At 37.8% G+C, this 121,824-nt stretch overlaps 1 protein-coding gene across 2 annotated transcripts; it reads left to right on the top strand.

Annotated features, from left to right (window-relative positions):
- The first annotated feature begins 18,885 nt into the window (after positions 1-18,885).
- On the top strand, positions 18,886-120,772 carry LOC127428855 (rab proteins geranylgeranyltransferase component A 2-like). Of its 2 annotated transcripts, none has more exons than XM_051677494.1 (15): positions 18,886-18,964; positions 38,560-38,626; positions 38,784-38,872; positions 39,018-39,148; positions 47,266-47,611; positions 47,851-47,967; positions 48,932-49,052; positions 49,993-50,215; positions 73,286-73,363; positions 81,808-81,912; positions 82,407-82,470; positions 87,113-87,203; positions 98,043-98,153; positions 116,141-116,298; positions 119,638-120,772. In XM_051677494.1, exons 1-15 carry the CDS (start codon positions 18,944-18,946, stop codon positions 119,914-119,916), a joined length of 2,001 nt encoding a protein of 666 aa, XP_051533454.1. In that variant the 5' UTR covers positions 18,886-18,943; the 3' UTR covers positions 119,917-120,772. The 2 variants fall into 2 exon arrangements, with proteins under 2 accessions (XP_051533454.1, XP_051533453.1); XM_051677493.1 differs by having other exon boundaries at positions 18,892-18,964; positions 38,800-38,872.
- Positions 120,773-121,824: the final 1,052 nt, after the last annotated feature.

Here is a 121,824-nt window from a genome sequence, read left to right as displayed (position 1 = left end):
TCGTATTGAAAAGAGCACGACCTACTGATATGTTAAGCATTATGTAGTCTAATGTTTGTTATGACTTTTTATTACTGTGAAATAATATTACATTTGATGTGATTTTATCATTGTGAATGACTTTTGTTTGTTTTTAAGCTAACTTAGACTTTTGAAAATATTAAGTTCACCGAAATGAACTGTAGCTCGTTAATAAGTCACTATTAATCAACTTAATTATCTTATTGCTTAACATCATTAATGCAATCTTTGATTTAAATGTTCATATACACTTTATTCTTCTTTAAAATACCTAAACTATTACTGATAGTTTAAATGAAGTTACAGTATAATGAAGTGTTAAAATAATTTTCCATTATTTTAATAACTGTGTCACTACACCAATATTATCATAATACTATTTGATTTCTTATCGTGTAATGACAGACCAGTATCAGTGTCCTGAGCTCACTGCATAATCAATAATGCTGCATGGCCTTTAAATTGTGGCCCACAGTCTTCATTTCAACTTTAAAATGACATTAACAATGCTTAATTTATGATCAGGTTGACTGTATGAACTATGAATGAAAGTTATGATGATGACTTAAAACATTATATAATTGTGGTTGATTGCAATATATGGCCTTGAAATCAAGGCCCAAAATTTCACTGATGTTTGCTGTATAACTTGCACAAACTAAGTTGAACTAACTTTACTCTCTAAGCTTTGAATAAGCACTCTAAATGTAATATAAAATTGTCTTTAGGTAACTTAGACGTTTGAAAAGGTGTTATGCAGTGTCGTGCATTTTATAAACATTTGGCTTAGTTTGAAGAGTCAATATTGCCTAAAATGTCCAGTAGGTTTCTTTGGTTATGTGTCATTGTTTAGGTTCTTGAAACTTAGTCAGAATCCTGACAGCTTTAAAGACTGCTATTACTTGAACTGAATCTGCTTGTTCCTCAATATCATTTTGCTTAAAGATGCAATGATGTTTGTATACTTGAATTTTTTCCTCCTAATATATATTTGCAATCAAATTCACTGAAATGGCCCCTCTGAAATTATAGCTATCTGATTTATATATATATATATACACACACACACACACACACACAACAGAAAGTTGAGTGGTTCATAACATTTTAAAATTAGTTTGAAAGCAAAATAATGTAATGTAATGTAATTTACTAATTTCAGTAGAGATCTGTCCTGTATACAAATATTGTAGATTAAAAAAAAAAAGAATCTGTACAGTATGTTTAAACTGTCTCTTTATTATCTCATTATATCTCACAACTGTGCTCTGCAGTAAGAGACACAGAAAAACTCTGTAACCGCTTGAAAAAAAATTAAACAAATCTTATTTTTATTGCAAATTTTTAATAGTAACATATTTGATCCGTTTTTCCATTTATAATATATTATCTTTGTGATCTGAGCGTGAACCACTTAGTGAAGCAAATGAGGACCTTTGTAAATGAGATTCTTTGTACAGGTCAAAAAAAGTCATTGTAAAATTAATATAGGAATCATGCTTAACCTTTGAGCCCTTGCAACTTTTCTAGGAAGATTAATATTTTAATGAGTGCCTAAATGCCATGCAAATTTCTGGCAAGTACCAGCTGAAATTAAGAAGCTAGGTGACAATCTGGAAAATTAGATACATATTTTACTACTTTTCAATTGCACCTCAACCCTCGTGTTATTTATAATCTTAATGAATATCTGATTAACATACCTGGCCCTGCAGGCACACACAAGTACCGCCCCTTCCACCCACCCCTTCAGTACCGCCTTAGTGCTCCCAGTGCATATTTACAATGTCTACATACATATGTAATGGGCTTATTAACATATACTATCATATGTTACAATTTTTCATAATTGCTAAGACACATTTCTTGAAACCTTCACCCATTTTCTCACAACTTTAAACACAAAACCAAATCTTCAAACTACATTCACAAAACCCCTGACTCTTCTGGCAAAAATCAAACAATCACCTCAAAACCATTTCATCTGTGCTCAAAATCAAACAATGCTTTCAGATCATACACACAGCCAGTCAATATATAAACACTATAGAGCATAAATCAGACACTACATCAGAAAATGAAGAACACAGCGTCCAAGGCATGAAGTTACAGAAAAATATGTTTATTATATATAGTAAACGCATTTTGCAATTACTTTTAAAAAAAAGGTATAGTAATCTCAATTTAGTACAGTGTTGTATACTGTTAAGAACTGCAAGTAATACAGTATTGAATGTCTGTATTGTCACACATTCCCTGTTGTTTGTATTGACTTATGTTGAAATTCTGGTTTAGTTTCCTGTTCCTGTTTCCTGTTAGTTTTGTAGTCCTTTGTAGTTTCTTTTCATGATTGGTTTTCCCCTGATTGTTTCCCCAGGTGTTCCTCGTTCCCTTGTTTTCCCTTGTGTATTTAAGCCCTTGTTTTCCCCTGGTTTCTTTGTCAATCTTCATCTGTATTATGCTGTGCTTTGTTCCCTATGTATTGTTTCATTATGTTCTGAGTTAGCTGGTTTACCTTTGTTTTATTACAGTTTTTTTCGACTGCTTACACACTTTTTCAAAACTTTACACACAAATCCAAGAATTGCACACACAAAATGCAAAATGCCTCACATCTCTTGCAAAATGGAGCACTGCATTCAAAATATCACAAACACATCTCAAAAGCAAACATTTGCTTACGTTGCAAACACCTTTGCCATAATATTATATTTTTATATCATATACACACAGTTATTCAAAACCTAAAGCTCTTCTTTCATGAGCTCCTATGTACATTTCTGTACAAGATTGAAATAATTGGCAGAGAGATGTTGAAAAATTCACGGTAAACACGAAAGCAAGATTGAAACCAAACTATTTCTTTTTTTACTGTAAGCATTTGTGGTTGTGAATACAGTATTACACAGTACGAAAGAAAAGAAATACATCAACCATGTGTAGTTGAACAGAAACCAAACATAATTTTGAAAAAGGTGATTATTCCAAAGGAATGGTGTGTGTGTGTGTGTGTGTGTGTATGTGTGTGTGTGTGTGTGTTTGTTGGTGGGCGAGATGGTCGGGTGTATCTAGGCTCCATCTCTCCTCCGGGCTGGGTCCGGCCACAATACTTCATCCACGTCACATGCTATGTTCTCTCTTGCCAGACACCGTGGAAAGAACCTCCTTGTATGGCGTATCCAACCTTGGATGGAGGCAGCGTCAGTGTCTCCACATGCCTCCTCCATTGCCTGGAGAAATGTCATGTTGACATAGGGACGACGATCATACACTTTCCAGTGCCATGTGGAGAAAAATTCCTCAATAGGGTTTACAAATGGTGAATATGGAGGCAGGTAGACAACAGAAAAATGGGGATGAGTAACAAACCAGTTTTGGACCTGATGGGCATGATGAAAGCTGACATTATCCCAGATGATGACAAATCAAGCATATCATGAACAGCATCCAGAAAACGTATGATGTGATCAGTGTTACAGGGGCCAAGTGTGGCATGATGGTGCAGGACACCATTCTGTGTAATTGCAGCACACATTGTAATGTTTCCGCCATGTTGTCCAGGGACATTGACAATGGCCCTTTGTCCAATTACATTTCTCTCCCTTCTTCTGGTTTTGCTGAGATTGAAGCCCACCTCATCCACATAAATTTATTCATGGACGATGGCATGGGCATCCATCTCCAAAATTCTCTGTAAAAGACAAAAGAATATGTAGATCAGTATATGCACAACCCAATAGCCTGACTTGGTACGTGCAAGTCTGATATATTGGAGAAAGTGTTGTATGCATACATCCACAAAGTCATGTCGAAGGTTCTTGACTCTGTCACAGTTCCTTTCAAATGGGACCCTGTACAGCTGTTTCATTCTCAGTTGATTTTTCTGGAGGACACGATGTATTGTTGAGGGGCTCACAGTATTTATGTTAGCCAAAATTGTGGCATCATTAAGGATATGATTGCGTATTTGGCGAATTGTTAGAGCATTGTTGGCCAAAACCAAATTCACGATAGCTGTCTCTTGCTCTTCAGTGAACGTGACCTCGCCCTCCATGAAACCTTCGCCTTTCCACTCTGTAGAAGATTCAAGAACAGTGTGTGTGTGTGTGCCATAAACTGTAACATAATATATACTATTTTGTACAATATAGTCAGAATGTCTTCTTACAGTCAGCTGTTCTGTTGTACAGTATGATAACCCACCAGACTGTGACCAATCATGCAGTGCACTGCAGTAAATGGATGCATGGGTGCTAAAATATATGTATTATAGTATACCATGTGTTATGCTGAAATAGCTATTATGTGTACATTAGAACATGTGTACATTACAATAGATTGTAACATACCTGTCCTCATTTCTAAAGGTTCGAATTATACCCGCCACTGTAAATCGACTCAAATTAGGCTGGACTCTCTGTCCAGCCTCTCTTATTGTTAAACCGTGGTTGATCACATGATCAATGACAGTAGCCCTAATCTCATCAGAGACCACTCTTTTTGTTCCTGGTCTTTGTCCTCCTCCTCTTCCCTGTCCGACTCGTCCTCTTCCTCCCCTTGCTCCCCTTCCAACTCCTCCTCCTTTAATTTGAACTCTGCCTCGTCCTCTGGCTCTCCTTCCAACTCCCCTTACTCTGTCTGCATTGTTTGCATCCATTGTTCAAAACCTATAACTTGACCTTTGGCCTATTTATAGGCCTATTCTAAAGCCATGATTGGTTGGTGTTAAGTAAAGCAATGAGTGTTTGCACATGTGAGGAGATAGTGTGAAGCACTGATGAATTAGTGTGGCATTTTGATTGGTTGTGTTTGAAAAAGGAAATCAAGATACTTCCTGTTAGATTTTTGTGTTACATAGAGAATTGTGTGTTGTGTTTTGCAAAAAGTGTTTTATGAAGTTGAAAACTGAGTCGAAGGCCGAGAATTAGTGTATGGTTTTGCAGATTTGGTGTGTGGTTCTGGTGTTTGAGTGTCAGGTTTCAGAAACTGTGTGACAAGTAAGGATTTTGTGTGTAAGCAGTTGAAAAAACTGTAAAAAGGCGGCATTTAGATCTTCATTCCTCTCCTGTCTTGTCACAGAAAGACTGACCAAGAAATGGATCTAGCGGCCGTCAGGAATCTGCTCCTTCAGCAAGGGGACCGTCCAGTTGAGGATCACGCCCGTGAGTTTTTAGAGCTGGCAAATGTAGTGCACGCTCCAGACTGCTCTCTGGCAGTTTTCTTCCGGGCCGGTCTGAATAGTGCAATGAGGGAACTCATGCCTCCGGCTGATCCTCACTGGACGCTCGGCGATTATGTGGAGAAGGCTCTGGAACTTAGCGGTTCCCCTTATACAGTGGATTATGGCGGGAACCCCGGGCCAAAACCTGCATCCACAGCCCCTGTCTCGAAGCCTTCCATGGCCCCTGTCTCGAAGCCTTCCACGGCCCCTGTCTCCCAGTTGTATGATCTGCCACTGATGTCGGTGCTTAGGTCCATGAAGGCCCTACCTCAAAAATGGTCTGCACCCATGCCTGCCACGGTCAACGAGCCAGTTCCCACACATGCCACGGCCATCCCAGAGCCAGCGTTGCCAGCCTCGTCCGTCCCAGAGCCAGTGTTGCCAGCCTCGTCCGTCCCAGAGCCAGTGTTGCCAGCCTCGCCCGTCCCAGAGCCAGCGTTGCCAACTTCGGCCATCCAAAGGAGGAGGAAGAGAAGAAAAGTTTCCGTTCCCAAGTCTCTTCCCATGTACACAACCACGGAGGTCGTTTCCGAGTCTCCTCCAATGCCCACAACCACAGTGGTCATTCCCGTGTCTCATCCCATGTTCATGACCACGGAGGTCGTTTCCGAGTCTCTGCCCATGCCCACGACCACAGAGGTCGTTCCCGAGTCTCATCTCATGTTCACAACCACAGAGGTCGTTCCCGAGTCTCTGCCCATGCCCACGACCACGGAGGTCGTTCCCGAGTCTCTGCCCATGCCCACGACTACAGAGGTCGTTCCCGAGTCTCTGCTCATGCCCACAACTATAGAGGTCGTTCCCGAGTCTCTGCCCATGCCCACGACTACAGAGGTCATTCCCGAGTCTCTTCCCATGTGCACGACCACGGAGGTCATTTCTGAGTCTCTGTCCATACCCACGACTACGGAGGTTGGTTCCGAGTCTCATCCCACGTTCACGACCACGGAGGTCGTTTCCGAGTCTCTGCCCATGCTCATGACCACAGAGGTCGTTCCCGAGTCTCTTCCCATGTTCGCGACCATGGAGGTCATTTCCCATTCATCCAGGACTCTTTGTCTCGAGCCTCCCACGGCTCCGCCTTCCACGGCTTGGCCCCTCGAGCCTCCCACGGCTCCATCTTCCACGACTCCACCCCCAGAATCTTCCACGACTCCGCCCCCAGAGACTATTTCCCCAGTGGCTCCGCCCCCAGAGACTATTTCTCCAGTGGCTCCGCCCGCTCTCCCAGAGGCTAATCCTCCTGCGCCTCCGCCCGCTCCCCCAGAGACTGTTCCTCCTGAGGCTCCGCCCACTCCCCCAGAGACTATTCCTTCTGCAGCTCCGCCCTCTCCCCCAGAGACTATTCCTCCTGCGGCTCCACCCTTTCCCCCAGAGACTATTCCTCCTGTGGCTCCGCCCGCTCCCCCAGAGACTACTCCTCCTGCGGCTCCGCACGCTCCCCCAGAGACTATTCCTCCTGCAGCTCCGCCCGCTCCCCCCACTCCCCCAGAGACTCCTCCTACAGTGTCTCCGCTGCCTGACCCTGTCCCTATCCTGTGGCCGCTTCCCAGGCCTCCTGACCCTGTCTCAGCCCTGCGGCCGCCTCCCAGGATTCCTGACCCTGTCTCGGCCCTGCGGCTGCCTCCCAGGACTCCTGACCCAGTCCCCACCTTGAGGTCATCTCCTTGGTCTCCTGGCCATCCGCCTGATCTGCTCTGGTCTCCCTGGTCTCCTGGCCGTCCGCCTGATCTGCTCTGGTCTCCTGGCTGTCCGCCTGATCTGCTGTGGTCTCCTGGCCATCTGCCTGATCTGCTCTGGTCTCCCTGGTCTCCTGGCCATCCACCAGATCTGCTCTGGTCTCCTTGGTCTCCTGGCCATCTGCCTGATCTGCTCTGGTCTCCCTGTTCTCCTGGCCGTCCGCCTGATCTGCTCTGGTCTCCCTGGTCTCCTGGCCGTCCGCCTGATCTGCTCTGGTCTCCCTGTTCTCCTGGCCATCCGCCTGATCTGCTCTGGTCTCCCTGTTCTCCTGGCCGCCCGCCTGATCTGCTGTGGTCTACTTGGTCCTCCCAGCCTGCAGCGTCGCCCTGGCTCTTCATCCTTCCGGCTCCATCTTGCTTTCAAGCCTCCATGACTTTGCCTTGTTCCTCTGCTCCCCTTGTCCCTTGTGCCCCCTTGAACTATCTGTTTTCCCCCACACCCCATAGACAATTTGTTTTTGTTTTGTTTTTTGGAGCGTCTGGAATCTGCTCCTTAAAAAGGGGCTCTGTCACACATTCCCTGTAGTTTGTATTGACTTATGTTGAAATTCTGGTTTAGTTTCCTGTTCCTGTTTCCTGTTAGTTTTGTAGTCCTTTGTAGTTTCTTTTCATGATTGGTTTTCTCCTGATTGTTTCCCCAGGTGTTCCTCGTTCCCTTGTTTTCCCTTGTGTATTTAAGTCCTTGTTTTCCCCTGGTTTCTTTGTCAGTCTTCATCTGTATTATGCTGTGCTTTGTTCCCTGTGTTTTGTTTCATTATGTTCTGAGTTACCTGGTTTACCTTTGTTTTATTACAGTAAAAAGGCTGCATTTAGATCCTCATTCCTCTCCTGTCTCGTCACATGTATATTCTGCACTTATGTTCTGTAAAATAAAGCAGTCCAACTGCAAAAGGCCAGAGATTAAAGAACAATCTAAATGAAAAGCACATTACAGTACACTTAAAAATGTTGAGCAACTGCAAAATCAAAGTCAATGAGAGATTCATTCTGCCTCAGCGTCACATCTTCGTGCTTCGTGTGTTTTGTACAATTGGTTTGATCACATCATTAGAAACAAGTGTGAACAATTTTGAATCATTGTACGTAAATGATGACAACTGTGTTGTAGTTGTGTTTAACTTTTGCCGCCCGTGTTTACCATTTTGCAACACAAGTGCATCACAGTGCGAAATGTGTTTTAGTGAGTGAGAATGTTTAGAGTTTTGCAAAAAGAGTGGATGAGATTTGCAAATGGTGTGTAACTATCTGAAATTGTTTAAGGTTTTGCCAAAAGAGTGATTGATTTAGCAAATGGGTTTAGGCCACTGAGCATATGGTTCAGAGAATAGGGTTCAGTGATTTAGCAATTCAGAAAAACTGTAATGCAAGTGTAATCAGCATTGTATTTACACACTGAGATGAGTGTTACAATACTATACAATATATGAAGAGAAGAAAAAAGTGAATAGAACAGAATAGAAGAGAACAGAAGAAAACAAGACAAGAGACAATCATGCATCAGTTGCAGCAAAATTCATTTTTGAAGTGCACACCCTCAGAAACCAGTTACTCTACTTCAGTCACAGTATTTTTTTTTTATTTAATTATTATTCTTTTTCTTATGTTCAAAATGTCTTGTTAAATGCATATTTTATTTGATAGTGTATATTGTTATATTTTTTATTTTATTCAGTACCTGGCATCTTATTTTAATATTAAATATTTAATTCTATTTTTATTGTTATTTGTTACTGTTTTATTATTATTATTTATCTTGTCATTATCCTGTTTTGTGTATTAATGCTTTGGCAATATTGTATGTAAACACAATCATGCCAATAAAATACTTTAAATTGAAAATTGAAAATAAATTGACAAGACAAAATGGGATGAGAAGAGAAGACAAGAGAAGAAAAGAGAGAAGATGAAATGAGAAGAGAAGAGAAGAGACAAGAAGAAAAATGAGGACACAAGATGAGATAAGATGAGAAGAAAAAAAGAAAAGAAGATCTGAGTAGAGAAGATCTGAGAAGAGAAGAGAAGAGAAGAGAAGTAAAGTGAAGGGAGGAGACAAGACGAAATAAGATGAGAAGAAATAAGAAGTGACGAGAAGAGAGTAAGGGAGAAGAGAGTAAGGGAGAAGAGAAGAGAAGAGAAGAGAAGAGAAGTGAGATAGTGAGGAATAAAATATCTAATGAGTCTGAGAAGCTGACTGGCTGTGTTTTATCAATCTTTAATTTTTGTGTAGAATATTACACAGAGGCCAAAAGCAGATCACCAGCTCCTCTTGTTGTAATGAAATGTTTCTGCATAAATTTGCACCTTGCGCAAATCAATAACAACAATACGTTACAACTGATTTTAACTGAATGCTGTTTCTAATTTTATTGTCACTCCTAATAAATATTTATGTCTATTACATCATTTTAAATTCATTACACTCCCATGTTGTTTTCACTCGACGAATTGCTACATACATCAGTAGACCAGTAATCCATTTGGTCTGTGACACATGCCAAAAAGTAGCCTGACTCTTAATTTAGGGTAGAATATCACTCTTTAATACTACTTAAGAACAGACAAGCTGTCACTTGAGCATGCTCGATGTACTTAATTTCTCAGAGAAAGCCAACACACATGATTTAAGGACACTCTTCTCACACTTGCTGCCAAATCACGGGTGACTGGATCTTTTTGTGAGAGCCTCGCACTGTCAAAGACACACTTACTGTGTGTACGGCACTGTCCATCAACAACAATTACTCTGGGTGAAAAGTGGCCGAAAGAGGTTAACTGTTTCGGTCACCTCCAAGTGAAACGTGTTATTTCATTTTTCAACTCCTGGTTTGTGCTGCCTTCAGCACTTTGAATGAATCATGTGGACTTATGATAATGGTGAGTGTTACATTCAAGGGTCTTGTTATAGCGTAAAGTGCTTAGGAGAATCTCAAGGTGACCTGATTCATTTAATAGAATGCTTCTTGGGTAAATCTCACAAAAACATGCCCAGGATTATTTCACCCCAAAATCCAAAGACAATATATATATATATTTGCATGCAGTATATATAGAAAATATCCTCATTACCATAATGCATCCTTATAAGTCCTAAAGGCTTTGTTTTCTTTAAGCAAAACATAATTTATTACTTTTTTCTTTCGATTTTGGGGTGAAATATGCCCCAGACATGTTATTGACAGGTTTTGTGAGATTCACCCTTTCAGGTCTGCTGACCTTGTCTTAATGACATTGAATAAAATTATACCTGCTGTTTCTTAACTCTTGTGGCATGACATTATATGTGTATAATTATGTCTATTTATTGGTGCAGATATAAATTCATCAGCTCAGTTCTGCAGATCATCTATGCGTTCACAAACTGAAACACTCCGATAACTAATCTCTAATTTAATTTATATTTACGGTGAGATTTATAAAGCAACAATGTTCTCGTGGATGTTTCATTTGGAGAGTTTATGAGGGGCCTGACAGATGGTGTCATTCTGCGCTGCTTTGCCACCGCTCACCTCTCTCTACTCAAGATGGCCACTCTCAGAGAGTGTGGAGTGAATAAATGAAATGAACTGTGAAGTCTCCTTGAATTCCACTTCAAAGTTGCAAAGTTAAGTATGAGAAAACTTTGCAACAGTATTTGAAATTCACTGATTAAACAGATGCCAAATCTTTAAACAAACACCGGCTGGAATGGCTACAACTTTTTGCAACTATATTATTTATTGCAGCAGTCGCTCTGAGTATGTCATTTTTGCTCATGTCTCTCTACATATATGTACATGTATGCTGTACACTGTATATAAATATACACTCACTGACCAATTTATTAGGTACACCTGTACATCTACTTATTCAGGTGATTATCTAATCAGCCAACCATGTGGCAGCAGTGCAATGCATAAAATCATGCAGATGCGGGTCAAGAGCTTCAGTTAATGTTCACATCAACCATCAGAATGGGGAAAAATGTGATCTCAGTGATTTTGACCGTGTCATGATTGTTGGTGCCAGATGGACTGGTTTAAGTATTTCTGTAACTGCTGATCTTCTGGGATTTTCACACACAACAGTCTCTAGAGTTTACTCTGAATGGTGCCGAAGACAAAAAACATCCAGTGAGCGGCAGTTCTGCGGATGGAAAATCCTTGTTGATGAGAGAGGTCAACGGAGAATGGCCAGACTGGTTCGAGCTGACAGAAAGTCTACGGTAACTCAGATAACCGCTCTGTACAATTGTAGTGAACAGAATAGCATCGCAGAATGCACAACACGTCGAACCTTGAGGCGGATGGCTACAACAGCTGAAGACTATAGTGTTCCTAATAAAGTTCTCAGTGAGTGTATATTTCAATTTATTTTGTTCTTATTATAAATTTTCTTTTCATTTTGTCTGTTTTTGGTTTTTCATTTATGTTGACACCAGCATCATGTGAAATTCTTTTTACTTTTGTACCTTGTGCATAAAGTCTAAAGATGAAGTCTGAAGTATCTGTTGACATGAGGTCACAAATTCACACAATTCTATACACTTTCCTTGTCCGAATCCTTTTTTACTCAACATTAACCCTCTAAAGTGCTTGTATTGGAGGTAGTGAAGGATAACAATATTTTTGAAAAATGTCAGTCAGGTTTTAGAGAAAATTACAGTTCAGAAACTACCCTTCTTAGGGTTACCAGTGACTCATTGATGGTTAAAGACGTTGGAGAGTGTTCCATTTTAGTATTTCTTGATTTAACTGCAGCGTTTGATACAGTTGATCATTCAGTTTTAATTGATACATTAGAGAGATGGGTGGGAATATTTGGGGTGGTTTAGACTGGTTTGTTTCCTATTTGTCAAATAGGAAATTTGTAGTGTCTGTTGGAGATGAGATGTCCTTCTCTTCAACAACTAATTGTGGTGTTCCGCAAGGATCACTGTTAGGGCCAATTTTGTTTTCTCTATATATGTTACCTTTTGGTTCTGTGATTCGAAAACACAACATTCATTTTTATTGCTATGCAGATGACCTACAGTTATTATTTATCGTTGATTTTTCAACGAATTTGTCGTTGACTCCCAATGATCTGACTAATTTAAATGTTCTTCAAGAGTGTAAAGCAGATATAAACAATTGGATGACATGTAATTTTCTGCAGTTAAACAGAGATTTTCATAATCGGTCATTGTTTAAAAAAGAATCAGATTGAGACAGCACTTAATCAAGTGGTTCCGAATATTCAGCAGGTGGTGAGAAATTTGGGCGTCTTTTTTGACACAAATTTACATTTTGAATATCATGTCAGGAAGTTAGTTCAGTCTTGTTTTTCTTCAGTTAAGGAACATTTCCAAGGTGTGACAGGTTTCTGAGTTTTAGGGGTATAGAGAAGCTTATTCATGCTTTTATTTTGTCTTGCACTAGATTATTGTAATGCACTGCTTTCAACTTTAAATCAATGCACTTTAGTACGGCTAAAATCAGTGCAAAATGCTGCAGCTAGACTTTTGAAAAGAAATAGGTCTTCAAATCATATTACTCCAGTTTTAGCTTCTTTGCATTGGTTTTCAATTCATTTTAGGGTTGATTATAAGATTTTATTCATTACATATAAGGCATTACATGGGTTACCTTATAAAACAGTTAGACCTCTTAGATATTCTTGTCGTGAACTGTTGGCTGTTCCAAGATCCAGATGCAAAACAAAAGGTGATAGAGCATCTGTAGTGAAAGCCCCACAATTATGGAACAGTCTGCCCTGGGATATTAGATCTGCTGAATCTGTATCTGTTTTTAAGTCTCGTTTAAAAACTAATTTGTACAAACTTGCTTTTACTTCTTTGTAAACAAAAAAAAAAACTGTGTTTTACTGAGTGTGTTTTGATTTTAGATTTTGTGAAGCACTTTGTGCTATATTGCTAAAAGGGGCTATATAAATAAAGTTATTATTATTACAGTGAAACAGTTAAGTCTAATGTGGGAGGAACTGTCCTTGGGGACAGCCTGAAAGCTATTAGCAGGCAACAAAACAGCAAATATTCTCTCCAAACACAGACTGCCGTGAATGAGGACTCCATCTCCATCGGTTCTCAGAAGCGAGGATCAAAGCCAGAGGAACTCACAGAAGACTACGGCTAAAGGTGTGGGCTTCTGCAAGATAAAGAGTGCTTGATTCTTGCAGAAAGCATTGTAGTGCTTGTCGCCTTGATTTTGCTTTCAAAACCAGCCAGGAAAAAATGCCTATGAACATACGGGGTGATGGCACATGATGAAACCCCACACAAAATGATTTCAATCCACACAGGTTTTGCTTTTCATTTTTCCCTCAGATTAAAAAAAAGAGCTGTATCCCTCGGAGAACAAGCCGTTGACATGAAGACACCCCTCCATCACAAACGCTCAGACAAACTCTCTTGTTCAAAGCATCCCTGGTGCGTCAGATATGAGAGAGAGAGAGTGCAACAGAAGAAAAAGGGGCTCTTCTCTTGTAAGCCATCTGTCTTATTTGCTGCTGTTGTTTTAAGCATGGACAAGACGTGCTTTTAAAAAAAGCCAACTAAAGAAGATCAAGTGACACCAGTCTGTTTTATTTGAATCTATAAACACCTGTCCTCATTCTGGTCGAAGAAAGAAGTATCAGTGACAAAGAATTTGATTTTGAACTCAAGAAAGCTGCGGAAAAGAGAGGTCTAAAGGGTTATCCTGCTGCCTCTTTCTGTTTCGGGAGATATGGTCAGCACTCTTTGTTTACCGATGAACTATGCTGAGGAAAAAACATTTAGATCTACGGTGTGCAGAAAATATAAAACAAGCTCTCCATAGCATGCTTACACAAGATGATTTTTCAAAACCCTTGAACGGCGATGAAGAAAGCCGCAGAAACATCTGGAGCATGCAGATAGCAATACTGAGAGAATGAAGAAAGCAGCTCTGAAATATATTTTCTGGTGCATTCTGGCATATCGCAAGATAAGGAGAATGTTCTTGAAATATATGAATTATAAGTACTCTTTAAGATTCTAAATAAAGTCATTTGTTCTGTTTCAAGAGCAAATGGTTCAGAAGCTTACCTTGGTGTAATCTTGGGGGGAAGTGGGGGGGGGAGGCAAAATTTCTGTGAAATTATAACATCATCAAGCAAGTCTTATTAAAAAACAATATAGTGAAGAACAGTGTGTTTAGACATTTACTTCTAGCCACACTGTAAAAAATTTGATTTTAACGGTAAAAGACTGAAAAAATGCTACAGTAAAAAAATGTCAATTGTAGTTACCGTAATATATACGTAAAACATTTTTCCTATATTGTGTGTGTGGATGCCGCGGAGAATAGCGTGAAGCCTCCACACGCGCTATGTCTCCGAGGTAACGCGCTCAACGAGCCACCTGATAAGATGCGCAGATTGACGGTCTCAGACGCGGAGGCAACTAAGATTCGTCCTCCACCACCCGGATTGAGACGAGTCACTACGCCACCACGAGGACTTAGAGCGCATTGGGAACTGGGCATTCCAAATTGGGGAGAAAAGGGGAGAAAAAAACTATTGGTAAAAAACAATAATCGGGCGTTCCCAGAATTCCCTGTGTGACCCATTATATTTCATTATATTTTATGGGAATAGTTATGTTTCTTCTTATTTTTAATATCAGTTATGTACTTTGGGGTGTTCTGTGTTATATTTGATGTAGTTTAGTTCATGTTTATTGCACCCTGATGGTGTTAAGTGTTTGTGTGAGTGACACTGAGCACTGTCTCAACATGTTTATTGGTAATTGCTCCTGGAAGAGCCACTACTGATGAACTTCATGTCATCATGTGCCTTTCTGTATATACTTTGGTGAGTAATAGTACATTATAAAGTGAAAAGCAGATTTTTACAGTTTCAGAAGGTTAATATATTAAGTTTATCATTTAATAATATAAACAACGATACTGCACTGTAAAATATACCATAAAAACAACAGTTTTAAACTGTAAAATTGACAGGTTGTTCTGTAAAGTTGTTTACATTTTTACTGCAACCACAACTGCCAGTTTTCTTTTTTTTTTTTTTTTTAAGTGCACATTAGAGAAACATGTCAGGTTTACATAGTACAAGTTGAGTACTCTGACCAAAATAAAATTATTTCATCCCTTAATTTGTAAAAAACAAGCAAATGCATATACAGTAATGGATTTACAATAGAAGTCTATGGGGCAAGGCAATGCACTTTGGGACTTTAACTATTTATGTGTTAACATGAGACTAAAGTTCAATAAAAGCATGTAAAGCTTGCTCAAGGATACCAGAAATGGAAGTGACGGAACTTGGAAAAGTAAGAATAATGGCTCTAAATAGTGCCAAATAAGGGTGCTTTGGCTTGTAACAATAGCAGGACCCATTTTGGTGCTAAGTAGAACCCTTTTTTGAAGGTTCCATACAGAACCATCCTTTGAAAGTGCTATATAGAACCTCAGTAGTGCTACTAAGGACATATTTGATGCAAGGACATTTTTTTATTAATAAAAAGTTTATTATATTTAATATTTTATTAACATTTTTTACCCCCTATAAAATCATATAGTCTTAATTACTGTTTTAGATTTAATATAAACAAACAAACAAATAAATAAAAACAAGGCATTTGTGTCACTTTTATTTTCTATTTAACTGAAAAATATAGAAAAATAACATTGGTTTTACAGCAATCATTAGCTGAATACATTAATAAATGATTGTGATTAAATAATTCCAAATGCATAAATCACTCACATTAATAAATACATCAACAAATACATCAATAAATGCATATACAAATGAATTAGTAGACCCCTACATTGCTTCACACATTAAGACTGGAACAGAAACTTGTACATTCTTTTATCTTTTAAAGATAGAGTATTTTTCTTCAGTACTGACAACCGATCCTTCAAGAAAGAGCAAAGTTCCATGCGTGCAAACACAAAACAGGCTAAGTTTAACTAAAATACCAGTGCTGCAAGTCAACCAATGACGCGGTGGCTTTGGAAGAATTTATTAACAATTAAATATATATATATATATATATATATATATATATATATATATATATATATATATATATATAATGGTGGAAATTAAAGGTGCACTCAGCAATTCCTGAGAAACATTGTTGATATTCAAACTCAACTGCCAAAACAAACACACCTCTCCCTTCAGTGCTCCTTTGGAACTCCGCCCCTCAAAATTCATGCACGCGAGACGGTTTTATGCACACCAGCTCCAGACATTCACACCCACCTATCGAGAAGAAAAAGAGCAACTTCTGAATCCGTCTTCAAGCCTATTACCTTCCAGAGGTCTCTCCACTGCTGAAAAGCCTTGCCGATGTTGACGTGGCTCCTAGCACTCAACTTATCATAATCCTTCTTTTTTAGTTTATATTCGTCTGACCTTTTTCTCTTGATCTGTTTCTCAGCCATTTGTCCTCCTTGGAGTTTAGAAAGTTTGAATCAGCCTGATTTGCTGTCACTTTTCTAATGAATTTCCCTCTCACTCTGCCCCCACCCCCCATCCTGTGCACCCGCAAAAACCACCTCCTGTTGCTGATTGACTGGAGAAGTGTTGTGTGGATCGGTCTGATCCACTTTGTTTTTGACCCATTTACAGAGCCAGGGCTGTGTACAATTACTAGATATTTTTTTCAGACCACTCACAGAACAGACAACTAGCAGACTGTGAGGAGATATTTGCAGAATTTGACAAAAAATATTTTGGATTAGAATAAATGAGTGCACCTTTAAGAACCCTAATGCCCAATGCAAAAAAAAAAACAAACAAAAAAAAACAACAACATATTTTTTCAGACTGTGCCGTTTACATATAAACTCCACCTACAGGAATTATTTAGGTAAAAATGTAACCACATATGGTAGAACAGTGAAATATTCTTCTAAAAATCTTCTTTTGTGTTCAGCAGAAGAAAGAAAATTAAACACATCTGGGATGGCATAATGATGAGAATTTATTTTTGGGTGGTAAACTATCCCTTTAATATGGCGCCCCTATGTATTGCACACATATGTGTTTTGCGCCTCTGGGCTACATATTACTTCCATGTTGTAGGCCTATGCTTGTGCATTTGCATTTTTTCTTTGGGTGAGCTTGTTCCCAGAATCAGAATCATCAAAAGCATCTAAATAATGTAAAAATAAGAACAAAGCATTTTCCAAGGGTCCCAAAATTAGGCTGTGTGTGTGTGTGTGTGTTTGTGTGTGTGTGTGTGTGTGTGTGTGTGTGTGTGTGTGTGTGTGTGTGTGTTTTACCAAAAAAAATTTGGTTACAAACTGGTAATTACAAGGGTATTATGCTATAAATGTGGTTTATTGGTCATAATTCAAATCGCTTAAAAAACATACTAAACTATGTCTTTTTGAAAATTTAAAAATGCAGAAAGTTTTTTGTGAGGGTTAGGTTTAGGGGTAGGGTTAGGGTTAGGGTTAGGGGATAGAAAATATAGTTTGTACAGTATAAAAATTATTATGTCTATGGAGAGTCCTCATAATGATAGCCACACCAACATGTGTGTGTGTGTGTGTGTGTTTGTGTGTGTGTGTGTGTGTGTGTGTGTGTGTGTGAGTGAGTGTGTGTGTGTGTGTTTTAAATCCATCTTGATTGCTGGCTGTCAAGTTGTGAGAGAGCCAGGAGGGTATTTTGACAGCTTGTTATTAACACCTCTTCCCAACACTTCCCAAGCCATAGGCGAATTCAAAAAGTTTTTTTTTCCACCTCTGAGATATTCTTATCCCTGTAACTGTGCCTGTAACTATACCACAAGTGAATTTTCTAATCCTACTACTGCAAATGCATAGTTTGTTGAGAGCAGAAAACTCCTGTAATTACCTAATTAATATTCATAAGTCATGGCTTCACCTTAGTGGGATTTGTAATCGAGATGGGCATGCCGATTTTTTAAAATTTGATTATTCTTATTTTTTACAACATTTAATTATTTGGAGGAAATGTAATATTCACAAGAATAAATGCTCAGGCTTCACACATTTCCTTTTGGACATACAAGAATACAGAGCCAGTGTGTTAGAAAGCAAAAGTAACTTTTGATATTGTTCTTGAATATGGAACATTTGATTTAACCCTTGTGTGTCAATAACAAAAAGTTACTCAGATGTCCTTATAGGACAAAAATATCTGCGTCAAAAACTGCCAAAATAATATTATATATTAATATTATTTTCCACTTTCAATGAGTTAATTTTTTTTAACCAACATCAGTCCTGATCATAACTACCAAATATTTATTCATTTTCAGGATTTTAACCATTTAAATGCCAGTTTGTTTATATAATGCCACTGTTGTTTTTCACACACACACACACACACACACACACACACACACACACACACACACACACACACACACACAATTTTATCTGCATCATTTATTCTATTGGCCTGTAGTGCTCTATAATTCAGCAAACAGAAAATAGGAAAAAAGCTTGTATTTGCTCCATAGGCTGAACATGAGAAAAATTGCGCCATCTGGTGGAAAATATAAAAAATATTAACATTTTGAAGCCAGGGCTCCAGAATGAAAGCATAATATCATAGAATTCATGATTTTATTAATTAATGGCACTGGGATCAAACATTTCAGTGTTAATGGGTTTCAATGGGGACATTTTTGTCGTTAAGGTACTGAGTGTAACTATTTTGTGTACACAGTGTATTATAGATGTATTAGAGGAACTGAGGTTGAAATATCAAAATTCCCCCCAAAATATACACCTCTAGCAAAATTTATGCCGTTGGCATTAACACAGCCAGAATGATAATTAAAAAAAGACAAAAATGTCCCTAAGGTCGCACAAGGGTTAAGAATGTATATTTTATACACCATGGCGGTTGTTTGTATAATTGTGTATATTTTTGTAATGCATACGTCACTTCACAGCGTGTCACGTGAGAGTGTGTAGTTTCAAGATGGCTACAGAGGAGCTCCCGTCCCAATTCGATGTTGTCATTCTCGGGACAGGTAAGAAAAAACTAAATTAATGTAACAGTTTTTAGTGATTTGTTCTCCAGATGTGTATTGAATGTCCGGTAATGCAGAGGAGCACGAGAATAGGATGACAGCCTCTGTATTTTGCCACAGACTCATGAAAACAGCGAAATGAATGCTAAAGATAGAGCACTGTGTGTAAATGACACATAATAAAATAAACAAGAGCATTTATACATACACTGATGATCAGATATTGTATCACAGATTATCTGGAGACATTAATGATGAGGAATACTGACTTTAATGTCTTTGTTTACGGGGTGAATTCTGGTTGACGCTGTCATTTCTGAACTATTGAGCATGTAGACTACCTGATGTTCGTAATACTGAGAAACATCCTTTCTTATTCAGTTGCTTAAATAAGACGTGTAATGTGTGCTCGTTTTTAAAGCCACACATTTAAAATAGGACAGCCACATAACCAAGTATGAATGTTTTCAGCTTTCCCTATTTATGTATCTATTTATATAAAGAACAAGAAAAGTATGCAAGCCAGATTTAAAACTGGGTCTGCATAACACAACAGGTCTTTATGCCACTAAAATGACACTGACAAGTTTTATGCATCCATTGCCCACAACATTTAAAATAATGTAACTTAAAGGAATATTCCAGGTTTAATACAAGTTAAGCTCAACCGACAGCATTTGTGGCATATTGTTGATTAACACAAAAATTATTTTGATTTGTCCCTCCTTTTCTTTAAAAATAAAAAATAAAATCTGTGTTACAGTGAGGCACTTATAATGGAAGTGAATGGGGGCCAATCTGTAAACATTCAAATACTCACTGTTTCAAAAATATAGCCACAAGACGTAAACAATATGCGTGTCAACATGATTTTAAAGTGATAAAATCACTAACAAACATTTTCTGTGTAAAATTATAGGCGATCCAATGATGTAAGGCCATGAACCCTAAAACGACTGTAAAAATGATGATTTTAACTTTAAAGCTCAAATAATACACAAGTTTTAACTGAGGAATGAATGTAAGTGCTTTTCTAAAATTATAAGCTTCACATTTCTGCATTTAAACCCTCCAATAAAATTGCCCCCATTCACTTTCATTGTAAGTACTTTAAATCTTTTCAAGAAAAGAAGGGGTGAGTTGAAATTATTTTGGAGTTAATCAACATTATGCCACAAATGCTGTAGACTGAGCTTAACACATTAAATTCTCTGAGTTTGATGAAGCTAGCAAATAATACAATAATATTTTAAGATATTTAAGGTAAAATAAGATAATGGTAAAATCTGTTTGGTATAAGTTAGTAAGTATTCATTTAGCAGATAATTATATCCAAAACAACTTATTAATAAGGACAATCTCCCTGGGGCAGTATGGGGTTGGGTTAGTTGTCTTGATTATGCGCACAATAGTGTGATAGCCAATGACTGGAACTTGCAGGGCTTGAACCAGCAACCTTTTGATTTACAACCACTGATATATATATATATATATATATATATATATATATATATATATATATATACAGGTGCATCTCAATAAATTAGAATATCGTGGAAAAGTTCATATATTTCAGTAATTCAACTCAAATTGTGAAACTCGTGTATTAAATAAATTCAATGCACACAGACTGAAGTAGTTTAAGTCTTTGGTTCTTTTAATTGTGATGATTTTGGCTCACATTTAACAAAAACCCACCAATTCACTATCTCAAAAAATTAGAATACATCATAAGACCAATAAAAAAAACATTTTTAGTGAATTGTTGGCCTTCTGGAAAGTATGTTCATTTACTGTATATGTACTCAATACTTGGTAGGGGCTCCTTTTGCTTTAATTACTGCCTCAATTTGGTGTGGCATGGAGGTGATCAGTTTGTGGCACTGCTGAGGTGGTATGGAAGCCCAGGTTTCTTTGACAGTGGCCTTCAGCTCATCTGCATTTTTTGGTCTCTTGTTTCTCATTTTCCTCTTGACAATACCCCATAGATTCTCTATGGGGTTCAGGTCTGGTGAGTTTGCTGGCCAGTCAAGCACACCAACACCATGGTCATTTAACCAACTTTTGGTGCTTTTGGCAGTGTGGGCAGGTGCCAAATCCTGCTGGAAAATGAAATCAGCATCTTTAAAAAGCTGGTCAGCAGAAGGAAGCATGAAGTGCTCCAAAATTTCTTGGTAAACGGGTGCAGTGACTTTGGTTTTCAAAAAACACAATGGACCAACACCAGCAGATGACATTGCACCTCAAATCATCACAGACTGTGGAAACTTAACACTGGACTTCAAGCAACTTGGGCTATGAGCTTCTCCACCCTTCCTCCAGACTCTAGGACCTTGGTTTCCAAATGAAATACAAAACTTGCTCTCATCTGAAAAGAGGACTTTGGACCACTGGGCAACAGTTCAGTTCTTCTTCTCCTTAGCCCAGGTAAGACGCCTCTGACGTTGTCTGTGGTTCAGGAGTGGCTTAACAAGAGGAATACGACAACTGTAGCCAAATTCCTTGACATGTCTGTGTGTGGTGGCTCTTGATGCCTTGACCCCAGCCTCAGTCCATTCCTTGTGAAGTTCACCCAAATTCTTGAATCGATTTTGCTTGACAATCATAAGGCTGCGGTTCTCTTGGTTGGTTGTGCATCTTTTTCTTCCACACTTTTTCCTTCCACTCAACTTTCTGTTAACATGCTTGGATACAGCACTCTGTGAACAGCCAGCTTCTTTGGCAATGAATGTTTGTGGCTTACCCTCCTTGTGAAGGGTGTCAATGATTGTCTTCTGGACAACTGTCAGATCAGCAGTCTTCCCCATGATTGTGTAGCCTAGTGAACCAAACTGAGAGACCATTTTGAAGGCTCAGGAAACCTTTGCAGGTGTTTTGAGTTGATTAGCTGATTGGCATGTCACCATATTCTAATTTTTTGAGATAGTGAATTGGTGGGTTTTTGTTAAATGTGAGCCAAAATCATCACAATTAAAAGAACCAAAGACTTAAACTACTTCAGTCTGTGTGCACTGAATTTATTTAATACACGAGTTTCACAATTTGAGTTGAATTACTGAAATAAATGAACTTTTCCACAACATTCTAATTTATTGAGATGCACCTGTATATATATATACACACACACACAGTACCGTGCAAAAGTCTTCACAAAAGCATTTGTCATAAGATGGTTATTTATATCTTCAGCTATAGTGTGTCAATAGGAAATATAAATATTAAGACTCACAAACATTACTTTTGCAAATAGAAAAGATTAGAATAGAAGAACAGGGAGCCCTGCAACAGATGTCATGGCCCCCACAAAGCCCCCCACTGAACATCGAGTCAGTCTGAGATTACATGAAGAGACAGAAGCAGTTGAGACAGCCGAAATAGATAGAAGAACTGTGGGGAATTCTCCAAGAAGCTCGGAACATCCTATCTGCCAACAACCAAGAAAAACTGTGTCCAGGTGTACCTAGGAGAATTGGGGCTGTTTTAAAGGCAAAGGTGGTCACACCAAATATTGATTTAGATTTTTTATGTTTACTGGACTTTGTATGACATTAAGTGATAAATGAAAACTATTTATGGCATTATTTTTGAAGACATCCTCACTATGCAACATTTTTCACAAGTGCCTAAAACTCTTCGCTGACGCAACGTTAAACTGCCAGAAGGATTACTGACAGGCAAAAACACCCCCATTTCAATGTTTCTGACCTGCGGATATGACAGTTTCATTTTTTTCCCTCTAGTGACAATCATGTTTAATGTTTAATTAGCTTGTTATGGATAATATTTGTTACGATGGAGAAGATATACGCAATCACGATGTTAGAGCATTCACCTGTCCCGGTGTTCAGTCTATCAGTGCAGCACAACGATCACGAAAGGAAGCGGCAAAGCTGTCCACAAGTTGTAATGTAAGTAGGAAAAGCTGTGATATCTGTTTGTTTAGAGTGTCAACACATTCTTACCCCCGAATGGGACTTTAAAATAGTCAGACTGGAATTAGCTTGTTTTCATATTGAAGTGATCTCTGTGGTCATACATGGATACATGTCATAAATACATGTTCGTTTGCCATTTAAATCAAGCGTATCAGTTTAATTTGAACCAACTTTGCTTTGCGTGTCTCCCTCTCTGAGTGTGTGATAGAGGGAGAGAGAGCACGCGCTCTTATTCAAGTGACTGCGAGAACGAGGCACTTTTTGATGAAAACATAAAACAAGTAACTCTGAACAAACACTTTGATGATCACAATAAATAAGTCTGAAAATGTGTGTTTGTATCTTACCTCAGTTTCAGTGAACTTGTTTAAATTCAGCTGATCTGTTCGCTGATGAAGTTTGTTAAAGGTGGATACTGTTTGATATAGATAACTCGCTCGGGATTTCAAGAAACAGGAAAAATTCCTGACTTTAAATAAATAAATAATTACATTTGTGGGACGTTTGCATTGTAGGGATGTACATGCAGATTTCAGATATAAAATAGGTGATTGAATGATTAATGATTACTCACTGAAATGTGATGATTTCCTATTATGTCACTAGGGACATTGGAAGGGCATAGCAATATGGCCGTGCAGTGGCTTCACTGATATGACGTCATGAGCAATCCAGTTCTATATATTTATCAGTGTTTGCAACCCTACCCCTGCTTTAGCCACACTACCCCTATAATATACTGTGCGTTTCACTTACTGTGGTCAGTCCTTCTATAAAGTTTCCTGTCCTGGCGTCGAGTTTAGCCCTACTTTGTGCAGTACATCAGTCTGAAGTAGTGCACAGACCAGTTTGTGAATCCTTAAGCTGAAGCTGACCCTGACTCTGTGACCTGCTTCAAGCCAGCATTGAACATTTCTCTGATCTGTGTGGTGTAGAGCGAGACCCCTGGAACGATGCTGTCCTCGTTCTCTCCACTGTCCTAATTCAAAGAGCACAAGTGTGTTTATATGCAGGCCAGATCCTCAGGACAGTTAAGTTGCTTCTCTGTGCGAGGCATTGTTCTTCACATCAGGGAGGAAAGGTAGATGGAAAAAAGAAAAGAGGGGTTACAGCGATTGCTAAGAGCAACACTTTCGTGCTGTGATTGATGGTGTGCAAATGAATATATATCTGGCCCATTTTTGGTTCTGCTCAAGCAAAACCACCATAGCCGGTTGGTCCCAAGGCAGTCGGTGATGTGGGGACACTCACAGCTTGGACTAATTCTGCTCGGACTCTGTTCCATGTCAAGGTTGCTCAGACAAGCGTGCTTGTCCCAGACTCCCTGGTTTCCCCTGTTTTTGCTGCTGGATACAGGTATAAATGAGAAAATGGACAGGGAGCAGTTGTTAATGAATACTGCAGCCCTCATAATGATGCCTGCTAGACCCTCGGACTGTGTGAAGGACTGCGTTCCTGTTGGTTGCGCCCCATCAGCTGGTGAACTCGCACCTGACCCGCCAGTCCCTGGAGAGTCAGTGCTCGGGTCTGGTGCAGTGGGAGCAGATGCCTGTAGACCTTTTCGTTTTTATATTGTTAAACAGAATCATCAAGAGCGAAATAGCAAACTGAAATTCCCCACGGCTTTGGGTTATTATTTACTGCAGTTGGTGTGTGTATGGAGCTACTCGGATGAAATGGATGGCTTGAAAAATCAAACTTCCATTGAAAACTATAGCATGTCTTTGAAAACATAAATACAAATAACACATCTGGCATTTAATATGAACATTTTCAAGGTGTCATGATACCTCATTGGCTAACAGGAATAATGACCCTTATTATAATATAATAATAATAATTATAGTTTATCACACATTATACATTTGCACATATACAGTGAAATTCTTCTTTTTTCACATATCCCAGCTAAGCTGGGGTCAGTGTGTAGGGTCAGCCATGATATGGCACCCCTGGAGAAGATAGGGTCAAGGGCCTTGCTCAAGGGCCCAACAGTGGCATCTTGGCAGTGCTGGGGCTTGAACCCCCAACCTTTTGATCAGTAACCCAAAGCCTTAACCACTGAGCCACCACTGCCCCCATTTATTAACCCTTTAATTAAAAATTAAAAGCTTATAACTCTTTAAAAAAAAAAAAAAAAAAAAAAGCAGGATTAAGTGTTTGGTATAATTTTAAAGAAAACTTTAAAAGCAAATATTGATATTGATTATGATAAATTCTGAGAATCTCAACCTAAGAAACTGCTAAAAAAATCACAAAAAAAACTTGAGCCAAAATGTAACTTTGTTCTTATTTTTCTGATTTGACATTATATATCTTTAGGTGTAAATAAGGTATCTCCGAAAAACTGCTTTTGTTCTGTTTCCAATCATGTCACCTGTAACTGAGTAAAATGTTGTGTTGATACAACAAAGTAATCAAAGTTATAGCATTACAAAAATTATTTATCCTAGTGTTAAAAATGCCTCCAAGTGTCCAAAAGTCTCTCCAAACAAATAAAACATAAATGTACATAAGAACTAATTACACATGCAAATACAACAATTAAAGGTAAGCACTCTCTCCAAAGCATGCAGGAATGAGTAACGAGATCTCATTCAGTTCCATTCTGTGTCATTTGAGCCATCATTGAGTCTGTGTCATGTACTTAGCGGCATCTCCTGGTGGCCATATGTAATTAGTGAACAATCCTCTCTGCCCATATTTGGATGACTTCCACCTCTGGTTGCAGCAATCTTAATCCTAATACAATTGGTTTAGTGTTCCATGACGCTGGACAACGTACTACATAATTTCCAGTGAAGTCATCTGATCCAGGAAAGCTAACGTGTTTTTAGCCAGATAGCACATTGCGCTTCGTTTGGATTATCTAATGATATATGCATATGATTAAGTATGTTGTGTGTGGGCTTGTTTTAACGATAATTGCCTCCTCTAAGTAATGGTGTGTGCTATTTGATGTTCTGTTTATTTTTCTTGAGGTTATAAGCATAAACGTGGCTCATAAGCAACACCTGTTTACATATAACATGTATGTAAAAGACATATAATTAGCTATTACTCGCTATATTTTTGTCTGTAAGGTATAAATAGATTGGTTGTATTCTACTCTTTGAGAGCTTTCCAATAACATGACACATGGATGTTTGATCAGTTTGATGTTTTTACCAATTACTTTAAAACGTGCAGTGCAAAATTATTATTAAATTATCAAAACGGAACAATTCTGATTTGGCTGAAAATTTCAAAGCACTTGTTCAGTTTTGGTCATAATGCCTACGTGCATTGTAAAGTGCTAATAATATTCCACAATTTAATTTTAGTTTTTTGGCAAAATGTTGAATTTTTTGAAGCTTCTGACATCTCTCTAAAACACATTTTTCAACGTTCACCTTCTTACCTTTATCGCATACAGACATTAGTCTTTATAGCCTATTTATAATTAGAGTTTAGAGGCTAAATAATGCAGTTTGTAAACAAAAGGTCTGCAGCAACCTGTTCATCAAAAGCTTGACATTCTCATCATCTGTGATTATCTCTTTTTTTTTTTCTTGGCGGGCCTGCCGGCAAATTTAAAGGGTTAATAGCAGTCATCAAGGTCCAGATTCCTTATAATTTCTGGGGGAAAAAATAAGAAATCCAAAATCCTCTCTCTAATCTATTTTACATTTTTTTTGTTAATTTAGGCAATGTAAACTCATGTGAAGTCATGTTGCACTCTCTCATAGCCAGTGGGCATTCAATAAGTTGTCAATACATTGTGTAACTGAATTGATTATAATTTCAAGATGACTTAATGGGTTGATTTAAGGGATGTAGTTTTGTTATATATTTTCTCTATTATTTAGTACTACAAAGCTTTGAACTTGTGTGGAATCATTATTAGCTCAATAATTTGACTATTATTTGGTCAATAATGGATACAGCTCTTAAAATGTAATGTAAAATATAAAATGTATTTTAAATTTAATTTTCAAAATGTAAAAATAAAAAAATAGTAATAATGAACTTTTTAACAACACGCTGTATGTTACTTAATGTATGCACAGATTGACCATATATATATATATATATATATATATATATATATATATATATATATATATATATACTATTTTTCAAATTAATAATCCCAAAAATTGCAAATCTGAAATTGATTTTTTTCTATTTATAAAAAACATATTTTTCATAATTCAGCATTTAAATATTTGTCTATAAATATTATTTACTTTTGTTTAATACAGCTGTTGTTTACATGTAACGTGAGAAAAAAAGTATTATAAGTAAATTCTAATTTCTAAATAATTTCCATGCATTATGTAAAAGACTCAAATCATTAGATAACATGAGATTATATGTCCTGAAATTCTTTCTGATATGGCCGAAGTTGTATAATATAATAAATTGTGCATTGAATAATAAGTTAATAGTAAACACTGTGTAGCCATTAAAATCATTACAATGAGAAAATGTGTTATGCAAACTTTAATTCAAACATGGCCCAGTTACTTCAGCTTGGTAAATTCAGTATCATGGGATCTGAATATCCACACAACTTTGAACAACAGCGTTATTAAAGCATTTTTCTGTTTTCATAGCCCTTTGCTATTAGATTTCTCTTAATAGTTATTTTTCAGAGAAATCCACATCGTGGCCAATTTCAAACTGAAAGTGTTTGATGTGTTGGTAATTAGTTAATTGATGTTTGTCTTTTGAATTACTTTTCCACAGTATGTTTTCCACAAAATTTTTAATCTTTTTGAAGCTTCTGACATCTCTCGTAAACACATTTTGCAACGTTCACCTTCTTACCTTTATCGCATACAGACATTAGTCTTTATAGCCTATTTATAATTAGATTTTAGAGGCTAAATAATGCAGTTTGTAAACAAAAGATCTGCAGCAACCTGTTCATCAAAAGCTTGACATTCTCATCATCTGTGATATCTCATAAGCTCATATGCAATTGCAAACACACTGCATAAAAGTAGTCCAGAAAATGCATTATATTATTGAGAAATGCAACTTCTAAAAGGATGTGCTTAAGCTAAACTTCTCATCATGTTACATTTTTCAGTTACAGGAATGTTCCGGGTTCAATACAAGTTGAGCTCAACTGACAGCATTTGTGGCATAATATTGATTACCACAAAAAGTATTTCAGTATTTCAACTTGTTTCTCCTTTTTTTTTTTTTTTAAACAAAAATCTGAGTTACAGTTGGACACTTACAGTGGAAGTGAATGTGGCCAATTTTTGGACATTTAAATACTCACTTTTTCAAAAGTATAGCCACAAGACAAAGTATTGCGTGTAAACATGACTTTAGTGTGATAAAATCACTTACTAACCTTTTCTGTGTAAAGTTATAGTCAATTATACAACTTCATTACCATGACGATGTAATGCCAAAAAACAATAAAGCCCTAAAATGAGTGTAAAAATCACAATTTAAACAACTTTACAGCTCAAATAATACACACGTGTTAACAGAAGAATTAATGCAAGTGCTTTTCAAATGATAAGCTTCACATTTGTGTGTTTAAATCCTCCAAAAATTGTCCCCATTCACTTCCATTGTAAGTGTCTCACTGAAACCCAGATTTGTGCTTTTTTTTTTTTTTAAAGAAAAGGGAGAGTCTAAATCAATTTTTGTGGTAATCAACATTATGCCACAAATGCTGTCAATTTAGCTTAACTTGAATTGAACCCGGAACATTCCTTTCAAATGGTGAATCTCACAAAACCTGTCAAAAAAATTTTTTTTGCATTGTGACAGTTTTATAATAATTAAGCTAATGCTACTGTTACACATACCAGTGCTTTTGGTGGCACTAACACACTGAAATCTGTTTTGTTAGTAGGCATTAAGCTGCAAAGGAAGAAGAGTTGTTGAAACTGTGAACCCCCGTGAACCGTGATTTGCTACTTGGTGGTTGTAGGTGGTATTAGGGGGAGGAACGTTATCACACTAGAGAGCATTTCATTGGGCAAAAATCTGTACAGTGCAGGCTGAGTCATCAGTGTTTTTGGACCAATTTCCTGGAAGAGAAATACTAAATTTACATGCATACTGTATACTTGCTAAAAGTGAATTTTGTCAACGTAAGGAGTATACTAACATATATAGGGATGTCACCATTGTGAAATTTGGCTGAAGATTAATTGTCAAACAAATAACTGCGAGTAAGACGATTAATTGTGTCTTTTAGGGCTTTCACGATTGTTATATAAATTGTGATATTTCTTAAAGGTGCACTCAGTAACTTTTGTCTTTGTGTCATCTTGGACTTGCACTGACACCTAGTGGCTTGGATGCAGCATCATTTAAAATCAATAGTTTTCAGTTTCAGATGCCATTGTAGAAATGTAATATTCACAGTCAGCCATGATTACTTTAATCAGTGAGTGAAAGTGTTCAATAACAGGACGGTTACTGAGATTAAGCGAGTAGTATTCAGCTGGTCATGTGATCCTAACATGGTTATTTTTACATAATTAACTTCAAATATATAAATCAAATAAAATGTGTATATATGATTTCCTTGTAAGGCTTTAAACCTATATGAATGACATGAAAAAGAATGTTTTAAATATCAAAATATTTCGAAATACTCTCTTTTTGAGAGTAAACCTTTGAGATTAAGTTTAATCTTTTTAACACTCCACAAAAATAGAGTAAGCGTGTATCAGCTCCTCTGTGTCACTGCCTGGCATTAACACTGTTGTGTATGAACACACTATGACGAGGATTATTTTCCATTACACGATCGTTAAATTAAAGTGAAACCGTTTCACTATCAAAGTTAATATTTGTTAATTAATAATTTCATGTGAGTTTGGCGTGAGCCTCTGCTAATGGCGCCATATCAGAGCTGTTGAGAAGCACTTCAAGTTCAAACGCGCTCTTCCAGACAGGAGCTGCCCTGGTTGACATCCGCGGTGTGGCTCAGTGATGCGGAAAGTTCAACTGAATGACACACAATTCATTGCATTTATATATTTTCTTAAAATTCTCTTATTTGAGCATTGGAATTTGAAGTGCACAAAAATCGCCGTTAGAGCAAATAACCGCAATCAGACAGTTATTTAATAATCGCGACAGGCGTAAGCATATAGATGGACTCGAAGCAACACACATGCACTCACAACCACAAAACTTTCATTTTGATTTCACAGAGTCTTTAAAACAATCACCATCTAACTAGTTCCATTCGGTTCCCAAAGACATTTTTTGTCCTTTCCTGTGCTTCCAGAGTTCAAAACGGTAGCGGTATTTAGTATTTCATGATTAATGTTCACAGAAGCACATCAAAAAGCATGTGCACTCAGCTGCTGGAGAGGATAAAGGATATAGACAATGTGAAGGTACAAGACTCTTTACAGAGGAGCATCGTTAGTGGCTAAGCAATCATTGGCTGACAGGCCTGACTGAAATGCCCGTTTAGTTCATCTCATATCAGAGCTGTTCTCTCGCCTTCCGCTAATAGAGCAGCAATGAAGAAAACAAGCCAGCCATTTCACCGGGCCGTTCTTTGAGCCTGGGTTAATGTAACTATTCATCTTGGTTGGACCCGTTGTGCCTTTAGCTTGAATAGCCTCTATTAGCAGTCATGTGATTACAGAACACCTTCACAGATACCCAGACCTCTGCTGTGCTCTTTGCAGGTGATTGATTTCTCACGGCCCTGGATCATTAGAGTGGAATTGATTGTTAGTAGAACCTCCAATGGGCGCCATAGTTCAGGAACTGCTTGCAGATTGTCAGTGATTATTTCGTACAATTGAAACAAGGTTTATGACTCAGAAACACTGTTTTTCTGTTAGACATCAGTGCCTAGATTTTCACTTAGGACAAGGCTAAAACTCAGAAATTGTGCTGATTCCACTGAGCAAGATTTTGCAGCGTGGCTTGTACCTTATAACTTAAAGGGTTGATCTTCTAAAAATAAAAATTCTAGCATCATTTACTCCCTTTCAATCCAGTATGACCTGCTTTCTTCTGTGGGACACAAAAGGAGATGCTTTGCAGAATTTCCAAGCTTCTCTTTCCCATGCAATGAACACATAAAGTGAGCAGGGGCTGTCAAGCTCCAAAAACTTTATTCCAAGTAGGGATGCACCTAGGGTTGTCACTATACCAAAATTTCAGACATCTGTACCCATACCAGTAAAATTTCATGATTCTTGATACCAATAAAGGTGAATAAACAAATTAGTTGTGTAATAGTTTAAACGCTAGTTGCACCTCATGAAATTCCAGCAGCGCAAATTTTGCAAATTGCTACTCTGCTGTCATTGTCACCCAATTCAAAGTAATTCCACACAAGAGACATTTTCTTTCACACAGCACGAGTTCTAGGATAATTGTCAGATGTGTTTTTCTGCCCCCTTTTAACAGGAAATAATCAGCTCTGCTAATCGGCTGTTTTTAAACAATCAGCCGATGTCCGATACTGATGTTTGGCTAATACATTGTTGCATCTCTAATTCCATGTCTTTTGAAGCCATTCGATAGTCATGACACGTCACATCAGGTTTGATGTTAAAGGTTCTTTCATATTTATTTTCTTTAAACTGTTAATTAAACAAAGCATGAAAGTAATACAGGTTTGGAATAACATGAGGGTGAGTACATTTTAATTTAAACTATCCTTTTAATTGTGCTGGATTACCTGGATTTATGTATAAATGTGTCTTAAGGTCTGGTTTGATCTTCAAGTTACAATAATGAACAAACACAATCAGTTTTAACTAATAACACACAAATTATTGTATTGTTCTTGTACATTTTGAATACGTTATTGAAATATTCACAGTGTAGGTTGGAAAAAGTATATGAACCCCTAGGCTAATGACATCAACAAAAGCTAATTAGAGTCAAGAGTTGGAAAACCTGGCATTCAAATAATTAAACGAGATTGGAGGTGCGGGTTAGAACTACTTTGACTTATAAAAAGCATTTTGAGTTCGCTATTCACAAGAAGCATCTGCTGATGTGGTCAATGCCTCACAAATAAGATCTCAGAAGACCTTCGATCAAGAATTGTTGCTTTGCATAAAGTTTTAAAGGGTTACAAAGTTATTTCTAAGAGCTTAGATATTTATCTCTTCACAGTTAGACAGTTTTTCTATAAACGGAGATGATTTATTACTGTGGCTACTCTCCCTAGAAGTGGCTGGTCCAGCCAAGATGACTCAAAGGGCACACCTCAGAATGCTCAGTGAGGTAAAAAAGAACCCTAGAGTGACAGCTAAAGACTTTAAGGAATCATTTGAACTGGTTAACATCTCTGTTCATGAGTCTACTATATGGAAAACATTAAACAGGCATGGTGTCCATGGCAGGACACTATAAAGAAGCCACTGCTTTCCAACAAAAACATTGCTGCGTACCTGAAGTTTGCCAAAGACCACCTTGACACATGAAAAATGCTACTAGGAAAATGTTTTGTGGACTGATGAAACTGAGGTTGAATTGTTTGGGAAGAACACACAGCACTACGTATGGTGTAAAAAGGGCACTCCATACCAAAATTAAAACATCATTGCAACGGTGAAGTACGGTGGAGGGAGCATCATGATTTGGGGCTGCTTTGCTGCTTTGGGCCTGGACCGCTTTGCAACATCGAGGGAAAAATAATTCCCAAGTTTATCAAGATATCCTACAGGATTATGTCAGGGTGGCTGTGCGCCAGCTGAAGCTCAGTAGAAGTTGGTTGATGCAGCAGGACAATGGGCCTCATTCATGAAACACGAGCAGAATTAATTTTTGTGTAAATCGTTTCTAATGCCGGTTTGATGTAAATTTTCGTATTCATGAAAGTTTTCGTATTTTCAAAACGTTAGTGCCCGACCATGTGTAAACCATGTGTAAGACATCCAAACGTGTTGTGTTCTTTCAGACAAACTGCCATGACTACATTTTGATAGAAGTAAAATTAAATAATAAAAAAATATATATATATTAAATGAGTGAAATTAACCTTAAAAAATAACTAATAATAAAAAAAGAAAAAAGCTTTTATTTAGAAACGTTTCTTTGCTGCTTGCATTTATTATTTCAAAGTATATATTTTTTCACAACTCTGCTTATTTCCAGCAGAAGTTCTTGATATGGGTTTGCGTTTGATTCTCTCGAGAAAAGAATAATGCCCTCTAATGTGACTGGATGGACTTTTTTTAAATTTCAAATAAGCTCTTTTATTTAGATTTCAAAATTTTGTATAGGCATCGGTAAATCGCGTTCAGTTGACGTATGGTCAGTGGTAAAAGCTTAAATGAACACATCACAGGCAGGTGCACGTAAAAAATTCAACGAAAAAAAAAGCCTGCATCATGTTGCTTTTAAATCTGTAATATCTTAAAGCATTTCAGTCAAAGTCCTTCTTCTGGCATTCTGTCAATTTCTTTGAAGATTGTTATTGTTGCAAGGGAAGTATATCATTGTACAGTCTTGGATTTACTCGAAGTTTCTCCAATGATGCTGGCAATGCGCTTAACTGAACCAGAGAAGGTGGACATCCTCCTGTGACCTGTTGGCATGAACTGAACATTTTTTACACTAAAGCTTCATGTCAAACCATTTTTATTGACCTCTTAGACTAATTCACAAAAGAACCTCTGATGACAGCAAAGATGACTAAGTTCCTCACTTTCTTTTTAGATGCGAGTGTTTGCTAAATCAGTATTTTACGATGTGAATGCACTCCATTAAAAACCATTTTTTTTATTACCGTTCGCACATACATGTTAAAATCTATTCCTATTCTCATTTACTTGTGAGTCTGAAGCCTTCCTTATATGGCGTTTTTGTGGCCGTGGATTATGATAATTGGGAATGAATGTGGACGCGTGCTCTATTTCCAAATGTTTGGAGTTCACTAACATGCACAAGTTATACTAACACATCTGGGGAATACGAAGCGTTCGTGAATCTGGCGGAAAGTTTTCAGGAAGCTCCATTTTCATGAAAATGACTCAATTTTCATGAAAATTACTCAATTTTTTCATATTTTTTCGAGATTTTCCTGAATGAGGCTCAATGACTGTAAACATTGAAGTAAATCCACTACAGAATGACTTCAAAAAAAGAAAATCCACCTTTTGGAGTGGCCGTCAGAGTCCAGACCTTAACCCAATAGAGATACTGTGGAATGACCTCAAGAGAGCCATTCACACCAGACATCCTAAGAATATGGCTGAGCTGAAGCAGTTCTATGAGGAAGAATGGTCCAAAATTCCTTTTGAACGTTGTGCAGGTCTAATTCGCAGCTAACGGAAATGCTTGGTTGAGGTTATTGCTGCCAAAGGAGGATCGACCAGTTATTAAATCCAAGGGTTCACTAACTTTTTCCACAGTACTGTGACTGTTTAAAGGGATGTATTTAATAAAGACATGAAAGATTATAATTGTTTGTGTGTTGTTAGCACATTGTGTTTGTGTATATTTGTGACTTATGAAGTTGAGATCACTTTTTATGACCAATTAATGCAGAAAACCAGCTAATTCCAAAGGGTTCACATATTTTTTCTTGCCACTATAGATAGATAGATAGATAGATAGATAGATAGATAGATGGGATGGGTGACAGAAAAGGGTGGAGTGTAAGAAAAGTGACCACTCCTTTCTCTGCCTCTCTCTGTCTCTCTTACAATCCCTCCCTTGCTCCCTCAGCCCTGACTATAAATAACCGAAAAATGACTTTCAAGGTGCAGAGATAGAATCCATTTGGAATGTTCTCTAAAATGAAGAGTGATTTATGATTTCATACAATTCCTGCTGAAAGCATTCCGGGCTTTGCCCGGTCATCAAAGTCCTGCCAGCTCAAATCCATTATTTATCGCCCAGCATGTCTATGTGGCATCAGAACTTTATGGCAGGTAATGTTTGTCTTTAGCAAACATGATGTGGAAAAATCAATACTGGATAGGATAAATGACATTAAAAGATGGTGGTGAGAGGTTATTTACACTTTTTAAAAACATTTTTAATATTATCTGGACCAGGGGCATCAACCCTCCAATAGTTATACCATGATCAATGGAAACATATAAATGCTTCACGCTGCAACCCCCCAGTGTTCAAGCCAAATCTACGCCCTTGATCTGGACAGATATACGTATATATAAGCAGCTTGGACCTCTGCTTTTCTGCGAGGCAGGTAATTGAGAAGCATGTGTTTAAAAAAGGCCAAGTAAGCTAATCTGATACATTTCCATTAATCTAATTAGGTTTCATCAGCTAAATTTACTTTTTGAATTGGTGTAAATACAGACTCATTATTAGAGGTACTTGCACTTGGATTTTCATAGTGAATGTCTAATGTAAATATTGAAATGCTTTCACTGTCGTATTTCAGAGTGAAACAGGATATTCAATGAGAAAAAATGTGAAAAAAATTATTGGAATGCTCAAATGATAAAAAAATAAATTAATAAATTAAAACAATAAAATAAAATATATCCTATACTGTAACCACAAATCTCCTTGTGATCCATGGAAGAAAGTGTTTGGAACAACATGAGGGTGAATGAATGATGACAAAATGATCATTTTTGGTGAACTATCCCTTTAAGAATACAGTTTGATTTCATGTTGACTGTAAATTTGGACAAGAGTTTTTGGTCACAACGTGGGGCCGGCTAAAGCTTAATGCGAGCATGTGGGTGTCTAGAATCGCAGGATTCTCCATCAGTGAAATAGCCAGTGCAGGGGAAGATATGGCGGGCCTGCCCAGAATAAATCACTTTTCCATTGTGTGTGTGAGATGGGGGCTGTGCAAGGCCAGATGAAGAAGAAGAAAGATGGAGGGATAGGGACGCTTCAGCGGCTTAATGGAGTTGTTTTCAGCCCCGGTGCGGCTCAATCTTGCTCTCAGACCCCACATGCTCTGTCTGCCTTTTTAGTGCAGCTTTGTGTAGTATGTAAACCTGAGTACCAACATAGTATGCTAGTAAATATTACAATTGCATTCACTGGTATTTTGGCCTGTGAATGCTCAGCTTTCTTTTAAAGTCTTGCTTCTTTTTTCTAGTGACTTCACTGCAGGGCTCAACAATAAGGACTGTCACTTGCCCTTGTAGGTCAATGCTGCATTGTCACTACGTCTTATGTTACTAGATCATGTAATTGTGTTTTTATGCCTTGCCAACATAAAAATGTATTCTTATGTAATGTATTGGACATTGTTGTTGAAAATTCTGATGACTTACGGTACACTGGCAGCCAAAAGTCTAAATAATGTACAGATTTTGCTGTTTCGGAATTCACCAAAGTGGCATTCAACTGATCACAAAGTATAGTCAGGACATTACTGATGTAAAAAACAGCACCATCACTATTTGAAAAAAGTAATTTGTGATCAAATCTAGACAGACCCCATTTCCAGCAGCCATCACTCCAACACCTTATCCTTGAGTAATCATGATAAATTGCTAATTTGGTACTAGAAAATCACTTGCCATTATATCAAACACAGCTGAAAGCTATTTGGTTCGTTAAATGAAGCTTAACATTGTCTTTGTATTTGTTTTTGAGTTGCCACAGTATGCAATAGACTGGCATGTCTTAAGGTCAATATTAGGTCAAAAATGGCAAAAAAGAAACAGCTTTCTCTAGAAACTCATCAGTCAATCATTGTTTTGAAGAATGAAGGCTATACAATGCTTGAAATTGCCAAAAAAACTGAAGATTTCATACAAAGTTGTACACTACAGTCTTCAAAGACAAAGGACAACTGGCTCTAACAAGGACAGAAAGAGATGTGGAAGGTCAGATGTACAACTAAACAAGAGGATAAGTACATCAGAGTCTCTAGTTTGAGAAATAGACACCTCACATGTCCTCAGCTGACAGCTTCATTGAATTCTACCTGTTCAACACCAGTTTCATGTACAACAGTAAAGAGAAGACTCAGGGGTGCAGGCCTTATGGGAAGAATTGCAAAGAAATAAAAACTTTTGAAACAGAAAAAGAAAAGGTTAGAGTGGGCAAAGAAACACAGGCATTGGACAACAGATAATTGGAAAAGAGTGTTATGGATCTTAACCCCATTGAGCTTTTGTGGGATCAGCTAGACTGTAAGGTGCGGGAGAAGTGCCCGACAAGACAGCCACATCTATGGCAAGTGCTACAGGAAGTATATGGACAAACTGACAGCTAGAATGCCAAGGATCTGCAAAGCTGTCATTGCTGCACGTGGAGGATTTTTTGATGAGAACTCTTTGAAGTAGTTTAAGAAGTTCTGACTTTTTTTTTTTTCAAATTGTAATAGTAATTTTTCACATTATGAATGTCCTGACTATACACTGTGATCAGTTGAATACCACTTTGGTGAATAAAAGTACCAATTTCTTTCCATAAGAACAAAATCTGTACATTATTCCAAACTTTTGGCCGCCAGTATAAATGTCAGTAAAGTAATCTAGCTGGCTAACATTTTTAGGGAAAAGCGAGAATGATTTGTGATTACGTTGCAAGCATCAATGCTAAAAATTATTTGTTAATCAGTCGTTTTTTGCACTGTATGCTTTTTTTAAAAAAGAAAAGTTTAAAAATTAGCAGCTTATAATTTATAGTAAAAATTCCAAATATTATGGGTCATTGACAAATAAGGTTGTCTGAGATGATAAAATAAGAAATCTTTTAAAAATCTCTCCATCTGACCTGAACAAAATGTGCCTTTTAATATAGATTTTTAAAAAAATCTAAGTTAAAAATAAAGGGGTCCTCTCTGTTTTATGTTTTTTTTTGTTTTTTTTTTTTTTTTGGTCACATGACACCAAAATGGCTACCTGCATGTTGGTTACACCACCTGACATTAAATATATTTAATAATTTTTAAACTTTTAAATATATTTTTAAGCAATATTGTTTCACTGCTTATTTTTTAAGGAAAAATAATAAAAGATTATTCCAACTGCTTATGCCAACATTTGTCAAGAATTTCAGCTTTTAATGAGACTTTTTTTAATATATATATTTATTTATAGTTTTTTTACTGTCTTGTTTTTTACGAATGATTATACAACTATGTTAGATTTTTTTACTTTAACCCCCATAAAATGTATCAAATTGACTGAATTCAAAAATCAAAAACATGTTAATCATTTTAAAGATATATTCAAGTAGCCTAGGCCTAATTGTTTTGTGTTAATTGCATTTGTAATGTATTTTTGAATAACTTAATAGATTAGGACATAAAAAATGAGCCTAATAAAAATTGTGTTTTTAAAAATGAAAAACCTAATAAATTCTTTGATGTATCTTGTTTGTTTTGTAAAGAACACTTTACGTTTAATACAAAATATTGGCCAAACTAATGGCCTGCTTGGGCAAGCAGAAATAAAATATTGTAGAGTCCTGTTTATTGTTTGAGCTGCTATTTCATATAATATTAGAACTTAGAATGGTGTTTACTTGTCGTTCTGCTGTGCTGAAGCAGCAGTTACACTGAATAAGACTCAAGCGAGGCTAATGCGTTTACGTTTGCAACAATGCAATTGTTAAAGCAGACAGACTGCTTTGGTGTTTCAGTTCTGTGTACTTGAAATGGCACACATTTCACAAATTGAATGAAGCGTTTAATTCCGAGAGAGGTCAGACAGGAAATTTGAATGGTGGTCAGTGACAATGCTCTCTGTCTGTGTTCATTCCCAGGCCTCACCGAGTCTGTCATTGCAGCTGCCTGCTCCAGAGTCGGACAGAGCGTTCTGCATTTGGACAGGTAAGATTCAGACTCTAGACCTGAACTTGTATCATAGACTGAAAGTATGTTACGTATGCAGTTTTCTGTCATTTTCACTCAGTCCTGTTTGTAGTGCATGGCTTTAGTTAAGTACATGTCTTAAAATACTGAAAATACTGGAATGATTGCCGATTAGCCAGTTCATTTTATAGGAGGAACTACTATGCTGGAAACTGGGCTAGCTTCACATTCAATGGCCTGCTTTCATGGATTGAGGAATATAAGGTTAGTTATTTGTCATTTATGCACAGATACAATTTATGAGAATTTTTACAATCAGCAGATTTACTTTTTATCAGCTTACAGCCATAGGTCACCTTGTATTTTTGAAGCCAATGGTGAAATTCTTTTTGTAATATTTGTTTTTCAGAATCAGCAGGAGGTACTGACCACGGAGTCAGAGCAAGTATGGAGGAGCTTGATTGATGAGGGAGAAGATGTGGTGCCTCTCAACTCTGTGGACTCCTCCATTTCTAACCTAGAAGTTTTCTGTTATGCCAGGTTAGTGTGGTATTTCCTTAGGCCCTGTTTACACCTGGTATTAAGATGCGTTGCATTTTGGGTGATCAAATCACAAGCAGACAGTGCTAAGTACAGGTGTAAACAGGGTCCAAAATGTTTTTCTTTTTATCCGATCACTCAAACCACATTCAAAGGTGGTCAGAAACGCATGTGACCACATCGGATTTGAGGTGTAAAGGCTATTCTGTCCTGATGCGTTCCGGACAGCAGTGTATCATCCACAATTGCTCGCTTACATGTGGATTGTGGATTGTGTCAATCGCATACATATGTGCTCTTGGTCAGAAGAGTAAACTGTGCAAGGCTGAGCACTCAACTGTGCATGAGATGTACCGGCATGCTGACAATTGAAGGGAACCCTAACCTTTGACCCCTGCCAGTAGATACCAGAACTACACCAATAGGTGTCAAAAATCATGCTTGCCTTTTGACAGACATTTACAAACAGTCATGTACTGTGTGTGTATGTATGTATTATGACTAGTGCTATCAGTCATTTACAATTTTTGATCGCGATCAATCGCATAATGTTTTTTAGTTAATCGCGATAAATTGCAGTTTTTGAAATTGCTGAAATTTGACACTATATTTACTTCTTGTCAAAATGCATTTTTTTCCAAAGAAAACAAAACAATATGGAACAATATTATGCTTTATTAATATTTTCCAAACAAAGCCTTCCGCAGTATAAAGATAGAAATGCACTAAAATAGCACAGATTCAAGTAACATTAAACGTTTCCCAAAGTCTTATTGGGAGGTTGAGTAATTAAAAGAACTAGTCTCCACATAGGTTATATTTTCATTGCAATGGGCATTAAATCTTTTACACTCCACAATATTAATCTGCCGGTAGACTGTGGCTATCTGCTTTGCTACAGCAATCGTGATGCCACTTTCATGATTTGCATCAGGGTGGCAACGGCAGCTTTGAACTCCACATGAATAGTGCTTGCAGACAAAAATGTCTCATTCTGCGTCTTGGTGATAGTTAAGACTTGACATGTTTCTGTGGTAATTAAAATGTGCACTACCTAGGGTGAAAAATACTTGATTTCTAGCACAAGTCCCATCTGGGCTTGTTTTAACATCAAGTATTGTTAAGAGTCCTTTCTCCATCATTTTATCACTGACACGGAAGCGCTGTTGTGTGTGTGTTGTGAAGTGTGCGTCTGTGTAATGATTCTGGGTGGACACATTACAAAGGTTCCGCCCTTCTAACCAGTATTTATGCTGGTTTATGCTTTATTAACAGTAAATGTGTTAATCACGACTAAGAAAAAATAACGCGTTAACTTTTTTGGGATTTTCTCCCCAATTTGGAATGCCCAATTCTTCGCTCTAAGTGCTCGTGGTGGTGTAGTGACTCGCCTCAATCCGGGTGGCGGAGGACGAATCTCAGTTGCCTCTGCGTCTGAGACCGTCAATCTGCATATCTTATCACGTGGCTCGTTAAGTGTGTTACCGTGGAGACGTAGTGCGTTTGGAGGCCCACACTATTCTCCGCGGCATCCACGCACAACTCACCACGTGCCCCACCGAGAGCGAGAACCACACATTATTGTGAACACGAGGAGGTTACCCCGTGTGACTCTACCCTCCCTAGCAACTGAGCCAATTTGGTTGCTTAGGAGACCTGGCTGGAGTCACTCAGCACACCCTGGATTTGAACTCGCGACTCCAGGGGTGGTACTCGCTGAGCTACCCAGCCCCTGCGTTAAACTTTTTTAATTAATCGCATGCATTAATGCGTAAATTCTAATAACTCTAATTATGATTAAATTATTTTTTACCAGTAACAGATTGTTTACCATTGACGAGTGATCATTTATGTGACACCTGGTGCCAGAGCTAAGGGCCATTGACAGCCGTCAGATTGCATCTTTGGGGGGTTAATCAGCCAGTCAAGCACCACAATAGAAGTGAAAGGGGATGCTAATGGATAGCTTTCTCCTGGTATTTTAGAACTCCTTGCAGGACACTGATGGACTCGTTCACTGTATTATGGACTGCATCATTTTGTGTGTGGATAATATAGTTCCCAGGACTGTTTTCCCAACAGCAAGCCACTGTAAATGGACAAAAATCACCCCCAAAACATTCTCTACTTCTCTGGTGCAACTCTTCTCTGAGGACACTTCATATCCCTACCTCTTTATTGCCCCTTTCTCTCCAACTTACACTCTCAACTGTGTAAATGGTGTGCAACTCTAGGGCACTATTGGAAACAATCTTATCTTCCTACTTTTTTGTCCTATAGATGACGGACTTTCAAAGTAATGTCATACAACTAGTCTTCTGACAACTCCTCAGCTGCATTAGCAATGTATGGAGGAACCTTCTTTTCCCTCAAATAATCATCTCCCTGGACCTGGGTTGAGCTGGCCCATGTCAAGACTTTGAGAAGCACAAGTAGCCAGAAGTAGACATGTCTGGTAGCCTAGTGTGTAGTGCAAAAACTTACAGCTGCTATAAATCCACCACCAGGTCATGCCTTCAATGAATCTATAAGGACATACATTAAGATCTCAAGGACCACAGTGGAGCACCATAGATGAGCCTTCATTGACACGACATGCACTTAGCACCAAATAATTGCCTGGGATGTCTTGAGAAGTACTTTGACATTGTACTCTGTCTCCCTGATTTCTCCTTCCCACACCAGGACATTGCATGGCTGACGATTGCTGCCAACCTTGGGTATTGATAAAAGCTGTTAACTTGATTCTATAAGTGCACCCAAAAGTGTCCATGGAATGAAATAACCAAGCCACCTTTGACATGATTACTGATTGGCTCCACCAGTTACTTGGAACATTTCCCTATATTCTGTACAAAGAGGATACCATGAACATTTTTAGAGCCTCTTAAATCCTCCTGAATTTTGACCCTCTCTTTGACCCTGTCATTTGCTGTCTTTGAATGGCAGAATTTAATTATCGTCGAATTTCAATAAGTACATTTTACAAAATTACATATGACATATGTTGTATACATTATTATTACTATTAGTATCATTATTGGAGGAGGACCTGAATGAATTAAAATTTAATACACTACATTTTGTAAGGCAAAAATACACTCACTGTGCACATTTTTAGGAACACTATACTTATACTGGGTAGGGCCTCCCTTTGCTTTCAAAACAGCCTCAATTCTTCGTGGCATGGATTCCACAAGATGTTGGAAACAATCCTTTGAGATTCTGGTCCATGTTGACATGATTGCATCATGCAATTTCTGCAGATTTGTCAACTGCACATTCATGCTGCAAATCTATTCTGCTCACTACAATTGTACAGAGTGGTTAGCTGAGTTACCGTAGCCTTTCTGTCAGCTCGAACCAGTGTTGCCATTCTGTCCCCAGAACTGCTGCTTACTGGATGTTTTTTCGTTTTTGGCACCATTCTGAGTCAACTCTAGAGACTGTTGTGTGTGAAAATCCCAGGAGATCAACAAGTTACAGAAATACAAAAACCAGCCCATCTGGCACCAACAATCATGCCATGGTTGAAATCACTGCCCTAATTCTAGTATTATTGATAACACCCACATTGGTGTATTAGGGGTCGACCTGGCCGATAATCGGGTCCGATATTCATAATGTTTCGTATGATCGGAATCCTTATTTTGTTCTGAAGGTTACTGCTTGTAGTCTGGCTCAATGTACAGCTTACGGAATTATTGGATTGGTTATATGTCATGTGTTAATGGCCAATCAACACTGTAATCCGTATTCAGATGCATCACTGAGAGGACAAGCTGTTTTCAAAGGTAAGAATGCAGATACTGAAGTTGCAATAAACATCACAATAGTTTATGCCAGCAGTCACCAACTGTTCCATCCGGACTGCAAGACAACATGAGAACGGTTGCCCAATCTCACCGTTTCTACAGTTTAGGTTAGCAGGGCGACAAAACAACAGAGCAGTGTACAATGCAAGCATTCTGGGGTGTAGATGGCACTAATCTTTCAGCGCTATGTCCTTGAATATTTTTCTCTAGCACCGAACACACTTCATCAATGCCTTTTCGCGCTCTGCACGCGTTGCCTCTCTCCACAGGCCCACGACTTGAGGCGCTGCATAGTAGAGCTGCAAACGCAGTTATTTTAACGACAGTAGACTGTAGCAGAGAAATACAGTGAGCAGCAATATAGATGGATACCGGCATCTTTTGCTAAAATACACTGCAGAAAACAAAAATGAAGCAGAAACAATCTTCATGTGTCTGATATGACTTTGATGGTTCAGCTAAGCAAGGTTTGTGACAGAATAATTTATCATGGTTCCAGAGCGCCATTAGACTAGAAACAAGTTTTTCCTGTTTAAAATTCACTTTATTAATCAACATGTTTTGAGCCTATTGATAATAAGCAGAGATTTTTGTTTACATTTTGTGAAAATTAATCAGAGATAACATCATCTCTGGCATGGATGGTAAAAATTACAACCAAAACTTTGAAATTACGGGTTCTCTGCTTATGATGAAAAACATTTCCATTATTTGATAGTCAGCCCTTTTATACTTGACTATAGCAAACATAATTTTTAAACTGCACTGTTTAGATGTACATTGTTTGTTTGTTTTTGGCAGATTTGCATTTTAAGGAAAATAATAAAGTGGTTCATTAAGACTTTTACATACATTTTCTCTCAGGGGTTACCCCTGAACCCCCATACAGTATCTTTCCTATGTATATATAAATGGTAGAAGATCCCACATAGTCCACTACTTTAGTTGTCTTTGGGCCACAATGTCCTCATTCTTGCCCATTTCTTAAGAGACTTTTTGACTGTTGATTTAAAATTGTAATTTTTACGGCAAATGTATATCGGCCCCAAATATCGGTTATTGGTCTCCTTGATTACTAATAAGGTTATCGGCATCGGCCCTGAAAAAACATATCAGTCGACACCTATGGTGTATACATACACTTACAATTAGGTTCTATTTATTAACATCAGTTAGTAATGCATTATGTGTGTGTGTGTGTGTGTATATATATATATATATATATATATATATATATATATATATATATATATATATATATATATATAACTCAGCAAAAAAAAGAAACATCCTCTCACTTTCAACTACTTTTATTTTCAGCAAACTTAACATGTGTAAATATTTGTGTGAACATAAAAAGATTCAACAACTAAGACATAAACTGAACAAGTTTCACAGACATGTGACTAACAGAAATGGAATAATGTGTCCCTGAACAAAGGGGGGGTCAAAATCAAAAGTAACAGTCAGTATCTGGTGTGGCCACCAGCTGCATTAAGTACTGCAGTGCATCTCCTCCTCATGGACTGCACCAGATTTGCCAGTTCTTGCTGTGAGATGTTACCCCACTCTTCCACCAAGGCACTTGCAAGTTCCCGGACATTTCTGGGGGGAATGACCCTAGCCCTCACCCTCCGATCCAACAGGTCCCAAACGTGCTCAGTGGGATTGAGATCCGGGCTCTACGCTGGCCATGGCAGAACACTGACATTCCTGTCTTTCAGGAAATCATGCAGAGAATGAGCAGTATGGCTGGTGGCATTGTCATGCTGGAGGGTCATGTCAGGATGAATCTGCAGGAAGGGTACCACATGAGGGAGGAGGATGTCTTCCTTGTAACGCACAATGTTGAGATTGCCTGCAATGACAACAAGCTCAGTCCAATGATGCTGTGACACACCGCCCAGACCATGACGGACCCTCCTCCTCCAAACTGATCCCACTCCAGAGTACAGGCCTCGGTGTAACACTCATTCCTCCGACGATAAACGCGAGTCGGACCATCATCCTTGGTGAGACAAAACCGCGACTCATCGGTGAAGAGCACTTTTTGCCACTTCCTGTCTGGTCCAGCGAAGGTGGATTTGTGCCCATAGGGGACATTGTTGCCAGTGATGTCTGGTAAGGACCTGCCTTACAACAGGCCTACAAGCCCTCAGTCCAGCCTCTCTCAGCCTATTGCGGACAGTCTGAGCACTGATGGAGGGATTGTGCATTCCTGGTGCAACTCGGGCAGTTGTTGCCATCCTGTACCTGTCCCGTAGGTGTGATATTCGGATGTACGGATCCTGTGCAGGTGTTGTTACATGTGGTCTGCCACTGCGAGGATGATCAGCTGTCCTTCCTGTCTCCCTGTAGTGCTGTCTTAGGCATCTCACAGTACGGACATTGCAATTTATTGCCCTGGCCACAACTGCAGTCCTCATGCCTCCATGCAGCATGCCTAAGGCATGTTCACGCAGATGAGCAGGGACCCTGGGCATCTTTCTTTTGGTGTTTTTCAGAGTCAGTAGAAAGTTCTCTTTAGTGTTTTAAGTTTTTATAACTGTGACCTTAATTGCCTACCGTCTGTGAGCTGTTAGCGTCTTAACGACCGTTCCACAGGTGCATGTTCATTAATTGCATATGGTTCATTGAACAAGCATGGAAAACATTGTTTAAACCCTTTATAATAAAGATCTGTAAAGTTATTTGGATTTTTACAAAATTATCTTTAAAATACAGTGTTCTGAAAAAGGGACATTTCTTTTTTTGCTGAGTTCATATATATATATATATATATATATATATATATATATATATATATATATATATATATATATATATATATATATATATAAAATACTTTTTTTTACCAAATTTATTTATCTTGGTTTTATGAACATACTATTGTTTATTGTTAGTTCATGTGTAGCTGTTACATTAACTAGTATAATATAGTGTTACCATATTATTTAGAAATAAGTTTTCATCGTCTTCAAAGTCCTGCTTTTTCTCATCCAAGTAATGAACAGCATTCCAAAAAATAAATAGAACACGACTGCATAATGCAGTGACAGTGGGAGTGGAAGACAGACTGTACACCATATTTCACCCCCCACAGCGGCCAATTTGAGAACGACTGAATCAGCTTGAAATTCTATTCCATCTCTGAGTGTGATTCTTAGATGCATCTTTTTCCTACTCAACATTTATTCTTTTTATTTATTTCTCTGTACAAGTTATAGGCAAATATTTGTTATGCAGTTATTGTGCATATAACATGTGTTGTAGTAGCATATTAGAATAATCAAGATTTAAATATTTTCATTTTGCAACAACCATTCATTGCAATTGGTGTTAATTATATTGATTTTTTGATTAATGAGGATGGTTTAGAAATATCAGTATTTGTCATAAAAATACTATTCTACTATTAATATTTCTTTCTGTGCAAAAGTTTAGCAATTTGCAAATTACTGAGCACACTTTTAACTGAAAGGAATGGTTCATCCAAAAATGAAATTTCTCTTATTTACTCACCCTCATGCCATCCCAGATGTGTGTGACTTTCTTTCTTCTGCAGAACACAAATTAAGATTTTTAGACAAATATTCCAGTTCTGTAGGTCCATACAATGCAAGTGAATGGTGACCAGAGCTTTGAAACTCCAAAAAGCACATAAATGCAGCATAAAAGTAATCCATAAGACTCCAGTGGTTAAATCCATATCTTCCGAAGCAATAATAATATAAAGGTATGGGTGAGAAACAGATAAATATTAAAGTCCTTTTTTTCTCTAAATCTCCACATTTGACTAGCCCCGACCAGTAGGTGGTGATATGCGATAACAATATGAATCGCCAAAAAACAAAAGGAGAATCTGAAAGTGAATGTGGAGATTTATGGGAAAAAGGACTTAAATATTCATCTGTTTCTCACACACACCTATCATATCGCTTCTGAAGACATGGATTTAACCACTGGAGTCGTATGGATTACTTTTATGCTGTCTTTTTATGATTTTTGGAGCTTCAAAGTTCTGGTCACCATTCACTTGCATTGTATGGACCTACAGAGCTAAAGTATTCTTCTAAAAATCTTCATTTGTGTTCAGCAGAAGAAAGAAAGTCATACACATCCGGGATGGCATGAGAGTGGGTAAATGATGAGAGAATTTTCATTTTTGGATGAATTATCACTTGAAGGTTGCTAGGGGGACTGTCAGTACAGTTAGTGTCCTTTACAAAACCTGTGTTTCTGAATGCAACCATTTACATGATATAATTGTTCAATGGTATATCTACATCCTCTCCTTAATAGTGAGGAAGAAGAAAAAGAAGAGGAAACGAAGGTCTCGCTACCAAGCAGTCAGCCAGTGAACACGCAGACTACATCAGAGGAGACCAACAGTGACTCTACAGAGGGGCAAGAGACGGTTACTACCGATGACCCTACAGAAGCTGTTGTTAAGATGCAAAAAGAGGGGGACGAAATCTTTGAGCCAACAGAAGAGAAGGCTATACCTGAGATTTCAGACTCCAGCCAATCGCAGGAAGAAAAAGAGCAGCAGCCAATCAGCAGCCCAGCAGATCCACCTGTGGAGAAGATAACATACCAAAAGCTGTTGAAGGAGGGACGCAGATTTAACATCGACCTGGTCTCCAAGGTTCGTATGCATTTTGTATGATAATATAAGTAGTATAAAGAGCTGGCCAAAATAAATAAGACCTGCCACCTAAAAGTGTAGTAATAGTTAACATTGTTAACTCATTGTCATTATGTTCACATTTACACCTGCATGAGTGACTGGTTGCGATTATAATGGCTCACTAACAAATATTATGTAGTGGACTTGGATGGCAGTGAAACTAAATTTATTGTGTTCTACTCTGACCCCCTTCAAAGTTGATGTATTCGCGTGGCGCACTGGTGGATCTGCTCATCAAGTCTAATGTGAGTCGTTACGCAGAGTTCAAGAACATTAGCCGCATCCTCACCTGCAGAAATGGAAAAGTGGAGCAGGTATGCAACAATTCTTTTGCACAAATTCCTACTAACAGAATAAAAGAATTGCTGAAGAATCACAAAATCAAACTGTCAGGTCACCCGAGCCATATCATGGAAACAGAATATTATAAAGAAATGGGGTTGGGCTCTTTTGAATGATGTCAGTAAGAAACCACTCAGAACACCATAGCAGCTGCATGACAATGAGCAAAAACCACTCACAACACCCTTGCATTGTGGTGATGAGTTTTGCACAAGCAAGCACCACTTTCTTCAGAAAGTGTCATTCTACAACATTTCATGAAAAAAGATGATCATAACAATAAAACTACAGTAACTAAATTATTTTTTTATTTTTTATTCAAGCATGCTGTTTGCCTTTGGTTTAAGATAATATGCTTACCTGATGATCGTGTTGTATTTTTGTCCTTGCATTAAGGATTCTGATTCAAATTACTATAGCGATTCAGCTAAGATAAAATGATTAAATAGATGCTGCTGGATTCATCCATTTGTATTTACTAATGTACCTGATAAGAGCATTGACGCAAAAGGTGTTTCTCATTTCACTAAAAACATTAAAAGCAGCATTGTAATGCTATAACCATCTGTTTGAGTAATGTGGGGCTAAACATAATCCCTTTCTCGCACAATCGTTCCATCCCTCTCTCTTTCTGTGCCTGTGTGTGTTATTTGATGCATATTTGTACATGCACACATACTTTCATTTAAAAGGGATTGTTAACCCTAAAAATAAAAAAATGATGTCATCATTTACTCACCATCATGATGTTCCAAACCCTTATGACTTTATTTCTTCTGTGGAACACTAAAAGATATGTTAGGCAAAATGTTTGTCTCAGTCACCTTTTAGTTTCCTTGCATTTTATTTTCTTCTCTCCATACAATGAAAGTAAGTGGTGACTGTGGCTAACATATCCCTTTTACTCCTTCGTTCCTGACTCTTCCTCCGCTTAAGGTGCCGTGTTCGCGGGCTGATGTGTTTGCCAGTAAGCAGCTGACTGTGGTGGAGAAACGCATGCTGATGAAGTATCTTACCTTCTGTCTGGACTTTGAGCAGCACCCAGAGGAGTACCAGGGTATGACCCTATGTGTTTCTTTCTCTGCTGCTTTCAGGTTCACATAGGACCTCAAAGATCTATCACAGACATCTACTGCATTTGTCATATCTTTAATACAAGGTCATGCTGGAAGACAGTCTCTGTGAATTAGAGAATTTTGAGCTTAAACACAATTTGAAATCAAAACTGACCCATGTTTACTTTATTACTTTAAATGTCCCTGATCTTAATGTGCATGATTCATCATTGCATGTGTTTCTACAGAAACTAACGTTTGTTTTTTTATAATCTTTCATCATAATGTAATAACTTTCACCACTTTTAAAATATCTTTTCTTTCGATGGTACAAAAGACGTGTGGTTGGGAAAAAAATATAATTAACCAATAATATTATAACTTAACATCTACGATCCAATGAAATCCCAATTTTGCCTCTCTTGCCTTAAAACGTAAACTTATTGTTTTTTTATTTATTTTAAATTACACTTAATTTAGTTTCAAACTTCTTTTGAAACGTCTTTCTAGCAAGTCAGTCCACTGTCAGCCATCTTTTGGACGCTCTATTTCTAGTCATGCCAGTGCAGCTCCTGTCTTCTTGAATTGGGAAAGATCAAAATCATGTTTACGATCAAAGAACATATTTCAAATCAGCAATAAAATCTGACAACACTGGTATCATAAATTGTGCTTCTTTACCTCAGATTACATAAAAAAAACCAATTTTGTGTAGTGTATAGCTAATCTGCATGTGCGTTGTCTGTATCTAAAAGGTGATTGACTCTTTTACCTGTAAGGCTGGATTTCCTTTCAACATCTGTTGACCGTTTGGTGCTGTTGGGCATTCCAGTTTCTCCCATTCATTTTAATAGAAGTGGCCCACCTCTGCTAAATAACCTCTGGTATTCCCACATATTCTCCCTTGAAACTATAATAGATTTACAATTTTCCTTCTTTTAGACTCCTCAGAGAAACCATTTAGGGAGTTCCTGAAGACCAAGAAACTGACAGAGAACCTGCAAGACTTCGTCCTGCACTCCATTGCTATGGTGTCACAGGAGACCCCTACGGAGGAGGGACTAAAGGCCACACAGCACTTCCTGCGATGCTTGGGTCGCTACGGCAACACTCCCTTCCTGTTCCCACTGTATGGCCTGGGAGAAATTCCACAGTGCTTTTGCAGGTAAACGATAATGGATGCTCTTAATAGAATATAAAGTTCAATTTCTTACAAATAGAAACAGTTCAGACTTTGGCAAAAAAAAAAACATTTAGATTATGCAAGGAACATTTAACTATCATAATGTCTCAGTGAAGGCAATCAGCTTTTTTTAAAGGTGTGATAATGAGACATGACATTTTCATTTGTTATTTTCTTACTTAAAATAAGAGCTTGTCCTTTACAAAAATACCGTAGCAATCAGCAGTTGATGATAAAATGTTAAACATCATCGCAAAGGTGAAAGATCTCAGCTTTCTAATGACACCTAGATTGAGCTTCTAGTCCACTCAGAAGCCGAGATATACAATGACAGTGGGGGTGGTGCATGAACTGAATGTCCATGGAGTGAGGGCTAAAATGCGTTAGAGCGCCAACATTTCAGATCAGCATTTTGTGACTGAAGGTGTACTTTTTCTAGTACTTGCTGCTATCTAGTGGAATAAAATAAGACTTTTCGGTGGGAGATGGAGTGAACAGAACCAGAATTACATGCTTAAAAATTAAGGACAAAAAATATATATTATATATAAAAGAAAATTCTTATCATTAGATTGTAAACATCTTCAATATTATTTATTAATAATTGGAGTCTTTGTTTATATCTGAAAATGTTTTATAAAGTTTTAGCAATTAGTCCATAGTATGTGTTTTTGGCTAAATATTCTCATATATGAATTGATAATATTCTTACGTGGGTTGGAATGAAGAGTGACATTTTAAAACACATTTATCAGATTTTTTTGTAAAAGAAATTGTTAAACTGCACAGTAATTTTATTGAAAACTGGAGACTATGAACAAAGATTGAGGCAAACAATTATCACAATCACTTGAAAAGATAAAAGCATCATTTATTAGTGATTACACACTAAGACATAAAAGACATTTACTTTACTTCTTTGAAAAAGTACATTACTAATTACTTTACTCTTGAATTATTTTCTGAAAACAAATTCAAAATGCCTATTTTTCTCATAAGTTATACACTCAGCACCTCACATTTCTCCTTCACAATGACTTGTTACGGGGCCATAATTCATGTATTCTACATAAATAATGTATTATAAATAAGCATAACCCTATAATATACTTAAAAGTGATTAAATTAATTGTAAGTAACTGTAATCTGATTACAAGAATTTAAAATGTAATTCATTACTTTTTTTTTACTAAAAAAGTAATTCGATTACAGTAACTAATTAATTTGTAATTGTATTACACCCAACACTTCTCCCGTAGTCTCTCGTTGGAAAAAAGCAAGCGCGAGTTAGAGAAATGCCAGACGGCAACAGTTGCTAAGATAGGATTGGCCAGAAACGCTTTGAAGGCGGGGCTCAGTGAAGGGTCAATAATCAATATTTTTACCCATACCTAATCTTTATTATTTTTCTTTTAAGGCATTCATTTTGTTAGGTTCAACATAGCAAAATACAATTATTTTTGCGTACCTCCTATATAAACAAATTTTTAAGTGAGTAGTTCACACAAAAATTCAAATACTGTCATCATTTACTCACCCTCATGTCTTTCCAAATATGTATGACTTAACAAGAATTATACTGGTTGTTTTTGCCATGCAATTACAACAAATATGGACTGAGGCTTTCAAGCTGTAAAAACAAAAGGATGCAAAGCCATCATAAAAGTATCATAAAATGAATGAATGAATGAATGAATGATTGTGACTGGTTTCATTGAAATCAACTGATTTGTTCAGTTGGTTCATAAATCTGCCATTTTTACTTCTGATATTGTTACAAACTCTCATGAACGTGCCAAGGAAAGCTAGGGCGGATGTCAAGATTTTCAGTGAATAACGTCGTAAATTGTAATAGTTTGTTCCTTACACAATGCTATTGTATGACTTAAGAAGACACATATATACAGTATAGAGTGGCAAGAAAAAGTATGTGAACCTTTTGGAATTAGCTGGTTTTCTGCATTAATTGGTCATAATTAATTTTTCGTGGTGTCCTGCCATGGACACCATGCCTGTTTAATGTTTTCCATTTAGTAGACTTATGACAGAGATGTTAACCAGTTCCAGTGATTCCTTCAAGTATTTAGCTCTCACTCTAGGGTACTTTTTTTTTTTACCTCATCAAGCATTCTGCTGTGTGCCTTTTGAATCATCTTGGCTGGATGGACACTTCTAGGGAGAGTAGTCACAGTACTAAATCGTTTAGTTTGTTGAGAATTTTCTAACTGTGGACAGATGAATATCTAAGCTCTTCAAAATAACTTTGTAACCCTTTCCAGCTTCATGCAAAGCAATAATTCTTGATCGTAGGTCTTCTGAGATCTCTTTTTTTTTTGTGAGGCATAGTCCATATCAGCAGATGCTTCTTGTGACTAGCGAACTAGGGCTGCAACTAACGATTATTTTGATAATCGATTAATCTAACAATTATTAGAACGATTATTCTACTATTCGGCGATTATTGCAATGATTAATCATTAGCTCTTAACCAATTATTCACCTTGTGCCCCGACTTAAATGGTTGTAATAAACGTGCTTACTAACAATAAAGAGGACAAAATCATCTTTTAAAAATACCTCTAAATGACATTCACTGAATTAAAGGGAAGAAAATACTTTTTATTAAGTTTAATTCAGTAAAGAAATTCACTGCAAAAAATCCTATTGTTATCAAGTGTTTTTGTTTTGTTTTCCATTTAAAATTGTATAAAAATCCTTAAAACAAGATACATTTATTTGAGAAGCAACATATAAGATGTTTAGACTTGCTTTAAGATAATTTATCTTAAATATAAGTGTATTTTTTCACTTGGTTATACTTCTGCGAGTGCAGTAAAGACAAAATATACTTTAATTCAAGATCTATTCTCTAAAAGCAAGTCTAAATATCTTATATGCTGCTTCTTAGGTGAATGCATCTTTTTTTTTTTTTTTAAAGGATTTTTAGATATTTTTAAATATTCCCAATGTGCTCTAAGTCCTCGTGGTGGCGTAGTGACTCTCCTCAATCCGGGGTGGCGGAGGACGAATCTCAGTTGCTTCCGCTTCCGAGACTGTCAATCCACGCATCTTATTACGTGGCTTGTTGAGCGCGTTACCGCGGAGACATAGTGTGTGTGGAGGCTTCACGCAATTCTCTGCAGCATCCACGCACAACTCACCACACGCCCCACCGAGAGCGAGAACCACATTATTTGTATTTTTAATATTATATTCAACATTCTCAGATAAAAAAAAATTTCTTCTGCAGTATTTTGTTGCAATGTATAATGGGGCAAAGACTACCCTCTCTCACATTATTGTTCACTTCAATCCATCTTTAACTCACAAAAAACAAACTCTCTCTTATTAATAAAGCTGCGTATTGTCAATTTTCTTCACGATAAGAAATGCACAGTGACACATATTATGATTCAATAAGTCACAAGCCATCACGTTATAATCTAGCTGCATTAAGTGTGCACGCTTGAGGGATGAGCGTCCCCAAGACAGAGTGTCCATCAGCCGGGTGCAGTTTCAATCTCTCCCCCTTAGATCGGGACATTCGCGCAACTCATAGAAGAGGCGCTGACAGCACAGAGAAATGCTAGATTTGGAGTTTGTAGTTATTTACATGATCTGCTTCCATATTATTTGAACTTTAATAAAGATATAACTGCATTAAAGATGTAAAGCCGGGGTGTTTCCTTTAAAGACGCTCAGCACGCAAGTTTTGCTTCAGTGGAGCGGCAGCTACAGCTCCACTTATTTCCACAACAAGAGTGCTTCTGTATTTACTTATTTTGTATTTTTGCATTATAATTCCCTCATACTTTGCGATCTACATCACCCGAAGCTGAGATCATATGACGATTCAACAACGAACATTTTTGTCCAAATTTTTTTATTGTCGACATTGTCGATAACGCAGACTAATCGTTTCAGCTCAAAATATTTGAGTGCGTTTTATAAGTCAAAGTAGCTCTAACCCACACCTCCAGTCTCGTTTCATTAATTGGATGCAAGGTTTGCTAACTCCTGACTCTAATTAGCTTTTGTTGACATAATTAGCCTAGGGTTCACATTCTTTTTCCAATCTACACTGTGAATGTTTGAATGATGTATTCAGTATGTACAAGAACAATACATTAATTTGTGTGTTATTAGTTAAAACAGATTGTTTTTGTTCATTATTGTAACTTAGATGAAGATCAAGCCAGATTTTAAGACAAATTTATACATAAATGCAGGTCATTCCAAAGCGTTCACATACTTTTTTTTGCCACTTTGTGTGTGTATGTGTGTGTGTGTGTGTGTGTAATATATATAATATGCACACTGATGAGCCAAAACATTATGACCACCTGCCTAATATGATGTTGGTCCTCCATGTGCCACCAAAACAGTGCCGACCCACCAAGGCATGGACTGTACAAGACCCCTGAAGGTGTCCTGTGGTATCTGGCACCAAGACATCAGCAGCAGATCCTTCAAGTCCTGTAAGTTGTGAGGTGGGGCTGCCGTGGATCGGACTTGTTGGTCCAGCACATCCCACAGATGCTCAATTGGATTGAGATCTGGGGAATTTGGAGGCCAGGGCAACACCTTGAACTCTTCATCGTGTTCCTCAAACCATTCCTAAACAATGTGTGCAGTGTAGCAGGGCGCATTATCCTGCTGAAAGAGGCCACTGCCATCAGGGAATACCATTGCCATGAAGGGGTGTACCTGGTCTGCAACGATGTTTAGGTAGGTGGCACGTGTCAAATTGACATCCACATGAATGGCCGGACCCAGGGAACTGATTGTTCACTTACCATCTAATCTACCCAGACCTTGAGATGTGGCCTTGTTAGATGATCAACGTTAATCGCTTCACCTGTGAGTGGCCATAATGTTTTGGCTCATTGGTGTGTGTGTGTGTGTGTGTGTGTGTGTGTATATATATATATATATATATATTAGTATATATATATAATCCACAAGACTACCTTTGATGCTTTATGGTTCTTTTGTATTCTTTTTGAAGCCTTAAAGGTCCAGTCTCCATTCTTTGTAATTGCATAGAAAATAAACCGTTAGTGCATTCTTAAAAAAAAAATTATTTTGTGTTCCACAGAATAAAGAAAGTCATACGTGTCTGGAATTATATGAAGGTGAGTACATAATGACAGAATTTAGATTTTAGGGTGAACTATTCTGTTAAGCTCTGCTTTAGCTCAGACACTTTCAGCTCAGAGGGGGAAGGGATGAAACGGACAGTTAGAAAGAGGAGGGTCAAAGCTCTGCAGGACCGTGAATGTCTGCTTTTAGCACTCTTAAGTCTGCTGGGAACAGTGCTGTGAACTGGTGCCACTTAGAGTCTGAGAGGAAACATCACAGAAACCATGAGCTGGCATCAGGCCAGGTTACAGAGAACATCTCCCCAAAGACAGCAGAGCCAGTCAAGTGTTTATCTAAAAACACACATATGACTCTAGTCTCCGATTTGAGTGTTGGGGGAAGCTCTGCTTTGACATATATGTCAGTTAATACACACAATATGTCAAAAAGGTTGTTTTGTTGATAGTGCTGGGCTATAAAGCTTAAAAATATTATATCTCAATGTTTTTCAGCCTTTTGACAAATTGATATCTCGACATTTCTGTATTTGTTCTAAAAATGGTTTAAAAGGGTGTGTTTTTGAGTCAGAGGAACTATAATTTAGTCCGAAGAGCCATTGTTTTAGATTCAAAATGTTTAATGTAAGAACTAAAACATTAAAATCTTGGCTATAGTTAAAATTAATCAAGGTTTTCTACACTGTTTTTCTATAAATGAATAAAATGAAGATTTATCATTAAAGGTGCTGTAAGCGATTTTGTCAAATGTTCCTACTCCCTGAAAGATATTAATGAAATAAGTTTGGGAAATATCTCAACGGTCTCACTGACAGCTCTAGACTCTGTAAACAGTAAACAACAATGACACCTTCTGCCTGTCAATAATTTTGCATGTTTTAATAGTATTGTAGTTGCAGCGAATTATTGAGGCATACTGCATTTTTATGCCATGTTTTTAATAACAGTTGTCAGTTGAGGGCGCTATTTTGCAGCTGTTGTTTTTAACAACCGTTTCTGCAATGTCTCAATAATGCTAATGTTGGTATCTTTGGAGTAGGGGTTTTTGGAAAGAAGAGGGGGCGTGGCTAATCCAATGGCTCAGTCTCGTGCAAGTAAAATGTCTGAAATCGCTTACAGCACCTTCAATAATTTTTAATTAAATGCACCCAGATAACAATGCAATGTTACAAACTCCAGTATTTACCTACATATAATTTTACTTAAACATGCAAAATGCCACTTAGGGTGAACATTTTTGAGGAATGTCGCAATCTAATTTCTTTGACGCAAGCAAACTGAATTAGAGTTTTGAAATGATTAATTGAAACTGACAGTTTGAACTCACAGGAAACTTAATGGGCACATAAAATGCACATTAAAATCATTGTGATTTTCACAATGTTTCCAGCAAATATATTGAGAATATTCTATACATCACCTAGCCCTAAATGTTGATATACTTATGTTGGGCCTCATGTATTCAGATAGAAGACAAAGGCAGGCCTAATACAGTCGTAAAAACCTAACTCAAGCCCCCACCTTCCAAGTCGTAAATCTTACTGATAAAAATCGCGCCGAAATCAAACAAAGGGAGTCCAAAACAGACTACAAATCCATGAAGCCTTGCTCACTAAAGGATCGAACTCTCAACTCCTATTGGATGAGGCACACAACAGAACGTCCCTCAAACCATGACATCATCAGGAGTTGAAATACCTCTGAAATGCTTCCAGAATTCGCTTCCAGCGACTTTGTTTGCAGCGTGTGGACGCAGCTCTTCGCTGCTCTCCGGTGCAACCTCGTGGCACAAGGAAGTAACGTCCGACTTGAAACTGTGGCCATACAATCTCCATCTCGCTGGACGAGTTGAGATTACTCTGTGTTCAACTGAACACTCTAACGGATCCGAAGGAGACCGCCGAGCAATCCGCATCTTCATCCGTTTGCCTGCAGAAGTGAAGAGATTAAAGATTTCTCTTCCATCTTCAATCAAGTCGACATTTCTGAGTTCTCCGCCAGCCCGCCGAGAATCAACAGCCGTACCGCCCGCCGACAGAGCGAGGAAACGGCCTCCCGTCATCACCCGAGCCTCAAGGAACCGGGTTGGAGTTAAAGGACGGAGGAAAACACATTCTACCTGTGTCCTCATGCGATTCAAGTAAGAGGTTTACGTCTGGGCAGAGATAGAATATTATAGTGTGTTATTCTTGTGTTTCAAGGTTTTTGCTTGTACAGTTTACGGACCGCCATGTCCGCTCATTATTAATACTCAGGGTATTAATTATCACAAATTTGTTTTGCTGTATTGTGGTCCAATCAAATTGGATTGTTGTGCAATTTCGCCATCGCGGGTGAGACAGCAACTGAGTTCATCCATTAAAGAGTCAAATAACGCGGGACTTTTTCGAGCCCCGCTCGTAAAACCGCGTCTCTGAGTGATAAACTGAGAGCTGCTTTCTCTCCCACTATCGCGAAATCGGCTTTAGGGCTGTCACTTCTCTCTCTCTCTCTCTCTCGTACTAACAACACTGACACACACACACTGTCACACACACACCTTATGTGTTATAGGATTATTTTATTTCCATATCTAATCATATCACTGTTTAGTTTGTAGTTGTAAGTCGGAAGTTTATTGACTGCATTGTATTAATTATTAATTGATATTACTGCATAAATAAACTTTGTTTATATTACAAAGAGAAGTGTTTTGGTTTGTTTTGCATACGCCTGTGTCATGCTGACGGGATGCCAGTGCTCGGATTCAAGCCTTCATTCATTGTTTTTTCCGGAAAATCGATATTCTTCGGATGTCGATTTTCCTAAGAAAACAATCTAATATTGAGACTGTTTTACTATTTGGTTATTAGTCCCTGATTCCAGGGTGGTGCCCCGTCAATGTTAATCCTTATTAATATTCTATTGATTTTTGATAATTGATAATTATCTTTGATGGTTGTTGAATTTGAATGATCAATAAGCTAGTGTTAATTTTAATTAATGTTTCACCGATGTTAACAATTAACGATTATCTTTGATAATTGTTGATTTAAAGGATTAAAAAAAGCTAACATTGATTCTCATCAATGTTCTATTGATTTAATAATTAATAATTATCTTTGATAATTATTAATTATTGCTAATAACCAAACTTGCTCCTAAACATAGCACACTACATTTACTGGAACCCATATGAGGTTTTAATGAGTTAGATTCAATTAATTAATTTAAATATTAATTAATAACTACAGAAATAATTATTAATTATTTCTGATAGTAACACTGATCTAAACAACCAGTAAAGCCCTACACTTAAATAGATCAGACCAGTAATATAGATTACTGATAGGGTAAACATATCGTGAAATGTGTCATAAAACACGTCAGATAAATATCCTATTTAATCAATTCAGTTTTCATTTGATTGTGTTCTCTTGTCTGAATTTTCTGAACAGTTTTAACTGTTATATAATCATGTTTTCTGATATGATTTATCGTAATGCTATGTAATGACAATTTAACCCTCCACCTCACAATTTAATCTTGATGTCGGAGCCCCCCTTGTCTGTGGAGCATATTAATTTGCATTTTTGATTTCCATAGTTTTCCACTAATCACCCTTGCTGACATTCAGATAAGCACGCTAGCGCACCGAGGCGTGAACCCACCTGCAAGCTGTCCATCATCTGCGCAGGGAAAGCACGAAACAGTTATCATCACTGACGTTTTTTTCCCTCCAAAACTTAATATTAGAATTAAGTCTGTTTTTTTTTTGTTTTTTTATCGTCTGAGGAGATTTTTACAAATGGCTATGCAAAAGAAAGAGAAGTTTGCTCCCCAAATGAATTAAAGTTAAGCTCAATTGACAGCATTTGTGGCATAATGTTGGTTACCACAAAAAAAGTATTTTGACTCTTGCTTTGTTTATAAAAAAAAAAAGAAGCAAAAATCTTGGTTATAGTAAGGGGCATACTGAACAATGGAAGTGAATGGGGCCAGTTCATATCCATTCAAATACACCGTTTCAAAAGTACTGCCACAAGACCTAAACCTACATGTTAACATGATTTTAGTGTGATAAAATCAAGGATTGACCAGTGTTACAGTGATTACCAGATTACATGGTTTATTGGCATTACATCGTCATGACAGTGAAGTTGTAATATTGGGTATAACTTCACACGGTAAAATTTAGTAAGCGATTTTATCACACTAAAAACATGTTTACACAGGTAATGTTTACATCTTGTGGCTATACTTTTGAAACAGTGTATATTTATACATTTATGGACTGGCCCCCATTCACTTCCATTGTAAGTGCCTCACTGTAACTGCAACGTTTTTTTTTTTTTTTTTTTTTTATAAACAAGGGACAAGTCGAAATTACTTTTTGGTATTAATCAACATGCTGTTAAAAGAGCTTTATTTGCATTTTTTAACCCAGAACAGGTCGTTTTCAGGTCTCTCCTGATAGGTTTGCGAACAGCAGTGAAAATGCTAAATACAAATGTCGAAATGGACAGGTTGCGTGATATTTGCACATCCTCAAACCATGAACAAAAAAAAAAGTACTTGGGTAATGATTGCTATGGTAAAGATTCAATCCAGACTACATTAATACAGGTTCACTTGCAACAAGGATGTGTTTTGTGCAGCGAATTATTGGCTGCCGTGAACTGTGTAATTTCTGTGCCTCTTGAATCACCAAATTAAATTGCAAAAATAATTACATGTTTCTTAAACACTCCCCCATCTGTCATTGGTTGGACAAAGAGACAGTCCCGCCCCACACAAGATCCATTGGTTGAGCTAATGTTGCTGTGCCTGGCTAGTTGGGAAGTTCCACAGTGTTTACACTTTTCAGTGAAATCAACCTGCATTTTAAGCTGTGATAGGAGACAAATCACTTTTATCTTTTGTGTGATAACCCGTTTTGGTACTGTGTTTGGGTCACTGCTTGATGTCCACTGTAAAATCTGGGTCATTAAAGGGACAGTTCACCCAAAAATTGTAATTCTGTCATCATTGACTCACCCTTCCAAACCCATACGACTGTCTTCTGTTGAACACAAAATGAGATATTTAGGAGAATGTTAGGGACATTTAGTCTCACTCCACATTCACTTTTATTGTATGGAAGTGAATTGTATTGTCAGATATCTCCTCATGTGTTTCACGAAAGAAAGTCATACAGGTTTGAAATAACATGAGGTTGAATAAGACAAATGAATTTTCATTTTCAGATGAACTAGCCTTTTAACCTCCTGAGACCCGTGCGTGACTTCTGTGTGCATTTTCTGTTTCCCTTTTTGATTTAGCCCCTAAGAAACATGCACAAAAAAAAAAGAAATTTGACTAGATAGTTTTCCTAAAAATTGATGTCCACATATGTGGACAGCGGGACTAAGTTGTGAAATTTTAAACAATACCAAGCTTTCAGACATACGCCACACCGCTGTGGGATGTGTTTACATGAACATTAAAATATGAGGACGCTTAGTAAAACCTTTGAGTAGAAGTCACGATCAGTAAAAGAAGCTGTTTTAACCACTCGATGATGATTTAAAGTAATATATATATGCAGTAGATAATGTTTAATTTGTCTTGTTTACATTGTGAATTAATGACGCTAATGTGCTAACACGCTATATACATGCTATATGCACCGATCACACTCTGTTATTGTAATTTATGATGACACTTATACTACTGCAAAGATAGGTTTATAAAAGAGTGTTCATATTCAGAATAAAGACAAAAGAATGGTGATAGAGGCAGATGTGTGAATGGCTTTCGCAGCAGATGACTCATGAGTGAATGGGTACTTGAGAGAATTTGAGGAGATTTGATTCCTTTTGTGGACTAATTAAATAAACAAAAACAAAAAAATTGCATGACATGTTTTTGGAAAATGTCTCTATGCGAACAAAGGTAAATTTGCACCAGCTCACTAATAACGCTGGTGTGTTCACTTTGAATACAGACTGAACAATGTAAACAAAGTAGTAGGTGGAGCTTCAGGTCTCACCTACCGATGACATGGACCAATGGCAGTAAGAAGGTGTTTAGAAGTTTTCCTAAAATTTTGCCCTGTCGAGCTGTTACGAACGAACACAAAAACACCTTCTTTTTGACCAGATTTTGTTCTAAATTACGTCACACCCTTATGAAGTACATCTGGGCCTAAATTAGTGAATGACTTAACCTACAGTGTGCTGTCTGTCTGCACTGGTCTCAGAACAGTTTGAAATGCACCTTATTTTCATCCTAACCCCAGGAAAATGTTACTGCTTTTGGATGCATCCATTGATTCCGAATGTGAAAATGCCCAGTGAAAATAGGATATTTTAAGGACAATGAGCCTATAGTCCACATACGTGGTAAAATAAAATCAAATCACTTTGTCACACAGCCATATACACAAGTGCAATGGTGTGTGAAATTCTTGGGTGCAGTTCCGATCAACATAGCAGTCGTGACAGTGATGAGACATATACCAATTTACAATTGGTCATTGTGTTTAACAGTGTCGTTTCGCGATAAATCGATACAAATTAAAATATGGCATATCGGATGAAACTAGAGACTCCACTCTTTTGACTCAAACAGGTTTTAAAGTAAAATCTTAATGAGGTGTCTTAACAGATGTAGTTTTGTTGCCGTTTCTCCCAAAGACAAACTCAGCTGAGATCGGCGCCATGTTGTTTTGTCATATGACTTGGAGCGTCGAAAGTTTAACATTTTAATGACAGCCTAGAGTCTCCTGAACTGAGATCAGTCAGTTTAAATGAAATTAAATCATGCATAGCCTATAGCGAAGCAAAAACGTAATGCCCACGCATTTGGACGCAGGGTCTCAGGAGGTTAAACAAAGCTAGTTGAGATCCACTGAATTAAAGTATACACTGTGCCATTGCTCTAGTGCGAGAATGTCAGATCGGACAAGTGAGTCTAATAGAGAAATAAAAGCAAGAAATTAAGTGCTACAGAGGGAGATGACAAGAGGAAAAAGAGATCAAATATTAGGAGGGGATAGGTGAGAGAAAATGGAGCTCAGTGGGGACAAAAGCGAGGGATTAAGAGACAAAAGTCAGCAGGGGAGCAAAAGCGACAGAGGTGGCTTCATTTATCATGCTGATACCTGCTTGCAGGTGATAGATGGATATATGGAGGTGCAAACTCGATAATGCTCACTCGCTCAGGTTATTCACAGATCAGCGAGCAGCTCTGCTAATATAGTGATGAAATGCTTTACTGACCTCACCCGCATTATCCCTCAAGTTTTGACAGCGGAGACTTTTTCATTTCTAAATAACCTTTGGCACTCTGACTGCTGTCTTCCGTCTTCTGCGCCCCATTCTGGTTCCTCCGTTTCAGTCACCAGGATGTTTTGGAGACAATGTGATCCATTCAGCCCGGTAAACACATTTGGCCATGACAGGTTATGATTTGCACCTGCGATCACGATGCTCCAATCAGACAACAGTCAAACAGAAACAGATTGAGAGGATGGGGAAATGCATTAATTAGATGCGATGATTGTCTTTGCGGCATTGCCTCACATATAACATTTCCTCTCTGTCATTTGTTTCCCTCCCCTGTTACTGTGCGTTCTCAAGGAGCAATACACATTTAATATATTCAGATCTAAACAGGATTTAATTTTCAGATAGAAAGGCCTGCCAGCCAGCATGGCGCTTTGTTTTCTTTTAATTATTGGCCAACCATTAGCACCCTGCTCGGGCTTCCAGCACCCTAGATTACACGCGAATTTGCCGGCAATGAACCTGACAGGTAAGTGGTCTTTGCTGCGTGTGGTAATTTTGTTTGTTTAGCATCTCCTGCATCGTAAGGGGATTTATTGTTGACGCACACAGAACGCTGATGAAACGTTCTCTTTTTCGGGGGCCTCCCATGGGCGCTCGAATTTTCCTGAAACCTGGTTTGGCTTTTGAGAAGGGGGAGCGTGTCCAAACGTGGCAGCAGTTTTTTGTGGCGTTGTATAGCCTTAATTAAGTGAGTCAAGCTTTTCTTCCCTTTGTTTAATAGACTGAGATCTAACAGGTCACAAGGGATGCATTCAAGATCTTTTAGATTAATGGCTTCAATTCCGGCCCATTATTGACTATCTGTTTTGCTCCCTTTGTTTACTGAGGGTGAGCTGTAATTTTTGGCTTCTCATCAAAAACAAACAAAAATAATCAAAAGGCACTTCACATATATATATATATATATATATATATATATATATATATATATATATATATATATATATATATATATATATATATATATATAAATAAGATCATGACCAGTAGGAAATGTAATGGGATGGTACATTTCTAGGATTAGATTTGTGCCAAAAGTATTGAACATTGCTTCTCAAGTATCAAACAAAAATGTAATTTGTGCAAGAATTAAGACAATTTATAACAGAAAAATTATTTGAGTCAAAGTATCCTTTTATGAACAGTTTTCTGTGCTTTTTTTCACTGTTCACGATTGACGATTGAACTGCATCATAGTTCTCACTTATGCTTCCAAAGTTTCTTTGCATTTCTGACCTCTTGTGTGCACGGGACCTACAGGAACATTTTCTCATTGGCTAGTGAGTTTTGGAGCAGCAGCTCTTTGCGGAAGAAGGCAGTTGCCCCCTGTAAACTAGACACCATGGAGATTTTTAATACCTGGCAAAAGAAAACCTTTAGCATTCCCATTCATCTAAATAGAGCGCAACAGTCTGGTTCCGGAAGTAAAAATCCCATTCGTTTTTTCCATAGACAAATTAATTTTCAACGATAACTAATAAACGTTTAAAGACAGACCTACCATGAACTCTGAGTTTGATATTTGATGGTATATGCTTCTGTAGAAGCCATCAGTCTGTGTTATTTCAACTTCATTGTTTAAAAATGAACAACTACACTACTCGAGATCCAGCATAGACAGATCCACCAATCAGAGAACCTTGTGCAACCAAGCCCACCAAACAAGTCCAGCAGCAAGCACCCCCCTCCATGACGCACTGTGAATAACACAATCAAGTTGGTCTCCCTACACCTTCATACTACATATATTTGTGAATATTGGTATATTTTGCAGTAAACTTAAAATATATTGTTTTTATACCTATAACAAAGTCTTTCTAGCAAGTCAGTCCACTCGGCGGCCATCTTTGAAAGGCTTTCAGGCATTTATTTTTCTGTGTAAACAAGTGGCGTGAAAGAGCAGCTCCTATCTACTTGAATGGGGAAAGACTTAAATCTCCAAAACGGTTGGTCAAGATCACGATCAAAGAACATATTTCAAATCAGCAGTAAAATCTGACAACACTGGAATCATAAATTGTACTTCTTCAGATTATGCAAAACAAATGAAATTTTCCGTCTTATATAGCTAATGCTAAAAGGTGATTGGCTCTTTTACCTGCAGGGTGGGACATCCTTTCTGAATTTTCTCCCATTCATTTTAATAGAAGAGGCCCGTCTCTGCTCAATAGTGTCTGCTTCTCATCAACAAGCTAAAATCTATAGTTTTATATACAGTATTTCCATCATTTATTCGATTTGCGTCATTCACAATGCTTCATGGGAGTGTAGTGAAGTGAGTGTAGGGAGTGAAGTACTCAGTCTTGTACCTTTGTCTTTTTCTCTGATTTTCAAATACTTTTTTAATTTAAATCAAAATTTGTAATGTTGTGATTCACCTCTGAGCTGGTTGGTTTGTTTTAATGATTTAGAACTCTGTTATGAAGGATTTTATGAAAAGCCTATGAAAAACATTAAGGGGAAAAATACTTCCGGAACCCAGGCAGCTATAAAAAAGTGGATGGGCTCTGTTGCGCTCTATGGAAGTTTCTTGGCTGGCACATGCATTTTTTTTTATTTTATTTTTTTTAGACAACCTTCTGAGCCGTACATGCAATGTGACTAATCACTCTGGAGGTGCAGGTAAACTACACCCTGACAATACTGATTGGCTGATGGCACCATAAAAATGCACCCAGTCCCAAGCTCTTTACTAGTGACTATCCTGAGCTGTGAGGTCAAAGGGTGCTTCTCAATTGGAAGGCTGCAGCCTAGGTAGGCTAAATATCTCGGTTGCCACGGCATCAAGCATCGTCAAAGGCCGCCTCAATTGTGAGGACCCTTGGCCTTCATTCATCATATTTTGGGGGGTGCATCAAGTGCATCCTTCACGGCCTTTAATCACCCACAGTCCCTTGCACATGCGCACTTACTAGAACATCTCGTTCTAGCGCTGCATGCTGAGGAGGAGCCTAGCCCACAGCTTCAGAAGGACTGGTCTAGGAAGGGCACAGCGTAACTAGGCTGCAGCCTTCTCAATTGAGTAGCACCCCAAGACAGCAGGCTAAAAAAAAATCCATTTCACACTTTTATATGTTGCTTGCAAAAAAAAAATTATTTCATCAGAATGCACTGCTACTTTTGATTTGCCATCAGTGATGGAAGGTACCAGCAGGGGATAACTGCTGAAGTTAAATGGCCAAACCCTGAACCTAGACATGGGTAATAAATTAGTAAACAAAATATACCAATTAATTTGTGGAACCATCCCTTTTTGGAGTTTAAAGTTTTGACTTTGAAGTAATATTTTTTGTACTAATATTTATTAATAATAATAAATTATGTAATAATATTTAAGTAGTGTTTTGTTTTTTGTTTTGTTTTTTTGGACTCAATTTGTTTTTGTTCAATACTTTAAAGTTGCATAAAATACAAAAATCTAATCCTATATGAGACACTAGCACAAAGTCAAACATGTAGCTTTTTGAAAGTCCATTCTTTGATGTTTTGTTACATTAAGTTTAATATAGCTTTACAGATCAATATCAGTGCGGGACAAAGTAGAGCATCTTACCTCACAAACTGAAATTTGTTATGGATTGCAGCCTATAGCTATCTCAACCTGTTATCTCTGAAAATATTTAAATATCATCCCATTACATTTCCTGAGGTGTGTGGAAAAAAAAGCCTCCATCCATACAAGGCTCTATTCAATTTATTTGAAGCTCTGCCATGGTGTTGCCATTAGAGTCCGACGCTTGTTTGTGCTTCTTGTTACATTACTTTTTAATTACAGAAATAACTAGTTGGAGGCAGTTGTTTTTTGGGGTAAGGGGGGTGGGGTGTTAGGTGTAAGGTGACGAAAAACGGGGAGTTGTCGAAGATTTATTTTGGATGTGACCTTCTCCACACTCGCTGCAGCTGTAATCAGTGGAATTAATAGCATAATCAAATTATACACAAACTCATAAATCATCGGTGAGCGCGCTGTCACTGCGTCAGGCTATTAATGGCCTCCATTGTTTTGCTACCGTATTAAAAAATCACATCCCCTGATTCTCGTCTTGATAGGAACTGAAATGCCATTTAGAGGCTATAAAGAGCAGGGGCTTGTGGGGGTACTGGATTTTCACAACTGTTAATTTAGCCATGATGGCGAGTGATGTCGCCAGGATGAGCGCAGGGGCTTGGATAGGGAAAGGCGGTGCCCACGCACTCCGCCCGACTGCATCATTGCGGCTGACAGTGGGCAGTTAATTAGAGTAATATCAGCTTAAACGTCTGTCAGTTAGGGTTAATGACATCAAAGGGCTTTCCCGCTGCCTCTATGGGCTTCTGTGGAGGACAGGAGATGGGCCCAGATGATTGCTTGCAGATTAAGCATCTTTTTTTCTACCCTTGCGCTTTATTAAGATGCCATGTCTTTATATTAATCTGGGCAGACAAGGCCAGAAGTTTTTTTTTCTTCTGTGTCTTAAGCTAGGAGTGAATGGGAAAGGGTGTCTATCTTACCATCTGTCTCTTCAGACATTCCTATGTGGCCCTAATATGCAACCTCTGCCCTTCTTGTACTTGACATACAATGTGCCTGCTGTGCACGGCAGGGACATAATTTCAGGTCTTTTGTGGTGTATGTTTATGCCCTTTTAATTAAAGGAATGCTCTTTTAACTACATTCAAAATTTAAAAAAGATTATTTCTGTCATTCAAAGTCTAAACTCACTAAATAGGTATTTTGTCAAAATGTTGTTATAGATGAAACTGGGTCTGTTAGATCACTATGTGTCCCATAACAGATGGGTTTGTGAAAAATTACAGTAACTTCAAAAGCCACACTAAAACCAAGTAATAATTGTTGCTAAATTAATTATTTTTAATCAATTGCTGTATTTTGCCTTTGTAGGGCAGATGTGTCCTCTAAATACATACCTACAGATTTTTAATGTGGTTTCAGACTCTGACATCTGGGATTCGAAATCTAATTTAAACCTTAAAATAAAGTTGTAGTATTTAAAACAAATTTAATCTAAGAAACATCATGATATAAAGTAAATAAGAAATATTTAAGACTCTGCACTATTTCTAGGTCACTAATTAAATAAGCAAAATGTTACCATGTTTAATTTGTACAAATATTTTTCTAAAATAAATATTATAATAGAATTTGGGTAACACTTTACAATAAGGTTCTATTCGTTAACATTAGTTAATGCATTAGGTCATGGACTAACAATGAACAGTATTTTTTATAGCTTTTATTAACCTTTGTTAAAGTTAGTTAATAAAAATACAGTTATTCATTGTTAGTACATGTTAGTTCATAGTGAATTAACTTATGTTAAAATATACTATTTTTGATTTTAAAATGTATTCTATAAAGTATTTTAAAATGAACATTATCTAAGATTAATCAATGCAAAAGTAAGTAAAAGTATTATTAATTGTTAATTCATGTTAACTAATGTTGTTAACTAATGTTAACAAATGGAAACTTATTGGAAAAAAGTGGTCTCATTCTTTTGAAATTCACTGTATAGTATGTGCAGATAAACTGTGTATTTCTCCTGTTCTTATACATTCACTGAGCACTATATTAGGTACACCTGTACACTTATTCATGCGATTATCTAATCAGCCAATCGTGTGGCTGCAGTGCATAAAGTCATGCAGATACGTGATTGGAGATTCAGTTAATGTTAGATAGATAGATAAATACATACATACATATATACATACAGTTGAAGTCCAAAGTTTACATACACTTAGGTTGAAGTCAGTAAAACACATTTTTTAACCACTCCACAGATTTCATATTAGCAAACTATAGTTTTGGCAAGTCGTTTAGGACATCTACTTTGTTTTAGCGTTTTTCAAACAATTGTTTACAGGCATATTGTTTCACTTTTAATTGACTATATCACAATTCCAGTGGGTCAGAAGTTTACATTCACTAAGTTAACTGTGCCTTTAAACAGCTTGGAAAATTCCAGAAAATTATGTCAAGCCTTTAGGCAATTAGCCAATTCATTTCTGACAGGCTAATTGGCTAATTGGAGTCAATTGGATGTGTTCCTGCAGATGTATTTTAAGGCCTACCTTCAAAATCATTGCCTCTTTGCTTGACATCATGGGAAAATCAGAAAAAATCAGCCAAGATCTCAGAAAAATATTTTGTGGAACTCCACGAGTATGGTTCATCCTTGGGAGCGATTTCCAAATGCCAGAACGTACCACGTTCATCTGTACAAATAATAGTACGCAAGTATAAACACCATGGGACCACGCAGCCATCATACCGCTCAGGAAGGAGGCGCATTCTGTTTCCTAGAGATGAGTGTAGTTTGGTGCAAAAAGTGCAAATCAATCCCAGAACAACAGCAAAGGACCTTGTGAAGATGCTGGAGGAAACAGGTAGACAAGTATCTATATCCACAGTAAAATGAGTCCTATATCGACATCACCTGAATGGCTGCTCAGCAAGGAAGAAGCCAATGCTCCAAAACTGCCATAAAAAAGGCAGACTACAGTTTGCAAGTGCACATGGGGGACAAAGATCTTACATTTTGGAGAAATTTCCTCTGGTCTGATGAAACAAAAATTGAACTTTTTGGCCATAATGACCATCGTTATGTTTGGAGGAAAAAGGGTGAGGCTTGCTAGCCGAAGAACATTATCCCAACCGTGAAGCATGGGGTGGCAGCATCATGTTGTGGGGTGCTTTGCTGCAGGAGGGACTGGTGCACTTCACAAAATAGATGGCATCATGAGGAAGGAAAATTATGTGGATATATTGAAACAACATCTCAAGACATCAGCCAGGAAGTTAAAGCTCATCGCAAATGGTTCTTCCAAATGGACAATGACCCCAAGCATACCTCCAAAGTTGTGGCAAAATGGCTTAAGGACAACAAAGTTAAGTATTGGAGTGGCCATCACAAAGCCCTGACCTCAATCTGATAGAAACTTGTGGGCAGAACTGAAAAAGCATGTGCGAGCAAGGAGGCCTACAAACCTGACTCAGTTACACCAGTTCTGTCAGGAGGAATGTGCCAAAATTCCAGCAAGTTATTGTGAGAAGCTTGTGGAAGGCTACGCAAAATGTTTGACCCAAGTTAAACAATTTAAAAGCAATGCTACCAAATACTAACAAATTATATGTAAACTTCTGACCCACTGGAAATGTGATGAAAGAAATAAAAGCTGAAATAAATAATTCTCTCTACTATTATTCTTAGTCTTAAAATAAAGTAGTGATCCTAACTGACCTAATACAGGGAATGTTTTCTACAATTAAAAGTCAAGAATTGTGAAAAACTGAGTTTAAATGTATTTGGCTAAGGTGTATGTAAACTTCTGACTTCAACTGTACATACATACATACATACATACATACATACTTTATTAATCCCCTGTGGGGAAATTAGTGTGCAAAAGCAGCCAAACATTAAAACTATAGAATACACATTAAGTACCACAAATAATAATACAATAAATAAATAAATGACATCAGAAGATAATTACACATTATACAATATAGGTGTGTGTGATGTGGTGATGAAGATGAGTGTTTTTGGGTGTAGGTTGGGGGGTTGCTAATTTACCAGCATGTTCTCCAAAAAGTTAGTGGTGCCTCTGCACATGGGGGATGAATTGTACAATCTTATGGCAGTAGGCACAGATAACCTTCTGTAGCACTCCCTGTTTCACCGAGGTAGGATTAGCCTACTGCTGAAGGTGCTCCTCATTTCAACAAGCATGCCAAATAGTATGTATTTAGTTACACAGTCTACCATGCTGACAATGTCATCCCCTTGTGGTTCGCACAGCGCATCCCAGTCAGTGATGTCCAGGGCGCTACACAGATCTTCAACCCCTTCCTGGGTCCATCTCCTCACTGTCCTGTTAGTCAGAGGTTGACACTTGACAACAAGCTTGTAGAGTGATGAAAGCGATTGGTTGTTGTGTTTGGAGTCTCACTGTGACTGTGTGTATGACGTCACACGCTGCCTCCATGCTTGCTGTAGAGGGAATGTAAACAGTAGCACAGATTATAGATGGAAAGGACACATTACCATGGCAATCAGTTCAATGTCATGGCTACATAAACTTTCCTTAACATAGTGTAACAGGTAAGGATGGGCAAGGAGGAGGCGGGAACAGTAAACATAAAATTTAATGATATAAATTAACTTTAAACAACATAAAACATAAGGACACAGACACACATGAAACACAGCCACGTGCATCTCTCTCTCTCTCGAACTGGCGTCTCCAGCTGCCCCTTATCTCGCTCTCCCGCTGATCAGCTGATTCAGCGCCGGCCATGCTCCATCACGGCCTGACCACGCCCTCCTCCTCATCACACGTAAATATGCCTAGGATTGCACCATCTGCTGTTAACAAACACCACGAGCCACCCTCCTTTCCTCTTACCGCTCATGGCTGTGTCTCTGTCCGCCCGCACTGTTTGAAAGCCGCTCACTGTAGTGTTAGAGTCCGGTATATGTTCGTGCAGCTACGCCTCAGTAAAGCACATAATACTGCATTCCCTATATTCCCCAATGCTGACAGCTTGTCCATCTTCTTCGCTAGGGATCTTACATTCCCCATGATGATGGTCGGCATATATGGCTTAAAAATCCTTCTCTTCGCTCTCCATAGCTCTCTGGCTCTGTGGCCCCAACATTTCCTCCTTATCTCCTCCGGGATTGATGGTCTCTCATTGGTGAGTAGTGTAGGCTTCGGTAACGCGATCAGCTGGTGGTGCGTGTAAATAATACACTTGTGACTGTCGCCATAAATTTCAGGCACAACAAGCAAAGTATTGCGAAAAGTGCAAAAATAATTAAACCGCTTACATTAGCATCATTATGTTTGTAGTATTGTTCTATAATGTCTATGAGTTAAAATAAAGTCAATATAAAAATGACAAAAATGTTAAAAAGACTAACAAACAACAGAAAAGGACACAGAGCTGCTGTAGCTGGCTGCCATTATTACAGTGCCATTCCACCAATATGGTCTATTGACTTGTGAAACATCAACCATCAGAATGGGGAAAAAATGTGATCTCAGTGATTTCGACCGTGGCATGATTGTTGGTGCCAGACATGTTTGAGTATTTCTGTAACTGCTGATCTCCTGGGATTTCACACACATCAGTCTCTAGAGTTTACTCAGAATTGTACAAAAAACATCCAGTGAGCGGCAGTTGTGTGGACTGAAACACCTTGTTGATGAGATAGGTCTACGGAGAATGGTCAGACTGGTTCGACCTGACAGAAAAGCTATGGTAACTCAGATAACCACTCTGTACAATTGTAATGAGTAGAATAGCATCTCAGAATGCACAACATTTCGATCCTTGAGGCGTATGGGCTACAACAGCAGAAGACCACATCGGTTTCCACTTCTGTCAGCCAAGAAGAGAAAGCTGGGACTGCAATGGGCACAGGCTCACCAAAACTGGACAGATAAAGACTGGAAAAATGTGTCCTGGTCTGATGAATCTGGATTTCTGCTGAGGCACACAGACAGTAGGGTCAGAATTTGGTGCCAACAGCATGAATCCATAGACCTGCAAACCTGCCTTGTGTCAACATTCCAGGCTGGTGGTGGTGGAGTAATGGTGTGGGGAATGTTTTCTTTGCACACTTTAGGTCCATTAATACCAATCAATCATCGCTTGAATACCACAGCCAATTTGAGTATTGTTGCTCACCATATGCATCCCTTCATGGCCACAATTTACCCATCTTCTTATGGCTATTTCCAGTATGATAATGCACAATGTCATAAAGCAAAAGTCGTCTCAGACTGGTTTCATGAACATGACAATGAGTTCACTGTTTTTCAGTGGCCTTCCCAGTCACCAGATCTGAATCCAACAGAACACTTTTGGGGTGTGGTAGAATGGGAGATTCGCAGCATGAATGTACAGCTGACAAATCTCAAAGGAATGTTTCCATGCCACAAAGAATTTAAGCTGTTTTGAGAGCAAAGGGAGGCCCTACACAGTATTAGTAAAGTGTTCCTAATAAAGTTCAGTGAGTGTTTATGGATGATATATTGAAGAGACCGGACATTACAGTGATTTTATCATGGTTAAGGGCATTTTCATCTAAAACTCTCTTAACTAAGTGGCTTTTTTAAAAAAGGCAGATACAGCATTATGATAAAAGACACCAATGTTCAATAAATAGTTACATTTAATAAATTAGTTAATAATAGTAATGACCAGAATAAACTTTTTAAACTATTTTACAACTCATTTGAATGCTTCTCATCCAATCTGAATTTAGAGTCAGAACTAATTGTTTTATAAATGTATATACATTGGTATAGATTGCATCTGGATCTGGTTTTTACAAACTTTAATGTACCCCTTACTTTTTAAAAAATCTTCCAATCATTTTGGCCTGTTTCTATGCTTACATTAAGTTGCTTTAATGACAACAAGTTGTGAAGTAACACATTTTAGGATCTTGGAGACATTTTGCCCTGTCAGATTAATTGTATTTTGTCCTTTTCATGTGGACATGGTGTGATCAGGCTATTTAATGTCATGCCATCAGCTGCAATTATGGGTGTTTGGATCATCCATTCAGATTGAATATACTTTGAAAAAAATATATGTGTAAGGTGTGAATTTTTCCCTCCCGCAGAATGTGTGCCGTGTTTGGAGGAATTTATTGTCTGCGACACTCTGTGCAGTGCCTGGTTGTGGACAAGGCATCTAATAAGTAAGTAGTTCACCACTGATTCACTACTTACATTAACTCTACATTAAAAACACATTTTAAACTCTAGTGAATTTGCTTGAACACAGTTTTTATATTGACGTATTTTCTTTTGAATCAGGAAGTAAAGGGCTTGTTCCCTAGCAAAAGCCTTTAGTTTGCATCACACCAATGAACCATGATTTGCTACTTGCTAGTTGGTTGCAGGTGGTATCAGTGGGATGGACAAAGTGTGAATTAACTCACATCTCCCACTGCACACACAAATGAACAGAACAGAAAGTAGATTTACATCCTTCTCAGCTATGTTCACCCTACTTCAGTATCCCAAGGTTGATCGGAGCTCATTTGTGTACATGGTACTTAAAAAACAAGGCCAAGAGATGGCGCACAAGAGTGAATGGGGGCGGGGGGGTATTTGGAATATAGATATGGAATTAATTTTCAGGGAGACGGTAGTACCAGCCCCCCTTAAGCAGCCGAACTCGAAAGACAAATCACAGACTCTGCCACTTGGGCCATCGATGAGTGATGCCACTTTTTCCTCGTGGCCTTACCTCCACTAATTGATTTTCATCTGAAGACAAAAAAGCCCTCTGTTGCTGCCGCTTAAAAAATGAGAGTTCATCTCCTGTCTCCCTTGATTAATCTGTGCTGATAATGTGCGTCAGGCCCCACCAGAAAGGCCTTTAATGAGTTTCAAAGGTGGATTGTTGTCATAAACTAGGTTAGATCAGGGTTTTTTCCCCTCTCGCTTTATTCCTCTCTTATTCTTTGGCCTTCTGTTCGGCATTATATTGGGTTTCTTTCATCTTGCTGGTGAATGATCCAGGGGGCTTGGATTCATCTGGATGTAACGCATGGGTAGGGACTTACACATGTGTTCACGTTTTTGGTATTAAAGGGATAGTTCACCCAAAAATGTAAATTCAGTCATGTAATGTCATTGTTCCAAACCTGTAAGATTGCTTTCTTCTCTGGAAGACAAAAGAAACTAGTAGGCAAAATTTTAGCCTCAGTCACCATTCGCTTTCATTGAATCTTTTTTTCCATACAATAAAAGTAAATGGTGACTGAGGCTTTCGGTCTTACATATCTTTTTGTGTTTCATGGAAGGAAGTCATATAGGTTTGTAACAACATGTTCCAAGTGCCCAATTTTTTGGAAAATAATAAATATATTTTCAGTTTAATTTTGGCTGCTGAAGTGCAAAGAAAGATATTGCATCTAGCTGCATAAAACGATAAAGACATTAAACTTTAATACCACGCATAAGTGGCACTCATAGTATGGCTATTACGCCTAATTACCAATATCTGCAGTTCAGCAAATCATGTAGGACTACTGGACAAACCTCATGTCACATACTTGATATTCATGAGCCAAGCAAATATTTTTTATAATGTGCCCCACCCCAAGATTTACTCCTTTAGTAGGTAATTTAATGGAGGTCAGTTTTGATATTTGACATCTGTCCCTGGAACCCATCAACCGTTTCCTCTGTCAGTTCTACTTGAGCGGCCCAGCAGGAAGTGTTCCTCAAAACTTAACGTAGCATACGACAAACAACCAAGATGACCTTAATTGATAATTTAAGTTCTTCACCTTCTCATCCTCTTCTGATCCCCATCAATGCCAGGAAGAATGAGAACCTCCATATAACTGGAGCACTTAGAAGTTTCAAGGCAAGTTTTTTTTCATCCATAATGGATTGGAGCCAAACCCTGCCTGACCAGGGTTGGTGAGGGTCGGGGGTGAGCGCTGCCAGAGCTCCAAGCCATATTGTCTGTCAGACCTGGAACTCAGTCTGTAAAGCATCGTGTAGAGCAGAGGTGTCAAACACATGGCCTGCCGGCTGAGTACTCCCAGAGTCTAATCCGGCCCGTGTGACGATTTAAAAAAAACAAGCAAAAAAACCCATTATGCTTACAGACATTTGTGTTTATTGATTATATTGGTATACAGGACATTCATTTATTGTTTTGCATGTTTTAGCTTGTATCTAGCAGTACAACCTTTATTTTAAGTGCATGCAACATTCGGCGTCCGCTTATGTGCAAGTGCCGAATTAATGTCATTATTAATGTCTATGAGTGACACAATTGTCCCAGAGCAACACAGTTCATTTCCCCACTGTAATTTTTGTGCAAATTGCTCACGGCAATAATGGAAACATGGACAGGTACTGTACAAGGAGAAATATTAGGGGTAATATATACTCATAGACCACTTTATTAGGTACACCTGTACACTTACTTATTCATGCGATTATATAATAAGCCAAGTCATGTGGCAGCAGTGCAATGCATAAAATCATGCAGATATAGGTCAAGAGCTTCAGTTAATGTTCACATTAACCATCATAATGGGGAAGAAATGTGATCTCAGTGATTTCGACCGTGGGATGATTGTTGGTGCCAGATGGGCTGGTTTGAGCAAATTTTTGGTTAATGTAGGGTTTTAGATGGTTTATTGTAGGTAAAGTTATCCAGTAAAGTAAGTAGTAAGTAATGTACTGTATATGTAATCTAACACCTGGCAAAACATGCACTTCGTATCTGGATATTAGAAAATCATCATACCCCTTTGGAATAGTCACTTTTTTTTTGTCTTTTTTTTTTTTTTTTTTTTGGACTTACAGCCTGAAACCAAAACCTATAAAAAATAATAAAAAAAATCCCAGCTTTATTTACAAATTTTGCTTGACAGCATTCAAGTAACAAAAAACAGAAAATAAGGCAGCTTTTCCAAAAATGTATAAAAGATGAAAAACTAGAATAACAGGGTTTGAAAAGTGATCATACCCCTGGATTTAATACTTCGTAAAGCTACCTTTTGCTTTAATGACAGCCTTCAATCTGTTTGGATTTGTCTTTACTAGCTTCGTGCACCTAAATTGGTAAGTATTTGCCCAGTCTTCCTTGCAGAATTGTTCGAGTTCAGTAAAATTGCGGGTGAGCTGCTCTCTTCAAATCCATCCACAGGTTTTCTGTTGGATTTAGGTCAGGGCTCTGACTTGGCCACTCAAGGACTTTGACCTTCCTAACCTTAAGCCACTGCATTGTTTTTTTTTTTTTTGGCTGTGTGTTTAAGGTCATTGTCGTGCTGAAAGTTGAACCATCTTCCCAGCTTCAGCTGTGGAGCAGAGGACCACAGATTTTCCTCAAGAATTTGGGCATACAAGGCACCATCCATTTTTCCTTCAGTCCTGACTAATTGCCCAGTCCCACTGAACAGAATTACCCACACAACATAATGTTGCCACCACCATGCTTCACAGTAGTTATGGTATGTTCTTGGTGGTTTGCTGTTTTTGGTTTTCTCCAAATATAGCGCTTGGAGTTAATTCCAAAAAGTTCAGATTTTCTCTCATCTGACCATAAAACCTTTTGCCACATGGCATCAGAATCCTCCTTTATCAGATTACCTTTTCAGAGTACCTTTCAACACAACAACCCTATACACACAGCCAAAAAAAACAAAAAAAACAACGCAGTGGCTTAAGGATAGGTTCAAAGTTCTTGAGTGGCCAAGTCAGAGCCCTGACTTAAATCCAGTAGAAAACCTGTGAATGGACTTGAAGAGAACAGTCCATCGCCGCTCACCCGCAAGTTAACTGAACTCGGAACAATTCTGCAAGGAAGAACGGGCAAATATTTCCTAGTAGAGACATATCTAAACAGACTGATGGCTGTTGTTAAAGCAAAAGGGAGCTCTACGAAGTATTAAATCCATTCCTGACAACCTTCGAATGTGGTTTCAGTTTTGATTTGGTCAAGTGCTATCCAATTGCTATCTGATCACCAAAAACACATGTTAATGTCAGATGTAAATGTTATGAAGGTTTAACAAATAAAACAAATTCGGCCTGCATAAGGTGGCGATTAGTACAATCTGGCCTGCAACTTCTGGCCTAGAGTAAGAGGGCATGGATCGCACATGCCCTCCACCAGAGCCGCCCGTCTGGATCCAGCTCTGCACTGGATGTTAGCACCATACATCATTGATGAAAAAAAAAAAAAAGTTCATGAAGGTGAAAAAGAAAAAAAACTGGCAAGGTGTCTGGCAGGCTGAACAATGATTTTAATTTCCCTGGTGTCATAAATTACCGCCCTATGTCTGCTCTTATTACAGACATAAAGCTGAAAAGGGTAGAGCCAGATTAATAATGCAGTGGAGGATTACAGACCCTCAAATCCCACCTACCACTCCATACCAAGGTGTGTTCAGCACTGTCCACTTTTTTACCGCCACGACAGGCACTTCAATCACGTGTCTGAATTCATTTGTCCCACAACTGTTAGCGGTCAACACAGCTAAAATATCTCAATTGCTTGACTGGTCTGTTATGATTTCTCCTGTCACTCCTTAAGCAGCTGTCTTTAACTGGGATCTGTCTAGTGATAAAATCCACTTCTTATTGGTGTCTTGTTATTATGATGTTAATGTTACCAAAATACAGTAACTACATGTTAAAACTGACTTTAATCATAACTGACTCGCTGTATGATTTTCACCAGGCTAAAAATCCCATAGATTTACAGTACATTGAAGGAGAGACATGAGCCATATGTAGGGACCAGAATATCATAGAGACTGGGGGGGTAGGTTCTATTGACTTGGGCCTAGCAACAACCCTGAACACTAGCTACCACTTAGCAATGCATTTACAACCACTCACAACAGCTTAGCAACAGGATAGCAATACCCTGTTAAACACCCTGAACATCCTAGCATTGTGTTGGCATGTGTTACATGTGCAAGCACCATTTACATTTTCTTCAGAATATTTTACGTTTTGTTTAGTTAAAAAGTGTCTTATAATAAGAATTAAGCAAAGGTTTATAGAACATTATTAATTTTATTCACTGTTATTTAATCAAAGTATTTATTTGTTCTTCTGTTAAATCCATACATGACCTCACATGTACACCAATTCTTTGATTGGTATAAAATGATGGCACCCTGCTTTCTGCGATATTTACAAAGACAAATAAGTTTCTTGCTTGTAAAATCCATCACGGTGTCATTTGGCATATGATCTGTTTAGCCTACACCAAACCCCATTTGCAGAGAAGTTTATAAAATGCAAATGAGTTTGAAAGCATGCGTGTGCAAGGTTATCAGGCTGATTGGCTCAGAGACCACTGATGTGGTTTATGAAGGCGATTTATGAACGGTTATGGTGATGTACAAAGCAAACACTGGCCTTGGTTGCAAGTGAAATGGAATCATTAGCACTATTTCAGTGCTTGATGCATGCTGACAGAATAAACGTATGCACCTGTAAATAAAACTCCTTCCACTTCCAAGTACAAAACGGATGACAAAACACATTGAAAAATAAAACATTTCCCAGATTTTTCAGAATTGATTAAAACATGTCTGCTGGCCCCGGTCGGGACAGTAGTTTAGATTCCAAATTTCTTACTGGCCAAACCCCCCCCCCCCCCCCCCCCCCCAAAAAAAAATGCTACATTTTATTTTTAGCAACATCTGAAAAATGTATTTATATTTAAAAATTATTTAAAAAAATAATTAGGTTTTATTTGCAATATTAGATGGAAAGTATGAAGATGTCAACACTTGTTGGAAAACTTTGACATATGGTGAAAATATTAGAATGCAAGGAAACTTGTGTTGTTGTTAGTGCAAGTTCTCGTGTAAAACAATGGACGTCAAAATTTTCACTGAGTAATGACATAATTTCTAGTTAAATCTCACCTATCGTATGGCTTCAGAAGACTTGGAATTTGATTGCACGAATGGCATTGACTACTTCAGAAGTCTAATAAATTATTCCATGAGACTCATGATTGATAGGTTTGGTGAGAAACAATCCTAAATCAGTGTATTATTTAGTGAAACTGTTCACCGACTGTTGATCTCCTGTGCGCGTTCATGATAGGGCACGAAGCAACAGTTCATGCAGCCTCCTCACGGCATGGAGGGTTCAAGTGAAAACTAATTTTGTTTATCTAAAAATAGGTCTGCCACAAAGATAGCGACAACAGAACACAACACAGCTGCACAAAAACAAGAGAACAGAACTTACTAAATATGTCTGAAGAGTTTGTAGTTGAAGAATTGATGCATTTATATGCCCAGCCTTATTTTTTCAACCAGAGTCCTAAATCAAATAGAGAGATGAAGTCGGGAATGTCTGTCACCTCTTTTCCATTCTGAACCTGTGAGTATTTGTGATGGACCTGAAGAGAGTGAGACCTCCGCAAATACATGCGGTAGGTGTTACATTCACGGCCAAAATCAACTAGTTTTTACCAGCTTATGAGATGCTGGTTTAATATACTGTTCTGAGAATGTTTTTGGACCAGTGCCAGTTCACAGCAGACAGAGTTACTCGCGCAATGGCGAAAATAGAAAACAAGCGATTGATAGAATGTGTCATGACTGGTTAGGATAAAACTCTGATAAACATAGGAAAGATAACTTTTATCACATGTCGTTCGTTGTCAGGTTAGGACACGGTTTGACTGTGGCTGCCTGTAGCCGCCTCTATGTTTCTGTTTGATTTTCGAGTACTCCGTTCAACAAAATAAGGCTGGGCATAGAAATGCATCAATTCTTCGACTACAAACTCTTCAGACATGTTTAGTAAGTTCTGTTGTCTGGTTTTTGTTCTGTTGTTGTTATCGCTGTGTCGGACCTGTTTTTAGATAACAAAACTAGTTTTCACTTGAACGCCCCAATGTCATGAGGGAGCTGCGTGAACTGTTGCTCTCGTGCCCTGTAATGAACGTGCAAAGGAGATTAATGGTCAGTGAACATTTTCACTAAGTAATACATTCGATTTCAGTTTGTTTCTCACCAAACCTTATAATATGCTTTCATAACAATCATGAGTCTCATGGAATAATTTATTAGACTTCTGAATTATACTTTTGTGTTCTTTTGAAGCTTGAACAGGTGGTCACCATAAACTAACATTGTATGACATCACTGAGCACAATTTATTTTCACAATTTCTCCCTTTCGTGTTAAGAGAAAGAAAGTCATATAGGGTTATAATAACACAGGGGTGAGTAAACAATGACTGAATTAAAAATTTTTGGTTAACTATCCCATTAATCTTTAAAGTGAGTCACTATCAACTGCCATTGTATTGAAAAGACGGACTGGGAAAGTAATTGCAATTTTACTTTTGTGTTCCACATAAGTCAGTCAGTCATACGGGTTTGGAATGTCATGAGTAAATTCTGACAAAATTTTCATTTTTGGGTCGACTATTCCTATAATTCATCAGAATTTACAACAACAGTTTTAATAAACCACACAATACCAAATGTTTTCAATCGAAAGCCATAAAAACACACGTATATGATCAACGAATGCAAGATGTTGTGAAAATGAATAGGGCAACTGACAGTTCTGTAAACTGCCCAAAAAAATCATACACACTTGCCCCAGGCCATTGTGCAATATTTAGTGTTGAATTGTAAACGTAATTTAGTAGATTGTTCGCTAGATTTGGAAGAGACTTAGCCCTCAGGTGTGTTAGTGTTGTGAAGTGTATCCCATATTGCTTTCTTTCACGCCATTGGCTGACGATTGATTGGAAACCCTCCACTTCCTCTGCAAGTTCCTCCAGAGTAAATAAATCTTCATTTACATAAACAGATCTGTCCTGCAGTCAATCTGGGAGTAGGGGGAGGTTTATTCGGAGGCTTGGCTTTTCATAAGGGGAGGGAGACGCTCTCTTGCCCCTTTATTGTGTTGTGAAAGTCCATTTCAAGGATGTCACCCCTAGCCCATTAGTTTGGATAATGAGCCCTATAAAGCACATTTATAACTCTTGACATAACAAGCCAAAAGATTCACCTCTGTTCCTTTTTTTTCTCTCTCACTCTGTTTTTCCTTCTCCGTTACAGAGATTAAAGGAGGAAAGGTCAAACTTATGCCCTAGGCATCCTGCTCTTACTTTTAAATTATTATTAGGGCAGTGGTTCTCAACTGATGAAAAATACATCTAAATAAACTCAAAAATGTGCAAATTCACATGTCACTTTGTAATATGGTAATATTGGTAATACAATATTTATCAGTGTGTTAGGCTTAGTGATGTAAGCTAAGGATCAATTCCTATGTCATTATATTAATTTTGCATATTGTGGAGACTGTGCAGTTAATGGTAATTTTAATGTACTTTATTTTAATGTTTGATTTTAAGAACATTTTTGTTTACTTTTTTGATACTGTTTTGGGTTGCCACTTGGTGTCCAATGTAAAATTTGAAGCAAAGCCAGTTTATGCCAAAAAAAGAAAAAAAAAAAATATTGTACAACATAGTACAATGACAGGCTGCTTATCTTAAGAGTTTTTAGAAGTAGCCACCAGACCCTTTTGTGATTTTAAAGCAGACCTTTAGGTAAAGACAGTTGATTTTGAGCATCTTGTCTTGATTCATGTTCTTTATTCATATGTTATAGAGTTAAAGCTGTGATTGATACACGCAGTCAGAGGATCAACTGCAGTCATTTTGTGGTTGAAGATTCATACATCAGAGATGAACAAAGACAGAGCACAACATACAGGTGAGCACACAATACTGTATGTCACAAATTAAATTAATATTCATTACTGTAATTAATGAGAAATTGTCATTTCTTCCATGCATTCCATTCAGCATGCACCAGCGATTACATAATCCCTTTGTTGCCAGAATAGGGATGGTCCAGTTTTGAAATGTGTTTAAAGATAGAAAGGAATGGTAGTGTACGCAAATCTCGCAAAAAAGTGAAAAGCTGCATGTGAATCATTTTAGAACGTAAATGCTAAACCTACTTTAGATGCACTTATTACATTAAATAGTGGCATTCTGCAGTCAAATATTTTTGTGTAATGACTTCTAAACTGTATTATTGAACATTGTTCCAGGCGACTGATTTTCTATATAGCTGTGCTAGTTTAATGTCGCGTCAGGTGCGAAATTGATGATGCCAATCATCATTGGTTCTTGGGTATCACACAACTGAAACTTGTGTTCTTTATTTGATGTGTTTGGCACTAATTCTTTCTTCGTTTACAGGCAGATATCTCGAGCAGTGCTCATCACCGACAGATCTGTGTTACCTTCAGAATCTGAGCAGCAGGTAATGCATCTGTTTGTTCGCTTATTTTTTTCCGCTCTTTGGCCGGTTCTCTCTTGTGGCTCTTTTGCTTATTATTTCTTTCGCAAGTTCTTTAGCTCTTTTGCTCATTCTTTTTTCGCTCTTTCTTTCTTGTGGCTCTTTTGCTTATTTTTCCTTCACTCTTGCTCTTTCTTTTATCGCTCTTTTTAAATTTTGGTGACACTTTCTATGAAGCCCATATTTATAATGCGTTGTGAAGGCATTATAATGCATTAGTAATGTCTCATAATACACCTTATATTATGTATAATAACTTCTCATAAATAATTGTTACATTATAATACTTACATATTCATTGTTATACATTAGAATATAAGGCATTATAACACAATCAACATCCAATTTTATCTGCAGAAGTTATAATGTATTATATATATATTTGTTATATATATATATATATATATATATATATATATATATATATATATATATATATATATTATAGGTTGCTTTAAGTAAAGTTGCAAAAGCAATGTCTTCTTATAAACAACCATAAGATATTTTAAGTGGTTATAAGACATTACAAGTCATGCTGGAAGTTATATACAGTACACATGCACAAATTACAAAATAACACACATTCAATGTAAATTTTGAGATATTAATAAAAACACTTTTAAAGCTACAAGGTTAAAGTATATCAGAAACTCTCTCAAGAACTAAATATGTATGTTGATCACACATGCAGCCAATCTTAATATAAAAAATAAAATAATAAAATCAAAGTCATTGTATACTGTACTCTATTCATTAAACTTTAATGTTTGTGCATCTTATTTGAAGACTTATTTTATAAATAATTTCCATTATATAAGTTTGACTTCTATTATATGTTACAAGTTTATTTTATGGCTGTTTATAAGATACAACTTTACTTAAAGCAGGCAAAGACCACTTATAATATGATTACATCATAAAGTCTTTTGACTGTTTACACTATACAGCACTTATACTAGATTTATTAGCTTCTGCTGCATTAAAATTGGATGTTGCTTGTGTTATAATGCATTATACTCTAGTCTGAAGTATAACTATGAATAGAGGAAGACTTGTAATGTATTATAACTGTAGTTATAATTATTTATGATAAGTTATAACTTATTATAATGTGTGTTATTCATTCAGAATAATGCATTTATAATGCCTTTGCAATGTATTATAAATATGGGCTTCATAGAAAGTGTTACTTGCAGTTTTTTTTAGCTCATTTTTTCTTAAATGGACTGTTCACCCAAAAATGAAAATTCTCTCATAATTTACTCACCCTCATGCCATCCCAGATTTGTATGACTTACTTTCTTCTGCTGAATACAAACGAAGATCTTTAGAAGAATGTCTCAGCTCTGTTGGTCCATAAAATGCATGTGAATGGTGGCCAGCACTTTGAAGGTCAAAAAGCACATAAAGGCATCATAAAAGTAATCTACACGACTCCAGTGGTTAAATTTATGTCTTTAGAAGTGATATGATAGGTGTGGGTGTGAAACAGGTCAATATTTAATTCCTTTTTTACTATAAATCTCCACTTTCACTTACAAATTCTTCTCTCTTTGTTTTTGACGACTTGCATTCTTTGTGCACATCACTACTTACTGGGAAGGGAGGATAAATTATAGTAAAAAAAGGACTTAAATATTCATCTGTTTCTCACCCACACCTATCATATTACTTCAGAAGACATGGATTAAACCACTGGAGTCATATGGATTACTTTTATGCTGCCTTTATGTGTTTTTTGGACCTTCAAAGTTCTGGCCACCATTCACTTTGTTTGTGAAATCTTCATTTGTGTTCAGCAAAAGAAAGAAAGTCATACACCTCTGGGATGGCATGAGGGTGTGTAAATGATGAGAGAATTTTCGCTTTTGGGTGAACTATCCCTTTAAGTTCATTTTTCTTTTGCTCATTCTTTTGCCCTTTCACTCATTCTTTTTTGAGAGATAATCTCGTCAATGAAATTACTGACAAAAATGTTAGTTGAAAAAGGGGTTTTTGATTTTGTCAAGGGTAACAAAGATGAGATGATAAATACTCATCATGACAACAATTAAAACATAGTTTTGACAATAGAAAATAACACAGCAAGATAATAACAGTGCACAAACAGAAGAAGAAACATCTAGAGAAAAATCTGTTTTTAGAGGAAGAAAGGATTAATTTATCTAATACAATAATCCAGTATGTTGGGCATTTCCCTACTTGAGCCGCGTGAAGAGAAAGAGCTGAACACTGGCAAAATGAACCGCTTTACCTTACTCAAACACATCCTGTTTATACATGACATTAATCACTGTATCCACAATGTAATGAAATATTACAACACTGCACAGACAATGAAGTGTATAAACATGTGAACTGGAACTAAGTTACGTGCTAGACAGAATGCGTAACGTGTTCTGAATACATAGTTTCTGTAAAAACGTGCTACATGCAGCCTAAACAGGCTAAAACACAGAAAATGTTATAATACTATAACTTGAAACTTATACCTTATTTAGCTAATACCATAATATATTGATTTTATGCTTTTATTTCAGGAGCTCAGGTTTTAACAACAAAAAAAGTAGCTCATTTTATATGTTTGATGCACATTAAAATTCAGTGTTTTTTAGATTTTTCTAAATGTGTGATTATTTAAAGTTTGGTGAGTTACAGTTTGACACACCTTTTTGTCATTTTGCACATTATCATCAACTAAAATAGGTTATTTTTTGAGTAAAACGACTACTGGCTTATTATTTCTTTGGCTCTTGGTTGTTCTTTCGCTCATTCTTTCGGTCCTTTGCTCATTCTTTCTTCGTTCTTTCATTGATTCCTTCTTTCTCTCTTGCTCTTTCTGTTTTGATCTTTTGCTCATATATTTTTTCTCTTTCGCTCATTCTTTCTTTTGCTTATTCACACATTCTTTTTACACTTTTTTGCTCTTTCTTTCTTTCTCTCATTCTGTCTGTTTCTCTTTTTGTCTTTAGCTCATTCTTTCGATCGTTCTTGCATATTCACATGCACATATAAATGGCATTCACCCATCTCTGCTGTGTGTGTGTGTGTGTGTGTGCCATGTTTCTTGCCAGTCTTGCACTTTTGCTCTTCAACTTGTATTGCATTACATCTTTTTTATGCTGCATATAACATTTGGATGGATTCTTGGGACACATCCAAGATTCAGCAAGCGAAGAAACAGCAAAACATCAGAGCCGATTAGTGGGATCATTACAATAGTTTTAACGTCCCGTTCTTGAGCGTAACATTCTAAAGTGAATTATGAGAGGAAAAAATAACCTGTTCAATGAAAGGAGCATAATTCTGTTTACAGTTACTTCTTCGGAATTGGATAAATGAATCTTTCTGCCGAGAATGGAAGGTGACAGACGAGCGTCCTCTTAGGCTAATTTGAGTGATGTCCACCAGAATACAGGAAACAAAGTGGTTAGCGTACCTGCTGAATCTCAGCTCCAATTTGCTCTCCATCAGGAATTCATGCTTGAATATTCAAAGCAGGTCAGGAGAGGAAGGAAAAGTGTATGTAATTTATGCTCATTAGCCTCGGCGAACAGAAATTAATATCAGCGTCTTGACACAGTGTGGAAATGGAATATTACATGACTGCGTGTGACAAAACGTAATTAAATATTCAGGCTGGTTTTAATTAGCCGTTCATCCTTTGGAATGACAGTCGCCAAACGAGCGAGAGATGCTTTCTCTTCCTCTTTCACACTTCTCTTGTTGGCACGGCCATCTTGTTGCTCTGTCCATTTGATTAAAAAGCAGTTTTAACATTGGTTAACCCAAGGACTGTATGAAAACATTGTCTAGATCCATATAACGGGATTATATAGATCCCGTTACACAGGCACAACATTTAGCTAATTGGTTTTAACTGGCACACTATGCCAGTCCTTCAGAATTCTGCTTTTGAAGACCTCATAATAGTTGGGTTCCAAAAGTAAAAATCTCATTTATTTTCTCCATAGGAGAATTCATTTTCAATGATAACTTTATAAACTGACCTACCATGAGCTCTTAGATTGTTAATCGATGGTATACGCTCCTGTTGAGGACATTGGCGGTAACTCACTCTTTTTTTTTCTTGACTCAGTCTGCAAAACTCACAACATGGAGTAAAGTTGAATTAAAAATGTGGTTAAATCGATCAAAAATCTGAAAAATTCCGTAGACTTTCATTGATGTTCCAACTGGCCAATGGAATTACAGTAATTCCAACATGATGTGAACATTTAATCTGCTTTAAGTGGCACTCTCTCTCTCTCTCTCTCTCTCTCTCTCTCTCTGTATCTATCTATCTGACGGTTTATCTGACTATTTATGTGACAGTCTGACTATCTAGCTAGCTGGCTGTTTGTCTAATTGTAGTGTCTTTATATCCATCAAACGTCTTTAACTATAAAATAATAAAACTAGTTTAAACTTTCTCACAAGGCTTTGTCAAGCCAACATCAATCTAGTTATATTTTGCTGTAGCACTATAGATTTACCAGTGCCACTGCCAAAACGTTTGCTTGTGCCAGGTTGGATTTGTGAGTGATATGTCAGTCATATATTTTTATGTATTGTAAGTTGTAGTGTGTTTTCTTTTTAATGGCAGATCTCATTGGTGACTGTTCCTTCTCTGGATGGTTCTCTGGTTAGGATGGTGGAGCTCTGTTCTTCATCCATGACCTGCATGCCTGGCACCTGTGAGTTACACAGCCACCACAATAACATGTGCCACAAGCCACAATTTCACAACAGTTATACTTTCACCATACTGTACTTTATTTCCGTGGGACACAAAAGAAGAAATTTGATGAATTGTCACATGGCTTTATGCCATATAATGAAACTTAATAACTTAATAATCAGGGTTGTAAAGCTCCAAAAAAGGAAATTATTTACTTTTTTCTCCATACAAGCACTGTAAAAGTAGTTGATACTACTTGTGCACTATATTCAAAGTCTCAAATTTCAAACAGTGGTTGGTGCAAAGGTTGGGAAAAAAAGGACTTTTTATGTTCTAAGCTGGAATGTTAGGGCAGTCAATTGATTAAAATTTTGAATCAAATGAATTACATGATATGCCGATTAATTAATCGAATTAATCACTTATATAAATATTTGCAGAGAGGCCCTTAAATAACAATAAGTCATTATTATAAGTATTAAATAATTATTATAGTTATACTTAAGCAATTATAATTATATACTATTAATCTAATAATTCAGATAATTAAAATGCATTACATTTATTTGTGGCAGACAAGTAAAGCATTGATAAGACGATACAAAAAGTGGCTTTAGAAGTCAGTATACTTTTAGTTTCCATATTATTGAACACAAGCCTATCATTGGCCAACAGCAATCCATTTTGCAATTAAATTCATCAATCTATCCAGGCTTTTCTAAGGACGCATCAGTGTACAGATGCATCAGACGGATGCTTTTGGAGCGTCTCACTTTGGTTGCGTCGGGTCATAAACACAGCTTTTTAGGTGGCTGTGTCAAGCTAAATGTAGTTTGACACTTAGAAAAATGCGTCCCGAGATCCCGGTTGTGTCTAGAAGGGATCCCTCTCGTGTCAAGTTCTCGCGCATGCGCATTCTGTTACGATCCTTTTGCCTGTGCATTTCCTGCTCGCCTCGCAGCGTATGTGATGGAGAGCTTTAAAATTTGAACTTAAAAAATTTAAACTATTTGCACTAGGTGTTTGCACTCAAATAGTTTGGTGGAAACAAAGTGTGCCTGAAGTATCGGTGCAATGGTTTAGTGTGTAAAGAAGGTATGGTTATGCTTTTTCAATGCGGACGACCTGGGTTCAAATCCTCCTTTTGACCCAGTTTTCCCCATCCTGTTTCCTTTCTCCACTCTTTAATATTTTTCTTTAATAATTCTTACAAAAATGAATAAAATGTTGATTTTCTCACAGTGATTTGGTCACGATGAAGGTCAGAGAGTTGAGAGAAAGGTTTGAGCCGAGTAAAATTAACCATGGTTTTACTATAGTAATGTTGTAATAACCATGTTTTTTTGGCAGAAGTCATAGTTTTAATGCAGTTAACCATGGTGTTACAACAGTAATATGGTGTTAACATAGTAACCATGTTTTATTTTGTGATTACTACAAAATACCATGGTGATACTATGGTTACTGTAGTAAAACCATGGTTAATTTTTGTAACGGAAGGTTAGGGTTAGGTTTAGGGATGGGGTTGGCGTAGGATGTCTGTGGGACTCTAAATAAACACAGTAAACACACTGCAGTGATGCTCTGTTAGTATTTAATTAGGACTGCAAATAGTATCTGCCACTATTTGCACTTAGTGCAAAGAAGATGTTTCTATTTACACTTAGTGCATGTAATTGTTTCCCACCTTTGGGATTTTAAAACACCAGTAAACGCACCTATTCATGACATGCCATTACATTTTATTGCATATGTCAGAGCTCGTTCTGGTAGAGAGAAAGAGAGAGGTAAAAAAATCTGCATTACTGCATTAATTCAAAATAAAAGTACAGTAGGACAGGGGTAGTTAAAACACTTAATGTGATTTTCTTACGTTTCCCTTATGATAAACACTATTTACTGCCAAAACAATGACACTAATCCAATGAGAAATACACTATTTTCATGTTAGGCCTTTTCTCTCCCTTTCTCTCTTCTTCCTGGTCGCTGTATCTTTGACAAAAATAAATGCTAAATCATTGGATTTCTATTTTTCCCCCACATACTGTTAAGAGTTTAGTGTTACATTCTCTCATTAACATGTATTCCTTTGTGGTAAATGTGTAATTTTAACACTGATAGTGGAGGGTTTTTGTGTGTCCCTTGATTTATTGCACACCCTGTTATGTCATGATACTATGACCTTTCATTGAAGATATACTGTATATTAGGAAATTACATCACACACACTGGAGGTGTACATCACCCATTCTGCAAAATTACTTTGAGTTATTTAAAGTTTATAACTCTATTGTTTTATTTATGTTTTTCTTTATTTTATGATGTTAGTCATATGTGCTCAAGCATAGCATGTCCACCCTGTTATGGTAAGATATATGGGAAATTAATCTAATTTAAAATCTCAATATCCAGTATTTATGTTAACAGAAATAAATATTACGTAAATATTAGTTTGCAAATATGTTTCTTGGATATCAATCACAGACCATGTAGTGGCTAATTTATCCACTGAATGTCCACCCTGTTATTGTCCACCCTGATGCTGCCCATTTAACTGGATGGACATCTGATTTTTTTAGTAATTTAGCTTGACCAGTATGACTAATACAATCTTTAAAATGTCCCTGTAATGAGGAAACATGAAGAAACTTGTATGTTTTATTTTTCAAAAGTTTCAAAGCCAGAATGCCACTGAATTGTAGGACCCATTTACAATATGTACAGAGTTGCAGTTCCGCCGCTATCTATATGCAGATTACGCAGTCTACAGTAACAGTAAAGTACAATATATTATAACACCAAAAAACGCCATCAGCTCGTAATGTGCGTGTAATATGCCGCGACTGGCTTCAGTAAATGTTATGTCGCCCCCTTGTTGTCTCCCAAAGCTATTACGTCAGACTACATTGAATGGAATGAACTGTCAGTGAATTGAAAGCACACAAATTAGGCTTCTAATTTAAATGTTGGCTGATGTTAATAAATCAATGCCTCAAAAATGTATTGATTAAAATAACGTGCTGATCAATAATCTTTGGTGAAAAATAATATTTTATGACATCACTATCAAATACATGACCTCTTTCTTTTTCTTGCACTATTTTCACTGTTTATAGCGCAAACTTCCCGCTTCTTAACGACCATGTAAAATTATCTTGTATGGCGCATAGTTGCCAAATGTATAATTATATTATATATTTATGTAAATATACCCCTTGCGGAATCTTTAAGACATTTAGCATTTTTAAACAATAAAAGAGAGCATTTTTATTTAGTATTGTCCCGAAGAAACTCATTAGAGTTATTTAAGTGTACTATATCTTGAAAATTCTGCAGGAGGAGTGTACACGCCTCTTTTGTTAATGATCCTTCTTTAAATTGCCTCCACATCGATAGTCTTTGAACATTGCCAGTGTCAAAACTGTTGTTCAAAACACTCCGTACATCACCCACCACAGCTATGACTCCATCATTTACTCCATTGTTATTTATAAAAGTGATTCTGTTTGTTACACTAGTCTTATTTTGCTATCAGTCATCATGTAGGGGTAGATCAGGTGGAAATGGGGGAGCAGTCCTGACTTAGGCCCCAGTGACTGACTCCGTCCTCACGGGGAATGAAATGCTAAATCAGCAATACTCCACTTTTTTGTCTCTGGGAATTGAGTTCTGAGGAAATGATGGGGAGCTGGAACAGAGATATCGTTTGCGCCTCTACCCCCTCATCCCACAGAGAGATGGATTGGAGTTGTTCCTCTGTAAGCATTACCCTTCTACCTGAGAGCATCACTCGCAATCAGACGATGATGATGATGACCGTGACAGACGTGCGTTTACAGTTGAAGATGATCTCTATTTATCTTTTTATTTATTTATTTATTTATTTTAAATTGTATCCCCTTTTCTCCCAATTTGGAATGCCCAATTCCTACTACTTAGTAGGTCCTCATGGTGACGCGGTTACTCACCTCAATCCGGGTGGCGGAAGACAATTCTCAGTTGCCTCCGCCTTTGAAACCGTCAATCCACGCATCTTATCACGTGGCTCGTTGTGCGTGACACCGTGGAGACTCCCAGCATGTGGAGGCTCATGCTACCCTCCGAGATCCACGCACAACTTACCACACGCCCCATTGAGAGCGAGAACCACTAATCATGACCACGAGGAGGTTACCCCATGTGACTCTACCCTCCTTAGCAACTGGGCCAATTTGGTTGCTTAGGAGACCTGGCTGGAGTCACTCGGCAGCACACCCTGGATTCGAACTCACAACTCCAGGGGTGGTAGTCAGCATCTTTACTCGCTGAGCTAACCAGGTCCCGATCTTTATTTATCATTAACCACTAATGATAAGAGTTGCTGTTTTAGTTGCGCCACTGGGTAAGTTGGATGTGATCTCAAGGGCTCCAAGCCAAACCAAGACAGTTGATTTTAGAAGTTAAAGGAATATTCCAGGTTCAATACAAGTTAAGCTCAATTGACAGCATTTGTGGCATAATGTTGATTACCACAAAAAAACTTCTTTTGACTCATCCGTCCTTAATGGAGGTTACAGTTAGGCACTTACAATGGAAGTGAATGGGGCCAATTTTTGGAGCGTTTAAAGGCAGAAATGTGAAGCTTTTAATTTTATAAAAGCTCTTACATTAATTTTTCTGATAAAACTCATGTATTATTTGAGCTGTTAAGTTGTTTAAATCATCGTTTTTACGGTGGTTTTAGGTTTTACAGCGTAATATCGTCATGGCAACAAAGTTGATACAACTTCAAACACTAAAATCATGTTAACACACATATTGTTTATGTCTTGTGACTATACTTTTGAAACAGTGAGTATTTTAACATTTACAGATTGTCCCCATTCACTTCCATTGTAAGTGCTCACTGTACCACAGATTTTTGCTCTCTTTTAAAAGAATAAAAAGGAGGGACAATTTAAAAATTATTTTTGGTTATCAACTTCATGCCACAAACGCTGTCGATTGAGCTTAAGTTGTATTGAACCCAGAATATTCTGTAGGAGGTGACAGCTTGGTCCCCAATATGTGTAATGTATAATAACTACTCAAAAGTCAGGATTTCAGTAAAATGACAGAGTTTACTAAAGATAAAGTGTTTCCATTCTCCACAATTCCAATGGCAACAATCAGAAAGACAGGTTACAGAAGAGTTCAGGGAGCGAACTAACTTAAAACACAGAAAAAAAAAAGGATTTACAGGCATATGCAAAATGTAATTGTTAAAAGTTTTTTCTAAGATTCTGATAGGTTACGATATGAAAACAAACGATAATTAGGTAATCATAACATTAATCAAGTTCTCATCATGGGTCTAGTACACTTGTATGCAGGTTTTAGTTGTGAATACTTCACTTTCCGAAGTCCCAAATATTTCGATACGCTAGAATCACATGTTAAAAATTTACTATAAAAATGTCTACATCCAGATAATTTAGACAGGGTAGCTTGTGTATTATCTTCGCTGCAGCCTCTCCGTGACCTTGGTTGGAATGCAGGTCTCACCATTCGCAAAACATAGGGAGAACAAAAGTCCAATACAAAAATGACTTTAAGGAATATTTAAACTATACAAAAGTTGTCAAATAAACTAAATGTTTATTGATTAGAAATAATTCTGTATATATCAGTGGTTGTCTTAATGAAAAAATAAAATAAAAATTGCAAATTTTAAAGTAAAGAAAACAAAAAATAGTATCAGAGCAAAAATCATAGAATATTTCTGTCTATTAAAATATTACATAATAAAGAGTGAATTAAAGGAATTAAGGATGCTAGAAAGAGTTGAACATGTTAACAATAATGTATTAGGGTTTTTTCTATGAAAGTAATCTATTCACTGAACATTATAACCTAGGCACGGCCTTCCTTTTATAAACAAGCCACACAGGACACACACACACACAGACTTAAATGTCTCACACTGCTTGTATGAATGCATTATAAAAAGGCATATAGTATACGCAAAATTATTAAAAGTGTGTGGATCTAAAATCAAACCCTTCAATTCCTTTTAAAGTGTGTCATTTATGCACCAACGTTTGAGTTTGGAACTACATTAGGTAGAGTAAATGATGACAGAATTTTCATTTTTGGTGAACTATCCCTTTAATAATTGGACTGTATGAGTGTTGAGCAGTGATATAGACAGTAGCCAGGTGCATAGGCTTATAGCTTTTACAATATTGCATATTTCAGAATGGCTTGAATGCTGTATTATTGACCAGTCGGCATCCAGAACCGGAACTATCCGTTTTATAAAGTATATTATATGTCCATCGCTGGCCATATTATGAATCCAACTGTACTGCAGAGTTTTCACTTTTAATTATCCAGGAGTTTATTACTTCAGTTTTAAACTTTTTGAAATCGGCCACTGGAGTGTCTCTTGTTGTGGAGAGATTCTTTTTGCAAAACTCTTCAATGTCCCGTGAGTCTTCAGAGCCTTTAGCGAAGCCGCACCTCTCGTCCCACTGGAGATGCCTACATCTGTGCTCCTCTCCTTCCACCAGCCTCTCCAAATCGTGACACAGAGCTGGCGTGCTGCTCGGAGCTGCCTGCACTGCATTTGTTCACTTTGATCCTCACGCACACAGACTTTCACGCACTTTATTGTACTTGGACCTAAGAAAGGAATTGAGAAGTAATGATGAGCCTGGAAGTGCTGTGTGAACTCCAGGGATTAGCCTGGACATTTCCATAGATCCCACTGCTGCCATCAGTAGGACTTTTAAGACCATATGAGAATTGTGATTCATTGTTTTGAATTTAGGTGCCTGTTACTTATTTTCCCTTCTGGATGGCACTCAGTGCTACTTTCATGGAAAGCCATTACATTAACATTTATTCATTTAGCAGACACTTTTATCCAAAGCGACTTACAAATGAGGAACATAGCAAGCAATTTGTCATACAAAGTTCAACAACATCTACAGTGTTGTACTGCAAAGCTCTCAAGGTGGCTGGAGTAGTATTTTGTGTGTGTGTGTGTGTGTGTGTGTGTGTGTGTGTGTGTGTGTGTGTGTGTGTGTGTACAGTAAGTGCAAGTGAATTTCAACAGTAATTAGTAATCCACACAATTAGTGTGGATTGGTTAAGTGCTCGCAGAACAGATGTGTTTTCAGCTGGTTCTTGAATGTTGAGATGGAATCAGCAGATTGTGTGGATGTTGGAAGCTCATTCCACCACAGTGGAACAGAGAAAGTGAAAGATTGTGAAATAGACTTTGAGCCTCTTTGTGATGGGACCACCAGGCACCACTCGTTCATAGATTGCAGAGAGCAAGTTGGAGAAATGAATTGAAGGAAGAGGGAGCGCCTCCATTGGCTGTCCTGAAGGCCAGAGTCAAAGCCTTGAATCTGATGCAGGCAGCTACAGGTAGCCAGTGAAGTGAAATCAAGAGTGGGGTGACATGAGCCCTTTTTGGATCATTGAAGACCAGATGTGCTGCTGCATTCTGGACCATCTGCTGTGGCTTAATTATGTTAGCTGGGAGGCCAGTTGACAAAGCATTACAGAAGTCCAGTCTTGAAATGACCAGAGCTTGGACCAGGAGCAGTGCATCATATTCAGTTCTTCTTATATTCTAGATGTTAGCCCAGTTTGTCAGACCAACTGAAGCAATTTTAAGTTTTTACCAGTGAAGTGGGTGTATCAATTACAAGACCATTTGTACCAGACTGAAGCTACAATCCTGAAATTCATTCACAAAATCACGCACATAGCAACAGGAGAGTTTATTTTTGATAACATGTCAACAAACAACATGACAAAACGGCATGCATTTGTTTTTGCACTGATTTGCACAGAATGGTGTAAAAAATAGAAAAAGAGCTCAAAATCTTGATGAGATAGCATGTAGGGAGAGGTGGGTAGCAGTATTTTTATTTTCGAATTATTGTTTGGCTTCTGCTTCTCAGTTTATTGCTCTCCTTTTACGCTCTATATTAAAATTGGGGTATCACTTTACAATAAGGTTACATTTGTTAACATTAGTTAACAACTTTAGTTAAAATGAACTAACACTGAACAAAACTTTTACAGCATTTATTAATCTTGGTTAATGTTCATTTAAATGTATAGTAATACATTTTTAAAATCAAAAGTTGTACACACTGATGAGCCAAACCACTCACAGGTGAAGTGAAAAACATTGACCATCTCCTAACAAGGCCACATGTCAAGGTCTGGGTAGATTAGATGGTAAGCAAACAATCAGTTCTCTTAGTCAACGTGTTGAATGCAGGAGAAATGGGCAGGAGTAAAGACCTGAGCGACTTTTGATGGGCCAAATTGTAATGGCCAGACGACTGGGTCAGAGCATCTCTGAAATGGAGCAGTGGAATAAGGTCATCTGGTCCGATGAGTCACATTTCCTTTTACATCACATGGACGGCCGTGTATGTGTGCCCTGTTTACCTGGGCAAGTGATGGCACCAGGATGCACTGTGGGAAGATGACAAGCCGGTGGAGGCAGTGTGATGCTCTGGGCAATGTTCTGCTGGGAAACCCTGGGTCCGGCCATTCATGTGGATGTGAATTTGGCACGTGCCACCTACCTAAACATCGTTGTAGACCAGGTACACCCCTTCATGACAATGGTATTCTCTGATGGCAGGGGCCTCTTTCAGCAGGATAATGCGCCCTGCCAAACTGCACACATTGTTTGGGAACATGATGAAGAGTTCAAGGTGTTGTCCTGGCCTCCAAATTCCCCAGATCTCAATCCGATTGAGCATCTGTGGGAAGTGCTGGACCAACAAGTCCGATCCATGGAGACTCCACCTCACAGCTTACAGGACTTGAAGGATCTGCTGCTAATGTCTTGGTGCCAGATTTGGCTCATCGGTGTATGTTAACATTAGTAAATCCACTATGAACTAACAATGAACAATTGTATTTTTTATTAACTAGCACCCAAGCAACTGCCTAGCAACCACCTAGCAACCACACAGAACACCCAAGCAACCGCATACCAACATGCCCCAGCCATACAGTATCTCGGCACCAAAGCCTCACACAGACATGGTGGTGGGCTCTTTCAACTTAGGGCAGTTGTTGGGACATTGTGGTCACAAGTAAGACTAGTGTATGTAGACTAGTGGTGTGTTCATGTCATGTCGAAATTATTGGTATGAGTTTCCAACTTGTAAAAATTGTTCATGTCTTTGTCAGACTCATAATTACAACTAGGAAACTCTAAATTTTATGAAAGCTTCTACACATCAATGCTTATACAGTAGTCAGCAACTTGATAAGGTCGTTGTTACTTGTTTTACATGCCAATAGATTAGCCAATCATAATATACACTGATCAGCCACAACATTAACACCACCTGTCTAATATTGTGAAAGTCTCCCCCGTGCCGCCAAAACAGCGCCAAACCGCATCTCAGAATAGCATTCTGAGATTATGTTCTTCTCACCACAATTGTACAGAGTAGTTATCTGAGTTACTGTAGACTTTGTCCGTTCAACCAGTCTGGCCATTCTCTGTTGACGTTTCTCATCAACAAGGCATTTCCATCCACTGAACTGCCGCTTACTGGATGGTTTTTTTTTTGGCACCATTTGGAGTAAATTCTAGAGACTGTTGTGTGTGAAAATCCCAGGAGATCAGCAGTTACAGAAATACTCAAACCAGCCCATCTGGCACCAACAATCATGCCACGCTCCAAATCACTGAGATCACATTTTTTCCCCATTCTGATGGTTGATGTGAACATTAACTGAAGCTCCTGACCTGTATCTGCATGATTTTATGCACTGCACTGCTGCCACATGATTGGCTGATTAGATAATCACATGGATGATTGTTGGTGCCAGACGGGCTGGTTTGAGTATTTCTGTAACTGCTGATCTCGTGGGATTTTCACACACAACAGTCTCTATAATTTACTCAGAATGGTGCTAAAAACAAAAACCATCCAGTGAGTGGTAGTTCTGCAGATGGAAATGCCTTGTTGATGAGAGAGGTCAACAGAGAATGGCCAGACTGGTTCAAACTGACAAAGTCTACAGTAACTCAGATAACCGCTCTGTACAATTGTGGTGAGAAGAACATAATCTCAGAATGCTATTCTGAGATGCGGGTTGGCGCTGTTTTGGTGGCACGAGGGGGACTTGCACAATATTAGACAGGTGGTGTTAATGTTGTGGCTGATCGCTGTAGGTCATTTGCAAATTTATATGTATAAAATAACAACTAACAGACCTACTAGCTACTTACCAAATAAATAAATAAATAAATGGACATGAAATAATGTTTTGATTTGAAAATATGTTAAGTGAGAAAAAAGAGACCGTGGAGTCTCGAGAAACAGCTGAAGTCATCCTCCTGTTTGCTCAGGATTTCTGTTGGTGTTTGTATTACAAAAATTAGTGTTTGATTGCTCATTGTCCCGCTTATTACTTCCTACTTGACTACTTGCCAAATAAATTAACAAATGAACATAAAATATTTCCGTTTAATTTTATTAGCTTTTAGAGATTGCAGAGTGATACGTTTAGTAGGAAAGATAAATTGCAGTACCCATATGACAAATGAAATATCACTTTGTTGCTGGGTGTGCAGTCTCTATTCAGACATATTAGACCGCTGGATAGTGCAATTGACCAATCGGAAATCGATCCTTCCAAAGAGCCGTGTATTAAATTAGTCTTAAAAAGATGGAAGCAAAAACAGCTCGTTTAATTCTGAGGGTCAGAGTGAGGATGGAAAATCATCATGAACACCTTAATGTATATTTTTGTGCAATAAACCTTGAATAACAATAGAATTTGACTTCAGAGAATATGGCCTTTGTAATATCCTGTCTGTCACGGTCTCTTTTCACAGATTTGGTCCACTTGACTTGTTCATCCTCTGGTTCAGCCCAGGAAGATCTTGCTCCAGTTATATCTCGATTATTCTATGTTCCCAGCAGTCCTGGAGAAGAACCCGAAGAAGGTAAGACCTGACCCACCTCCTTCACTTTCAATTAAAAATCCCCGTAATCTAAACTCATAAACACCATTCTTTAGTCCCTCTGTGCATTGACCTCCGATCACACACACAGATCTGCTATACATCCTGGTAACAGTACTTAACTAACCTTGCCGCCTGTGGCAGAGAGAGATCATCTCTTCGTCTCTTTAAAGAAGAAAGATCTGGTATTGCTGTGACATTCACCGAAGGGCTTGCATGGGGACGTTATTGGCGATAACAGTGATTGATATTGATGGTCATGTGGCAGGCTGGGGCCAGGCACTCCTCTCATTGATCCCCATTTTGCTTTGTCAGGGTCTGCTTGCCTTCTTCAGAGTAAATTTGAGCACAACCTGTCACATATGACCCTACATTACCTTCAGATCATAAGAGCAGAATCCCATTGTAAGTTTGGAAAAAATTCTGTTGGTGTCACTTAGTTGTCACCCAACATGTGCCTTTTTATAAACATTATGTTGTTGTGACATTTCTCTTTCAAAACATGTTTTGTGCCAACCCTTTTACATTTAAACGGTTTTGGGGATGAAGATCTGCGCAGAATTTGCTAATAACTGCTTCAGCTAGCAAATATCATTGCACCACAACCAAAGCTTAAATGTAGTTTTAACTTTAAATTATGAGTAGATTGCAGCTTGGCAAGACAGTTTCGAAGTAGCTTCCTCGTTACTGGCTTTTACCTTATGTCATAGCTGACAGTTCCTAAAATGTCTTTATTAGTGCCAATTTATCAGGGTTTGTGTAATAATAGTGTCTTGACTCCAGATAAGTGTGATGTTAAGGTGATTTGTGTTGTTTCGTGGCAGGAAGATCAAGGTCATCGGGGCCACGCCATCCCCAGCCCTCCTCACTCCATCTAACAAACTCAATCTGTCTTTATCAGCCATCTCTCCACACTTGAAATCTCTCTTTCATCTTTAACATCTCCTGCCATCTCCACCACTCTCCTATCTCACACATACTCTCTCCTGGTTTTCCTTTTTTTTTAGTTCTGTTTTTTTTTTTTTTTCTTTTAAACAAATAGTCTGTGAAAAGAGGGGATTAACTTTCAGAAAATTTTATTTGTCAGCTTCAGGGTGTCAAACTAAATATTAAATGAGACACAGCTAAACATTGTTTTTGGTCATTAAAATTAGTAATTAAAAATAGTTTTTACTACAGTGAATTGAGACCAGATTATGTCAAAATTATGACATTGTTTTATTTTAACAGTAGTTTTATTTTTAACTGTAGCATACAGTTAAAGAAGGTCAAGACCTCTTGAGGTGGGACAGGCCAAAATCACCATTTTAAGGGGTTTAGATATTGTATGTGTTTAAAAGTAGCTACTCTTCATTATAGGTTTATTTATCACATAAACAACAAAAAAACATGGGATTTGTGCATCTACATTTAAAAGTGTAATGGGACACCAAATTGGACCCTAGGTGAGGAAAATCTTCTATAAGGTTTTAGAATTGTTCAAATTTGTTCATATCAATTTTTGTAATGAAAGTAATACTCCTGTGGGGCAACAAAGCACATTTTTGCATTTCTGTTTGTGTGTGTGTGTCTGTGTGTGTGTCTGTGTGTGTGTCTGTGTGTGTGTCTGTGTGTGTGTCTGTGTGTGTGTCTGTGTGTGTGTGTGTGTCTGTGTCTGTGTCTGTGTCTGTGTCTGTCTGTGTCTGTGTGTGTATGTGTCTGTGTCTGTGTCTGTGTCTGTGTCTGTGTCTGTGTCTGTGTGTCTGTGTCTGTCTGTGTCTGTGTGTGTCTGTGTCTGTGTGTGTGTGTGTGTGTGTGTGTGTGTGTGTGTGTGTGTGTGTGTGTGTAAGCACGTGTGCTCAGGTGCATGGCCGGCACCACAGAGGGTGTGGGACACGAGGCCCCGCTGGGCGACACACTGCCTTTTTATCACAGGAATGAGCTAGTACTATTTTAATTAAAATGTCAGAACAAATACTGGCAGAGGTCTTGAGGATGAATCACTAGATAAGGAGAGCAGTGGACCAGAACAGGTCAGAGAGCCAAAGTCACCTGGGAAGTTCTTCATTCATCCCCATGGTCAAAGTGATGTGTGTGTGTGTGTGTGTGGTTAGAATGTTCCACGGGTCTTTTTAGATGTGGATGGAGCTAAACAGGACAAATAAGCTGCAACTACTGGATATGTTTCCTTGGGATTTTGTTGTCAGTTTCTAGAAATATTAATAAAAAAATAAAACTGAATTCTGTCATCATTTACTCATGTTGTTCCAAACCCATATGATGTAATTTCTTCTGTGGAATTCAAAAGTAAATGGTAGGCAGAATAGTAGCCTCAGTCACCATTTACTTTCATTCTTTGGAAATAAAGATGCAGCGAAAATAAATGGTTACTAATAATTTTTGGGTGAATTATCCCTTTAGCCCTTCAGAAAGAGTGAAGCGCATATATGACCACATGCAGTGGAATTAGTGGTGTTTGCGAAGTTAAGCAACACTATTACTGTTGCTCATACTTATGGCCGAAACATACTCTTTCAAGTCAACGATTTGAAGAGAATATTGCTGAGCATGTACATTTGTCAATAAATTTATAGCAACTTACCTGAATAATAACAGATCCAGTTTAATGGCATACACTTTTGATGGTAACTCTATCGCCCCCTTGAGTACTGAAGTGTGTTACCACCATGGAGCTCTAAAATACTTGGAGAGAGCTAACCTTTAGCATTCCCATTCATCTCTATGGCTGTGCTCAGCTAGCGCAGGGTTCCTAGGAAGCTTGCGAAATGGAGGTTGCCATCTTTGCTCATGGGCGCTGTGTTCCAGGATCGGTTGTCATGTGACTGATCACTTGTCAATGGGAATACAAAGGGGGGAAAAAATCAATTTCATGCTTTTAAGAGCCCTTGAAAAACAATCTGTCACCGGATGAAGATGTACTGTAATGTAATGAAATAATTTAGATTGAAATGATCCTTGAAAAAAATAATAATTTTGTCATAAAACACAGCTACTTTTTAATGGCAGTCTATGGAGAAACATGCTTTTTCCATTGGGTGGTGTAGTTACAGCATCTACCAGCAGGGGCTAACGAGGACCTGATAAACAGCCAATTCCTGACCCCCTGGTTACCGCTACAGTGTAGAAAGTGTGCTGCTGACTGGGGCTAACAAGTGTTACATTGTGTCAAGAATGTTAATGAAGCATCTGAAATTTCAGCAGTGGTACTTGCGTATATTGGGAACACTGTTGGATATAAATTTACACAGATAAGGGTTGTTAGGAGATTTTATCGTACTACAATCATGTTTACATGTGTAATGTTTACCTGTTGTGGCTGTACTTTTGAAATAGTGTGTATTTCAGGGTGTTTTCACACTTGGGTCTTCTTTAAAAGAACCAAACTCAGACCCCTTTAAGAGGGTGAACAGAGTGAAAAAGGACCCAGTTCTCTTTGCATTCACACTATTTGTGACCTTGATTGTTAAGAGTACATATTAAATGCTAAGAGTACAATTAGCTCTACATATTAACTTTTGAGATTATTAAACATGTTTAATACCCTTAAAATGAATAATCAGTACACGTGTCTTTGTTCAATAAAGCATATTTTATTGAACTTCTGCAACAAAAAAGAACTGTATTACATATTGTAAATGTATAACATCTTGTTCTTTTATACATTAAGAGGGAAAAGCAATGGATTAAACTGAATGCATTGTATTTTATATCAATAATACTGTATTTAGAGGCAAAATTCAAGAAATTCAATCATGGATTATGGTAGATTAGTTGTATTACCACAGAAAATACAATTGATGGTTTTATCTATTGACCGCCTCGGGCAACATCCATTCATTAAAAACAAAAGTAATATATTTGTATGGTAATCTCTTAACTGTCACGCGCCCTTCCAATGTGGTCCGGTTAAACCCTTGAGTCTTCATTTGCACAGAACACTGAAGAAAGATTTTTAAGTTTGTTTTGTGAGGAGATTAAATAGTTTTCATCAGAAACTTACTCTGTTGTCTCCATAGAAAAAGAAATGTTGCGTCTCTTCTCTGCGCGTCATCATTACTGGTGTGCGGTAACCTGTTAGGTTCAAACATGTTTGGCATTTCACGAAAGGGAAAATCATGTGAGCCCGGAGCGCTTGGTGTTCACAATGTGCATTATTAGCGAACCAAACCATAGGTGGCAAGCAAACCATTCATCTCCCGAGATATTCTTGGTTCGGTTCGCTTTAAAGGGGTCTGAGATCGTTTGGATTGGTCACAAACAGTATGGGACAAAAATTACGCGAACCACACTCAGACCCCTGAAATGGACCAAGTGTGAAAACGCCCTTAGTGTTTATGGACTGGCCCCATTCACATCCATTATAAGCGCCTTATTCTAAACAAAATTTTTTGTAGGCATAAATGTTAGTTTACCTTTAGTGTGTGTACGTGTGTTGAGGCAGTGTGCCAGTGTGTGTTAGGGGCTGGCTGTGATTTGGGAAGTGTGCAGCTGTAGGCATGTGTTAGTCCCCATCAGGAGTGCTGCTGTATGCTAATCTGACATTTGTCACATCTGGGAGCATGTGTGCATGTGTTTGACCGAAAGAAAGCCACTGTTTTCTCTGGCTGTTGGCCCAAACACTTGCATACTTTCACAGATACATCTTTGTATTACTTACACATTTTAGATACAAGTTAAAACATAAATGTATAAATAAACATAAGTATATTATGAGTACCTTATTGCTTTTATAAACAGCTATAACATTAAAACAATATTAAGGACACAAATTTTCAGTAAAACATTTAGTAAACCGATTCATTAAGTGTCATCCTTCCACTAGAAGATATATAGTCCCTAACACACAAATAATAACAGATGTTCTATGGGTGCTGTGCAGTGATATACACAGTAACTAGATGAGCATGTGTTTCGTGTCAATTGCTGTTGCTATATTGTGTATTTTTTAGTGCTGTCATTCGATTACATTTTTTTTTATCGTGATTAATCTAGATTTTGAAAGTGCTGAAATTTGACACTATATATACTTCTTGTCTTGTCAAAATTTATTTATTTCCATCTTTGGAAGAAAACAAAACAAAGTGTTACAATATAATGCTTTATTAACATTTTCCAAACAAAGCCTTCCACAATATAATCATAGAAATGCAGTAAAATATCACCAATTCAAGTAACATTACACATTTCCCAAAGTTTAAGTGGGAGTTTGACTAATTAAAAGAACTAGTCCCCACATGGGTTGCATATTCATTGCAATGGGCATTAAATCTCTTAAACTCTCATCCTCCACAATATTAATCTGCCGGTAGACTGTGTCTATCCGCTTTGTTACAGCAATCATGAAGCTGCGTTCATGATTCGCATCAGGGCGGCCACACCAGCGTCAAGCGCTGCTTTGAACTCACCATGCGCCTTACATAGGCTGAAATATACTTGATTTCAGTCACAAGTCCCATCTGGGCTTGTTTTATACGTCAACTGACAGGGAAGCGCTGTCAGAGATTATTTTATTTAATGAGATAACAACCTCCGCGGCACTATCATAGGAGAGAGCGTAATGGTCAACTGTAGCGTGTTAAGACAGTTTCACCCATAGAATGGCTATGGAACTGCCACATATGCTAAGCTTGTAGGCTCTCCTTGGTAGAAGGGCTCTGGCATATTAACCAATCAGCATCCAAGAGTGCTGATATTTTGTATAACAGCACTGGGATGTTTTACTGTTGTATCACTCTGCTTCTCTGAGGTCGTGGCATTCTAGTCCAGAGTATGTGAGCAGTGTGGTGTGGATGCAGAGCAGGAAAACATTTTATTTATTTTTTTTGTCCGATTATCTCTGTTTTCTCTCGCTCCAAGATCGCTCGGTTTCTGCTGTAACCATTTTCTTTAGCGGAGAAGACATATGAGACACTGGCCAGTTTTTGTCTGAAACGTTAGTAAGCCAATATTAACATCTTGTCAACAGAACTGTTTAAAGCAATTTGTGTGATATAGAGCACCACAGTCTGGTTCCGGAAGTTAAAGTACCTTCCATTTTCTCCATAGACAAATTTATTTTTAATGATAACTTATAAACCTTTAAAAACAAAACTACTTTGAACTCTAAGGTTGTTCGTCGTTGGTATATGCTCCTGTTGAAGTTATCAGCCTGCGTTATTTAAACTTAATTGTTTTAGAAATCGTGTTTAATAGTGGAATTCCCTGTGAAGAACTGCGTTACCCATAATCCAGTAGAGAAAGATCCACCAATCAGAGAATCATAATGAGCAAAGGACACCAAACACTGTCCAGCAGCGACCGCCCACTCCCATGACGCAATAATGTCGGCCTCCCAACACTCTGAGACTACTTACAGTTGAGTGCATGAGTTTGCGTCTCCTTTGCAGAATCTAGATCACTGTTGTGCTCTATTGCCTAAATGTATTACACCTATGTTCTACTACTACTAATAAAGATAATAATAATAATAAAATTCACTATAAATAAACTGACCTGTTTAACATGTGATGTTATTCCTTTGTCCACCCAAATGTATCCCTCAGTGTCCACATATTGTCAAGTCTTATGTGCATGGCTCTTATTCAGGCCCTACAGTCTGTAGTAGAAGAGATGATGTGGTGTTGTGTATGTTCCATTAAATGCTTCAGCATTGAGTGCATCTGTGACCCGGCAGCATTCACAGGGAAGGGTGTTTTTGAAGCAGCGTTAAACATTGATGCCACCACACCTCTTCCCCTTTCCAAATTAAGCAAATCACTGTGCCACTCCAGGCAGAAAAAGGAACACGCATCATAATTGTTTGACATTTGGGTAATGACTGTACTGACATTTCAGACTGACACCTTCTCCCTCTCACTTTTCTAGCCTTTCTTTTCCCACCTTTTTGCGGCAGAGGCTCGTGTATTTAAAGGGTAATGATACAGACTGACAGCTTTACGCTTTAAACGAACCAGTGCCACACACACATACACTCAAGATTCTTTCTATTCCGTAGGACCATAGAGCCTATTTAGCCTGAGATGTCATCAAGGCAGAGGAAGAAATATAGATAAGATGATCCATGTCATGCAGCGCAGCTACTAACAAAATATTAACAATGACTGATCTCATGATAAATCAGTGTAGATCTTTGAAATGGGAATTAGTTTCCTTTTCCATAACTTTAAAGGAATATTCAAGGTTCTATACTGGTTAAATTCAGGCACCATCTTTGACACTGTCGATAAACACAGAAAATAATTTCAGTTTGTGTAAGACAAAAACAGTTAAGTGAATCAGTAAGTTTGGACGGTTCATTTAAGTAAGCTGGTTAAAACAAATGATTCAACAATTCACTTATATGTAGCTTTGGGAAGTCCAATTCCTTTAAGTTAACCACTTTGTTCGGATTGTTCAAGAAAGTTAATCTGCTAAAACAAACGATTCACCAATCCATTTATGGGAAGTTCAATTAATTTTAGTGAATTGCTTTGTTCGGATGATTCATGAAAGTAAACCAGCTAAAACAAATGAATTACCAATCCACTTATATGTAGCTCTCGGAAGTTCAATTCATTTTAGTGAAACGCTTTGTTCGGATAGTTAAAGAAAGTGAATCAGCTAAAACAAACAGTTCACCAATCCATTTATATGAAGCTTTGGGAAGTTCAATTAATTTTAGTGAATCGCTTTGTTTGGATAATTGTCTAAAACAAACAGTTCACCAATCCATTTATATGAAGCTTAGGGAAGCTCAATTAATTTTAGTGAATCGATTTGTTTGGATAGTTAAAGAAAGTGAATCATCTAAAACAAACGATTCACCAATCCATTTATATGAAGCTTTGGGAAGTTCAAAGAATTTTAGTGAATCGCGGGGGTCACGTGACGCCATGCAAGGAGCGGACATGTGAGCGACGAGCTCTGCGCACTTTGCTGAATTTTCGATTATTCTCATGTTATAATCTCGTGAAATTTGATACACCCAGTTACATATTTGCCCTTTGTTGCAAAACATGGCAAAGAAGTCAAAGTCCTCGGGCTCTGGAGACATTAAAAGACACTTACGTGTTCAGGATGAAAGCCCCGACAGGCCTACAGACCGGGGACTCGATTTGGATAGTGCGGTGGGAGAAGGAATCCAGCGTCAATTGTCCAACATGTCGGTGATGTTGACGAAGATTCTTGCTGACTTGGAGGATCTTGCTGTAATACGTCGATTGATTACGGCGATGGAGGCAAAGTTCTCTGAGTTAGCTACAAGAGTGACTAATGTTGAAAAAAGAATCGATTTTCTGGAGTCTTTGGAGTGGGAATTAACCGCTAATCCGCCCGCGACCAAAGTTGATTTGGAACATCTCCTTGACAAGATTGAAGATCTTGAGAATAGAAACCGCAGGAATAACGTTTGAATTGTTGGAATTCCTGAGCATGAGGAGGGCAGAGGTATGGTGAAATTCCTAGACCAGTTTTTCCAGAGTCTGCTCGACATAACAGGCCACAAGCTGGAAATCGAGCGAGCTCATAGAGTACCAGCTCACAGATCTGCTGAGGGAGACAGGCCCAGATCGATTCTGGCCAGATTTCTGAGATCATCCGATAAAGATCTTGTGTTGCGCCAGGCGAGGAGCAAAGGGAAGCTTTCTTGGAAGAACCATAATATTTTCTTGTTCCCGGACTTTGCGAGTTCGACAAGAGAGAAACGCGATCGGTTCAAGGAATGCAAGAAACTCTTACATCAGAAAAAGATCTCATTTTCTCTAATGTTCCCGGCCAAACTGAGAATAGAAACGAAGGTCAGTCGCAAAGTATTCACATGTCCAAATCTGGCAATGTCTTTTATAGAATCAGTGTCTGAGTAAACCATTGGATGTTTCTCATGTGAGTGGGCCTGACTCGCTGTACTTACTCTTGAGGAAGCTGGGCGACATTTTAGGTTTTTTGCGTTGGCTCCGCCGTACGGCTGGATCTTGTTTTGTGTATAACACTTTCCTTAAAGAAACTTTTGCATTGAAGTTCCCGGACAGATTGAGAGTGGACATTATGGATGACTGCAAAATATCTACATGCTCACACAAAGGATGTCTTTTATAAAGCTGACGGATGGTGTAAGTCATGGTATATACTTTTATGCAGCCTCTGAGTGAATTGACTCGATCATCCGGGGGAACCGGGATGCCGGTTTTGATTCTTTTTGTATTGTTCCGCCTAGCAGCTGGAGCTTGTTCTGTTGAATAACATTCCTTTGGAACAGCTGTGGATTAATCTGTTCGTTCTTCGTGCTTATTCCTCCTGCTGGCTGTGGTTTGTTTTGAGTTTTTTTTTTTTTTTTTTTTTTTTACAAGACATTGGAATGATTACGTCATCCGTTGAACTCATAACACCCGGCTCACTGAACATTCATTTGTCTGTCCAAGGAATCTGAATGGTTTTATATCAGCTGAAATTTGTTTTGTGGAAGATCACACCTTTGAGACAGTTCTGTGAATGAATCTACATGTTCTTTGTGTTCATTCTTCCTATTGACTGGGTTTATTTCACAAAGTATTTTCTGTTATGTAATTAAATTGAGCAATCCGATGGCAAAGTTGTCGTGGGGACTCGAGGGTGTTCATGGACCTTTTGAGTTTAGAGGGACTGTCGCCGGTTGGTACTGTCGTGCACGGGGTTAATGCGCACGTTTTTCTTTTTTCTGTTTGTTTTGTTCGGGGGGATGTTCGGGGGTTGATTGTTTCACTAATGGGGAATGTGGTCTTCATAATTTTGTTTTTGGCACACAATTTATTTTTTTATTATATCAATATGTCAGTTGTTAATATAAGTGTACTGTCTCTCTCCACATGGAATGTAAATGGGTTGGGGCACCCCATAAAAAGAAGGAAGGTTATTTCTTTTCTTAAACGTAAGAAATATGATATAGTGGTTCTTCAAGAAACACATCTCTCCCTGCAGGAAGCTGAAAAATTTGGGAAGATATGGGGTGGACATGCTTTCTTTAGTGCTGGCACAAGTAAGAGCAAGGGAGTCATTATATTGATTAATAAACATTTACAATTCAAATGTCTCAAACAGATTAAAGATAAATTAGGAAGAGTAATTATTGTTTTAGCTGAAATTCAAGGGCAAAGGTTGATTTTGGCTAATATTTACAGACCTAACGCTGATGATCAGGGCTTTTTTATAGATCTTGAAGGGATGTTGCAAACCGCTGGCACCCCTCATGATATAATATTGGGAGGAGACTTCAATCTTTTGATGGATTCAGTCCTTAATCATAGTGAAGCAAAAGTGTGTAAGCCCCCTAGAGCAACACTGACACTTCACAGGATGTGTAAAAATCTTGGTCTTTCGGATATTTGGAGACTTTTGAACCCATCTGGTAGGGACAATAAATTTTTTTCATCAGTCCATAAGATTTATTCTAGAATAGATTTTTTTTTTTATATCCAAATCCCTAATTTCATCTGTTGTTGATTGCTCAATTGGAAACATTTTAGTCTCAGATCATGCCCTGGTGAGTTTAGAGGTGATGCCACATATAGAGAAAAGGAAATCATATAGTTGACGCCTTAATGTATCCCTTCTGCAAAATTCTGATTTCCAACAAATGTTAAAGACTGAAATCAATGTAGACCAACTGGTCCTCAGTATCCTCTGTGGGCGTGGCTTGGGAGGCACTTAAAGCAGTTCTTAGGGGCCGGATCATACAGTATGCCTCATTCATCAAAAAATCCAAAGCACGAGAACTCGTGGAGTTGGAAGGAAATATTAAAAGTGTAGAGGCAGAGCTGAAGCACCGTATGTCAGCTGATGGCCTCAGAGAATTGACCCGATTGAAATATAGATATAATACTATTTTGTCGCGGAAAGTGGAGTTTTGGTTATTCAGGGCAAGACAGTCATACTTTGAGTCGGGTGACAAAGCAGGGAAGCTTTTGGCTAGATATATAAAGCAGAGAGAGTCTTTTTCTACCATTCCCTCAGTGAAATCTGCTGGTGGTGAAATATTTACCTCAGCCATTGATATTAATAATGCCTTTAAAGAGTTCTATATTGATCTTTATAGTTCCACGTCTTCGTCTACTGATGAAGATATTAGAAACTTTGTGGAACCATTAGATCTTCCTAAACTGACGATTGAGCAAAAAAACTCTCTTGATTTTGAGATAACCTTGGAGGAGCTTGACGAGGTAATTAAGTCCCTACCTACTAGCAAGGCTCCCGGGCCAGATGGTTTTGTCGCAGCATTTTTTAGATCCTATGCTACAGAACTGGCTCCACTTTTGTAAGAAGTTTATACTGAATCATTAAAGAATGGAAAGCTTCCTCTAACCATGACACAAGCCCGGATCAGTCTGATTCTTAAAAAGGACAAAGATCCAAGCGAGTGTAAAAGTTACCGTCCAATTTCCCTGATCCAACTAGATGTAAAAATATTGTCAAACATTTTGGCTAATCGATCAAGATCAGGTGGGGTTTATTCGGGGCCGCAGCTCTTCTGATAACATCAGGCGTCTCATCAATATCATGTGGTCAGTAGCGAATGATCAATCTCTAATCGCTGCCATCTCACTTGATGCCGAAAAGGCATTTGATATGGTAGAATGGGATTATCTTTTTAAGATTTTGGATATGTATGGGTTCGGGAGTACATTTATTGGTTGGATTAAGTTACTTTATAGACACCCTGTAGCAGCGTACAAACAAATGGATTAATCTCAGATTATTTTACTTTGAAAAGGGGCACTCGGCAGGGTTGCCCTCTTTCCCCATTATTGTTCTGTCTTGCCCTGGAACCATTAGCAGCGGCGATAAGAAAAGAGGATGATTTTCCAGCCATGGTGGCAAAATTTTTTCAAGCGATGTGGGCAGGTGGGCTTCATTACATTTATCGATGATTTGGAAGGTTAATGTTATTAAAATGAATTGTATTCCAAAATTTAACTACCTGCTACAATCTCTCCCTGTAGATGTCCCCCTCTCTTATTTCAAGGAATTTGATAGCATAGCGAAGTCCTTCATTTGGAATGGTAAACGTCCCAGATTGCATTTTAATAAGTTACATAGGCCGATAGACAAAGGAGGGCTAGGCCTACCCAAGATTTTGTTTTATTACTATGCGTTCAGTCTCAGACATTTGGCTCATTGGTCACTTCCACCTGAGAGAGCCCCTCCCTGGTTTGTTATTGAACAGGCAGTTCTTGCCCCTATTTCGCCATTACAAAGCATCTCTATCAAACTAATCGGAAAAGTTAAGTAACACCCCGTTATTTCGCATTTACACTCGATATGGACTAAAGTGTCCAGATTGTTTAAATTGGACACTTATTTAAATGCTGCCTCGAGCATATGGCAGAACCCAAGACTATGTATTGGCAAGTCTCCTTTCTGCTAGCTGGAATGGATTGTGAGGGGGGGTTGCTACACTCGGTGACCTATATGAAGGTGGTGTGTTGAGATCATTTGAAAACTTGGTCCAACATTTTGGGATCCCCAGACCTCAGTTTTATAGGTATTTACAACTGCGCCACCTGCTTTGCACTATTTTTGGGAGTAGCACACATCCCCCTAAGGAGGCAGCTGCTTTAGGAGAGGTGATTGCGGCTTTTGGAAAAGGTCATGAGGCATCAGTGTACTACTCCCTGTTAATTCAGAGTATGGGGGATGGAGCCTTAATTTCTCTCAAGAGAGTATGGGAGAAAGATTTCAACTTGGCATTGGAGGAAGGAGTGTGGGAATGTTAAGTCCGGATCTAGTGATGCAAGGGTGCATCTTATACAATTCAAAATTTTGCATAGATTTTATTGGACCCCCTCTAGTCTGTATAGGCTCGGTCTTAAAGACACATCCACCTGCTGGAGATGCCAATCAGAGGATGGATGTTGATTTTAATGTTGATTTTATATATATATATATATATATATATATATATATATATATATATATATATATATATATATATGTGTGTGTGTTTACAATTCATTGTAAAAAAAAAAAAAAACATTTTAGTGAATCGCTTTGTTTGGATAGTTCAGGAAAGTGAATCGGCTAAAACAAATGATTCACCAATCCTTTTATATGAAGCTTTGGGAAGTTCAATAAATTTAAGTGAATCGCTTTGTTCAGATGGTTCAAGAAATTGAATTGGCTAAAACAAACGATTCACAATCCATTTATATTAAGCTTTGGGAAGTTCCATTAATTTTAGTGAATCACTTTGTTTAGATAGTTCAGGAAAGTGAATTGGCTAAAACAAACGATTCACCAATCCATTTATATGAAGCTTTGGGATGTTCAATAAATTTAAGTGAATCGCTTTGTTCAGATGGTTCAAGAAATTGAATTGGCTAAAACAAATGATTCACCAATCCATTTATATTAAGCTTTGGGAAGTTCCATTAATTTTAGTGAATCGCTTTGTTTGGATAGTTCAGGAAAGTGAATCAGCTAAAACAAACGATTCACCAATCCATTTATATGCAGCTTTGGGAAGTTCAATTAATTTTAGTGAATCGCTTTGTTTGGATAGTTCAAGAAAGTGAATCAGCTAAAACAAACGATTCAGCAGTCCATTTATATGAAGCTTTGGGAAGCTCTATTAATTTTAGTGAATCTCTTTGTTCAGATGGTAAACCAGCCAAAACAAATAAATTACTAATCCACTTATATGAAGCTTTGTGAAGTCCAATTCATTTTAGTGAATCGCTTTGTATTGTTTATGAAAGTAAACCAGCTAAAACAAACAAATCACGGATTCAACTGAACATGCGTAGAAGTCACTGCATCTTTTTTTAAAGCAAAATGTTGAGGTAGCTACTTTTTTTTTCATGTCTGATCTTGCTTAGTGCTCCATGTGAGTCAGCAAATTCAAGATCTAAAGTATAATCATAACACTTAAAGAGCACCTGTTATGGTTTTTCAAATATTACCTTTCATGTAGTGTGTTATATAGCTGTTTGTGTATGTAAAAAAGTTATTGACACCCAAAAGAAAGAACCGATTCTGAACACCTAAAACGAGTCGTTAGTAATTCCAGACTTGCTTCCTGTACTAACCTACGTCATTTGGTAACACAAAACCTGTCTCTGGTCTGTTTACATGTACAGCCAGTGCAGGCTGTTAGCCTGTTAGCTGTTAGCCTCTGCTAACCAGCTAACTCACGTTATTGTCAAAGTACATATAAACTTACCACAGAGAAACGTCCTGTTCTCGTCGTGCTTGCGATGGTGGTTCGGGTTGATCTTCCGATGTATCACTATCGGACTCGGGCTCAAATTGGTATGGTAAACAGATATTTTTTTCAGACGGAGCTGAAACTCGGATATGGTGGTGGCCGTTTCCTTTCTGACACGCGCTGTAAGCGGTAGACCAATCACAACAAACTGGGACATCTGACCAATCAGGGCAGAGTAGGCTCTCTGAAAGGAGGAGGAGTTGTTTTTGACACTGGGAAAAAAAGGCAATGCTGCAATTTAAATTATGAGCCAATTAAAGTGTTTTTTGACCTTGGATGCATGTAAATCTATTGTATGAGACCTTTAAAACAAAATTAGTCACGTTTAAAAATCATAATAGGTGCACTTTAAAGGTAAAACCTAGGGATTTTCATACAGGTTTCCTGAACACCCAACCCTCCGCCATTGGTCAAACAAACATAGTCCTGCCTTCAAACTCATGCCATTGGTAGAGCAAATGTTACTGTTATATTTAACCAAGAACATTTAATTAATTTTGTTTTGAGGAACAAGAGTATCTTCTTGTATTTTCTTTATGAACGTGATAATAACTGAACAAAGAAGGTCTATTTAAAACACCTAATAGAGCAGTGTTTGTCTGAAGCACCTGTGGCCAGTGTCTCTCTCAGGTCAGGCCAGCTGGTGACCCCTCAGAACAGTTTTACAGCCATAAAATAGAGACGGCTTACAGACTACATGATATATGATGATGCAAAATTTTGTCAATATCATTCTCCCTATTGTCTATGATGTCTAACTTGACTGTTTAAAGCTGATATAAAAACAGTATGATGAGAGAAGCCCCTTTTTATCACATTCTCCCTGTGATGCCATACAGAGTAACTCCAGTCTAGAGGCTTATCTGTGGATTTGACCTTCAGTGGAGGTAAATGACGACAAGCACAGCTCTTCCTTTGGAAGAGAGCTCAGGAGAAGCCTTTCTGAAATTTTGTCTTTTTGAAGAGCATTCGGTGTGATCTGTAGTGAGAGTGTTACTGAGGTGAAGTGTGCCTGGGTTTTAAATGCAGTTCTCTGGAGGTATTTAAGGGAGAAAGCTTGTCCTGAGCACCAAGCTTGTCTTCTGTCTCTGCGTAGAGACTTTAAAAGGGATAGTTCATACATGAATGAAAATTCTGTCATCATTTACTCACCCTGTTTGTTCCAAACTATGTTGTTCTGTGAAACACAAATGAAGATGTTAGGCAGAATGTTTGCCTTAGTCACCATTTACTTTCATTATATGGAAAAATATGCAACTTGCACTGAAGACTTAAATGTCACCGAATTGTAGGTATGACCCACATACAAGCCTATAAAAGATGTAAACTCACTGTGAACACAATGCCAAACGCTGTTCAGGGTTGATGGGTTTGCGGTGTTTGAGTGAGAATGGATTAACATGGAAGCAAAGTCACAAATTCATCAACAGACAACAGACAAAAAAATAATACATATACATCATAACACATCTTCAACACCTGTGTCAGTCTGTGGAACTCCCCATGTTCCTCTCTTCTCTCAAGAACGGGGTGAACCTGGGGGCCTGGTTAGCTCAGCGAGTATTGACGCTGACTACCACCCCTAGAGTCGTGAGTTTGAATCCAGGTTGTGCTGAGTGACTCCAGCCAGGTCTCATAAGCAACCAAATTGGCCCGGTTGCTAGGGAGGGTAGAGTCACAGGGGGTAACCTCCTCGTGGTCGCGATTAGTGGTTCTCGCTCTCAATGGGGCGATGGATCGCGAAGTGTAGCATCAGCCTCCACATGCTGTGAGTCTCCACAGTGTCACGCACAATGAGCCACATGATAAGATGCATGGATTGACTGTCTCAGAAGCGGAGGCACCCGGATTGAGGTGAGTAACCGTGCCACCACGAGGACCTACTAAGTAGTGGGAATTGGGCATTCCAAATTGGAGAGAAAAGGGGATTAAAAAAAGAAATAAAAAAAAAAGAAATAAAAGAACTGGGTAAACCCAGTATTGACACCTTTTTCTTTTCCTCGTTGAGCAAAATAACAATAAACTCATCATCGCTGCTGCTTGAAGAAAAATACTCCTCCTTTTTTCAACTTGTAAGAGAACTCGCTTGCTAGACTCTCGTACTTTGATTCCATGGTTTTTTTGCAAACTTTCGTACCCCATGAAATTGCTTGTTGATTCGTGCCACCTCATGTTAAGTCGTGATTGTTAAAGGGGTCATGAAATGGAGAATCAAATTTTCCTTAATATTTAGACATATAAGAGGTAACTGTACTATAAAAATATACTGTAAATTTCAGAACTCAAAACTTCCTCCCCAGTCTAAAAAGAACATTTATAGTTGCCATCCTGCTGAAACATCTTGTTTTGAAATCTGTGTGTTTGTGATGTCACGACAATGCTTATTTGTATTTACACATCCCACAACATGTGTCATTGCACCCTTGGCCCCGCCCACTGGCACTCAGTTTGAGGGACAGAGAGAGAGAGAGCAGGACAGACAGGCCTAACTATTCCTGAACACCAAAGGGGACCCATCTGGACTGTTTTTTTTTTTTATTATTATTTTTGTATATAAACATGCACTAGACAGATGCCTTTGACTGTTGTCATGTATTTCGCACTGCTCTTACAAGACGTGGTGTCAAGTTACAACTCTGAAAAGGAGATTCATTGAGCTGCTCTGCCTCTTGTTGTTTTGAGCACAAACACGCCCTGGACACGTTCCTTCGCTCACCTGCGCTATTTTTAATTGTTGTATGTAAACATGCAGTTTTGACCGTTTTGATGTGTTTCTGACGATGTGTGTGCGTTTTTTTTTTTTTTTTTTGGCTCATATCAGCATGGATTGCTTGTGAACCAGTCATAATACGATTTAAGCTTTGCAAAGGAACTGTTATTGAAGTATGGGGTTGTTAAAAACATTTGGAACCGATCGCAAAACTGTGAGTAAAAAGATTCATTCATGAATATTTCAAATATCATGACTGTTTGATAGTTTAAGTGATAACAGTTGTGCTTGAGATGAACAGTGTAATATATTCAGATGCAATGTGTTGGATGTGTGTTGTGTAAACCCTGGAAATTAGTTTTATAATATTCTGGAGCTTGTTCATTCTCTTCCGGTTGAGCCTCAAATATGGCTGTATTTGAGGGGATGCACGATGTTAGCCAATCATAACAGTGGACGTTTACGCTGAAGTTTAAAGGAGACGCTGAGACTAAAACCGAGCATTTTTGTCAGAGGGCCAGAGACAGTGTGGAGAATTATCATATATTACTAAATTATGACTATTGATGATGTTTTGGTACAGTAAAACTTTACTAACATTATCAGTGGACCTCAGGGAAGATAATAAAATTAGTAAAACAAAAAATAGCATTTCATGACCCCTTTAATGTACTAAGTGCAAACATTTGCATCACTTTCTATGTGAAAGGGCCATTTGTCGATGATTCGCTTCACATAATCGTGACGCTTCATGGCCTTATGAGGGCAATTCTTGGCCAGAATTGGTTGCAAACTAACCGATGTGAGACTGCTGTTATGTTTTTCACTGTCCTTGGTGCTGAAAAGTTTGTAGACTTTCACAACACAATCTGTGAAGAAAATTTGAAAAAAAGTGGGCCTAGTAATTACTTTACAAATATTTGACCTAGGTTGTTGGACTTTTCAAGAGGCCGTCAAGGGTAAGACATCTGAAACGCAAACTGTCCTTGTGTCAAGATTTGAAAGACAGAATTGGAAATGAAATGATTGTTTAAACATTGTATTTAGGTGCGGAAGAGAGAAGCAAGCCAACAGTGCTGTGGGTGATGTACTTCAGCATGAGGGACACGTCAGTTCTGGACAGCAGCAGCTACAGTCTGCCGAATAATGTTCACCTGTGCACTGGTCCTGATGCCAGGTTGGGCAGTGACTACTCTATCAAACTGGTGAGTCCAGCAGAGGGTGGCAGATACTACCAATGTCTCTTTGAACCAGATATACAGTATATTGTTGTGATCTATATTGTAGGTTATACAACATTTAGTTCCAGTCCTCAAATTTGATTGGCCAAGCAGCATTCCTTGAGTGCTGATATTTAGTAGTAGACTCATGCCTTGAGAATCCATTCACCAAAAGATATTAATTCAGTGACCATTTCTGCAAATTACATCTTCACGCCGGTAGGTGGTGACAAGTAAGCATATTTTTAGTCATTAAATCATGGATTCAACTGATCGTTCACAACCAAAAACAATGGAAGTGAATGAGAATGATTTGTTTATGAAAGCTACTGTTGTATAAAAGCAATATCACATTCTCTATTCTTATAAAAAAATTTGCTTACTGTTTTTATTATTTTATTATTATTACAAGACTAAAAAGTTGGTTTAGGCAAAAACATGATTTGTTGAGTGAAAATGGATGATTCCACGATTGTGATGCCATTTAGCACTTTTAAAAATTAAAAGTGCTGTAAGCAATTTTCTTTTTTTTTTTCATAGAAAAGCATGCAAAAAATGTTTCTACTCCCTGAAATATATTAATGAAATAAGTGTCGTGAGATATCTCACCGGTCTCTGTGACAGCACTAGACCGTTTGCCGTGGTCTCTGACGCTTTCTGCCTGTCAATCATTTTGCACATTCTCATAGTATTGTAGTTACACCGAATTATTGAGGCTTAAGGTCCAGGTGTACTTAGTTTTTCTGTTCCAGATTGGATTGTGCCCGAAAATTGGATTTGCCTTTCAAAGTATACTCTTCTGACTGCGAGCGAATATGAACGCGTTCGACATCTGCGCACTATGACTGCTTTGTGATACTCTTCTAGCACAGTCAATGGTTGGTGCATGCGCCGAAGATGTCCTCGTCTGTGTGGATGTAGAGAAAATCTCGGCCGCAAGAACTTCGCTGATGACGAAATTTGCTTCACGCATACTTTGCGCAGAGCAAACAGCAACGTGGACAACCAAAGCATACTTTGGCTTTTAATGCCATTTTCAAGCCATGTTGCTCAGTTATCAGTTGAGGGCACTATTTTGCTGCTGTTGTTTTTGACAACCGCTTCTGCTCTGTGTCGGGCTCATTAAAGCACATTTGGTATCTTTGGAGTGCTGGATTTTTGAAAGAGGGGGCGTGGCTAATTCATGACTGCTTGTGGAAATTCTAGAACTGCTAAAATCGCTTACAGCACCTTTAAAGTTGCTATATGTAAGATTGACAACAAGCATTTGAAATGAGTACTGCAGTCCAAATTAAAAATATTGGAGAGCTGTCCCACCCCAGACTCGAAACTCATGTGGGTTGCCAGAATGTTGACACGCAAATTAGCCAACTCAGCATCCGTTTTAAAGGATTTCTGGGCTTTAAGCTGTCTCCATCTTCCAAAGGCATCTTCAATATTTATCCTTGTTTTACTACGCCTCTGGTCATGGTGGTTTTTAGACAGATGGCGAGGCTTTTTAGGTCGGGTGGATTCTGTTTTCTCTGATCCATTAGTTTGCTGGCTCCATGGCTGCAGAACGCAGTGTTGTTTGCCTGCAAACTTGTTCAAATCTGGCAACTCAGCGGTGTCGAAATACTGTTGGTGAGTGGGCAGTGGGCGGGATCACACAGGCCAAAACATAAACAGAAATTTTGGCCCGGAATGGAAACTTCAATTTAGAATATACTGGCTGTAGCATTGTTATCGGAGAAGCCAGTATTTCAACTTAGCATGTTTCCTAAGTCTCTAATGACATATTATGGTCATTTTATGATTAAGTACAGTAAAAATATGACATATAGCACCTTTAACCTTAATTTAGTCATTTGTCAACATTTAATGTAAGAGAACATGCATTTAACCCTTCAAAAAGAGATTTTACCAACATCAGGCAATAATATTTCATTTTTAAATATTTTAATAATATTGAAAATGTCACGTCATGTCATGAAGTGGTTTTTTTTTTTTTTTTGTGGGCAATAGCTGCATGTTTCTCAATCCTTTTACTAAAATATAGCAATGTCATTTTTTTCCTTTAACAGAGCCCACAAGCCCAGTTTTTTTTTCCACATTTTTCTAAGATTTAATTTATTAAAGAAGAAGAAAAAATGCAGAAAATTTACTTAAGATGAAATAAGACAGTGTCACTTCATGTTGAACATATGACTTGTGGAATATTCCAAACACTTAATAAGGGTTAATGTATTAAACAGTTAACAGATAACAGAGTTGTCAATATTACAGGACCCTGGTAAAATTGAATTTTTTTCTAACTAATAATGTATTACTCATGACCAAATGTGTTTTAAGATTAAATAAATTACAGATTTACAAAATAATGCAAAAAACTATATTTATAAACTATATACTATAAAAACTATGAAATACTTTAATGTTTATATTTAAAGGTGAAAGTGTAGTCCCTGAGTGGAGGGACATGTGAAAATAGTGTTGTTGTTGTTTTTGTTTTTTTACATGTATGTTGTCATGCAGGCCATTTATCTTAATTCTAAAATGTGATCAAAATTCATTATTCTAGGTTCAATACAAGTCAAGATCAATCGACAGCATTTGTGGCATAATGTTGATTACCACAAAAAAATTATTTCGACTAGTTCCTCCTTAAAAATAAAAATAAAATAAAAAATCAAGGTTACAGTGAGGCACTTACAGTGGAAGTGAAGGGGGCCAATTTTTGGAGGGTTTAAAGGCAGAAATGTGAAGCTTATAATTTTATAAAAGCACATATTAAATCTTCTGTTAAAACTCATGTATTATTTGAGCTGTTAAGTTGTTTAAATCATCGTTTTTACGATCATTTTAGGGTTTATAGCATCGTCATGGCAACAAAGTTATAAAATTGGCTATAATTCTACACAGAAAAGGTTAGCAAGCAATTTTATCACACTAAAATCATGTTAACAAGCATATTGTTTACATCTTGTGGCTATACTTTTGAAATAGTGAGTATACGGATTGGCTCCATTTACTTCCATTGTAAGTGTCTCACTGGAACCCAGATTTGTGCTTTTTTTAAAGGAGGGACAAGTTTAAATTAACTTTTGTGGTAATCAACATTATGCCACCAAATACTGTCAATTTAGCTCAACCTGTATTGAACCAACAATATTCTTTTAATATGCATATTGGCAAATGTAAAGTCAGTGGGACACAAAAGGCACTGCAATTGTGGAATCATTTGTGATTATACTGTATCTCAAACAGTGTGCAGAAGTTAGGAAATCAACAACATGCATACTCACAAACCTCTCTAATACTAAAATATGGTGTGTTTATTACCAGGCTGAATCAGTGTTTCACCATCTCCTGCCCGATGAGGAGTTCTGCCCACCTGCACCCAATCCTGAGGACATCATCTACGACGGTGATGGTTCACAGGCTGAGGGGGCAGGGTTTGACGACACTAATAACACAGAAGGAGATAATAGCCAGGCTGAAGAAGAAGGTGTCGCCCAGGAGAAGAGCCCATCAGCTGAAAGCTCTGAGGCTTCAGAGAATATAGATAGTACTACCCAGGAAACACCACTGGAGACAACTGCTCAGACCACACTCACAGATTAATAGACCCGATAGGGACGGTTCTTCACTTCTCGATAATCACTGTCACTGCATTTCTCTCTTTATCTGTTTGTCTGAATGCCTATGTGGAGAACATATGGTTTTCCTCATACACTGTCATTATTTTCTGCTTAAGATCTGTGTCTTTTTGGAGTGGGCCAATGTGCTTTAATGCCAAAATCTCTTTCCAGTTAAACGTGTTCTTATGTCTATCAACACTGAAAAGATTTTAACATTTATGTGCCTTTCTTTAGGCGTTTTCACACTCAATACCCTTTTGTTGAGTTTTGGCTTGTTACTGTAACAGTTAATGCATTGTTTACTTTTTTAAAACAAGATGTTCTTTCCATCAAGAATTCACAATTTTGTCTTTGTATGATACAAGAAAGGTGCCCACCATAGCATATTCTACAATTAACAGACTTAAAAGGAATAGTTTACCCAAAAATAAAACATTTTCCAAATAATGAAAGTGAATGGTGACTAAGGCTGTCAGTCCCTAACATTCTGCCTTACATCTCCTTTTGTGTTAAACTTAAGAAGGTTGCATCTAGGACAACGTGTGAGTAAATGATGACAGAACTTGTATTTTTTGGGGAACTATCCCATTGTTAAAGTTGACATTTTGGAAACATGGAATGCTTTCCATACTGAGCGTACAATCTGCTGCTTCTTCAAACCTTCTGAAGACTTGTCTGCTAAGAATATGTATTTCATATCTCCGTTTTAATTCTGTCAGTAAATTCATGTCCCAACAAATCAGTTCTCTCTCATGTCACATCATATGTATTTCTGAAATATATTGCTTTAATTGTATCAAACAAAAATGGTTGCAGACATTAAATATTTAATTGAAGTATTTTGGCATTAAGTCTAGTTTATTTGTGTGTGTTTTTACCTGTGCTGCATGTATCACCTGATCCAGATTTCTATGCATTTACAGTTCCGAACAACTGTGTACTGCCTTGTAAAGGCAAAGCACAGTAACTACACATTTTGTCAAAATTGAGTTATGATCGAAATTGGGTGTACTGTCCAAGTACAGTACATTCTTTAGGTATGCAGGTGAAAAATATGAATACATTCCCCAGACAAACTTAATCTAAAAACGTGGGCATTGTCCCTTGACCCTAATACATGATGTAGCAACAACAACATTGAAAATAATGTACTCTGGTTTTGTTAAACAAGTACAATTTAACTTCTAGGAGCACCTTTCTTGGTGTAAATATCACTTGAAAAGAGTTGCCTTACTTTTGTTTTCAATTCAGCGTTTTGAATATGACGTTTTACCAGCTTCCGTTGGATAATAGGATAGTAAAGCGTCTGCTGGTTGCACACTTCAGAATCATGGCGGATGGAGTAGTAGTGATGTCCGATTTGTGAATGAATTTTTCTTTTGAACCGATACTTTTTAATGACTCGAACGTACCGATTCGCAAATTGTCGGTAGATCGCCCAATTCTGAGGGACTGTGAGATGGTAACTATGTTGTTAACAAATTGGGAATAATTATTATTAATGGTTAACATTATTATTATTAATATTGACAATAGGGCTGGGAATTTTTTGTTTTTTTTTAATTAACGCACTTAATGCAGTATCAGTTTTTGTTTTACTTCATGAAATTTCACTAATGTTTTTCTCCACTTCCTGTGGCTAAAATTGGCATATATAAATTTCCATGAGGTACATGCTCGATGACTCTGCACATCCTAGCACAGAAATTGATGGTGTGGATTAGTGCACGCTTATTCATTACAGGCATAATAAACATGGGAGCGGATTTACTGTACACAGAATGGAGACTTCACTCGCAAGCGGTGAGCCAGGTGTGGGAGAGATACGGACAAGCTGCCAAATCTCTTCACATCACCTAAAAACCTGATCTAACTGTCATCTGAAACAGTG

Source organism: Myxocyprinus asiaticus, chromosome 38 (assembly GCF_019703515.2).
Source record: "Myxocyprinus asiaticus isolate MX2 ecotype Aquarium Trade chromosome 38, UBuf_Myxa_2, whole genome shotgun sequence".
Lineage (NCBI taxonomy): Eukaryota > Metazoa > Chordata > Actinopteri > Cypriniformes > Catostomidae > Myxocyprinus > Myxocyprinus asiaticus.
Note: the sequence above shows the minus strand (reverse complement) of the source record. Positions and strands in the feature narration are given on the sequence as shown.

Coding starts and splice junctions, on each gene's coding strand:
- LOC127428855 (XM_051677493.1), top strand. CDS start 18,913: ATGGCTACAGAGGAGCTCCCGTCCCAATTCGATGTTGTCATTCTCGGG. Junction 38,627..38,799: donor AGCGTTCTGCATTTGGACAG/GTAAGATTCAGA, acceptor TTCATTTTATAG/GAGGAACTACTATGCTGGAA. Junction 81,913..82,406: donor AGACAGAGCACAACATACAG/GTGAGCACACAA, acceptor CTTCGTTTACAG/GCAGATATCTCGAGCAGTGC.